At 44.6% G+C, this 142,380-nt stretch overlaps 5 protein-coding genes across 5 annotated transcripts in view; 2 read left to right on the forward strand and 3 right to left on the reverse strand.

The window, feature by feature from the left end:
• The window catches only part of ISY1 (ISY1 splicing factor homolog), a 6,621-nt gene extending 3,606 nt beyond the window's left edge, over positions 1-3,015 (forward strand). Inside the window, exons 8-11 of the mRNA XM_040076378.1 lie at positions 1-8; positions 757-860; positions 1,880-1,966; positions 2,249-3,015. The exon at positions 1-8 is cut by the window's left edge and continues 115 nt beyond it. Of these exons, the coding sequence (XP_039932312.1) occupies positions 1-8; positions 757-860; positions 1,880-1,966; positions 2,249-2,356 (307 nt within the window). The 3' untranslated portion in view covers positions 2,357-3,015. The remainder of the gene's footprint in view (positions 9-756; positions 861-1,879; positions 1,967-2,248) is intronic.
• Positions 3,016-5,495: 2,480 nt separating this feature from the next.
• On the forward strand, positions 5,496-15,712 carry LOC120758364 (haloacid dehalogenase-like hydrolase domain-containing 5). Its single transcript, XM_040076535.1, has 8 exons — positions 5,496-5,609; positions 7,482-7,691; positions 8,335-8,447; positions 9,101-9,194; positions 10,380-10,413; positions 10,963-11,137; positions 12,205-12,393; positions 13,540-15,712. The coding sequence occupies exons 1-8, from the start codon at positions 5,496-5,498 to the stop codon at positions 13,934-13,936; spliced, it is 1,326 nt and encodes a 441-aa protein (XP_039932469.1). The 3' UTR covers positions 13,937-15,712.
• Positions 15,713-17,772: 2,060 nt separating this feature from the next.
• On the reverse strand, positions 17,773-31,287 carry RAB43 (RAB43, member RAS oncogene family). The gene is made up of 3 exons (XM_040076199.1): positions 31,054-31,287; positions 23,875-24,058; positions 17,773-23,056 (listed from the first exon to the last, which is right to left on the reverse strand). The coding sequence occupies exons 1-3, from the start codon at positions 31,261-31,263 to the stop codon at positions 22,803-22,805; spliced, it is 648 nt and encodes a 215-aa protein (XP_039932133.1). The 5' UTR covers positions 31,264-31,287; the 3' UTR covers positions 17,773-22,802.
• Positions 31,288-42,938: 11,651 nt separating this feature from the next.
• GP9 (glycoprotein IX platelet) lies at positions 42,939-47,849 on the reverse strand. The gene is made up of 2 exons (XM_040076655.2): positions 47,804-47,849; positions 42,939-43,553 (listed from the first exon to the last, which is right to left on the reverse strand). The coding sequence occupies exon 2, from the start codon at positions 43,545-43,547 to the stop codon at positions 42,951-42,953; it is 597 nt and encodes a 198-aa protein (XP_039932589.1). The 5' UTR covers positions 43,548-43,553; positions 47,804-47,849; the 3' UTR covers positions 42,939-42,950.
• A 6,040-nt stretch (positions 47,850-53,889) lies between these two features.
• Positions 53,890-97,080, reverse strand: EFCC1 (EF-hand and coiled-coil domain containing 1). Its single transcript, XM_040076536.2, has 8 exons — positions 96,445-97,080; positions 94,785-95,191; positions 70,700-70,815; positions 69,090-69,225; positions 68,672-68,822; positions 58,198-58,356; positions 56,749-56,818; positions 53,890-55,247 (listed from the first exon to the last, which is right to left on the reverse strand). The coding sequence occupies exons 1-8, from the start codon at positions 97,078-97,080 to the stop codon at positions 55,114-55,116; spliced, it is 1,809 nt and encodes a 602-aa protein (XP_039932470.1). The 3' UTR covers positions 53,890-55,113.
• Between the last annotated feature and the right edge of the window lie 45,300 nt (positions 97,081-142,380).

The following is a 142,380-nucleotide window of genomic DNA, read 5'->3' on the forward strand; positions in this document are numbered from 1 at the left end:
GAAGAAAGGTATGTGAGATTCCAAACCTGCACAGAGCACCCAGGAAGGGGGTGATGATGGACTCTGTGGTGAAAGCACCTTTCTTTTACCCCCTGTGGGCCTTTTCTTGTGCTTAGCTGTCAGAATTTGTCTGTCATGTGGGTATCCAAATAAGGCATTTCAGGGAGGAGGTGCTTTAGGCTTGACTTTCATCTTTACTACTGTAAATGATTTCATATTTTAGCAAGTCATTCACTGCCAAAGCAAAAACTCCTTCCCCCCTCCTTTTTCCTGCTTAAGAATGTAGAAGAGTTGGTTGCAGCAGGAGCTGTGGAACCCAAGCAGTTCTCTCCCTCCCTTGTGAAAACTTGACCCTACCATCTATTTCCTGTCTCACCTCATTATTTATTTATCCAGAAACTTAGCTGGTTACTTTTCTGCCAGATTAGAGGGGCCTGCTGGAAACCCTGCTGCAGTCTAGGTGGGCTGTGTTAATTTAACCATGTCATTTCTCTTGGAATTTTAACACTTTGTGAATGTGACATTTAGAGTCTAAAATGGACCCAAATGAAGGCATTAGCAAGCACCACACCGAGACAGCATGTCAGCACACACTGATATATTTTATTACATACCGCATCAAGGTTCTACAAGGGTGTGTTACTGATGTAGAGGATTTAGGCAAGAAGTTTAAGTGCATTGGAAAAGCTCTGTCACTAAGACCATGCTGCTCTGACTGGCTCTCAGCCACATTAGCCATTTTCCTGTGCTCCCCAGTTATAGCAGAAGCAGTGGAAAAATGGAAGATGGAGAGAGAAGCACGACTTGCAAGAGGTGAGGAAGAGGAGGAAGAAAACATCTATGCTGTCCATGAGGAAGAGGTAGGGGATGGCTCGGGTGACGTGACTTTTCATGTGTTTTCTGTGCTCCCTTCTTGGAAGTGGTGTTACCCTGCCAAGGACCTGGCTGCTGCTGTCCTGCCCCTCTCCTCGCTACACAGTTTAGTGAGAATCAGTATAGGGGAGTGCTCTTGGTCCAAGTTCAGGGGGTGCTGGAGGCTGGCAGGGGAGGACAGACCTTTCACTGGAGTGAGAGCACCTTGCTGTGATTTAATGGCACTGTTAGTATCAGGGGGTGTTTTGCTAACCCTGCTCAGTCTGGCTCCTGAGCACAGCCTGCCTCAGTAACAGCACAAGCAGCTTTGGGCACAGGATAATGTCACACTGCCACTGTGTGAAAACCCAGGGGGTGCAGGGCCTTGTTCACACTTGAATCATGATGCAGCAGGGCTTTGCTGGTGCTGCTGTCACCGCTCTTATTCCTTCTCCCTGCTCCCAGTGAGATCTGGAGAAGGATACTGGAAACAAGCTCTCATTTCTCAGTCTGTATCTAAGTAGGTTAAGCACAAGAATAAAAAGGAGGAATCTGTCAGGTGGAGCTGGTGGCTCCTCCAGTACCTTTTTTATTTGTATTATCCCGTGGTTCATGAGCTCAGCTCTTGGGCGTGGACCAAAGCAGTACAGAGCTGTACAGGGAAGTGCTACCTTTATTTTTAAAGCACTTACTGTCTGCTTGCTTAGCTGGCTTCTCTTCTGTTCACAGCTTTGCTGTGGCAGCCAGAGTTATGGAAGGGGAGGAAATACAGCTTTACATTCGTGCCCATGCCACAGCAGAGCAAAGACCATATGAGAAATGGAAGAAATGGAAGCAGCCATGCTGAAAATGTCAAGGAGCAGGATCTGCATGTGATCCTTGTGTTCCTTTGGCACTGGGTCCTCTTCACTCATTCCTGTGTTTGTAGTGTTGACCATGCTTTGTTCCTTCTGGCAAAGCAAGTGAAGAAGGGTTTTTTAATGATCTCGATAGAAAATAAACTTGACGTGATTTTTTCACTTTTTAGTCTGATGAGGAAGGTGGCAAGGAGAGAGAAGGTGAAGATGGCCAACAGAAATTTATTGCACATGTTCCAGTGCCAACTCAACAGGAGGTAAGGCATAACAGCATTCAGCTGCAGAGATGCACACTGGCTTTTGCAAGGCACATCTTAATTGACATCAAGTCATCAGTAAAAGTGCCCTAAAATTTGTGATTTCTGTGACTTGACTCTGCTGCTGTTTAATCCTCTTGCAAATGCTGTAACACTTTTCACCTGAGAATTTCCAAAACCTTCCTAAGTATTCCATAAATTGGGAAGTGTTGTGGTGTAGCTGAGCATCTGAGCTTTCAGCATCTCAGCTGAGCTGAATCCATCCTGTTTTTATCTCTGCAGATTGAGGAAGCTCTTGTACGAAGGAAGAAGATGGAGCTGCTCCAGAAGTACGCCAGTGAAACCCTCCTGGCACAGAGCGAGGAGGCAAAGACACTTCTAGGACTGTAACGTTGCACCAGTGTCCTGGTTTGTGTGTAATCCCTCTGAAAGCAGCAGGTTCCTAAGTTCTGGTAGCAATGGGCTTTAGCTCTCAAAGTTCCTTTGGATGTGGAGCAAAGTGCTGGAATTACAGTGCGGTGTGCAGAAGGAGAGCCATCATTCCCGTTTCTCCACTCGGATGGCTTTGTACTCCAGTGCTGGAAAAGGTCAAACCTTGGTGAGCCTGTCTCTGCATCTGCCAGCTGTCTTAAGTGCTTTCAGTTTGGGAAAGGGTCTGCGTAGTGGGGCTTCTTACAGACAGAACCACACCCAGTGAGCTCCTAAATCCTGAAAACCCGTGGCGTTCCTGTCTGCTCTGTCCTTACTCTAAGTGTGCACATCTTCTCATGCTGGGTTTTGTTGAGCTGAGAAGTAACACTGTTACACCTGCTCAGTTTGCCAGAATAACCTGGAACCTGTCTAGAGATGCCTTGAAGGCAGGTCTTGTGAGTGTCTTTGGAGATTTGATTCTTTCTAAGCCACATGCAATGTCTAAAACTTGTTACCCTTTTTGTGGTTTGTAACTGCCTGGATAAATTGCTTGAATGCTGGATATTCCAGCAGCTGCTGTAAAAAACTTTGCAGCACCTTGTTCAAATATTTTTATTAAAAGCTTATTTACAACCTGATGTCTGTTATATTCTAGCTCAGAGGATTGTGATGATTCCCTCATGGTACCGAAAGATTGGGATCATAGACAGCCACCCCTTCAGGGATTTGAATCTCTGCATCTCCTACTGTTCATGGTTTGTGAATCCTGGGACAAGAGGCAAGGCAGAGACTGGTCAGAGTCTTATGGGTGACTGATACTGTTGTACATGTCTGAATGAATGGCATTTGAAACTAGACATCTGCAGCCATGGAGCATTTCTGTCTTAGGAGCAGAGTATTTAACAACCAAGTGTGGGACTGTGTAGCATTTCTGGATGCTCTCAGTATTTCTCTGTTACAATCTATTGTGAATAATCCACTCCAGAACAACCAAAGCTCTAAATTATAGAGATGAGCTTTCTGTTGCTTGATGCAAGTGATCAGACCAAAAAAAAAAAAAAAAAATAAAAAAAAAAAAAATTAAAAAGTGGAAGTCATAGCTGCCAAATTAAAACATTAAAAAAACACCAAAAAACTAGAATAAATCAAAAGCTCAATTATTGGTAGCGAGCAGACATCACAAATACATTCTTCTCTCTTCTTGTCAGCAGTGCAGCTTTCTCTGTAAGAAATGTCTTTATGGCTTGTAATAATATGTTGTAGATTTGCTAAACTATATGCTGGAGATAACCAAACTAGATTTAAGAGGGGGAAAAACCAGCTAATTTTTGTGGCCTGACAGTGTGAGGGCTTGGTAGTACCAATGGTAGATCCCTTCTGTCACTATATGAATCTGTAAGATAAAAGAAGACACAAGGATGAAGGCTGATCAGGGACAGAGTGATGATAACAGAAATACAAAAGAAAAATAAATGGAAAGAGTGAGAAGAAAACAACAGGATTGTAATTACATTCATGTTCAAAGGAGTATGACCAACATCATGATGTAAAAGCCAAGTTTATAAGACAGGGCTGATCTCTACCATCCAACACAGAAAAGGAATAAATGCACAAAAATTCAGTGTGTAACTGCAAGGCAGCCTGGCTGGTCCCTGGCCCTGATGTGCCAGATCCTCTCTGCAGGTCTGAGCATGCAGCATTTTTGAGCTGAGTGCTTTTGGCTGCGTCTGAGGGAACAAATGGCAGAGTATTTGCCACAGTGGCCTTTAGCAAAATGCGTTGTGTCCTGCCAGGCTGTGGAATTGCTGTGGAGTCAAGGTGGGGAAGCTGATCCTGTTTGTCCTGGAGCGGGGAGCAGTGGGCCGGCTCTGCCTCAGCTCTGGGATGTATGTGTGATGCCAGGCTTATGGCTCATCCCAGCTCTGGAGTTCCTCGGCCCTGGACACATCCAGGGTATAACAAGTTTTTTATGTACTCCTACATGTCTGCTTCAGAGTTCTGCTCTGAGTGTGATCCTGGCTTGAACACCAAGGGGATAAACTCTAATTGTTCTGTCTTCTGCATCGCTTTGGGCCTGCTTTTGTCCCTTAGGAACGCATTTGTGTGTTCCATTTAATGCCAGCTATGTCAGTGGTGATCTGGCCACCTTCCTTGTTCTGTCCTGGCCAGCACAGTGCAGTCGCTGAAGGATCAGTTTCTCCTCAGTGTCAGAGGAGTGCTGAGGTATATTTGTTGGCAGCACTAGGAAATAAGTGGATTTACCTAATATGCATTAGCAGATGAGCAAGATAACCAGAGACAGCTTTGCAGAGTATCCATGAACTAATGACACTTTGTGCTGCTTGTCTCACTTTCAAGTCCAGCTGCAGGGGTGCAGAGCTGAGGGACTGTGGTGTTTATGCATGATTCTTTTTCCAAAAAAATGAATCACAGAATGGGTCAGGCTGGAAGGGACCACCATGGGCACCTGGTCCAGCCTCCCTGCTCCTGCAGGGCCATCCCAGAGCACAGGGCACAGGATTTGTCCCGACAGTTCTGGGGTAGCTCCAGTGACACAGCTCCACTCCCTCTCTGGGCAGTCTGTTCCAGTGCTCGGTCACTGCACAGGGAAGAAGTTCTGGTGCCTGAGCATCAGTTCCTGTCCGTTCCTCGTGTCCCAATGGTCGGCACCACCAGACAGAGCCTGCTCCATCCTCTTGGCTCCCCTCAGGCTGGGCTTGCCCAGATCCCTCAGCCTTTTCTCGTGAGGGGGAGTCTCCAGTCCCTTCACCCCTTGGCCAGGCAGAACCAGACAGAACGTTTCTTCTGCTTTATTACTAAATTTAAAATCTCCTCGGTGGGAATGTTGTACTGACTGCTCCTCGCCCTGCCGCCAGCCCCGGTGCGCCGAGGGGCCGAGCCTGGGGGAGCGGCCGCGGAGGGGCTCAATGGGCGCGGGGGAGCTCGCCCAGCACGCAGCCCTTGCCGGGCGCGGCAGATGTCTCCGGGCGCTCACCCGCGGGCCCGGGGCTGACGTTGGCCCGTGACGCGTGTGACGCTGCCCGTGAGGGGCTGACGCTGCCCCGTGCGCTGACGCCGCGCCGGGCGGGGCGGTTGCCGGCCCCGCAGTCCGCTCGCCATGCGCCGGGCGCTGCCGCCGCTCCGCGCCCTGCTCGGGGCCGCCGGCCCGGTGCGGCTCCCGGCGCCCCGGGGGATGTGCGGCCGCCCGGCCGAGCGGAGCGGGCACAGCGCGGTGAGCGGGGCCGGGGCCCGGAGCGGGCGGGCCGGGGCGCAGCGAAAGCGAAAGGGGCGCGGGGCGCGGCGGAGCGCGGCCGGGCCGCCCGCCCTGCTCGGTGCTGGGGATGCCCGCGGACATCCCCGCTTCCGCGGGACGGATTTCCCGGAACTTCTGCCCTAGGGCTGCCTGTGCTCCTGGTCTCACGGAGCGAACGAGGGAAGCTCGTTCCGACGGCTGCCGGCTCCGTCCGTCCCTTTGGTTGTGCAGCTCCTGTCACCAACAGCTTCTTTAGGGTCGAAAGGGAAACGAAGCTGTTGACATCATTATCTCTATCTATTATTATGTCTATCATATATATATATATACGCTCAGTTCCATCTTTAGTGCTTTTTTCCCCCTGTAATACTTTTATTTCTGCTAGTGTTACTCACTGTAAAGTTCCCATTCGTAATCTGTTATCTGTACATCTGTTATTTGCATGTCGCAAAATCAACGTAAAGAATCTGCTACAAAACTTCCAATGCCGCTACAGTTTCAGCAGTCTCACAGACCCATTCAGGGAGTCCGCGGTGCATTTATTAGCAGGCATCTTTAACAGCATCTCTGCAGCAGCTGGGTCGTTTCTGACGTAGCTTTCCTGAAACGGGGGCGTTGTCTCCTATCTGGAAACAAGGACTCCAGGGGTTCTGTTCTTTAAATTAAAAGGGTGATGATTCTACGGAGGAGAGGGCTTCAGGGGGAGTTCTTGCACATAAAGACAAAAACGCAGACTAATTTAAAGGAGTGGTAATGCGATATCTTTGGAGTGTTGTCGTTATTAACTCGGGAGTGTAAGGGAGCAGATTTTCACAGTCGTTTGAGCTGCATCCCCATCCCCATTCCCGGCGGCTCTTGTCCCCGTGCTGTGCAGAAAAAATGTGGTGGGTGAATAATTGATGTGGAACAAAGTGAGAAAGGCAGAGTGCCCTTCTAGTGCACAGGAGACACGGTGGCTGTGAGTGAGTGCCCTGAGACAGCTCCGGTGGCAAAGGCTGTCCCACCTCCCATGGCTGCAGTCCTTCCTGGGCCTGCCCCCCCATCGGCCCTTAACCCCTCCCTTTTCATCACTGATCATAAATCCCAATTTTCTGATTTCTGTTTGAGGCTCGAGAGAGAAATGTCCCGTTCTTTTCCAGCTTGATCCAGTAACACTTCCATTGCTCACCAGCCCTCTCTGCTCCTTGGCTTTATCACCCAGCTCATCTTTCCTCACTATCCTCGCCGGGGCTCACCAAGTCCGGCTCTTCACTGCCTCAGAGGCAGGCAGGGAGATGCATCTCTGTATGAGGAGCGCAGTTATTCTGCCCTATGTGGAGCTAGGACTGAAGCCATGTGTAGGAGCACAGCAGTCACTTGCCTGTACTCAAACCCTCGTGAAACAGAATGGTTTTACTACATAAAAAACCTTGGAAGGGAAGAGCCACGTACTTGTATCCAAGACCTGCCTCCTGCTGAAAATTTTACTTTTGTATATTTTGTTGGTATTCTGTGGGGGTCACACCATTAAAGTGTGACTCACTGGCACAGCAACATGTATTTTGTACCTCGTGGCATCAGTTTAAGTTAATTTCCCCCTATCTTCTGAAATAGTCTAGAAGTATTTGTAAGGCAAAATAGCTCTCACGAATCTCTGCATAGGGCAGAGGGAGTTGTGGTGCTCCTTGTGTCGACATGTATTTAGGATGAAGATGTGTGTGTCTGTGAGGCATATTGAGGTGTGCAGTTACAGATCCCCTGCTCTCGCTGGAGGTGTCTGTTCTCAGGGGGATGTGGCTGCTGTAAACTCTTATTAAATTGTGTAAGGTCAGGCATAACTAATGTACCCTTTGATTTCCCCTCTCCTTCCAGCTCAGCGCGCTGCCATCCTTTGGATTTCTCTTTGACATTGACGGGGTGCTGGTGCGAGGGAAGACCCCCATTCCTGCTGCCAGAACAGCTTTTCAAAAGCTGGTCAATTCTCAGGGACAGTTCCTGGTGCCCGTGGTCTTTGTCACCAACGCGGGGAACTGCCTGCGCCAGAACAAAGCTGACCAATTGTCTCACCTGCTGGGGGTTCCAGTGAGTCTCCCAAATCCCATTTTTTTTGTCATCATGTTGAATGTGTCAGGTGTATAATCTTCCTTTAAATGCTGCTCACTTAACCAGGTCTGCTTTTCCCTTAAACCTTTGCTGAAAGTAACAAAGCGCTGGAATTTCCACTGGCAAAGGCATTGATTTTTCCAATAGTAAAGCTAAAGGTATTTCTTTGGAAAGGTGGTAAGCATTGATTCACAGGAGCATCTTTGCAGGATAACAGTCTTACTGGTTATTACCTGTCCTGTTGAAAGGGGTGGGGATATGTAAACTAAAATCTTCTGGTCAGCAATTAAATCAGAGATGCAGTCCAGCAAAGGGCCCATGATTGGAACCAGGGCAGTTCTGATTCTCCTTTTCTGTATATTTCAAAATTAATTGGGTGATTTTATAAAATTCGGAGAGAAAAGTTTGTTCATGTTGAATAGAGCTGGGAGCTCAAAGGGGTATGTGTGATAATTTGTCAGTAAGGTACTTTTTTCCTGGCATATTATCAATACATCAATTGTGAAAGGAGAAAATGCTGATTGTTTTGTAATTCCTGGAATCTGTCACATCTTTTAATTGAATCTACATATAAACAACTCTGAAAAACAACAGACCCCTTTTGTTTTTAAATCCCAAACAGATTTCACAAGATCAAGTGATGATGTCACACAGTCCTCTGCGGATGTTCAAGCATTATCATGAAAAATGTGTTCTGGTATCTGGACAAGGACCACTTCTTGATATTGCTCAAGAGTATCTTTTAAAAAAGAGTTTAAAAAACCAACAACTTTCTATCCAAGTGTTTTCCTTAAATCAGGTTCAGGGCGTCCTATGGATGAAGTGAAAGTCAAATATTCCAACCCCACAAATGCAGTAATAAATAGTAATGAAAGCTCCTAGTAAGGTGCCCAATTTATGTTTTTATACTAAGTGCCAAAGAACTTGAATTACATTGATACCATGATGGTATCAAAGTTTCAAACTGTCACTTAAAAACCTTAACTTTTTCATAAGACTTGCTCAGTCTTCCATTAAGTCCCTTCTGCACTTCTTCCTTTAGTGGGATTTTCATTAAAGTTGTAAAAATGTATATGCAACTTTTAAGCATAAGCTCTATTTGAAGTACAAACCTGAGAAAAAGGTATTGAAGGAACATTCCAGTTAAAGGTCAAAATTCATTAGGCTTGGCTAAGAGAGTAGATAAGAAGACTGAAAACAAAATAGAACCACTTTGGTCTCTCATTTGTCAGCAGTGGGACGATCATCTTTCAATCTCACAGAAGGAAAAGTCAGTCTTTGATGCTGCTAATTTGTCAGTTGGATACCTTTAAATGGCTGAAGTGGAATTAGCAGTTTGAAAGCCTTTTCCTGTTAGCAGCTGTGTGTCCTTAGCTGGTGTGTCCCAGCCTTGGCTTCTGCCAGCCCATCACCATTGACACCCTGAGGGAGAAACGCCCTCTGCTCGATGCAGTTGACCATGACAGAAGACCCAAGGTCCTGGTGAGTGGAGATTTTTGTTTTAAACCCCTCTGTTTGCTCATTGCATGACATCCTATAACAGGGGTCAATATTTAACTACCCAGCTAACGCTGCTGTTCTTACATTGTATTTTGACTTTGCTTTTCTGCTTCCTTATTTGTTTTATTACAGCATTCTCAAGAACAACTCTTTTCTCTCAGCAGTAATTCTTTAACCCAGCCTTTGATTTTGTAAGCTACTGTTGCAGGAAAATTCACAGTCTAATACAGATCCCTAATGCAAAATCTGTCCTGGAAAGCTGATTAGCTTCCTCAGTAAGTGTGGAAGATAGCATCAGCTTTTCCCTGAAAATGTGATTGTGCTGGTATTGTTTCCAATCCCTGAGGTTGCTTTGATTGTAAATGAATGCTTTGAAGATAAATAATTTTCCCTGGAAGGACTCCCTTTGCTGTTTATGGCACTGTTTAAATGTTAACAGCAGGTACAGTGGTTCCAGCTGAATTGTGCAGAATTTAAAGCAGAAGGGAGTAGCTGGGTGTGCTGTACTGTTCAGGGCTAGCCCACAGAGTGGATTTCCTCCACCTCTGATGAGGACATTCTCTGTGGCTCACAGAATCCATCACCCAGCTGTGTCACCTTCTACTGGGCTCCTCACCCAAGTGGATGGGGAAGGTCAAGAACCTCTTGAAGTGTTTGTCACCACAGAGAATAAATAATGAAATGCAAACTTTTAATTGTTTAGCAAATATATTACATGCTATACAGTGCATTCTTTATTAGAAGTGTTAAATGACACATCTCAAAAACTATTTTTCAAATGTCTTGGTACTACTGTAGGCCTCTTACACCTGAGCAAAAATAATCTTCCATACTTTTATAACACAAGTAATTTAAACAACTAATGAAACAAGCAATTTAAACAACCAAAATTACAACACAAGTGATTTTAACAACTGTAGTTAAAAATCTCCAGAGGCAGCTCAGGAGGAGCAGGATGCTAGTGCATGTAGAGCACAGTTTCTGCTGTCCCTGTGCCAGAGATGTCACTGCAGAGTGGAAACACAAGTTTCTGAGCAAACTGACATCAGATGTCTATCAATAGAGAGTGCATTTCCTGCTGTGGGAGCTGTGCTTGGGTTTATTCTGTTAAAAATAGATGTTTCATCTTGTAGAAAATTTTCACTTTTTTTTTTTTTTTAATTGCAGTCCCCCTCTGCTGTGGAGCTTCCCAAGATTGAGGGTCAGTTATCTTTCTTTAACTTGCATCTATTCATTACCAAATGAAATTAATTTTATTTCATTTTATTTTAATTTTTAACTTTTAACTTTTTTAATTTTACTATCAGAATCTTTTTTTACCTTTTTGGGCACTTTAGAAATTCGTCTGAGACGATTCTAAAATTTCCTTGTTAATGACATCTATCATCATGTGCTATAAAGCTGTTTTTTAATGTGTGCAGTTTTCAGGCACTGGGTTTTGACGTTTGAAGGGTGTGTAAGGTCCCCTTCCTTTTTCATCTGCCTTTAACGGGCTCTTGTTGCCCTCCTTTCATAAATGAGGAACGAACTGATGTTCATTATTCAGAAATAATTGCTCTTGTTCCTACAAGTAGTCAGGATGGAGCTGTAGTATGAGAAGGGTCTTGTGTTCCCTCTCATCTCATCTGAACTACAGGAAAGTGGAAATTGGACTTCAGGAGTCTCTTTAGGCCAAGGTTTAGACCCAGAGTCAGAGGTTCAGTGCTGTGGTAACAATGCCATGCCTGTTCTGTGACTGTGGTTCTCACAGCCGTGGTGTTGTTTGGGGAGCCAGTCAGATGGGAAACCAGCCTGCAGCTGATAATTGATGTTTTGCTGACGAGTGGCTATCCTGGAAATCCCTATGAGCAGCAAAACCACCCTCACATTCCTGTGCTCGCCTGTAACATGGACCTGATGTGGGTGGCCGAGGCACAGTCCCCAAGGTAAGTGCTTTATTCCTTTAATTGGGATTTGTTTGGAGCTTCCTCAGTTTTGCAGTAGGATTCAGAGTCAACACTTGGGTACAGAATTGCTTTGGTGGGGCTTCACAGCAGGGCTTGGCTTTGAATGCAACATCTCCAATGCACTTTCATCTAATGCTGCATTGTTGCATCCAGGAAATCAGTTCTCAAGAGAAAAGCCGCTTTTAAGCTCTAAACCCTTTTGTTTCCTCACTCCCAGAACAGTGGAGAAAGAGAGGTTTTTTCCTGAGTACCTCAGACCCTTGGTTCAAAGGCAAAATATGAAAAAAATTATCAAGGCCATTGTTTCATTTCATTAGTTCCGTCTTTGGTATTTCTCTTTTCCTGGGAGGGTAAAGAGCTGACCCTGCTGGTTGAGAGCAGTGAGTGGTTCTGAGCTGAGGACAATGCAGTGAGCTCTTTAAGGAAGACAAGAAAACACAAGTAAAACACTCAGAATAAGGTGCCAGGACCTCTTAGAGTGTTTTTGTTTGAGTTTGCTTTCAAAAGAAGGTACTTCTTTAATAGGTTTGTTTCCCCTCCCTTCCCCTCAGTCTGTGATTTGAAATGGAAACTTGTTACTGTGACTTGATTGGGTCAAAGATCTGCTCAGATATCTGTCTTTGGAAGCAAAGGCCACCTCTAATTAGTACATTGGAAGAGATATTTGTGTGATTGCTCCAGGCTACAGTAAGGCAGCCAGGATACCTCCAGTGAGCAATTTTAAAATTAGATAAATCTAATTGTGCCATCCCAGTAATATGGGTTTATTGTGGTGTCTGTTGTTCAGCTAATCAGCATTTAATTGTCAGTGAACCAGCTGCAGAAACACTGCATGCCGAGAGGAATTTGATAGTTGCAGGACACGATTTATTCCTAAAAAATCATTAAATAAAAAGCCTTGTTTGATGTTTTTAACCTGTGCTTAATGTAATTTGATTTAGTTTTATATCTGTGTCGATTTGGGCACAGCACATTGATGGTTTGGGTTTAATACCTGTGTAGGTTTGAGGATGGAATATTGATGGTTTGGGTTTATATCTTTGTAGGTTTGGGCATGGAACCTTCATGGTTTGTTTGGAGAACATTTACAAGAAGATCACTGGCAAAGACCTGAAGTATGAAGCGTTGATGGGCAAACCCAGCAGGCTGACATACCAGTATGCAGAGCACCTGATCCGGGCCCAGGCCCTGCAGAGGAGCTGGGAGCAGCCCATCCAGACCCTCTATGCTGTGGGGTAAGGTGTGCTGAGCCCCAAAAAATACACCAGGAAATCCCAGTCCATCCAGACCTTCTGTCCTGTGGGGTCAGGTGTGCTGAGCCCCAAAAATACACCAGGAAATCCCAGTCCATCCAGACCTTCTGTCCTGTGGGGTCAGGTGTGCTGAGCCCCAAAAAATACACCAGGAAATCCCAGTCCATCCAGACCTTCTGTCCTGTGGGGTCAGGTGTGCTGAGCCCCAAAAATACACCAGGAAATCCCAGTCCATCCAGACCTTCTGTCCTGTGGGGTCAGGTGTGCTGAGCCCCAAAAATACACCAGGAAATCCCAGTCCATCCAGACCTTCTGTCCTGTGGGGTCAGGTGTGCTGAGCCCCAAAAATACACCAGGAAATCCCAGTCCATCCAGACCTTCTGTCCTGTGGGGTCAGGTGTGCTGAGCCCCACAGGTACAGCAGGAAATTACTCACAGTGTAAATGCCAGCCAAGAAAAACACACAACTTCTACCACATTGTTTCTCCTGTGATTAAGACCATCAAACTTTCTTGGTGCTGTGGTATCTCTTTTTATGTGTAATTTCTGCAGAAGCACAAAAGGTGTTTTATATGCAACTAAGATTTCTCCTGATTTCTTTTATTTATTTTTTTCTCTGTAATAGGCTGTGCCAATCTAACAAAAAGGGGTTGCCTGGGTGTGTGTTCTATTAGGTTTAGTGGTGTAACACCAACTGCCCTTGAGCCAAGGACAGTTAGAGACTGTAGAGATGGACTTTATCTCTGAGGTCACTTAGGTTGGTCATATGCTATTGTGTGTGTTGCCACATCATAGAATCCTTCTCAGAGGAGAAGATAAAGCTCTATTGTATTAAAGACTGTTCCAGAGTCTCCAAGATGTTTGGAAGTATAATAAGCTCATTCATGGGCTAATCATACCTTGATTTTCCCTCCCCAATCTGCAACATGGAGAGTGATTAATTTTGATCCTGTCATGCATCGTGAAAATGGTGCAATAAAATAGCTGCAGGGTTGGATTTCTTCCCGTCTGCCCAATTCCACATAGAGCTGTGTAAAGCAGACAATAAACCCTTAAATGGGAACTGTAAAAATGAATCTGTGAGAATGTCTTTTGACAGCGTGATGACATCACGTTCTCCTTTTGCAGGGACAATCTGATGACAGACGTGTATGGTGCCAACCTGTACAACCGCTACCTGCAGGAGAGCTCCAGGACAGGTCCCAAATCCCTCCTCCAGGCCAAGGCTTCTGTGGGCAGAGGCTCTGCCACGCTCCCTCAGGACCATGAGATCAGCCTCAGCTGGGAGAACGAGCTGGCCTCCGCAGCTGCTGCCCGCTGCAGGTCCGTGCTGGTGTGCACGGGGGTGTACAGCCCCCACCCAGAGGTGCCCCCGGACAGCAGGGACAGCATCGCCGGCGCCGCCTTCCACGGCCACAGGGACTTCAGGTTCGACCCCGGCCTGGTGGAACCCGATCACATCGTGCCTGACGTGGATGCTGCTGTGGACCTGGTCTTCCAGCTGGAGAACTTTGTGCCTAATTGAGGTGGCAGGATTTCAGCTCAGCGCTGTGCTTTTCTTCCCCCAAAACACACTGTGCTTTACAAGAGTGCCACAAACTGCTGCCTTCTAAGTTTTTTAACCTGTAAATTAATAAAATATCCTATTAGGTAAGCTTATTAGTAGTACAGGTAGGTACGTGTGTGTTTTAAGTGTAATAAATATCAATAATGCTTTTAATAGTGCTTCTAAATATGTAATTTATGGCTTGAGTTGTCCTTTATTGTCTTCCTCTTTGTTATATTAGGTACTTTAGTAGCAATATTTCATAGCATTCATGTACTGGTACTTAAATCCCTCCAGGACAGTACCTCCTTTTGTCTGCTGGAAGATTTAGCTTTTAGGTGTTGGGGATCTTGAGGAGATCAGATTGTGGTGCTGGGGTCACTCAGTCCATCCCATGTGGGCTGGTACAGAGCACAGCATGTGTTAGTGCCTGGCATTCTGCAAGGACTGAACGCTGCCTTCACTCAGAGTGGAGTTCAGTCTGTTCCACTTTGGGTTTGCTCTCATCTAACCTGCTGCTGCCTTTCCTTGTGTCTGTTTGCCCGTGGAAAACTCCCTGGGGTTTTATTACTCCTCTCTGCTGGGTGAAGCCTTAACTGTGTTGGAACTCCTTAGTCCTGGAAGGGAAGCAGAAGACCTGGGTGTCCTCTGTGGCCTTTTTGCTCTTTGCCTATCTGCACCTTTTAAAAAAAATTTATTACTATTATTTTTGCGAGGAATTTATAATCCCAGAAAGCTTTTAGCAGTTTTGTTTCAGGTGTTTCTGTGAGTTGGGACTTTACCACTGGATCAGGGACTACTGCTCGGCCAAAAAGTGCCTCCTAATTTACTTGAAGCCTTATACCACTGTGGTAATTAACTGGCCTTTAGTGTAATATATTTAATCTCATGTCAATGTTATATATTGTTTGATTCATGGATTTTATAGCTGTTTGTCTAAAAAGAAAAAGTAATTTATTTTTGGTTGTTTTTGTAAAATACTTGCAGAATTTTCATCCCAAAGATGCCTTTGAAAATATTTCTGTGTTATTTGTTATAACCCAAGATGTGTTGTACTTGTGACATAACCTTGCAAAACATAACCCAATTAATTGTTTTAAAACCAAAGTCAACCTACACACAAAGATCAGTTCCCATTAGGGACTAGTCAGGTTTTTAGGGCTGGGGTTTTTTAGGGTTTTTGGGTTTTTTTTTTTCAAATTAGAAATTGTACGAACAAAAACCTGGCTGTTCATTTTTCCCAGGTTCTTGCAGGGCTGGCAGGATGATTTCCTGGCCAAATCCTTCACTGCTCATTTTCCCAGCAGAACTCTGAGAGCTCACAGCTGCTGTGAAGTCAGATTTTGTTGTGTTTCCTCTGTTTGCAAAGCACTGTAATCCCCTCTCCACCGTCAGGATTGTTGATTCATCTCTTGTAATGTTTCCTAAGTAGCTTTCAGTGTCTCACTGGATCCAGTGTAAGGACACTGCTCTGAACACTTTATTTCCTGCTTCTTCACTGGAAAAGGTATCTACAGCAGCACATTCTTGCCTTTTTATTGGTACAATAAACAGATATCTACCTGTTTCTTTAGCACCTCCCTGTAATATACCAAGTATTTGCAAAGAATGCCAAATCTAAGTAAAGGCCGTAATTTTGTAAGGTCAGGATGATTTGAAGTTACATTGTTTTAGTACTAAAGCATGTTGCAGAACTCTCTAACTTTACTAGAATTGGTGAAGCAAGGAATAAAAATGTTGGAAATTGCTGAAGAACAGAAAATGTTCCATTTGTTTCTCCTTTTTCTTTCTACAATATTGATGAACACTTCAAAAGGTTCATGAAGGAACTGTATATAGACCTCTTAAATCTCATCCCTCATGGAAACATGAACATAAAAGGTGTTTATAGAAAAGGCAGACAGTCCCTTTTTCTCTGTCACATCCCCAGTACCATCTAAAAGCCTTGCCCCAGGGTTTTCCAGATTCTCCAGCCCCAGGGACTGAACTCCAGCTTGGTGAGCGGCAGTTTGGGCTGGGCAGATCCTCAAAAAGCCAAAATGCTAAAAAAAAACCCCAAACAGATGAAGTAAGTAAAGAAAATTAGAAATAGTGACCTGGACAACACAGAAGGCAGTGGCCAAAGGAGGTGGAAATCTCTTTCCATCAGTGTAAAGGGGAGAGGCTGGGATTAGAGGAGTTCCTCTGAAACTCACTGGTGTGCTTGTATGCTCTATAAATTGGACAGGAATGGGTAGTAACAGATACCACAGCATATCTCACACAGACTGGATTAAAATCTTTTGTCTAGACATGGATGAATTCTTGGGTGATGAAATACATCCTGTTTTCAATGCTGACAGAAACAGGCTGCACTTGTAAAAGTTTCAGGAAAGTGTTTCTGTGGTCACTTCTGGAAATAAAATAGATGAGTGCATAATCCAAATAGCACAGGTGGGTTTACTTCATGTAAGGATTGGTTTAATTTGACTAATTCAGACCACCTGGGACTCAGCTGGACTTAATTAAAAGTTCTCCTCCTTGCATTTTGTTGGTCCTGTGGGCCAAGCTCAGCATCCAGTACTGGAATCTGGGCTCATGCTAAACATGCCTTACAGTTTAACACACAGACAGTGTTAATTTATTGATTGATTGGTTTATTTATTGACCTTTTCCTGAAGCAGAAGCAGCACCTGTTGTACAGGTAAGAATCTCAGAATCAGATTTTCAATAGGATTTGGGATTGGTGGCTCGTTTTATGGAATTGCATCTGGGAAAATGCTTTCTGCCATTTTAACAGCTAACTTCCTGTCCATAGATGTGGAGAAAAAAAAAATCAGTTAAACTATAAAAAATACAGGGTTTTTTTGCAGGTAGAAGCTACATAATGAGAAGTCAGTTCACCACAGCAAAAGAAAAATGGTTGTAGTGCGTGTAGATCTCTTGCATCCAAACTATTTCACATTCTTAGAGAAGTCCAAGGAGAATGGGAAACCATTTCTAAGTGATCATCACATGCACTTATAACAAGCCATTAAAAGGGAAAGGTTGGGGGTTTTTTCCCCCCACAGATTTAGAAACCGCAGTAGAAACTAGAACACGTGAGAAAATGCAGGTCAGTCCCTCCCAAGTGCAGGTAGATGTTTTAATCACGACACCTGCACCATTTCCCTCTCACACCAATTCTCTCCAGCACACCAGGGCAGTCACAGCCACAAGTTTCAGTAGTAAAAATGAGTCCTTCAAGAGAATTAACTGACAAACTCAGCACTGAGTTAGCAGCCCCCGAGCCTGGCCATTGCACTGACAACCCCTCTTTTGATACAAGAGCTGTTACTGAGGCAGCAGACAATGCAAACCGAGTAATTCAATATTTGGCTCCTGTGGATCACAAACACCCATCTGCTGATGTCCCAATTAAAGAGCCAAGCAAACGAAAGGGGTGTTGCTTTGTTTAATTTACAGCACTTCAATAAAATCCAGGATCTAAACGTTCCCCTGGGGAGGTACAGTGGTAACTACATTGTTCACACTTAATTGCAAGTACTGAACAAGTTCTTTGCACTTCTCCAACACTGAGCTTCCAGACAGCTCTGCTGGAGAGTTTGCTAACTGGAAACAATTGAAAGTGCATGCATTTCTGGAAGTGATGGACAGCTGAGAGGATAGGAGGAAGTTAGTCCAGCACCATTTTTTTAACTGAGTAATTAGGTCATATCTTGTGTAAAAGTAGACCATACACCACTGTAGGATAGGATACATAATTTCCTCAAACTGATTTTGCTTCTGATCATATACCACAACAAGGTACATGCATAAAATAACAACAAAAGGTATTAATTGCCAAATGTTTACTTTTAATTAAACCTTTTTAATGATACACAGTACAATGTACCCACTCCTTTGCTAAAACTCACAACAAAAGCAGGTTTCATGTTTAAAAATACTTTTCATAATAAATCCATAAATAGATGAAGGTAAAGTATAAAAAATTACCGTAGTATGCAAGCTTGCTCCCTTGTCTCCTCATATTCCAAATCATTTAGTCAGTATTGTGATAAGAAAGTTTAAAAGCAAAATAGTTACTGATGATTAGAAACGTACAGCCTGCATCTCTTGAAGAAACCTTGGAAAGCAACAGATCTGTCCTAGAAAATGCAGAACCATTTTAACACTGTTATCACCCAAACCCCTCAAATAATTTTGGAATGCAGTGAATGAATTCAATATGAATTAGAGATTTTTACCTTCCCCCCAAGAGGTGTGTGTGAGCCAGACTGGCTGGGATGCTCCCTGCTCTGGAGCTGTGGGGTTTTCACCTGTCAGATCCTCAGCGAGTGAGGCACAGAAGAGGGAAAAGCTGGCTGACAGCACAGAGCACATCTGCCTATCAGAAATCTAACCCAGAAATTGTTAAAAACAGTTACAAAGAACTAAATTCACCTCCTGCTCAGCACATGCTTGTATCCATTTTCTGTCTGGCAGGCAGGACAGGGTCTGGTGTCCCCTCCTGGCTTCCCCTGTTTTGGGAATGGTTTTTGTGTCTCACACTATTCCAACACAGCTCTGTGGGGAATCTCTGCACCACCAAACCCTATTAGCAAAGTCATTCTCCTCATCAATATTATCACTCTCTTAAGAAAGTATTTATTTTGTCAAGTATCAAACTACTTTTCATGCTTTATCTATTTTAATATCATTTATAAAGGAAAAAAAAATCTTACTTATGCACAGCATTGAAATAGGAAATGAACATGAAAAATGCAGAATAATCAGGATGCTCTGCCTTTCACATTAATGATTTTTTTTTTCTCTGATAACTATTTCCCTTTAGTGCAAAACCACTTCCACACAAGTTTTGTGCTTCATTTGCAATGGTACCGAGATGCTTTCGAAGACTTTGGGAGGCATCTGTCTGCAGCTTTCATGTCTGTGTAAATCCAGCTCTTGGCTCACTTTTAAAAAATGCCTTCAAGTTTTCAAGACAAGTTTGCATGCCGTGTCCAAAGGACAATTTTCCAAACCCTAGTTTTTACATATGACAGTCTAGGCACCCAAAAGGAGTAAGAGCTCCACTTTTGGTGAAGTTCTTGGAAATCTATCAGTATTAGCTGATAGATAGGAAAGCTATGAGTGGTTTTAGCTGGGCTTCATTTAGATTTTTCCCCCTGAAAAACCTACTTTCCAGTACAGTGAGAGTAAGAAAATCATCAGGACTTCTCTGTTCCTAAGTATTCTCATTTTTCCTCAAATTTCATTCTGCGAAGCAAACGTTAGCAGGTTTCTGGACTGACATTTATTTGGTTTCATATTTATATAATTATAAATATTTGTACAAGTTCCATCCGTGATGATGGAACTGGATGAGAAACTGGAGATAAAATTAGCTTAAAATCAATACAAAGGGTAACAAAGGCTCCTGGGAACCACATTGTGCTGATGGTTTCATTTCAGTATTTGCCTCTGCATTCCACTCCCAAGTGCTACAAGGCAGAGATCAACGTCCCCTCCTGTGCTTTTGTAATATTTCTGCACACTTTGGTACTGCCAAAAAGAAATGATAAATACTAATGCAAATACATGATCAGCCAAGGGGATCTGCTTAAAAGCAATTACTGCACCATAGCCTCATTAATGTTCAACTGGAAGTAAACAGATTTCTTGGCAAATGTTTATGCTGTGAACTCTGAACAATCACTACTGAATTATTCACCTAACGTACATCAGTGCCAATTTATACCCTGGGAGCTGAAACTCAGGTTTTTACCCATAAATCACAGGTTTATTGCTCCTCACTCTCTTCGCCCTGGCATCCTTTTGGTTGCAATAGGATTAATGGAGTTAAACCAACAATCTTCCTAATGCCTGAATTCCACAGCTGTACGTGAGCCCCAGGTTTGAGAAAGTCTTCAGCAGGGCACTGAAAAGCTCTACATTTACTGTTTGTTTCTGGTCAAGAAGCTCCCAGCCTAGTGGGCAATGAACAAAGGAAGGGTTTGGTAATCAAAATAAATTTTAACTACTGACAGCTCAAGCACCACCAGCTGCTAGCCTAAAAAATAAACTAGGCCTTCAGGTTTTTTCTGAATAAAAAATAAACCAGGTGTTCTTCTATTTCTTTTGTTCAGTTAGGAGGGCATGCAAACTTGTACTCCACTTGTGACAACACAGAAAAGTCAAGAGTTAAAAGACAAAACTGATTTAAAGCCACGGGTTTAGTCTTCTGCAGGAAAACTGAAAACTAATTGGAACTGGTGCCTTCATTTGAAGTACAGCAAACAAATCACTGCTCCAGTATTGCACATTTTCTGACTGAACCAGGCTGACCTGCAGACAGAGCCTCAGCCTTTAAGCCTAGTTTAAGAGATACATCCAGGCAAATTGTCATGAAAAGCGTAGTGCCTGGTCTAATTCTACTTATTCACTAAAGAAACCTCAAAACGAAGAAAATGGATGAAGAATTCCTCCGTTCTTCATCTACTGTAAAAACACCATCATTCACTGGCTGCACTGGAAGCAGGATTTATGTTCATTTTACTTCTTGTTCCAGTTTTAAGATGAGTTACTATGTAAACTGTAGATTTCAGTCTGAGATGTAGCAATACTGTTCTTAAATGCAAGTGGACTTTTCTCAGCATTAAAACAATTTGGCACTAATCCAGCAGGTAGTGGGGGGCTGAGCTCATCTGGGGGTCCCTGTTCAAGGAGAACTGCGGGACTGTGACCTACAGATACAGACTGGAAGGGGTCACAACAGAAAGTCAAACGTTTGCAAATATTCTGTACCTTGAGGATCTCACCAGGAGGAAAAGCAGTCACCAGCACTGAGTTTTAGCTTGGACTGTCGGCACAGTTTCTACCGAGAGCAGAATATATGGAATACACCAACAACTCTAGGGAATGGAAAATTCCCATTTTCATCCCCATTCCCAATTTCAAATCCCCAAATGTCTAGCTGGACATTTATTGCCTACTATCTTTGCAAGTAGGAATATCCTGGAAAACTATCCAAAAACACTACCAAGTCCTGCAGCTCAGCCTGCCCTTCTGTAGAAAATAGCAGAATTGTGAAAACTGTACTAGTTGAAAAATTTAAGGCCTTTTCATTCTCACAACTATAAAATTTGAAGACTAACCCCTTAGGTAGAAGCAAACACGCTACAAAGCACACATTCCTCCTCCCTTATCTATCTCACAGTTTAAAAAAAACAGAAAGAGGAGAGAATGGTTTAATATTTGCTACAGGAAGTATTAAAATTGGTATCCATTAGCCCTTTCCTAAATCATCCTAATTTTCATGACACTGGATATGTTGGATGACTAAACTGGTGCACCCCTAGCAGCAAAACAATTCCAGTCTTTTTTGATCTGGATTTTTCCAAGAGACAAGTGACTTCAAGCAAGTGCTTCTTGAAAAGTAACTCCTTCAAATTATCAAGATTGCAAAAACCGCTCGCCATCCCGGAACGCCTTTGCTTTATCTGCAGAGTTAAAAATATTGCTACTCCTCTCTTTGCAAATCCACTTTTGTAAGGTGCCTGAGAGTGTAAATGCAGAGGAATCCATCAGTACATCAGCTACAAGATATTCTACAGAGCTGCACCTGAAAGAACTGGATTATGAAATCTATTTTACTTTATGTAGACTTTTGATCCACTATGAAAGATTTTTGCCTGCTGAGTGTTTTAAAGAAATGAAAAGCAATTGGTAACTTGTGATAGGGAGAGGGGAACATTTGGGTACAAAGGGAATTTGGGAGGGAATCACTCAAAAAGACACTGGTTTCTCACAACCAAGAAGTTGCAATCATGCAGTTCTCAGTTATTCTGAGGTTTTCTTCCCCATCATATGCCCATGTAGTATTTAAAGAGATGGTTTAAAAAATCAAAACCAATTTAAAAAATCAAATCCACTTATGCCACTTATGCACTCTGGTACCACAACATCTGTCTGACCAGAATGAACCCTGTATTTGACTATTAGGCACATGGCAAGGGATCTTGGCCACAGTCAGCTCAAGGCTTCTCCAGTTCCTGTTTCCAGTGGTGCAGGTCTTGAGTTATGGAATGAAATGATGAGACCTGAGGGCAAAATCTCAGTGATGCTTCCACTTGGAGAAAGGAGCTACCACTGTGCAAACAACAGGCAAATGAAATGCATCTTCCCTCTCCCTAAGGCTGTTTTAAATCACCACCCTGGTCCAATCCTGCCTGTAATAGAGCTCAGGCTGGTTTTGCTTTCTGTTAAAACACTAACTTCAAAGGAGAACAAAACCTGAGAGAAGATCCCCCACCTGGGCCTGTTCCAACAGCAACCAGCAATTCATGTGCCCTAGGACAGGTGACTGCTATTGGGTCCTGCAATCAAAATCTTGGCTATCAATACCCTCGAAATACCATTGTCAAAGACACAGACACTTTCTGGTCACTAGTGGAGTGCTGAGGATTTGAAGAGACACCGTCAAGATTGCCTATTTCAAAAGTGAACTCCTTTGCCACCAGTCCCATGCTAAATACTCAGACCTTTGGGTTTGCATCAGCCTCTTCCCCAACCAAATGTCTTCCCACCCCGAAACACCGAATTCAAAGTTGTTCCTCCATTTTTGTAACTCGTATGAAGGTTACAGAAAATAAAATGGTGGGGACAAATGCTGAGTAAGTTTTTCGAGGGTTTGACTTTTAGGACTACCTCTCCAAAGTCCCTTTTTAAAAATAAGACACCGAAGCAAATAGGATTGTGTCTAACTTCTACAAAATTGCTGGTTTCACAGGAGGAGGAGGAGGAGAATATGGCTACCATGCTACTCAGCATTAGGGTGAAGCACCATCTAAATTCCAGTAAAGTTAGGGATAGCAGCTAGCTCTTATCAGCAACCACACCCCCAGCCTTCCACAATGTCTTTGCTGTCAAGTTTGATGTTGTCAGTGTTCTTCTCACTGAACATGGGCCCTCCATGCCGCATCATCAACTCTGTGGCCATCTTCACAAAAGCCTCCTCCACGTTGCTGGAGTCCTTCGCAGAGGTCTCTATGGCACAGATGATGTTGTCATAGTGTTCAGCCAGGCTCTGAGCTTCTTCCAGCTGAACCTCTCTAAGGTCACTTAGGTCAGACTTGTTTCCTGGAAGGAAAGGAAACAACAGAGCGATTGATCATGGCGTGTTTGTGTCACAAACCTCCCATTTGGCAGGAGGTTCTCAGCTTGCCTAAGGAATTTCCATTCTGTAGATTTTCAAAATGTGGCTGAAAAGGCCTTGACCAACCTGACTCTGGCTTTGGTTGGACTGGGTAATCTCCCCAGCCCTTTCCAACCTGTATTTCTGTGTTACCCATAAAGAACAGAAAAAGTAACTGAACAATGGTGGCTGCAGACCCTAACAGAAGAGAATAGGCTAGAAATTGAAGTTAAAACCATTCTGTGAAAACAGCAGCTGTCTACCGATTCCCAGGGAAATCTAGAACAGCACTGCTGTCGTATTAGCAGCTCCACAGGCCCCAAGAGCCACATCCGAGTCCAAAACATTTGGGCTGGAAAGCAGAACTTCTAGCAAAGAACTGGCCAACTCTGATTGCCCTGAAGTCCTTCCCAAATTCCCCATCTGCTGAGGTGTGTGTGTTCCCACTCACCAAAACACATCAGCTTGCTATGATGGAGCTTCCCCGGGCCCTGGAAACCTAAAGATCTTTATGAGGAAATGCAATGCAATGAAATAACTCCACAGCAGCTGCACCTCAGAACTGGGAAATCCTGGGCATCCCAGGTCTCTATTAAACAAGATAAGGACTCAAAGCTGTCTAATTCTTACCAGAAGTCAATCAAAGCAAAACAAATCAGCTCTTTGGGTAAAATTTCCCATCGGGTCTATTGCATGCACCTTAACTTCAACCAGAAACAAAAGCTGTGTCCACACTGAACAAGCCCTGACATTTCCAACTCACCAATGAGTAACTGCACGATGTTGGAGCCGGCGTACTTCCTGACATCCTCGATCCAGTGAGGGATGGACAGGAAGGAACCTCTCTTGCTGATGTCATAGGCCAGGATGGCCCCATTGGCGCTGCGATAGTAACTCTGCGTGATGGTCCTGAACCTCTCCTGGCCTGCTGTGTCCCAGATCTGAAGCTGAGGGGACAACAGCACAGGGTGAGACACGGCACACAGTGACACACAGCAGCTGCTCTCCTCAGCCAAGAGAGAGGACTTGATCCAAGAGCCTTGACCCACATCTCCTGTATATGCAATACAGTCTAGCCCTGTGTTTATCTAGCCTTTTGTTCTTGATCTAAGGATGAGAATATACGCTTGAGAACCTTGGGATAAACAGATATATAGTAATTACATATATATATATATGTAATCTGTGCTTGGCTGCTCCAAGTTTGTACCTGCATCAGTTGGGACCCCGGTTTCCTGCCAGCGAGCTCCTTCTGGCAGATTTTGGAATTCTCTCGTGTGCCCAGCCCTACCCTCTGAAGCAGAGGCAGCAGAACTAGGTGCCAGCCTGCAGCCAAGGTCACCTGGTGTGTAACTGAAAGCACAGGTGGGTTTTGGCTACCACACCATTCTGCCAGTTCTGCCATGGGCAGAAACAAAAGGAGCAGGACGTGGTCAATCTGAGAGCACTGATGCTGTTTTAGAAGGAAATATGAGACAATTAATAAAATATAGATGAAAGAGTTTGTGAACAAAATGCCAGCAATCCTAGGTCTCAATAACGTCAGTCAAGGATCTGGTCAGTCGAATCACCTGTCCTTTTCTGGGTGGTAGAACAGACATTACACCTGGGCAGGACGAAGAAATGCTTGGTTTATATACTTCTGCCTAAATCCAACAGTGTAAGAATTATGAGCTTAATATCAGAGTCTGAGTTCCCAGTACTAGATGTTCCCAGAGGAAGAAACCAAACACAATATCCTGCTCATAGGGAATTTCTTTGTAAATCCTGCTGGTTTATAGGTTGTCTAATGTCCTGGAACATGATGGCTTATGTTCCAGGATCTTTTAATCTAAAGTAACTGTGGATGTTCTCATCCTCCATATAAAGCTCTAATCCTTTCTGAATTTCCAAAGCTCATGGCTTCAATATATAGTCACACTGAAACTAAAGAACTTCCTTTTATAAAATCTATATTCTGTTACACTTTCACTTCTCTATCCCCAAATGATAAATGAGAGACCACTGCTTGTCTTTTTGTGCCATTCCTTAGATTCTGCATCTCCACTAAAACAGGACATAAGCAAACACTACTGGGGTTTTTAATCCTCCCATAGCACAAACCTTTTATTTATGGTTTCCCCTCTCTCTGAGCCTCCTTATTTTAAAGTGTTGTCGACAACTTAACACAGTGTGCCAGCACTATTTTATACCAAATAATATGGAATCATCTTTCCTTTTACTTCTTTTGCACAGTAGTGTTTTCTCTTTATCTTGTGACTCTGCTGCATTTTTGAGCAGCAAATTTCACTTTGTGAAAAGGCCATGCTGATAAGATCTCATTTCCTGTGCTAAGCAAGCATTCAGATCCCAACTGATATATGTACAGCTTAAAAGGGAACAAACCAAGGAAAAATGACTTCTCAGTTCTGGTCAGAGTATTCTCAGAGAAGGGGAAGGGACTGTAATGGCCCCAGAAAACCACAAAGCAATGATTATTAATGACACAGATAATGGTTCAGAGCAGTCAACAGCAATTACCAGAGACAAGGAAACTGGGGGCAGGTTTATGGATGATCTCTGTACCCAAGTCTCCCACCAGACCTTTGTGCTTGTCAAATCTCAATACTTGATTAGGTCAAGTGCTAGAAAAGGCCAGTGATAATTACTCAACTCTTGAGAAGGGCCTGAGGGATTCTGTGCATACAGACAAACTGGAAACACTGGAAATAAAAAAGAAAATTGTTTTTGTTTACACTTTTCATGTGGTGTAAATGAAAGTGCAGAGTGACTGAGCTAAGAAAAACTCCCCCCCACTTTGGAAGCTTGAAAACCTTGCCTCGTCATATCATTTGTGATTTGAATAATGTCTTGTATCATTAATAATGCACACTACAGACACAGCAAGAAGTATTAGGAACCAGAATGCTTAATGTAAAGCAAGTTGTATTTCTAAAAGAAAAATACAGCTAGTTTGTCTGACAGCATCTTTAGGAAATTCTAAGAAAAATATTTCCATGTAACAATAATCAGTCTGATATGTGGCTAAAATATAATTTAAGTAATTATGAAGTATTTTTAATTTATAATTACTAATTTATAAATTAATTTATAATTACTAAATAATTTTTTTAAATACCAGTTCTGATGCTAAGTAAACAGCATTTCCTCCAGCATGTCTACAGAGATAAATTACACAGGATTCTACTGAAAAAGAACCATGACAACTATACAAAAATACCAATCACAACCATAGCTTTAACCAGCTCGTGCATAGTACAAATTTTATATAGTATTTCTGCTAAACCATATTTACTATAACTCCTGACAAAAAATAACAATTGAAAACTCTTTGGGGAAAAAAAAACCCCAAAATGTAGCCTTGCTATTTCTCATTCCAAAGTCCCTCAGTTTAAGTTAAAATTTAAATACCAAAAGAACTGTACTAACTACAGGTCACTAAAAAAGAGATGCTTATGTGTTCTTTTGTATTGTACAGGTGTATGACATATGTTGCAAATGACACAAAGTTCTTAATTATTTATTTCCTTGATTTAAGTGTTTTAGCCATGTCTGTCACTCAGTAACCTTTTAAAGCAGCTCCTGATTTTGTAATTACTTTGGCAACTCCTTTGGTGTAAGAAAGAGAGAGAGAAGTTGGGACTGCTGGAAAACTGTGCTGAATTCATTTGAAATCACTTATTAAAAACACCTGTGAAATCAGAGATTAGGGCAAGCCTTCAGGGGAACCACTGCTAGGAACAGAAGAGACCAGGGTAAAGAACAGGGAATAAATGCTCATTGTTCAGAAGGAATATGGCAGAATAAAGGAGACAGGTTTCTTGTGCTAATTGTTTCATTACTAAATACTCATTTGCTCACAAAAGCTAGTTATTTTGATCTGCTCTTAGCTTTGAACTTTTTGAACAGCCACGCTCTGCATGGTGGCATATAAAGGACAGTGAGAGACAGCAGAAAAAATCTGAAACAAGGAGTGTTTCAATTGGAAAACAGAAGGTGGTAGGATTCATGGAGGTTCTCTGGAAGATCATTCTGGGATGTCTGCTCAGGCTTAGAGAGAGCAGATTTTGAACTACAGAAACAGACAAAATGTTGGAAGATGGTAAGTGACAGGTTGGCCAAAGAGCACAGTAAATGTTCATTATCAAACGGGCTAATGTGGCTGCCTCTTGCATTGATAAACATACTGTTTATCAAAGGTTAATGCTTAACAGATGGCCCCAAGACACATTAAATACATAATTTATTAAGTACTTTTCTGATTCTTCTAAAGTATTACAGGAGTTCAGGTGTACTTCTGCTTGTGGAGCAGCATAAATAATGACTAAGTACATCCTCCAGCTGATACCTTCCTTTAGAAAAATAGAAATGTCACCTTTGCAGCAACATTCCAAAAAATCTCCCAGCAGTGAAATACTGGACCTAAAGGCTGTGCCAAAAGAATCTTAACCAACTGTGTCTGAATCCTGTCATCTCAAATGGCAAACAATAATACACATTCCTGTAGGCTGGCAAACCACAACGCTTGCTCCTAAAAACATTTATTGAAACAGCCTTGCAACTTAATCCACACAGATTTTGCCAAAAGCAACATCTCTGTGGCAGCGTATTTCGATTTAAAGTGATTTTCATTGGCAGAACAGTCAGGATAAACTGCTCCATTCAAGTGTTTCCCTACACAATTCTCAGAGAATGAGGAATCCCTCTTTTTTTGGGAATGCAGTATTCCCATTTGCTCCAGGTTATGAGTGTCAAAGAAGCTGACAGAGAGCTACATTCTCCTCTGGATATCAAAGAATATTGCTTCCAACGGCTCTGCTTTTATCTGTGTAGCAAAGTTATTAAATACCCAGTCAGGAGACTTTGTGTTACTGACAATTTGGCCAGATCATGACACAAAAATACATTTTGGGCCATTCTGAAACGAACACAGTTCACAGCCAGGAGGCCTGAATCAAAGCCAATAATCTTGATAACATATGGGCTGAAAAAGCTTGTAAATGAAGAAGTGCAATGGTACATAAAGAAGTATTTGTTGTGAAAGGAATGTGTTTGCAACTGTTCTTCTCTCCTGCTACTTTCTGAAAGTCATGCTGAGGGAGAAAAACTATGGAATAGAGGAAAAAATACTTCATGTAAAACACTCTGAAATGACAGCATAAAGTAGACATTAAAGACAATCAGCTCACAGGAGGTAATTCATCAAAAGAAAAAGACTTTTGTTATTACTAACCATGATTTATGGACTTGGACTTAGGAATGTCCTTGCCTATCATTATGTAAAACGTTAGTTCCAGCATTTTATAAATATCTTTTCTTACAGTGACATAACAGTTACAAAACATTTTTGTTCTGTTCGCCAGATTTCTTCTACCACTCAAAGAACAAGTAATTATTTTATCAATAGGACTTTAATCACTATGCATTAAGTGATTAACGCCACTTTTATACACTTTTGGGTGATTAACAAGGCCAACTTTTGGGCACTGCAGTGTTTGCTCTAGGTTTTAGACAGCTAGGAAGGATGTCTTTTAGAGACAGCAGTATGCTACAATTTCAAACAGCATGTACTAGAACATTTCTTGAAATGAAGACAGCCTGCAGACGTTTCATAAAGCTGATTTCTATATGAAGTTTAGTCAGCTTCAGCAGCAGTGCATGGAACACCACGTGAGGTACTTGAAAGAATACAGCTTTAAGGTGCAAGGAAAGCCTCAAGTTTCATAAATCATTAAAAAATTTAAAAAGCTATTTGCAGCACCTTAACCTTCAGTATTCCAACAGCCATCATCTCCCTTATCCAAAAAAAACCCCAAAAACCACATCCAAGGAAAAGTGAGACCTAAAATCCTTGGGTTCCAAATGTTTCAGAAATATTATGTAACTGTGATGGGAACATTTGAAGTTTGAAACAGAAAGGAGCACATTTAACCTTAAATTGTTTGTTTCAATCTCAAAAAATATGTGTTGGATTGGAATACTTAGCCAGACTAAAAATGAACTTTAGGCCACTGGGGAGGTGGAACAAGTAGCATTCAAGAGCTCCCCGGTTGTCTTATTTTTTTTTTTTTTTTTTTTTTTTTTGAAGGAACTTCTAAAGATGACCCTCTAAAACATTATAAAACCAGGAATTTTCTCATTCCTGCACCACCTGCTAAACAGAAAACAATATGCCTTGAATAGCATAAACCACTAAAGAAATCAAAGCAGCAGACAATTCCCTGGCCGGCTTTTGTAAGGCAAGAAGTGCAAGTAGTGTGTGTGAGGGAGCTCAAAGAGGTGTAAGAAAATGCTTCCTTATTTCCTGTTTCCAAGAAGATGCTGAGCAAACCTAACCCGGGTTGGATGGGCTGCTCTGAAATCTCTGTCCGACTGGAAAATTCTGATTTAAACTTTGCACACTTTAAAAAACCAAACAGAAAAAGCCCCTCCAAGCAAATGCTTTTGAATTCAGGCTGTGTCCCTGACTCAGTAGCTAACAAAAGTATCCGTAAGGTGAATCAGCAAGAGCGCTGGATTAATCTCCCTAAAATAATACTTAAAATACTCTTCTTCAATACGTGCATTCCTCATTTTTTTCTAAGTGCTGGTACAGAACAACCCAAAGTAAAAGAAAGCTTCAAGACCCTTCTCACTTCTTTTTTGTAAAATACTTAGAAATAACACACAGGTTTTGTTATTAATCCAGGAATATTCAGGTGTAAGTAGTGACAACATGAAAAAACACACCTAGGCAGTTTGGCTGATTTCCTGGGGTACTCCTGAAGTCCCTGGCATCAGGGACAGACACATTTGTCACTTTCGATGTGTCCGGCATTTAAATGGAGGCAGGTTTCAACCTTAAAGGAGAATCCTCACTCGCTAGAAAGTGTGGAAGAGGCACTGACAGCTCAAACACAGAACCTGAGTTTCCTTTTCAGCTCGTCAGCCCCAGCCAGACATGTCAGGGAAAGGTGTGATACTGACAACAAAATAAACACTGCTGCTGGGTGTGGAACTGCTAATCCCTCTCTTTTCCTAAAGAAGAGAGGCTTCATTTCTTCTGTTTTCCACAACTTTCTCACCTTAATATTCTGCTTACTGAAGCTAATTTATAGGAAAAAAAAAACCCAACAGAGGACTTTGACACCTACTTTGGTAAACAAAGGCCAAAACTTAACCACATCCCTGCATTTGTGTGTCACCAAGAGCTTTACCATCTTTCTCCAGGCAGTGACTGAATTAAATGCTTTTTAGCCTGACTGGGGGTAAGGATAGTTGTACGAGCCCATTCTGGAGGGGCTGGTGAAGGGATTGATCCCAGTTTAAAGGATCTACTATGATCTACTATAAACCGCAGATGCTTTTAACATTTTCTCTCCACGGTTCACTTGCACTCCTGCACCCAGAGTCGTAGGGAATCTGTGCCACTGAGAATCTGAGGACAGATCCGCTGGGTACACGTCCTAGGCTCTTTCTAACACTAACAAACCAGCTGATTTCCTCCAGCATTTAAGAAAAAAAAAAAAAAAAAAAAAAAAGCGCGCAGATGTCAAATTTAGAGTTTATTGATTCTATAAAGAAGAACTGTAAAAACGGCACTTCCTGTGACACCCTGTAAACAGCGTCTTAAGATAACAACAACGCCTAATTTAAGAACCTTCTCTCAATCTGCCAGTTCCACATCCCTTTCTGCAAACGCGACAGCCCAGCTGAGCTTTCTTCTTTCTGCCTTGTAAACAGACCGCGGCCAGCAAGCGGCCTGAGGGGAGGAAGAAGGGTGCTGCTGCACAGCTCCACGCAGCCCGAGCCAGGCTTTGCCCCGGGGGTTTTGGCGGAACCGGCCCGGCCGCGGCTCCGCAGCCGCTGCCCGGCCCTGGCTGCGCTCGGTGCCCCTCGGCCCGCCCGGTTCTCCTGGCCCGGGGCCCTCGGAGCGAGCCCCGCCGGGCCCAGCGCCGCTCACCTTCACCCGCTTGCCCTGGATCTCCAGGCTCTTCATGGTGAAGTCCACGCCGATGGTGCTGCCCTGGCGCTCGGAGAAGGCCCCGGTCTTGAAGCGCTGCACCAGGCAGGTCTTGCCCACGCTGGCGTCGCCGATCAGCACCAGCTTGAAGAGGAAGTCGTAGCTCTCCTCGGCCTCGGGGCCGGCGCCCAGCGCGGCCGCTCCGGGCATGGCGGGGCGCGGTACGGCCCAGGGCAGCCGGCTCGGCTCGGCTCGGCTCGGTTCGGCTCTGCGCAGCGCCCGCCGCCGGGCCGCGCCGGGACCGCCCGGGACCGCCCCGGACCGCCCGCCAACACCTCGGGACCGCCCCGGTTCAGCGCCAGGACCGCCCCACTCCGCCCGGGATCGCCTTGGGACCGCCCCGCTCCGCCCGGCATCGCCCGCGGCCGGGCTTCGAGCGGGGGATCGGTCTCTGCCCCGGGCACACCCGGGCCGGCAGCACCGAGCGGGGATCGATCCCTGCCCCGGGATCGGCCACCGAGCGGGGATCGGTCTCTGCCTCGGGCACACCCGGACCGGTCCATGTCCCCCGTGTCGCGGTCCATGCCCCGAACCCATTCTGTTCGGGCGAGCAAGCGGTGGCGGCTCTGGCGGTGCTATGAGCCATGAATCGCTGCCCGGGCCCGGAATCCGCACATGCCGGTGTTGCTCCGCATCCTCGCCGGAGTGACACAGTGCTGTGCTGGGTTTCGCTTGGTTTGCGTGTTCCTTTCACAGAAATAAACGAGTGCAGTTGCCACTCAGGAAGTGCAGCTGCCTTGCCTCGCTGGCTTTTCATTTTCAGGTCTGGGCTGGGTGTGGTTTGTTTCACAGGCACAGGACAAGGCTCGAGGCTATGGTTTTTCACCCGTGAAGTTCTGTGCTGCTGAGAAATGGCTTTGGAGCTGTTAACATCCACGTGTCTGACATGTGCGCATGGATGTGTGTGACTATTAAATCACATGGGTCTGTGTATTAAGATAAATATATTTCAAGAGTCTGGAATGACTTGGTTTAACTGCTGTCTGGGTTGTCTACAAAGCAAAGTGCTCTTTAACAGGTCCTTTAGGTCACGTGGAAAATCAAGATGCTGATAAAAATAAGCTTTATTAATAAAATACATCGTTCCGTTCTTTGTACCAAAGATCAGCTAAATTCCATCCTCATGGCTTCAGGTTATAAAAATGTGAAATGAAACTGTTTTATGGCAAAGAGTGAGAGTTAAATTGTCCCATAGGTAGTTGTGCAGGAGGAGAGCAACCTGATTATCTCTGAGCCAGCACAGGCAACCAGGCCAGTGTTAGGAAAATTAATCCACGAACACCAGAGGTTTCTGTCCAGAAAGGAGACAGAGGAGTCCTTTTACTTTATTCGAATAAAGGGAGAGGCCATGGGGCATTTCCCCTGGGGTCTCTCAGTTTTTTGGAGGACGCAGCCTCCTTTGTATCCTAATTCCCCAGCCGCATTTCCCTCTCTCTTTCCCCATTGGCTGAGGTACTTGAGAGGTACAGACTTCCTGAAATGCCTAAGATTCCCCTTTTAATGTATAACTCCCCTTAATGTTTAATTTTTATGGGATTTATGGGTTTTTCTTCATTGTTGCTTTCATCTTTCAATATTCAATTTCATTTACAAATAAACCTACAGTTTGTTTGTAAAGGCAAGTATCTTCTTTTCCATTCATCAATCAATAGAATCCTTCCCATTGATTCACTTATCTCTCAGTGCTAGTTTTATCTACCAGCAGACTCAGGGCTTGTTTGTAAAGACAAATCTTGTCATTTCTCTCAATCCCTCCTCTTTTATTTTTAATAATTGTCTTTACAAATTTTAGTTATCATTGACTTAATTTTTTGTTCTTGGGTCTTTTTTGGTTTTGCAATTATTTGCAGTGACATCAATTTCTGTCCTTTTGTAGCCGTCTCAGGATCAGTAGGCATGGCTACTACATGCATCCTTTTGATCACGTGTTGAATAAGTTGTACTAAGCAAGGGATCATGCATGGTAAAAAGATAAGAGTTGCTACCACACATAAGAGGAAGAAAAGCATTTGTTTAACCCATAGTCTACCAGGTAACCACGAAAACATGTCCCATTCCCATCCTTTCCATGTTTGGACCGGTACATGAGCTAACTTTCTTATTTCTTTTGTTAATTGTTTCACCACTTTCCCATTGTCATCTATTTGCAAACAGCAGTTTGATTCATTAAATTTGCCACACACTCCTCCTTCTTCTGCTAATAAATAATCTAATACTATCCGATGTTGGAATATTGCATTTCTCATCTGAGTAGATTGATCAGCAAGAAGGTCAAGAGCTGTAGCTGTCTGGTTCATTATTACTTCAAAGACAGCTTGTAACCTAATTATCCAGTTTAAATTATAAATGGGTTCTCTGGCACCTGATATTAATTCATTAGGATTCCATGTGGCTGGTCCATAGTGTTGTATGATTCGTTCAGGTGGCCATTCATCCTTTCCCCACTTTTGGGTGCTCCCTCCTACCAGTGATGTATCAATTGACCGCTTTTCTCTAATTAGATCATCATAAACTTTGATTCCTAATTGATTTCCCTGAACTTGTGGTAGTAAAAAGAACAATGGTCTAATATACCCTACATAACATATCCCTGACCAGTCTGGGGGTAACCTGCAGTAAGCATATTGGCCACAAATCCAGTAATGCCCTCTTAAAGCCCAGGTCCCATTGGCAAATGGACCTTTCCAATTTTTATCATCAATTGGTGGGTCAAAGTAAAGCTTACATCCTGGGCCTAGTGGTCCCCCAACAATAGTTGCCCTGCCATAAGCATCACAGTATTTCCACTTCCAAGCTCTCACATGAGGTTTCCACTTGCATTTACATCCCAGATCTGTTTTCTTGGATCTAGACCAGAACCTATTAAAAAAAGTCTGAGTTCCATTCCAGTGCTGCCACTTCTACTGATAGTCATGAACAACATGTATCCTACTTGTGGAATTATCTCGGGGGCAGCTTAAAAATAAAGGGTCAAAAAAACTATCCTTTCCCACTGCTTTACAGCCTTCAAAATCCTTTTGGTGATTATGGAAGGAACACCTTACCCAGCTACCATTAGTGAGCTTAACATGTGTTTGATTCCATCTGCCTTGATATCTGGAACAATCATAAAGAGGGCAGTTGGGGGTCCAACAATCTAAACTTAAAGTCCAGTCGCAGACACTTTTTCCCACATATACACCTCCTGTTCTATTTAGACAATAAATGCCTCTTTCAGAGGAATGAAGCCGCCATGGACTTCCTTCCTCATCGCAAAATCCTGTTCCATTATGGACCTCACTCAGGGTGCTAACCCACCATTTAGGTTCAACTGGGCTGGCCACCCATGGCCAGTCTTCAGATCCCCCTGGCCCTCCACAGACCCAACAATTGCTAAGGTTAAAGGTTTTTGCTACTTCTTCTCCTAAGGTTAAAAAATTATTTTCCCACTTTTGACCCCAACCTAACTGGCAATATAAAGGTAAGATTATTAAGAGAAACATTTTAATGGTGTAGTCTAATCTCCTAACCTAATTTTCACTTTTACGTTGTCCTCCACACCACCTGTGGCGAGCGAAGGCACAGAAACAGCTTAACATAAAGAAAACAATGACAGCGAGGATTGGCCCTCAGTGACTGGAGATCCGAGAGGAGGGATGCCCACACAAACCATTTCAGCAGGCAGTCTGTGGGTAGGCACACGAGGCTTCCCCCGATGTCGACGCACTGGCTACTGCTCCAGTCCACTCCTGCGGAGTGTCAGTCGTGGCTTCCCGTCCTTCTCTTCCAGCTGAGATGTCCAAATCTCTGGGGCCTCAGAGACCTTGACCCGAGTGTGGTGGGTCCACCCGTGTTCTGCTGTCTTGATGGCTGTTTCTGTGGTCAGCAACATTTGGCAAGGTCCACGCCACTTAGCCACTAGTGGTGCCTCTTTCCACTCCTTAACTAGGACCCAGTCTCCTGGTTGGATGTTGTGAACAGCAAAGTCCAAAGGCAGGGTCTGTGCCAGCTGAGCTTCCTGTTGAAGAGATTTCACAAGAGACAGTATCCTGGCCACATATTGCTTTAAATATACATCACTTATCTCTACGCTGCCACTAGGCTGGGAATTGTAAGGGTAAGGAATTCCAAACATCAGTTCAAAGGGAGATAATTGAATATCTCCCCTGGGTCTAGCCCTTATCCTTGCTAAAGCCAGTGGCAAGAGCCGTACCCATGGCATCTTAGTTTCTATTACTAGCTTCAAAAGGTGTTTCTTTGTTTCTCTATTCATTCTCTCCATCCTGCCAGAACTCTGGGGATGCCAGGGTGTGTGGAGATTCCATCTTATCCCTAGAGCTATCATAACTCCTTGAAGAATTTTCCCTGTAAAATGAGATCCCCTATCTGAGTCTATTGCTTCTACAATCCCATATCTGGGAATTATTTGTTCCAAAAATACTTTAATAACTGATCCTGTAGTTGCTGAAATGGCAGGAAATGCTTCTGCCCACCCTGTTAACTGACATACTATTACCAGAAGGTATTTAAACCTTGCCACTCGTGGCATTTCGGTAAAATCCACCTGGCATCTCTGGAAGGGACGTATAGCCCAGGGCCTCCCTCCCCTGGCAAGTTTCTTTGTAACTCTGTTACTGGTTTTAGCACAAATCAAACAACCTTCAATAGCTCGCTTTGCCAGGGTAAAAAGACCTACAGCAGCATACATTTTGAAGAAAGCTTCTGCCAGTCCTCGAGAGCCCCAATGGCTCCCTTCTGTATGTCAGGCCAGGCCTTTGTAACAAATTGTACCTTTAACAGTGTGTCAAAGGCTGGTCCCTCCAGATCCATCCCCCCGTGTTTCCGCAAGGCCTCTCTAATCCTCTTTAACCAGTGAGAGGGGCTTTCATGTTTCTCCTGTTCTAAGGACATAGCCTCAGCTATGTTGTTAGTTCTGGGAACTGCTGATTTAATTGCCCTAATCAAATAAGCATGGTAATCGCAGAGGCGAGCCAAACTGGTCTCCTCATTTGGGTTCCACTGGGGGTCCACCTGGGGGATGGCATCATCCACTGTAGGTACATTAGGTCCAGCCCCCCCGCTGCTTGTGGATGTTCATCCTCCCACAGCTGCTGAGCTTTCTGCAGAATCATAAGTTTCTCTGATGACCCAAACAAAACCCCAGGAGAAAATCCCAATCCTTCCATGTATAATCCACATTTCTCAAATATTCTTCTATATTTTCCCCCACCCCTATGGGATCATCCAAATATGGGGGTAATTCTTTTTTTAACTCCCTTATATCCTGGGTAGTAAGTGGTATAATTACAAACTTAAAGCCTCCCCATTGACCCCCCAAAGGAACTTGGCAGAGTGGCATCTGCTGTACCCCTATCTCTTGGGTCCGGGGGCTTCTGATGCACTCAGTTGATTTCCTCTTCTAGTTCTACGTGGTGGTATGATAGGCTGCTCCCTTCCCCCTACACCATTATTATTCTCAGGTGGGGCCGTAGGAACAACATTCCCCTGATCCCTTTGCTCTGGGAGTTGAGGGTACAGGGGACCTGCATCTGGTCCTGGTTCAGCTGGCAACATTGGAGGACAAGACAGGGGAAGGTACTGAAGAACATCCCAATTCTCACCAGTTCCCCCTTCCTCTCTTTTTTCCTCTTCTCCCTTTTTCTTTAACACAGATTTCTTTTGTTGCTTGTCTAAACCATATCAATCCACATTCCCTTTCAATCCATTCTTTCCAATTCTCCTCTAAATACTTCAACAAAATTCTACACAAACAAATCCTATCTGTTCCATAAAGTGGCCACATAAGCCCCTTTGGCAACTTATACTCTGGCCACACAAAATAACAGTATTTTACCATCATTTCCATAGTTACCTCTGGGTGAATGCACAGTCTGTCCCAAGACCTCAGCATTCTCCCCAAGGGACTCTCCGGGGGTATTATGGGATCGTCATCCCTTTTGCCAGGGCCCCTTCCTGGCTTTACCCTAGCAACCCTCCATGGGTGCTGTGTTTCACCTGTGCTACCCTCCATGGGTGCTGTGTTTCACCTGCGCTACCCTCCATGGGTGCTGTGTTTCACCTGTGCTACCCCCCATGGGTGCCCTCTCAAGTTTACCTGTGCTTCCCTCCATGGGCACCCTCCCAGGTTTGCTCCCCGAAGATCCCATTTTACTCACCGGTGAGATTTTCAGTGGTCCTTCCCTGCGGACTCTTCACGGACCCCCCTGGTCCGCCACTCGTCTGTCTCCTGGACAGTCTCGGGAACCCAATCGATCGCCCGGTGCCGGCCGCCACCAAGGGGAGCTGATCACCGAAACTGGGTGAGGCGCCTTCAGCTCCGCTCGCTGCCCGCCGCCCCGGACGGTGGAAATATCCCGTACGAGTCCCAGAATTGTTAGGAAAATTAATCCACGAACACCAGAGGTTTATGTCCAAAAAGGAGACAGAGGAGTCCTTTTGCTTAATTCGAATAAAGGGAGAGGCCATGGGGCATTTCCCCTGGGGTCTGTCAGTTTTTCGGAGGACGCAGCCTCCTTTTTATCCTAATTTCCCGGCCACATTTCCCTCTCTCTTTCCCCATTGGCTGAGGTACCTGAGAGGTACAGACTTCCCGAAATGCCTAAGATTCCCCTTTTAATGTATAACTCCCCTTAATGTTTAATTTTTATGGGATTTATGGGTTTTTCTTCATTGTTGCTTTCATCTTTCAATATTCAATTTCATTTACAAATAAACGTACAGTTTGTTTGTAAAGGCAAGTATCTTCTTTTCCATTCATCAATCAGTAGAATCCTTCCCATTGATTCACTTATCTCTTAGTGCTAGTTTTATCTACCAGCAGACTCAGGGCTTGTTTGTAAAGACAAATCTTGCCATGCTTCTCACCAGCTTGGCTTGAATTGCCTCTGAAGTCCATCTATTTTTGGGTGCCTCCATGATTATTCCTTTTCAGGTCTGGATATATATTTTTGGTGATCCATAGTTACCTTCCAGCCAGAGCAGAGGTTTGAGTGCTCTGTCAGGCTGGACCAAGGGCTTTCTGTTTCTGTAGGTGGCAGCAGAACCGTCAAGTTATAAGAAAATTACTGACACATAAACAGGGTTGAATTCCATGTCCAAAACTTCTCCAGCCGAGGATTTGGTATTGAGTTCTTCTTCTAAGCCTGCAGAGCCTACCCTTGCTGTGAGAAGAACTGAGAATGTCTCCCTCATGGTGATTCCTAGCAATGAAACAGTTTCTGTTCTGCAGCTGTTCAGCAAAGTGTGTGGCTTTGTCATGTGTGACATGCGTTGTTATCAGCCACTTCCAGAATAAGCTGGGAAGAACAAAAAAGTTGTAATTGTATTATTGAAGTTTTCCAAGTTAGGCGTTTTGAACCAAGTTTTGAATGTTAGAAGCCATCAGCTATTTCCAGTTCCTTTCAAATGACTCAGTTGTGGAGACTGGCCCCTTTGTCGTTTGAAATACTATATTCATATGTGCAGCTTAATCATCTTCTGAATGAATGAAATGCAAATCCTCCTCTTCGTGGCTTCTGAACGCTTTTATCAATCTTAGTCATCCATCCTTTTTTCCTTGTCTGTGCTCTGTAGAGGATGAAAGGCAGTCATTGCAGGGGTTTTTATCTCGCAGGGTGTGAGGACAGACACACCACCTCAGAGCCATGCCAGTTACAGAACTGATTTCTTAAACCCAGCTGCTAATCAGCCTCAGACACTAAAGAGTGGCTGATGAAGTGAAACCCCTCGGTTTATTTGGCCAATCCTCACAGTCAATCCCTTGGTTTGGGTGTCTGTGCAGTTCCCTGAGGTCCCTGGTGACCTGCATCACCTTGGTTGGAGCTGCACCTTCAGGAGGGCAGGGTCAGGGAGGTTTTGGGTACCTTTAGCATCATTTGCACCTACCAGGATTCCTGCCTGGCATTTCCAGTGCAGCCAGTCCCACAGAGCAGCAGGGTGCACATGAGCTGGGATTTACCAGCTGGCCTGAGGCTGCATGCCCATGAAATACTGCACAAAGGGCTAAAGAGTCAATAAAGAAACACCTGGAAATCTGCAGCATTTTCTGGCTCTTTATTCTTTTTATCAGGCATCCTGAAATCTGGGATTTCATTTTCCTCGTGCCTGTTTGGGATCCCCTGATACTGTCACAACAGTTGGATTTTTTGATGGTAACTTTCCCCTGGTACAGATTGCTGAGGGAGCTCAAGTTGTTTTAATATATTTGGGCCTTTAAAAATTATGATGCTGCACGTTATTTATGTAGGGGAATGGTAGGGAAAAAAAACCCATAAAGGCATTTGATTTCATTATTTTGTTTTACCTAATATATATTTTTTTCCTTTTTTGTTTTATTGCACTTTGATAGGATGAAGCCATAGTAAAAAGTTGTTAGTCTAATTTGAATTTGCATCAAAGTTCATCGTGACTTTAGGAGAACAGAAGAAATAAAAGCTCAGCCAAGTTCCAATATAAATATTGAGCTGTGACTTTGGGAGTTGTAGCACCGAAAAATTCCAGGCATATCTAGAAAAGATTAATCACAGTGAAGAAAACTAATGGAGATTGTGTTCCCCAGTGTCCTGAATTATGACAACTCCAAGTTTCTTCCAATAGAAAACAATTTATGTCTTGCACCTGCTGACACTTCAGGAAAGAAAACTTGTCCGGGAGCTCTGGGAAGAGCTGGCAGTAATTGGCAGCTCAATCTGGAGAATTTCAGCCCATCACTGAGGTCTTGGAAAGGGTGACAAACTTCAGAGAACTTGCGTCCCTGTCGAATTTAGCAGCCACTAGGTGCCAATGTTGGTCCAGTTTCAGAGCAGTCGGACAAAGCAGTGGCTGGCAAAGGAATCCGTTCGGGGGCTCTGAGTTTCTGCTGTGCACAATTTGTGTTCTTTCATCCTTTCATTGCCCCTTCCCTTCAGATTGTAATTGCTGCTGGTTTAGTTTTTGTCTTTCTGTAATCCAGCTTTTGCTAAATTCAGCTAAACATTAAATTACTGGGTTTTGTAGTGTCCTTGCAAACTCAGGGGAGTCAAAAATACCCTCAGTTCTAAATGCTGTGCTGTCTTGAGGACAGCCTTTCGTGGTGTGGCCCCTGCCCTGGCCTTCCTCTGCTTTGCACTGCTGCTGATGGAAGAAGCTTGCAAAGGTCGATTTTATTTGGATGTGTCAGGTTCCAAAGTTCTTCTCTGTGGCCGTAAGAGGCAATCTATGAATCCTTGTCAAAAAAAAAAATTAGTTGGGAGGTAAAACCCTTTTGACCCCTAAAGAAGAGACAAGAAAGATGATTCAAGGTGGAAAGGGAGGCTGCAATCGATCCCTGCTGACACTCCCTTCCCTAGAGATCAAGGTCACTTAAGAAAGGGCTTCATTTGAATTTTTTCCCCTTGGACTAAGATCTGCATTTCTGTAGCCCTATTCCTTAATAGTATTCTGGGGGAAGAGTTTTCAATCCACTTTTCCCAGGGGATGTCCTGATTCAAAACAGCACCATTCAATTCTAACAACTCTAGATTGCATCAGAGAACTGGATGCTCAACAGTCAGATGAGCCAAGACAAATGAAATCTGAGCAAAATTCTGTCAAATGAAATCTGAGCAAAATTCTGTCAGGCACATCCCATTTCTTTTGCCTAAAATGAAGATGCCAGGTCAGGCAGTAGCTGTGACATCACTGGGATAAACATTGGGAAGTACTGCCGGGGAAGGCACTGGAGAGGCCACGTCAGGAGCAAACTGCCCCCGGGAAGGAGCTCAGTATAAATAGCAGCCATGTGGCCATTATGCAACTGGAGCAATTTGTTGTTACACCCCCATTATTGAGTGTAATCTGAATTTCATTGGAGTCAATATAATGGCAAAATATTTATGTTGGGTTCCAGCAACAGAGCCACAGCACTTCGGGAAATTGTTTTGTGCTCTGGAGAGAAAAGGCATCAAGATATATAAACTTAGAATTCCTGAGCACTGCAGTAAAACTAGCACTATCAAAGGAGTCATTAGGTGGGAATTGTTAATATTTCAGTGCTGACATTTCACCTGTTGGCAGCGAGAGTAAAAACCCTGTCATTCAGGTATAAATCATAACATGCAAGTGTGCAGACCTTAAGAATCCAGGAACAACAACATTTCTGTAAAGCCTAAAATTCTATTTTAAAAATATCCCAAACAGTGCATTTAAACATAAACCAGCATAAGAACGAATGTGTATTGGCTAACCTTCTCTGTGTGCAACAGTGAGGTTTTGGTCAATAATGCCAACTCTGATGACTTGTCCTGCCCAGTGTAGAAGCAAACCTCATAACTTTTTGTTTAATTTCATTTATTATCATCCCAGCAGTCACACCTGTGTTCCCAGACTGTGCAAGCAGATACAGCCACCAGCTTGTCCCTTGCAGGCAGGATGCAGTGACAGTTTCTGGGGTGTTCCAAACCCATTTTGGGAGTGCTGCCTGTGTGTTTCATTTTGATAGCTGATGTATTTTCCTGCCTTTGCACGTTGTTAGCAACTGTGGTGTTATTTATGCAGTTTGATGGAGTGTGTGGCTTTAAGCATGACACAGTGGCCCTGCCAGATAAACACTGAGTGTTGTTTTTTAGTCCTCAGTTAGTTCCAGCAGTCCACTTGGCAGAGGGTCTTTTTTTTTTTTCAGATAAAACCCAAATGGATGAAAAGTTATAAATACAACACTGTTTTGGTAGAATGTGAACTACTGCCATGGAAGAGATTCCCTCCTCTTTCTTCTCATAAGGATAGAAAAGTTTTTTCAATTTTTTTTTCCTGTATTCTGTGCATCTTATTTGATGTGTTGGTTGGTGTAGGCAGAAATGTTTGCTAATTGCTCATTTTTAAAATATTCCTACTATTGAAGCCATGTTGTAAAGCAGTTTACTGTTCTATGCATATCTAGTTTAAAGGCACAGAAGAGAGGAATAAGCTTTTAGTGTTAATGATTTATTTCATTTGGGGGAAAACAAGAAATATCATGTAGGAAATTCCATGAGGGATGGCAGAGTGCATTTCTTCTGTAACATTCTGCATTCGTACAGAACGGTGGCTGTCTTTTAAAAAATTGAAAAGCTCAGTGCAGGGGAAGTATTCTAGAATTATCTCCAGACAAGTTCTAGAAATATCTTAGATATTTAAACAGAAATGTTTAGAATCATGAAAGAGATCAAATTTGGGATGATATGAATGTTCAATAAGCATCCATTATTTCAGTTTCACATAGAATGATTTATTATTGTTCACCCTCCAGGAAATTCAATAAGATTTAAAATTATTTAGCTGATGATCTTCTCATTACCAGTCTAAGTTTAACTGTATTCAGTAAGGGATACATTCAGTGTCTGGTTCATATAATCTCTGTGGGTTTGGTGGCAGGAAGCTCCCGAAGCTGAGGAGGAGATGGCTAAGCTGTTCTCCACACAGGAATGGTCCCACCAAGCCCACTGGGACATCAAGAGATGGTGATGGGCTGTAAACTCACAGAACCGGAGTGAGAAAAGAGTTGTTAAAATAATACAATCGCGGTTCATCTCCATATATTAAAAAGTGTAGGATGTGGGGCTGTAAATCTTCTTTCCATAAGAGCTGAGAATTCAGTGGGAAAACGCTAACTTAAATGATTTTAAAAAATGTGGAGACTGCTCTTTGTACGAGTAGATGGCAGCAGGATGAAACTTGCCTATCCAAACCTCACCAAGCTTCTTTCTGGATGAGAATTAATGAGTCTGGCCTGAGGACCCAGACTTTGATCCTTTTTAGCATTGATTATTCAGACCGGAGTTACCAGTGCTCCTTTTGCTGCGGAGGAATCTGAAGTTTCTGTCCTGCTGGTGGCAGAGAAGAGCTCACTGTATCTTGTGGGTCTTGTGGATGCTCCTCCTCAGCTGCCAGCCCCTGAGGGTGAGCTGGCAGACCAGCTTCTTGGAGACCTTCAGAGCCCACACCACTAAAATAAAGGTAATTATCACTCCAGCAATTAAAACAAGGTCTCGCCAGAAGAACTGGAGACACTTGGTCGGGAGAAGCCTCGTGCAAACACCAAGATCATTCCCAGTCAGCTGCCCCAGGGATTTCATCCTCAGGTGAGTGGGGCTGGCGCACCTGAGCCGGGCGAGCGTGGGCGCGGAGAAATCCTGCAGCCAGAGCTTGAGGTACAGGATGTGGCAGTCACAGTGCCAGGGGTTGTCCCCGAGCTCCAGCTCCCGCAGGTGGCTCAGGCTGTCCAGGGCTCCGGCAGGGATGAAGGCCAGGCTGTTGTTGTGCAGGCGCAGGTCGCGGGTCAGGCGGGGCAGGGCGGGCAGGGACCGCAGCCCCCGCGAGCTGCAGTCCACACGTGTCCCCCACGCCTGCCCCAGTGACCAGCAGCTGCAGGGGGATGGACAGTCCTCACCCAGCACCACAGGGAGCAGCAGGGCACAGCCCAGTATGGCCAGCAGCTCCATCGCCAGCTGCACAAACGGCAATAATGAGGTTTGTTAGCATGGTTCTAAGAGCAGAACTGAGGCATTAAGTTTTAGCTCTCGTATTTTCCAGATTCCCCACTGCCTTAGTGTGTAACTCTGAACTTCACATAAAGCATTAGCAAGTTCTCCTCACAGCTCAGTCAGACAAAACAATCCTTTTCCAGCCCCAGAACCAAGGACACTGTTGCAGCTTCAGGCCCAAAAAAGTGCAAACAACAGGGAACTGAGGAGAGCAAACAGAGGATGGGTCTGCATAACCTGAAGCTGTAACTGGACAATTAACCCCAATCTGTAAATGGACCAAAACTTATAAAAGTGTGAAAACTCCTTACTCAGGGTCCATCTTGTGTCCATCTTGTGTCCATATTGGCCTGGCCAGGCTCTTGTACTGAGCAAGGTGTGTCCTTTGAAGGCCTTTTAATAAATACCCACTTTATTCCTTTAACTCTGTCTAGCCTCTGTTTGAGGGAGCCTCTCCAGGCTGCAGAACCACAGCAGTTATTTCTCCCCCAGGTTTAAGTTTCTGCAATAAAGTCTTTAGCTTTCTGTATGTCCCACAGAGCCACTCTCCCCAGCTTCAGCAGAAGCACGTTCTTCCCTTTCCTCTTTGGTTCAGTGTTTTCCCTTCAGAATTGTAAAAAAAAAATTATTGATCAGAATTCTGTGACAGAATGTCACCAGGAGATGATGGGGAAAACCAGTTTAGTTTTAGGCAAAGGTTTCTATTCTGCTTCCATGTCTGCATAGATCTAGTGTTAAAACTGTGTGTTGAAACCAGCTTTCAAAATGAAGCTTAAGAGATTGAATAATTGTAAATGCCTGAAAATCTTCTTTCGTTCTGAAGCTGAAATGCTCATCTTAACCCTCTCCAATGTCTTTGTCAGTGAGTTATTTTGAGTGTCTATCATGGGCTGGCACAATTTTGTTTTCTGGTTATAGTGAAAAGTGAAATGTTTTTCCCTGCCATTACCATAGAGTGGTTTTGGGGGCAGGTGTCATGGGTTAGTACAGTTTAGTTTTTTAGTCATGGGTTATACAGTTTAGTTTTTTAGTCATAAATGAATGTGGAGTGATTTTCCAGGTCAGGACTTAGGAACTGCTTTAACTGCTTTAGAAAAGACAGGGACCTATCAGAGAGTTAGTCAGGATATTGGCATCTGTTTTGACCCCTGAAAATTGTCGGCTACGACTTTGGGAAGTACCATATAAAACCTCTTGATTTCCTGCAAGTCGGACCTTTTCCTTCTTTCCTTTGGCCAGAGAGAGACAGGTAACATCCAGTTAGGGTGCTGCTCCCCCCTTTTTGGGGGGGAGCTGGCCTGAGACCTGGCTGGATTCTATCAGCTCCTGGGTCGGGGGTGGGAAGGAGAGGTCGCTGCTTTACAGCAACTACTTTCTCCAAACTTCCCTGGAGCAGGGAGAGATCTCTGCTGGGTCCATGATAAGAGTTATGGGCACCATTTGGGCTGAGGCTGCCCCGATTTACACCAAGGAGTGGGCTGAAAAGGCATTTATGATCCTCCTAGGTTTTTTGTGATTTCAAACTGCCCCGGTGCTCTGATCTCTGATGTTTCTTTGTGAGTTCTTCCTCCCTCACCAGCGAGACCTTGAACACCTAATACCATGAGCTACAGAGGGAGAGAAGAGACTCTGGGCAGATTTAACCCTTTCCTAGCAACACGAAGCTTCCAGAGCTTGGCCCTTCTCTGAGAGAGTAAGAAAGGACAGAGTGAACATAAAAGAGAAACAGCATGAAGTGAGTAAAGTGAGAGTTAAAAGACTTTAGGACAGAGGGTTAAAGAGTTAGTTATTCCATTCTTATTTGAGCCATAGAAATGAACTCTATATTGAGTTCTATTGAGCTCTATTATTCTTTTAAATAATAGAAAAGATATGCATTTGAGAAGATTATTGTTCAGATTTGTGTGTAGATTTGAGCAAAGGTGTTTGTGATGGACTAAGTAATATTAATCCTATAAGATGCTTAAACAGAGAAAGAAATGAGAAGCCCTCTGTGCCAGTGAAGAAGTGAGAAGACATCTCTGTACCTTGAGATGAAGAATCCTTTGCCTTTAAAGTTATTCATCTTTAAAAGCCGACACCCCAATATGCAAAAGTCTAAGACCCATGACCCATAAGCAGCTTAGGAACTTGCTAATAAGAGAGGTTACAAAAGCAAGTTTCTCTGAGCAGCTGTTTTTGTGACAGTTAAAAAACCCACAAGAGAACCGTTCTAAGTTATCAATGAGATCCATAACTCTAAGAGAGACTCTTCTACTAAAGAGTTAATAAAAGACTATTGTCAGATAGTGAAACTGACTGAAAATTATGTTTTGTCTCTTTATGTTGTTTTGTTAAAAAGTGATCAGTTTGTAAAAAAACCAAAGTGTTTTTAGAGTTTCATTCTGTTTTGTTTTAGTTTTTTTCCCCCAACTTTCTTTTTCCATTCTTTTAGTGTGTGTTAATAAAACTATTTGTTCATTTTTAAAGTTAAGCCTGCTTTGCTTTTCTCCTAGTCTCTCTCCCACAAAAAAAGAGTAAGTACTAAAACCAGAATTTAGTGAATGTGAAACCACTACAGGGGGTGTGGACAGGGATCTATCAAAAAGCTGGCCAGGATACTGGCAACCAGGTTTACCAATGGGAAATGTCGATGCGATTTTGGAGGGGACATTTAAAACTAATCTGCTGCAGATCGGTCACTCTCTCTCACTTTGGAATCAGCCATGAGGTAACACTGTGGGCAGCCCCGGGTCGGGCCCTGCTGCCCCTCTGGGCGGCTGGGCCGGGCCAGGCCTCCGAGAGCTGCTGCCCTCACAGAGAGGGCCTGGGCCGGCTGAGCCCCTTCCCCCTGCTTGCCGGCAGGGAAAGAGGGCGGCTGCAGTTCGGCAGTGCTGGCCACGTGCTCGAACCATGGCAGAAGGGGCCAAGCCATGGTCCAGCTTAATCGCTGCTGGCAGCAGAGAAAGAAAGCCTGCAACTCCATAACAACTCCGAGCCGAGCCGCCCTGGATGAGACCGAGGGGTGGAAAAAAGGACATCTTCCAGCTTCTTTCATCAGCACAGCTTTGCATTTCCTTCAGCCTCATGCAGCCCGGGGCCTGCATGTGGCCCTTGCAGGCCCGGCGGATTTAACCCTTTCCTAGTAACATGGAACTTTAAAAGCACAACTCTTCCTTGAGAGAAAGAAGAAAGAAAACAGGGCACGTGGAACAGACACTGAATGAAGTCAGTTGTATTAGAAGTGAAAGAACTAATAATATTGGAATAGGATTGAAGAAGTGGACGTTTTTAACCGGACTTCTCTAAGGTAAACTATGGAGAAATGGATTGTTCTTTGCAGCATCTTAGTGTTGTTGGGTAGAATGCTATTCTAATCAAAATTGAGAACTGATATAATTGAGATTTATTTGAGAACTTTAAAGCCCCCACTCCTGGGTTAAAAGGACATCTCAGCCTTTGAGACAAAGATGATTTTAGACTAGAAGAAGTATTTGTAAATAGTACCCCAGATACACTGAGAGGCCTTGCTGATAGAACATCACAGTCTGCAAAAACTCCAGGCGGCAGCAGATGTGTGACACTGGGAGCACTGGACTATTTTGTCTTGTGGCAAACATCTTCATAAAAAAACCTTACAGAGACTCGTCTCCTAAAGTAATGAGTGGTTATGCCTAATAATTGAGAAACTGACTGAAAATCTCAAGTTGTGTCTTTCTGTGTTTTTTAATAAGAAATTATAGTTTGTAACAGGGGAGAAGCATGTTTTAAAGTGTCACTCTGTTTTGTTTTAGTGTTTTTTTCCCCAAACTTACTTTTTTAAAATTTATTTCTTTTAGTGTGTGTTAATAAAACTATTTTTGTTCATTTTTAAGCTTAAGCCTGCTTTGTTTTTTTCTCCTAATCTCTCCCTTCCACAAAAAAGAATAAATACTAAAACTCCTACATTAGTTGATGTTTCTGCCCAGTTTTATTAAATTAAAACCATTACAGTGTCTTTGATCTGACCCCAGAAACTCATCCGTAATTTTTCAAGAAATCTACTGCAGCTCTTTTTCCCAAAGTAAGCAGCTTAGACTAAGACAGCTGGCTAAAAAAAGTTAAGTGATATTTTAGGAAAATATGTTCTCTTCTGATTTAATATAGAGACAGCAAGAAACCCAAACTCAAACAGAAACAAGAACTGTGGAAAAATGCAGAAGGGAGAAGTGGGGAGGTGCCTGGCTGACACTTACCCGGTTTGATCCCTCTGGATCCCTTTCCCTGTGCCTGCTGGATTGCTGGGGTGTGGGTGGCAGTGCAGGCTGAGTGCTCAGAGTCTGCAAGGAAGTGTGGCAGGGAAGATGAGCTTTTTCCTGTGCAGGATGGGGCAGCACCCCAGAGCAAGCTGCTATTTATGGTTGTGCCACGGCATAAAGTGCTTGGGGTGGGTCTTGTGTTTCCTGCAGACAAGAGGAAATGAGTTGGGATTTTTGTTTTATTCCTAATGTATTTTTTTTCCTCTCGGACCTGACAGTATCTGGAACAACTCATCTGAAATTTGTGGGGTTTTTTTCCTCCAAAAAAATCTCCAGGTGTAAAAGTTAGTTTGGGCCTGAGCTGCTGACACACACAAGCCCCAGCAGATGAGGGAGATGAAGTTAGCCTGTGAAATGGAGTTTTTCTGTATTAGTTAGCCAGGTTTGTTTAGTATCTGCCTTCTCACTGCTTCAATAAAACTTATAAAAGCACGGCATAACATCAAAATAACCATGATAGCCAGCTGACATCATTAGGGATAAAGAAAGACAGGAACAGAGAAAGGAAATAACAATGCCATTGAATTGAAATAGATGAAATTGTGTTGAAGCCACTTGAAATATCACATTTGGGTCACCCGTGTTCAAAAATGATGACTCCAACTAGTGAAAGGAAGGTTTCTGAAATGATCTCTGTGTTTGGTGGCAAAGCCAGTAAATTAGGAACAAACAAGTTTATAATACACATGTATCTGTTCATCTAAAGAAAGAATGCCACGTCTGTGTGAAGGGAAAGCAAAATAGGATTTACTTTTCACTTTTGATTGGGTAGGCAGAGTTTTGGATATAAGTTTTCCTTTGCCTTAGTTCCCAGCCATGAACACACAAGAATTCTGATGGCAGCTGATGTTTGGAAACCGAGCTGGTTGTGGATCTGGTATTTCACTCAGGCCAGTTCTGGGTAGGGATGTTTTGGGGACAGGCTTGGAGCTCTCTTGTGCTTTTGGAAATCAAGCCCAGGTGAGGTTTTCATGTTGCTGGTGTGCAGCAGACCTGTGGTTTTGAGCTGTCCTTTCTTTAGAGCAGGCTGTTCCTGGGAGGAAAGGAAATTTCTGGTGTATAAATTATCCTGGCAGCAATTCCTCTTGTCTAGTTTTTACTTATTTTTAAAGGACTTTTCTTCATTAGGTCTTCAGGAGCTTGAACTTTGTTAGGAACTTTCTTAGGAAAATGCTTTATTGTGTATCTCTGCTCTTTAGCATTTGAAAAGGCAATTCACACAGTGCCAGGGGGAAAAGACAAAAATACTTCAAACCCCGTTGGAATTTGGATTCTTTTCTATGAGATGAGGAGGGAGATTCCTCCCTTGCTGAAGTGAGCAGTTCCTCTGCCTGTCAGCTGTGGAGTGGAAGGTCCTTCTGTCCTAGGGATGGTTTCACAGCTTTTGGGAAGCACATCCACGGATTTCATCAATGTCTGTCTGCTCCTGTGCCTGCCAGGTGTCCTCAGGGATGCTGCCACTCCCTCCTGTCACACAATGAACCGAAATGATGTGTCCTTTTGCATGGAAACAGGTGCTGAGCATTTGGGATCCCTGGAATCCACGCTCATGTCCTGTGCCATCCTCAGGGAGTGTCACCTTCCTCCAGGTGTCCCCAGGGGTGGCAGAGGTGGCTGGTCCTGTTGAGCCCCCAGACCTAGCCCCTGGGCAGTGCTCCAGCTCCCTGTGCAGGCAGGATCTGCCAGAAACACCAGGCATTTGCATTTCTGATTTTAGCTTTTTGTAGGCCAATTGAGGATTCTTCATTTAAGAGGATTTATTAAGAGTCAGCTTGGGGGGGTGGGGGGGGAAAAAGTTACAATCTGCTATAATCTCGTTAGGGTGTGAAAGTATTTTTTTTTTCCCCAAGGAGACAATCCATTTGAAGATTTTGTGAATGAGAGAGGCTCTGTCTCCTCTCAGTGGAGAGGGATTTCTGGACACTTGTTTCCCAAAGAACCCCTTTCTCCTCACCTCACCCCCTGAAAGCCCTTTTCTCTGGATCAGCTTTCTTTGGAAGCCTTGGCTTGTCCAGTGAGCTCCGTGGGAGCTGTGTCTGACTATTCAGGGAGGAAAAGAGGGGGAAGATTACTGCTTTCCTTGTGCTTCAGAATAAAAGCTGAAAGCTGGAGATAAATGTGCAGATCAAACACGTGACCTGGTGAGAGCAAATTCAGGCAGAAGATGCCATTATCTTTTCTAGCCACTTTTAAGGAGTTACAGTCATTTATTGTTGGCAGTGACCTGTTCTTGACCTAGAAAGGCAGAAGTTTTCTCAAGCACTGTTTCCATCTCCAGTGCTGAAAAAGCTGCCCACCTCATGTTGCCAATGTACAGCTTCTCATTTAAAATCTCTCCCCTTGATTGATTCTGTTCTTTTGTACTTTAAAACAGGCATGGTGAGAGCAAACTAACCAAAATATATATCTGTAATTGGATGTGATTCACTGGTAATTAATGAATTCTTCCAATAAGCACAAAAAGGATTTAAAAAAAATATCAATCACAAAATTGATTCTCACATCAAGGAATATTGCCGGCAGAAATGAATTAAAGAAAAACTGTGGTTTCTCTGAAATCTATTTACCTGATGGCCAAAACATTCCTCTTCCCTACTTCACTCTGCAGAACTTGCTGTCAAAGCCTTCTGAGCATTTCCACATGGGAGCACTTGGAGTTTCCTCATGTCCATTATTTTTTTCCTGCTGCACATTTATCGTGGTTTTGCCTAACGAGATTTTGCCTCATGTAGTTTTGCCTCTGTCAAATCCAAAATCCCATTTCCTCAGATTGTTCCACAGGAAGATAAAGTCTTGTCATTTAGGAAATTCTTCTCCTGAACTGTACTCCACCCATTTTATCAAGAAATTCTCTCTCTTCCCACCTGTTCTTGTGAAGAATCTCCCTCTTTGCCGATTTCCCCATTCAGAATTTCCCCCAGTGATTGCTCATTTTCCCATTAGGTGTCATCTGAGTTATTTTGTTCTCAAATGCTGAGCATCCTCCCTCCCCAAATCGGCCTTTGAGCTACAATTTCTCAATTCAAAAGAATTGCATGAAAGAATAATATATTGTGCTCTTTTTTGGGACATTATTTTCCATTGTCTCCAAGATACAAATAAATCCGAGGTACAAAATGTGTGTATGAAGCGATCTGTCTAAATCAGAGGGCTAAAAGCACGTGTTTGTGTTGGATGGAACTCGGAGGGTTTTGAGGCTATTAATGAAAATATTCATGGTCGATTTGGATTTAGATAGCCCTGGGCTGGGCAAACTGGAGGCTCTGTGCCCCTCTCTGCCCTGCTTGCTTTGCTCTGATCAAAAGCTGGTCTTTTCCTATCTCTTTATGCACAGTCACTGTCATTAAAAATACCACCCAGTGCTCCAGGTAGGCACAGCACAATGCTGCATTTCTGGGAATGTTTTATATAGGATTGGAATTGAGCTGTCAGAGCACATCTCCTGCTCTCTGTTTTCCGTGTGTGCCTTTCGTGTTCAATTAAATTGCAATATTCCCTCTGGAAATACTTGGGATTGGTGCTAATGGAGGTTCAGTGCTTGCACCAGACTGAAGATAGTCACAATAATCATAATATTAATCATAATCAGCCCCTCCTCTCCTCGAATTAAAGGCTGCATGTCGCATCCCCAGTTCCCGATTATTTCCCTGCTCTGTTCCAGCTCTTTGGGCCATTGTTTGTTGAATTCCCAGTGTGACAAAGAGCTGTCCATGAATGCCCCTTGTTCCAATGCTCTGGTAAGTCTTCAGGCAAGCCTGCTACAGGTGCAATTTCTTGCACAACAGCTACAGTAGGGTTGTGAAATGCGTGAGATCATTCAGCACTCTGAGTGTTGTGGTGTGGTCCTTGTGTAAGGAGGGTGGTGACAAACACAATCAGCTAAATCCTCAGCTAAACCCTGCTATTTTCTGCTTGAAGGGTTGGAAATGTAGGAGGCAGGGCACTGAACTTTATGGCCACACTGAGCAGTTGCTCTTGGAGAGAATAATTAGATATTAATTAGTGTCTGATGTAAAAGGCCACATTGGGAAAGCCCAGGTGATGAGTTTACCATGGGAAGTCACTGTAGAATTCCACTCGCTGTCCATAATTGACAAAATGGTTGTTTTTATGCTGTCCTTTACAAAGCTGTGACTTCATGGGTCAGCTCTGGCTATCTATCCAGTGATGAATCAATTTTCCCCAGTAAGAGCAGTTCTGGTCCCGCTACTCCTGCCCCACTGATGCTGTGTCCACACTCTGATTGTGGGGCCCAGCCTTGCAGATGTGCCCAGCGGTTTGCTGTGCACAGGGAACTGCAGGAGAGCTTGACCAGATTCCTGCTCCCTCCTCACTGCAGACAGATTTAATCCTGCCAGCAGCTGGATTGTGGGGAATGCTTCAGCCACAGGAGATGTCAGAGTGCAGAGCTGGCCTGGCCATGGGAGGACAGTCACTTTTAGGGCCAGTTAGTGGGTTTAATAGAAAACATATACACTAAAAGTAAGTCTGTGGGGATCCAAGGAAATGCAAGGTCTGTGAGAAATGGACTGCCAGGTTTGAGGGACATGGGGAGAGCAAAAGCGCACGGGTGGTTACAAATCCATATGCTGCAGTAAGTGAGGATCCAGAGCCAGGTGTGTACCTGCATTTTAATCCTGCTCTTGAACGTCTCACCTGCCACCTGAACACACAGATCAGGTTCATTCCATGATTTCCTGGCACTTCCCCTCTTTCCACCTCTGCCATATTCCTGGGCCAGTCTGAGAGAGCTGCATGAAACAATAGCTGATACTTCCAAGGGTTTTTGAGCAAATGAACCCAAGCAGGGGTCTGATTTCTGGTCATTGAAACCTTTACCGGTGGCACAACTGGAGGCTGTTTCTGTAGGATATAACACTAGCATATACCTCAGTACATACTCAGTATATTATGCTCTGGTATTTTGTTAGCAATCTATTTAGCATTAAGAGACAGTTCTTTTTCTTAGAAGGTGAATATTGTTCTATGTATGTATGTCCTGTCTAATGTCTCTTTTAAGAAAAAAATGTACATTAACAATATATAGCTATTCTTAAAATCCTCCTCTGCTAAACCACCAAAAAACCCCCCAAATACAAAAAACCAATGAGGTAAAACGCCATTGAACAGAGTTTGTTTCATTGTTTGCACAACCCCTTTGGGGTGGTTTTTTTGTGTTTTTTGTTTTGTGTTGTTTTGTCTCCTTTAAACTGAAATTAAAATAATACAAATTTTTGTTCGCCATGTGGCTCAAATATGCCCCAATTTTTAATGGAGGTGTATGTGAGCCACACAGTGTGTTCTGAACTGAAAGGAATGGAAATCTTATTGCCTACCTTGCACTGTAGACCTCATTCCTGTATGAAAACCATTTTCCTGGGAAAAAAAATCCATACATGTGCAGTTGATTGATCTTATTTCATCACTGTCATTATCTCAGGCAAATCATTTTACACTCTTAAAAGATCCACAGCCCATCTTTTCAATAACACAAATTCAGCTGTCTCTTTTAGGAATTCTGCCTCTGTTTGGCAGGTGAATGACACAGCAAAAGAACCTCAGAGGAAATTTTTTTTTTTTCTCCCCTCCTTTTGCTCCAGGAATTATTTTATTGCTGACTAAAACATTCCATGGCACCATGATAAGGCCCAGCTATTCACATTAATTGCCCTGCATGTGGGGCCTGATTTAGTGTCTCTGTAGCTGCATTGAGGGAAATGAAACTTGAGAACTCACCTGTGCACTGGACGAGTTGTTTGCTAACACAGAACAACAGCAAAATGCATTTTTAAGCCCTTCCTTTCCCTGAGAGCCTGGGAACAAAATTGCTTTGGACCTTCTTCAAGCATATAAATTTAACTTTTTATATAAAATCTGACAGTTGTCAGGAAAAGCTGCTGCGTATTCCTAAGGCATCTCTATAATTGCAAATATAAAATTCAGCAGAGCAATAAATAAATTAAAAAATCTAGCTTCAGAGTTAAATAAAGTGAATAACTGAGTGAGAAACACAGAGACCTTAAAACCTGCACTGCTGGCACACACTCCTGGCTGTGTTTGTCATTCAGTTTGTCACTCATAGGGTGAGGGATAACTGTAGGAGAGAGAGTGGGGACAGCGATGAGAGAACCCTGGAGCCCAGGGCAGCTCTTGAAACACGTGGTTTATTGTATAGTTTGTTGGTGCAAGAGCTTTGCTTAAGCTGCCAGCCACAGCTAAAAGTGTGCCCAAACAAAGAGACCTCACTTCTTGTTACAATACATTATATCTCCTTCTGTATTGAATATTCTAGTTTACACCAGTACATGACACAAATGCTACAGAATTTAAATACAGCCTATAGGAACTACTACATTACCATACTGTGCCATATTCCAAACCCTAAAAGCTCGTTTCTAGACTCCTTTGCCATGCCACCTTGGCAGGGCTCCTCCCCCTTGGACCCTTTTGTCTGTTAGGGGTATTGCTCAATCAGCAGGGATCTTGCCTTCAGCTAACTCAATCACTGTCTTCCGGCTTGGCGTCCTACATCTCAAAGCTTGCTTTCATTTCTATTTCACTCATAGGTTTCATGCTGTTAGAATCTTTTGCCAGGCAGTCATATTTGTAAGGTTTTCCTGTTTCATCCTCTCCAACAGATAACAAATCCAGGGATAACAAATCCAGGGACAACACAGTCTGCCTTGGCTTTGGAGTGGGGCTCCCACAAAGGCTGCAAACTATGCCCAGCCCCTGCACACCCAGGGCTGTAAATCCATGTGTGTCAGGTGGGTGTGATGGGCACAGTTTGGTTTAGTCCAGTCCCAGTTTTGTTTTCCAGAGCTGTAAATCTATGTGGATCTGGTAAATGTGGTGGGCACAGTTTGGTGCCAGTCCCAGTTTTCCAGGGCTGTAAGTCCATGTGGGCCAGGTAGGTGTGGTGGGCACAGTTTGGTTCAGTCCAGTCCAGTTTTCCAGAGCTGTAAATCCATGTGAGTCAGGCGGGTGTGGTGGGCACAGTTTGGTGCCAGTCCCACTTTTCCAGAGCTGTAAATCTATGTGAGTCAGGTAAATGTGGTGGGCACAGTTTGGTGCCAGTCCCACTTTTCCAGGGCTGGGTTTTGCAGTCCAGCTGAGGCAGGGCTGTGCTCAACCCAGGGCTGCTGCTCTCCCCTTGGGTCACTCCTTGCTCCTAGCCAGTCCAGGTGTGGCTGAGCTGGACAAATGCTCTTCCTTCCTCCCTCCAGCTGTCCTGGGGCTGGCTGGGCTCAGCAGGAGATCACCAGGGGATTGGACAGGGACCGTGGGCTCTGTGCCTGCTCCATGGGCTGCTTGTGCAGCAGCTCACAGGCTGTCAGCTCCTGCTGAAGGGTGTCCAGCACTTTGAACAGCTGGGCTTTGCCTTGGGATAAGAAAATTGCAAACGTTAGCATTTGAACAAAGTAAGGAAGCTGCAGCTTCACAATCAGAACAGGCTCTTTTCTTCATAGGTGCCCTGTCAAGTGGTTATCATAAAATGCCTAAATTATGTGACCAAATAATGAATTTCTGTCCATAAAAAATGTGAGCAAGTCTGGGTTCAGCTGTCTTCTCTGTGTTTCTCTTGCCTGCTGAGGTCTCACGTACTTGTGTGAACAAAGACTATTTCACATCACCACTGCCAACCCAGCCATGCACTTTGGCTTGTCAGAGAAAAATGTCTTGATTACAAAGGTTTGGGAAAGCTGCTTGCCTCTGCCCAAGGGCCCAGCCAGACAGTGGAAAGCAGAGGAGCTGAGCTGTGTCTGGCAGTGGGGATGCAGAATGGGCAGAGAGCAGCACTGCCTGGAGTTTTAGGGAGCTGAGCTGCTGTGACAAAGGGAGGAACTTTGAGCAGCATCCCTTGGAGTCCCTGTTCCTGTGCAGGATAACTGGCAGCACCTTCTGGGCACTGCTGTGGATCCAAACAGCCTCCTCTTGTCCTCTCAGCAGAACATCAAACCCACGGCTCAGCCATGGTTTCTCTCTGTCTTGGTGATCTGGAGCCTACAAAAGTCTGTCTTTGCTCTCTTTCCTCTGCTCCCTCTGCAGCTGGAGAGCACAGCTTGGCTCTGGGCTGCCTGTGCCCTGGATTGCTGGGCACAAGGAAAAAACAGGCTTTGAAACTGCAAACCTCAGAAGGGCTCTCACGCCATTCTCCCTAAATCCCTGTAAATAATACTCTCCAAAATCGAGCCCCCCAGGTCACAGCTGGTCTTTTCTAATCTCGTCTTTGACTGCTGCCTGCCTATTAAAAGCCCCTCCAAGCCTGTTCCTGGGACAGGATGTTCATTCCTTGGAGCTAAGTACGAATGCTCTGCTAATAGGAATAAAGTAATCAAAGCAAGCCACGGGGCTGTGATCCCTGCACGGCTCCTGCAAAGGCAGCTCCGGACCATTGTCAAGGGACAGGAGTTTGCGAGTTTAATTTTCACACAAGGATGATGAAGTGCTGCTCTTAGAGGAGGGCAGGTTTGATCTGGATTCTGTACAGGGCTGTTCTGACGGGTAAATCCTGTGCTGCAGCAGAGGAACACAACCCACAGGGGCAGCAAACCTGAGAAACAATGACATGCTTGGTCATCTTTCCACTTTCTTGTATCAATTAAACCCTAAAAACATTTGTAGGATTCTGAATTACCCCCCAAAGACCAAATTTTAATTAAATTGACTAAAGAAAGCACTCTGGGTGTGGTTTTGGTGCATCACAGACTAGAAAGCATCACTTTCTATAGGTAATCTTCTTGCAGACTACCTCCTTCTCCCCAGCCTGTAGCTCAGCATTTGAAGTATCGTTTTCCCACCCATCTGTGTGTTACCCAGTGTTTGTCCCAAAAGGACACTCTTTATCTTGCTCAGTCTTTGGATGTGATTTCTTTTCTTACCAGGTGGGGAGTCATGGCAGGATTCCAAAGTGCTCATCAGGATTTTTCCCAAGGCTCGCTTAGATATGTTCTTTAAAAAAAACAAAACAACATTATGGCACAAATATGTCCTTCACCTGTTTGCAGATATGCAACAGAACCTATGTTCAGGGTATTTGCATTTGGAAACTAAACCAAAATGACACCGATTCACACAAGACTTGATATTTGCTTTATTTTCAAGCATTTTATCTGCTCAGACAGCAGCTTGTAGGGCATTGGAATTCCTTCACATGGCTGTGGAAAGAGAAGTAAGAATTATTCAGTGGAAAATACAGAATTTTCCAGAGCATGTGCCTAAACAACTTTAGGGGGCAAGGAGGGGAAGCAGAGCAAAAGCTCCTGGAGTCCTCTGCCAGGTCTGTGGGGAAGTGCACCTGGTGGTGTTATTTTAGGATCTTCTCAGACCCATCTGAAGGACAAAGCAAATGTCCCATGGCAGGGCTGGATCTGAGATGAAGTAAACATCAGCCAAAGTGAGAGCACTGGAAAAACGACTCAGGAGTTGGATGGTCTCTCTCAGTGGTGGTTTTACGTAAGAAATCTGGTGGGACATCACATTATGTGCCTGGAAAAGCAAACTCTCCTCATTTGCTGTCCAGACACTCGTGTGCTTTCTGGGAGATGGTCTTGCAATCAGTTTAATTAGCATTTAGAGAGGCTGTATCTGCAGGGACAGCTTGTTCTTGCTAAAACTTCAAGAAGCAGAAGTGGAAGGGAGAAGTTCTGGGAGGAAGATGCTGTTACCCCCAAGCAGAGCTGGCCCTGCTCCCTGACACTAGGGCCTCTTCCATCTGCTGGGCTGCCCCAGTGGGGACAGATTTCACATGGCCTCAGAAGCACAGTGTGAGGTTTTATTAGTGAGTTTTATTAGACAGAATATGTGTATGTGCCTTTGCTTGGTAGGTTCTGTTGTGAGTGGAATATTTCAGGCATGAAGGTGTATGTACTGGGGAACCTAAACCCACAGGTTCTGATGGGTAAGGATTCTTTTGTCTTAGGTATATCCCATCATGGATTTAGGGGATTCTTGCTAAACTCTCCTGGGAGTTTTATCTCTTTAATACTGGCTCAGAGTTACATTAGCATGCAAGGTCCTGTTCTAGAAGGAAAAATACATTTTCTGGAATCTTCCTGATTACTCACTTCTTTGTTTTCCTCGTTTGCCCTCAGTTTTGGTTTAGAGGGTAATGAGCCTGAAGATTCAGCTCCAAGGAGATCTCTCGGCTTTTAGGAAGCCAAAGGGGTCTAAAAGCTTTCTGCAAGCACCAGGCAGATCCCACGGCACACAGATGTAAAATAGTCCTGCTGTAAAGGATTGTGCACATCATAGAAGGGATGAACAGATTCTCAGTTTGGAAAGGACTACAAACCCCAGTTCTGAGTCCCAGGACTGCTTTCTCACCATACCAAGTCTCGGAGCTGTTGGAGAAGCTGCAGAACATCCATGAGCTTCTCTTCCACCAGGGACAGCCGAACCCTCTCTGTCTCCAACATCTGCAGCTCCATCTTCAGCACCTCTGTCTCCTCCACCTTCTGCTGCAGCTCCCTGAGCCAGGGGCCTTTCACCTGCACAAAACACAGCAAACTGAAGGCACCGGAGCTTTCCCTTTCTTGCCCAAGGACTGCAAAGCTGAGTTTTCCCCCTTTTGTGGTAAATGGGGCTCACTCCAGAAGATTCTCTTGGAGGGAAGGACATTTCTTTAATGTGAGATACCAGGAGCTGTTAGGAAATCAGTACTTTGCTCTTGTATGCAGTAGCAGTTCATTCATCACTGGCTGCAGGCAAGTCATTCAGGAATTTCAAATACTGAATTTATTATATATTTTATACTTAAATACCAGCCTTGCTATGTCAACTTTCTCCCTTTTTGCATTCCTGTTGTCCTTTATAAAGCAAAACTCATTTGTGTGCCCTCACCACAGTCCTCTCTTTGGCAGCTCCTACACAGCAATCATCTGTCCATTCAGTGAGGCAAGAAGATGTGTCTGTCCTTGGTGCAGAGGTGAGGGACACCAACAGGAACAACCTCTCCACTGTTTCTCCTTGCTTTTCTCCAGATATTGGGATGAACTTCCCATTTGACCCTGGAGGGCAGTTCATAAACTAATGGTCTTTTTAATTAGGCTGGCAGCTTGCATGCAAGCTTGTAAAGAAAATAATCGGCATTTCTTTGCAACACTCTACTCAGTTGAATCATGATTTTAAGATTTTATCTAAAGGTTAGAAGCAATTTATATTGATCACAATGTAAGTTAGATTAGTAAATGGTAGGTTCATGATTATTAGATGCCCAAGCTAGAGCTAATTGTTATATTATAAGCTTGTTTATAGAAAATGTGGAGTAAGTGAACCGTCATAAGAACAGATTGAAACCACTGAGAACAACGGCCAGCACTTGGACTTCCTATCAATCAATCATGAAGCAGGGGACCTTGGACAGTGCCAGAGGGTCACAGAGACCTGATGAAGACTCTCCTGACTTCTTCCTTTGAGACCACTGACCCAATTCGAGACCACCGACCCAATTCAAGAGAAGAACTGCGCACGCGTGAAGGACTGATAGCCTCATTTTAATACAGAGCGGGGATGGGAGGTGCTGGGGTTATGCATAGGTATTGTATGTAAGATCTTGGAAAATGAATAGAGAGCAAAGAGCCTTGTTTGGGGTGGCCACACCTTTTGGAGATGACTCCTGTGCTGCCCGCCGGTGAATAAACATACCACTTTCTAACTTTAACTAGTTAGAGGGTCTTTGTCTGTGATTATATCGGTTTTCAATGACTCATATGGTGAGCCAGGCAGGAGAAGGTTCTGCTTGGCTGTGGGACCAGCTCGGATGGAGGACCCCCTCAGGGCGCCCCCAGGATATTCCTGGAAGAGTGGGCTCTGCTGCTCGACCTGTTCATCCAGCAGCAGACAAGAACTCCTGACTACTAAAACTCTGGACAAAAAGGTGTGTTTAGAAAAAAATTGAAACAGTTTGAACAGTGACCTGTAAGGCGTACGCATGGTCAGGAGAGGCTGTTGGTAAGTCGTGGGAGACGTCCCATGCACAACTTGCGCCTCTGTAGTGTGCTTGCAAGCTTGATTGGTATCTGGTCTGTTGTACTTGGTTGCCAGCAGAGACAGCTGTTAAGCTGTTGTACCGGGCTGTGGAGGGCTCGGATTGTTGTTGCTGGCAGAAGGAGATTTTGCCATTTTCTGTGCCATAGAGGGCTCAGTTTGCTAGAATCTGGGGCTAGCAATTGTGAGGGCAAATCCTGGTTTGTGGTTGTTAACGTGTCCTGATTGTACCGGGCTGTGGAGGCTCAGGCTGTGGTTGCTGGTAGAAGGGGATTTTGCCATTTGCTGTACCATAGAGAGCTCAGTTTGCTAGAATTGGGGGCTAGCAATTGTAAGGGCAAATCCTGGTTTGTGATTGTTAAGGGGGATTTTTCCATTTGCTGTGCCGTAGAGGGCTCAGTTTGCTAGCAATCAGGGGCTAGCAGTTGTAAGGGCAAATTCTGATTTGTGGTTGTTACACTGTGTGAATGCATCCTGACTGTGAGAGGGTTTGTTGAGACGTGCTACCAGCACAATGCGATTGACGAGTTTGGACCCGCGGTTCCATTTTCGGGCAACTGAAACGGCCGGGGAAAAACGAAGCGAGTGGGGTGTATGAAAACCCTTAAAGCCCCCTCCCCGCTGTGACTGTGGTGTGTGTGTTTTGGTTACTGGGACAGTATTCACTGTAACTGTATTTTTGAGGCAACATCCATCTTGTGTTAAAAGTTATAAGTGCAGCATATGCTGAGTGAAAGAGTTGATTAGCCTCTGAGAGCTGAGGCGTGAATGTTTTTGAAGTAGATTGAGGACAGACAAAGGACAGAACCAGTTTGGCAAGAAGGAATAGAATACCTTGACAAGAGCTTAGTTGTGATTTTAGGTATGGAGACTGTGTTTGTAGATTGTTGGAATTAAAATAAGGGTAATTTCGGTCTGAGAACTCGATCTGGCCAGATGAATAAAAGGAATTCCTTTACCTAAGTGGTTTGGGCTTGACTAGTAGGAGTTTGTGAATTCAGCAAACTGGTGGATAGACAGAGAAAATGAGAGAATATATTTAGAAGGTTTATATCAGATGTCTGTTGGGAGACTAGTGGCTCTGGATTGGGAGCAATGGGCTGTGGAGAATTTAGAAAGACAAGAAGAAGTGAATGGAATAGCTTGTATTTGTGGGAATTTTCCTGCAGCTTTTGGTGCATCTAGAGGTTGTCACTGTGCCTGGGTGCTTTTCCAGTATAAAATTTGTACAGGACGTTACTATTGTTCTTCTGCTAACCGGTACAGAGAATGTGCCCAGTGTAAACAACAGCTCCTTGATCGAGCTGATTTAGAGCCAAGGATTTTAACACATTTAGTAAAACTATTTCTGTTTCAGCTCCAGCTCCAGCTTTAACTCCAACAACATCTTCAACCAAAGCAATTTCTATTTCAACTCTGTCTCCAGCTCTAAGCACAGCTGAATCAACTCTGATTTCTATTTCAAGTTCAGCTTCACCTTCTTTTTTATCCCCTACTCTGACTACTCCACTTACTCCTAAATCTCTCCCACTGCCCAACAGTGACAGTGAGGAAGAGGAGCCCTCTCCAAAGGCTCCTACAGCATCCCAGACAGAAACAAACCAAAGAAGAGGACATCAAAAAGGGGAGGCAGTGATTGCTCATGTTAAGAAAAACTGAGATAGACTGGAGGATCTTACCCTAGGAGACCCTCTAGTTATAATGAAACTAGGGCACAAAGAAAAAGAAATGAAGTTTTTGATAAACACAGGGGCAACATATTCAGTGTTAAATAAAGTTTTAATACCAATAACAGATGATTATGATATGGTAAAAGGGGTAACTGACCAATCTGAAAAAGCCTATTTTTGTAGGCCATTGAAATATAAACTTGGGAAACAGTGGGGAATTCACAGGTTTTTATATATGCCCAATGCTCTATCAGCACTTTCGGGTAGGGATCTAGTGGAACTATTAGAGGCCAAAAAAAAAAAAAAAAAAAAAAGATTACTTTGGAGGTTGAGGACCAACAATATGTGGAATTGTTAAGCTTGATGTAGATAACTAATGAGGCTAAAGTTAAAAGTGAAGGTGAGATTTACAGAAAAATAACAGATCAGGTATTTTCTGGTGTTTGAGCTTCTAACATACCAGGAGAGCAAAGAATGCACCCCCAGTGCAAGTTAAGTTTAAAAAAAGAAAACAACTAGTTAGAGTTAAGCAATACCCTCTGAAGAAAAGTTAAGGGATTAGCCCAGTGATTGAAATTTTTTTACCTGTTAAAAAGCCTGATGGATCATAGCTGTTAATAGGATAACTGAGGATTTATACCCAGTGGTTGCCAACCCTTACACTTTGTTAACTTGTTTAACACCTGAACTAACATGGTTTATTATTTTAGATTTAAAGGATGCTTTCTTTTGCCCTCCTCTCCATGAAGCCAGCCAGAAAATTTTTGCATTTGAATAAAAAACTCAGCTCACATGGACAGTGATTCTGCAGGAGTTCAAAAAATGGCCCACCTTGTTTGGAGAACAACTAGCAAAAGATCTGGAATCCTGGGAAGCTCCATCAGGAGAAGGACAGCTGTTACAGTATGTGGATGACCTCCTGATGGCTACCAAAACTCAAGAGGCATGTCTGGAGTGGATGGTAAGCTTACTAAACTTTTTGGGCCTACAGGGCTATCGAGTATCCCAGAAGAAAGCCCAGATGGTGAAGCAAACAGTTATTTATTTAGGCTACAAGGTTAGTACTGGACAAATAACCTTAGGACAGGATCACAAGGAAGCAATATGTCAGACCCCAAAACTCCAGACAATAAAAGAACTGAGAACTTTTCTAGGCGTGACAGGGTGGTGCAGTCTGTGGGGGTTGCTTGTTAAACCTTGATCACGGAAGGGAGCAGGGATCTCCAAAAGAAGCAACTCGAGCTTTTGACCAGCTAAAGAAGGCCCTCATGTCAGCTCCAGGCCTGGGACTTCCAGATGTGAGTAAACCACTCTTTTTGTTTTCATACAAGAAGCAGGGGATTGCCTTGGGAATACCAGCACAAAACCTGGGCCCGTGTAGCAGGGCAGTCGCCTGAGCAGCTGCATGCAGCAGCTAAGGAACAGCCAGGGTGCCTCAGAGCCACTGCAGCAGTGAACATCCAAGAAGCACGCAAGTTCACCCTAGGCCAGAAGATGACTGTGGTAGTATCCCACACAGTGTCTGCAGTCCTAGAAGTGAAAGGGGGACATTGGCTCTTCCCACAGAGATTCCTGAAGTACCAAGCCGTAATGGTAGAACAAGATGATGTTGAGATTGTGGTAACTAACATTGTGAAATCCAGCTTCCTTCCTTAGCGGGAGTATGGGAGAACCAGTGATCCATGACTGCCTGGAGGCCATTGAAGCCACCTACTCCAGTTGCCTGGATCTGAAGGACACCCTGCTAGAGAATACTGAGACCTGGTCCACCGATGGAAGCAGCTATGTCATCAGTGGAAGGCATGCTGGGTATGTGGTTACCATGAGCAGAGAGGTAATAAGAGTCTGGACCATTACCAACCAACACCTCGGCACAGAAGGCTGAAATAACTGCCTTAACTCGGGCTTTAGAGCTGGCAAAAAAAGAAAGAAAGTTAATATCTACACAGACTTAAGGTATGCATTAGGGGTAGTTCATGCTCAAGGAGTTGTCTGGAAAGAAAGAGGACTGTTGAATTGACAAGAAAAAAGTATTAAACATGCACAAGAGATAATAAAACTGTTGGAGGTGGTCCAGCTACCTGAAAATGTAGCCATCATGCATATCAAGACACACCAAAAAGTAAGCTCTGAATTGGAGGAAGAAAACAAGCTGGCGGACGGAAAGGCAAAAGAAGCAGCTAAAGGTGATGTAACTGTCAAAACTGTTGAGGCAGCCTTAATTCCAGATGAGCAAATTTTCACTGAAGGCAAGCCAAAGCACAGTAAAAAAAGACAAGAGGGGTGGGCTACTACAGTTAAAAAGAAAGGAAGGATTATGATCCCCTTTTACATGCTATGGTCATTAGTGAAAGAGGAACATGAAAAAAAACACATTGGGGAATAGATGATTTGTATGATTATTTGAAATTATAACTAGAAATTTGTAAAGTATAGGTAACTTGCCAATATAGCCTTTGCCTCCAAACTAATCCCAAAAATATTTTTAAACCAAAGCTTGGGCAAACTGGGAAAATATATGTACCTGGACAGCAACAGCAAATTGATTTTTCAGTACTACCCAGGAAAGGAGGGTACCGATACCTATTGGTATTAACAGATACAATTTCAGGGTGGCCAGAAGCTTTCCCTACCAGAACTGCCAAAGTGCAAGAGGTAACCAAAGCAGTGTTATAAGAAATGATACCATGCTTTGGAGTCCCAGCCACAATGCTTTTAGATAGGGGGCCATCTTTTATTTCAAAATTGTGCAGCAAATTAAGCAGCAAATTATAAAAATGGGGCTCAAACCAGAGAACTAGATGGACCAGTACACAATGTACAGCCTGGGGATTATGTATACATTAAGTCTTTTGCAGATAAACTTTGGAACCATGGTGGGAGAGACCATTCCAAGTGCTCCTCTTCATCTTTAATACAATCAAGATCAAGGAACAAAGCACCTGGATCCATCACTCACAAGTGAAGAAAGCTCCTGAGGGACTATGCAAAGTTATACCGGGTGAAAATGAACTAAAATTAAAACTTTCTTGGAAAAATAATAGGATGTGGGTAAAATGATAAGTATAATATAACAACTCTTTGAAAAATAGGAAAGCTTGTAATTGTAATAGATAATCAAGTAGGTATAGCCTGGAGAGTTGTGGCATTTATGACCATCACTATAGCCACAGATAATGCAGAATCACTGCATTATAATGTGACTGGTAAATATAAGTACCAACGGAAAGCTTATGATTTTATCTCCTGCAAGTCTCTGATTCAGATGCTAAAAATTACAATGCAACTGTTTAAGAAAACTTAATATAACTTGTGCATTTGTAACTTTGTCAAAATTGAAGAATGTGATTTTTCCTATTAGGCACATGTTGTATCCCACCAACATATAAAGGCAAGCTTGACTACTGTTCAAGAAATATTGCCTGTGCCTATGGAGATGAACTTAACTTTAGTTGCACAATTATTGAAGCACCATGGATTAAAGAAAAGAAGAAAAAAAAATAGAAAGAAAGAGAACTTTGATTACAATGCATCATGACACAGAGACTATTCAGAGAGTATTTAAAAGTTAGTAGAAGACCCATCCCATCATTGGTGGGATGTGCTTTCTGGGTACTCACCAGCTGCAACTGGTTTGCTCAATACCTTGGTTTATTTGATTATAGTTTTGTTTAATTTAGTTGGTATAAGTTTGATTTTGTTTGTTATAATATTTTTTTTGGAATTGGAGAAGGCTGAAGTGACTAGCAGCTTTAACTTTAATATTAAGAGCATATAATACAGTTTTAAAGGACTCTTACTGTACCGTTTTGCTAGATGAAGAAGAATTTATATATTAATAAAAGAATTTACTAACTTTAAAGAAGAAGTGGGGAATGAATCATGATTTTAAAGAGTTAAGATTTTAGCTAAAGGTTAGAAGCAATTTATATTGATCACAATGTAAGTTAGATTAGTAAATGGTAGGTTCATGATTATTAGATGCCCAAGCTAGAGATAATTGTTATACTATGAGCTTGTTTATAGAAAAAGTGGAGTAAGTGAACTGTCATAAGAACAGATTGAAACCACTGAGAACAATGGCCAGCACTTGGACTTCCTATCAATCAATCATGAAGCAGGGGACCTTGGACAGTGCCAGAGGGTCACAGAGACCTGATGAAGACTCTCCTGACTTCTTCCTTTGAGACCACTGACCCAATTCGAGACCACCGACCCAATTCAAGAGAAGAACTGCGCACGCGTGAAGGACTGATAGCCTCATTTTAATACAGAGCGGGGATGGGAGGTGCTGGGGTTATGCATAGGTATTGTATGTAAGATCTTGGAAAATAAATAGAGAGCAAAGAGCCTTGTTTGGGGTGGCCACACCTTTTGGAGATGACTCCCATGCCGCCCCACCAGTGAATAAACATACCACTTTCTAACTTTAACTAGTTAGAGGGTCTTTGTCTGTGATTATATCAGTTTTCAATGACTCACAGTGGCATAACACTTTATTTTTAGACTTCACTCCTGTTCTCTCCATCAATCATCCCCAGGTCACCACCCTGGCCTCGGCAGGGGCTATTTTTAAGAGTTTGACTGTTGGAAGGTAGAACTTTCTAGACAAGACAAATCTCGGAACTCTCTCATCCTCCGGTTTTACAAGCTTCAGACTGGAGCAATTATTAATCAGCATTTGAGAGTGCTGCCCTTCACTTGCCTGCTAAGTCTCTTGCTTGTTAGCCTTGTTGTTGTTTGAATTTCCACACTAAGCAGGTACAGACAGAAGCACATATAGCAATGCATAAGGCACTTCTGTCATCTTCAGAGGAAGTGTTGGTGGTTTATTTATTAAGCCAATATATTTATTTGCAAGGTGCTCCAGAGAGAGCATTTCTCAGTCTTCCTCTTTGGTGTTGATTACAAGGAGAGTCACCTTTTTGTCAGGAATTTTTTTTATTACTTGTAATAAATGTATGTAATAAATCTGTTTTGTAGCAGCAAATTCCTCCCCTATAACTGCTGGCTTATATAAAAGGGCTTAAGAATAAATTTCCTTACAGGCTCAAAATGATTCATCCTACTGCTATTTAATTCTTGTCACAGTGAGTTGGCATTATGTCTTCTTCACCTCCCTGCTTGCCTCTAAATCAAGAGCAACAGATTCCATTTCTCTTCTGGAATTTTATATTAATCTCTTGATGATGGTGCTTTTCCAGCATAGAACTAATATCCATCAGCAGAGATGAAAAAGAGATGCTGCAGGAGAAGATGAGCACCTCAGACTGGGAAAAAAGTAGAAGAAAACTGGCACTACTTGCGGGTAGGTTTTTTCTTGGGAAGGGGGTTTCTGATGCTAAGCAGTAGAGAAGGAACTTTCACATTTCTCTAAAGAATTTTGCACGGATAAATTGCTATTGAATGCTGCAAATTGTGTAAGGCAGAAATATGATTTTAGTTTTAAATTTTTAAAAGGATTTTACTCAGAAATAGGATTTTTTTTTCCCCTAACAAGTAAACTATTTCATTTAGTCAAGGGAGAAAATTATATGAAACACTCTTAAAGCGCAAAGGATGGCAACATGTAAAGAAGCTGAATATTTTACCCTCACTTTAAATATTTCACTGATTCACTGATAATACGTCCATAACTAGTGAAAGCTTTCTGCTTTGTTTAAAGATGGGGTATAAAATACTGAACAAGCACAGGAGAAAACAGACCAGGGCAATGCACTATTTCTGTTCCACAGAAAGATTTGCTGGCACTTTGCTGCGCCCATCAGGGGCTGAAGTCTGCAGAATTTAAATAGTGAAATCAGAGGACTGCTGGGATGCAGCACTGGGGCTTTAAATAATGTGGTTATTACCTCTGCTCAAGGGGAGTTGGACATGCTGCTAACCTGAGAACTAGTCTTATTCATATTTTATTATATTATTGCTATATTACATTAGATTGATATATTATATTTATGATATAAATATATCAGTATAAGCCCAAGAAAAAGACAGAGTAAATGGGATAATTTACTTCAGAACAGGCAGTCTCAGCCAGCCTGAGGGATTTATTGAAAAGTTATTCTGCTCCCAGAGGTGCTGGATACCTCAGGATATGGGGAGTGTTTCATGCATAGCTGGGGAACCTCAGTAAATCAAGGACAGTATTTGAAGGGCCTGGGTGTTGGGAGTTAGGTTTGGTTGTTTTTTTTTGTTTTCCCCTATAGAATTCTGCCCCCCCCCATGAGTTGCTAAGAGACTAAATATGGATGCTTAGAGGGTGCTTGACCCACACAAGAGAAGTGGCCGAGGGTGGGGGAAGATCACTTAAGTTTGGGAGAGGAAAAGGCTGAGTGCTCCAGGAGCCGCGTGTGCTTTTATCCTGCTCTGGGCATCGGAGGGGCACGGTCAAGTGGCAGCTAGCTGTGTGAAGAGTCCACTGCTAATGGAAGGTCCGGTCCTGGGAATTCTGCCACCATCTATCATCTGCTCATGTGCCCAGGAATTCGGAGCTCCTTCACCTGCCCTGCTGGAGCTGGGTCAGCCCCATCCAGCCATCGCGGCCTCTTCAGCACTGCTCACTTTGCCTGCCAGGACACCCCCTGCCTGCTGGGGACAACCCACTGTTTCCAGTCATCAGCCCCGGAGTTTCCACTGTTTTGGCTTGGTGCTCTCAGAGTCCCAAGGGATCAGACTGCCCAGGACTTGTGAGACAAAGCCCCTCGGGGTTCTTGGTTCTGTTTATTATTATTGCTGTAGTTGTTGTTGTTTGTTTGTCCTGTTATATTTACTAGTAAAGAACTGTTATTCCTTTCCCCATAGCTCTGACTGAAAAGCCTCTTAAATCTTCTAAATTATAATAACTTGGAGGGAAGGGATTGGAATTCCCCATTCCTAGAGAGGCCCCGCCTCTCCCTAGCAGATACCTGTCTTTCAAACCAAGACACTGGGGTACATCTCATCCTCCAAAGGCACTCTTGGGGAGGAACCAGAGTAGAAAAGCAGGTGCTGGAGTAAAGCAGGAGACGGCTGAGCTGACAAACTACAGCCCAATGAGAAACATCAGCAACAAAGAGTAGAATGGCCAGAATAAAATACAAACACACATAGATGCAGCTCCCCAAAGATGCATAAACAACTCTGCCACCCTCTGCTTGGCACCTGTTACCTCTTCCATGCTTGTTTCCAGTTTTTTCTCCTGGTGGTCCTGGAGTTCTGGCTGCTCTGTGAGGGGGGAGATTCTCCCTGAAAGCTCCACAGGGTCAGGGCTGGTGGTCTCCAGGTAGGACAGCAGCTTTCTCCATGTCTTTTCATCACACCTACACACATCATTAAGAGAAAACAGTTAGTGAGACCCCACAGCAGAGGTGTGTGTTTGTAAAAAAGCAGTTTTCCTGTGGAATTCTTGGTAGCACAGGCACAAATTAGTGTCTTCCCTGAAACTAATCAGGGCTCAGTGGGAATATCCAGCAGGCTGCTCCCCATGAGACATAAAGGATGGGCAAAAGGCTCCTGACTGCAGCCACAGGTGGTGCAGTCATCTTTGCAAAGGGCTCAGAGGGCTTTAATTACTGAATTGAACTTACCCACTGGCACAGCAAGGGAGCTTGGCCAGGATGTTCCTCATGGGGTGCAGCTGCAGAGCGTGGTCCCCCAGGCACTTCTCGTCCTCCTCGTCCGAGGCAGCCTGGCCCTCCACGGAGCGGAAGAGCTGATTCTCTGCTGGGACACAGCGACCCTCAGCAGCCCCCCAACAACCCCAGCTCAACCCCAAGCCTGAGCCAGGAAGGAGTGAGAGCTTAAACCCCAGAGAAAGAGGAGGCAGGGTGCTGTGGCATCCCTGGGAAGGGGCTGAGGCAGCTGCGGCCAAAATCCTTATTTTGACGAGTCCTGAACATTTCAGTGCTCTCTTGTGGGTGACTTGGAGCTGTTTGACCTCAGCTCTCTTCTTTCCTTGAGTTATTCTAAGGTGAAGGATCAGTTGCTGTGGGGGGCAGTTGCTGCCAAATACACAATTTTCTTACTTGTTCATCTCCCTGAGTTAGTTTTTCTGCCTAACCAAGCCTATTTTACTTGATGGAACATTTTCCCCTCTTTTAGAATCTATAACCCCACAATTTATTTGTACAAAAACACTTTGCTAAAAAGCTGTTTGTTCTTGAAATATGGATAATGTAATCTTATGTGGAAACTCTGAGCTGGCAAAGTGTGTGATTTGATAAAAACATTTGTAAAAGCAGGTTTACTTTCTAAGTCTACCCAGATGAAGAACAGGCTACAACATTAATTGTATTTACATGTCACTATCTTTAACATTCCCAAGCAGCTGCTTGTCAGCTCCATTCAACACACACCTAAAATCCAATTTTTTGTCACAACAAACAGCTCTCCAGTCTGCAGTAAAGGTGCCTTGTAACTCAGAGTTACTGTCAGATAAGTGTTTTTGTGATCTTTGAACTGGACGTGCCCAAAAAAATAAATCTCTGCAGGGAAGCCAAAGTGGGCAATGCTATGGCAGTTGTTGGTGCCACATGTGCTGAACAGTTTGGGCCAGTCCAGAGTCACTGGAGCAGCCAGGATGTTTCCAAGGAGCATGGCTGTGCAGAATATTAACTGCAAATTGTTTTCTTGGAAATTATTTTCGCTGAGGTTCTGTGTTTTATTTACAAAGAAATGAAATCTTTATACTTTTCAAGCCAGGAAAAAAAAGTTTTGGTGGGATGACTCATGTGGAAAAAAGCAGTTTTAAATCATAGCTCTAAGTGATAAGTTCAGTCTTTCATTAAGCACAGAATTATGTGGGGAGTGAGAATTGGCACCTAGTGGCTACTAAATTCAACAGGGACACAAGTTCCCTGAAATATGTCACCCTTTCCAAGACCTCAGTGATGGGCTGAGATTTTCCAGACTGAGCTGCCAATTACTGCCAGCTCTTCCCAGAGCTTCCAGACAACTTTCCTGTCCTGAAGTGTCAGAAGGTGCAAGACATAAATCGTTTTCTATTGGCAGAAACCTGGAGTTGTCATAATTCTGGGCACTGGGCAACACAATCTCCATTAGTTTCCTTCACTGTGATTAGTAATTTTTTGACATGCCTGGAATTTTCCAGTGCTACAGCTCTGTTAGCTTTGCTGCTGGTGACAGTAGAGATGAGTGAGGCAGGGCAGTGTGTGGGTTTGGGGTCTGGGGCTGGTACCGTTATTGGCAATGCCGGCAGGCGAGCGGCAGTCCCGCGGTGCCCCAGGCACGGCTGCTCCCTCCTGCTGCTCAGGGCTGCTCTGCTGGGCAGGCTGGCATCTCTCCCCTTCTGACCTGAAAAACAATCCAGGGTGAGCCTGACATGCAAGAAATTTGGGAAAGCAAGATGTGCCCAGCATGCCTATGGTGGGAGGCAGTGATGCCCTGAGAGGTTACCTGGAACAGACGTACAGAGGAACCTGGTACCTGGAACAGAGGCCAGGCAGCGTTAAAGGAATAAAGTGGGGATTTATTAAAAGGCCGATTCTAATTACTCTGATTTTTATATACAGAGTGGTAAGGAGAAAGATCCTTGACTAAAGATTGAAGGTAAGATTGACTGGGCAGGACAAGAGTCTGGCCATGGCTCCACACAAGATGGACTCTGAGTCAGGAGTTTTCACACTGTTATAGGTTTTGGTCCATTTACAGATTGGGGTTAATTGTCCAGTTACAGCTTCAGGTTATGAGATTTCATCCTCCCAGTTTGCTCTCCTCAGTTCCCTGTTGTTTGCACTTTTTGGGCCTGAAGCTGCAGTGGTCTCCTTGTTCTGGGGCTGGAAAAGGATTGTTCTCTCTGACTAAGCTGTGAGGAGAATTTGCTAACGCTTTATATGAAGTTCAGAGTTACACACCAATGCAGTGCAGAATCTGGAAAATACAAAAGCTGAAACCGAAGGCCTCAGCAGCTGCTGTGACCTGCTGAAGAACCCCAAGGGCTGCCTGAGGTGACTTCCCTGCCAACCAAAGGAAGGGGGATTTCAGCTGTCCTTTAGGAAGAAGAGTTGAACAGTACCCATAACTTTGAGGTCAGGTCAAAAACCTCTAGACAAGATACATGGAGTAGTCTGCTGTGGCCACAGGAACCCAGTCCTGTGGGCTCAGCAACGTCAGGGAGCTTGATCCATGTCATGTGAGTGCTGGGATGCTGAGGCAGAGCCTGAGAAGTCAAAAAGAATGTTCCAGAAATGGTGGCACACCTGGAAACCTGCAGGTGAGAAGCATCTCAGAGTGGGAGTCAGCATTGCTGATCGCCTCCTCTGGAATTGGCTTTGTCTGAGGCCAAGTGAGAGGATATCACATTTATGTGTTTTAAAGGAATGGCTTTCAAGGGATGGGACACAGATCAAATTATGAAACAAAGGTATAGGAGTCCTCAAAGGTGCCAAATTCCCTCCAAATTCTTCTGTAGATGAGTTTTGGTCTAGCGAGTATTGAATATTTCCTTTATTTAAGGCATTAAATAGCAAAAAAATGAGAGCTAAACCACTTAGCAGATGGGTCCTGCTGACACAAGTTGTGTAACGTGAGCTTTCTGCACAAATCTTGTGCTTCCTGCCTTTAAATTCAGCTACAGCTGGGAGGGGACTGGCTGCAGGGACAGAGCAGCTGAGGCCACACTGGACACCAGAATTGCAGAGCCTTTGTTTAACTCAGCTGCTCTTGAGGAGCCACACCAATGGCAGCTCCCTTATTGCCTGTGAAACTGTAAGGAGTAAACAAGATCATGAATTTCACAACAAAAGTCACTAGTTGGAAACATCTGTAGGGGAGAAGCTGAGCTAAACCTTGCTGAGAAGCCAGCACTTACTTTCCTCCCTTGAGCAGGGTTGACTGCATTAAAAACCAATTACTTACTTCATAATTCAGCTCAGCAACAACTGGATTTCCTGTAAAGCCAAGGGAAATAGCAATCCCCAGAAAGGAGCCTGGACGGCCATCAGCTCTGGAAAAAATAAATCTGGGGTAGTGCACAAATAAAATGCACTGTGAAGGCTGGACGTTCAGAGTGGGGGCTCTGAGAAGCATCACAGAGCTTCAGAGTTCTGGACAGCTACTGGGGGGTGTTCCTTTCACCGGGATACTGCATTTCACTTTCCTGCAATGTGCTGATTTTCTTGGACCTGCACAGAAATCCCTTACAATTCCTTGAGCACCGTAGCTGGTATCTGAGCAGATTGTTCTCAGTTTTGAGCTGCAGCATAATTTGAACTGTTTGGGTTTCAGATTCTAGAGTTAGTTCACATTACATAGATGCTGATATTTCAGTGAAGATTTATTGCAGTGGTTAAGATTTTAACCTATAAAACATGGAGAATTTTCAAGTATCATGAAAATCTTTCTAGCAGGTGTGGGTGAAGGGAGTTGGAGGAAGAGCTGGAAGCAGGAATTTTCACTGCTTCTCAAACACAGGTGGAATTCTTTCCTCATTGCTATTCGTACAGCATCAAATGGGTCTCCATAAATGAGGAGTGAATAAACAGCACATTTGTTTGGGGCAAAGATCAGAGGGGGAAGAGTTGCTGGGAAGGTTTGTGTGGGGTGAGCGTGGCAAGGCTTCCATGGAGACAGGGAAACGGCCCACATTCATCCCAGAGCCTTTGTCCCCAGCATAATGGACAGCAGCCCTGAAGAGGGGCGAGTCTGCAAAGTAATGTCCATGACTAATTGGCTTTTAATTGGCTCTGCAGCATTGTTATGGAAACACAGAGCCGCAGGGAAACCCACCTGCTCCTGGTGCTGAGCAAACCTCGGGTTTGATTAATTCCTGACTGATCAGAAAATAACTCTGAGGAATTATTAACTTGGCATTCACAGACCTTTAACTTGTCTCTTTTGGAGACTTCCTTGGAGCAGATCACACAGCTGTGTGTGTACATTGCCCTGAGTGCAGTTATACCCACAGCTAGACTTCATTTTCCAAGTGTAGGACTTGTGGTTTTTAACCAAAATGAGGTGTGATTTTTATTTTTGTCCTATTTTATCTAAGCTGTCAGAGTTCAGGGAACTCCGAATGGTTTCAGATTTGGCTTATTCCCTGCGGGAATCAGAGGTGCGAACATTTTTGAATTATTTATGACTTTTCATTTACTGTTGGGATTATGGTTTCACACTGGAGCTGAGTGTCTGTGTGGGTTTTCTGAATACATCAGTCTCTGGTTGGTGCTGGGCGCTCCTCTCCAACAGAAATCCTACGAATGAATGAACTTTCGGTGATCAATCCAGATGCTTAATCTCAGATTTAAATAGCTTGATCTGTCAGGCATTAAAGATAAATGTGTAAAAGCATGAATTTTTAGTGGCAATAATAAAGAACACTAAATACCCTGGCTCCTGGCTTTACATGGGCAATTATAAAGTACAGTTATAACTTCAACTGTCATGGTTGCAGTTCTGGGAGGTTTCCTGTTATTGGCTGATGATTTTAATTTTCTTGCCAAAATCACAAGCCTCCAGAAAAAAAAAAAAAAATCACTTAAGCGATGGCCACGTGTTTTCTTGCAAACCTTTCCCTCTCTCTGCCTGTTGGATACAAGCAGGCACAGCCTGGAATGGTGCTGTCACACTCAGCAGGACTGACTGTGCTTTGCTGTCCCTGCTGAGGTGACCTGGAGCACTTTGGAGTTGGCACAAACCTTTGTGCACACATTATGAAATGGAATTGAATTGTTTGAGCTCTGCTTTCAGCCCAGTCCAGGAGGAATAGCAACAGAGGCATGTGGGAGCAAACACAGCCACACCCCCACAGGCCCATGCCAGAACTGCCTGGAGACATTCTGTTTGTCCTTCTTGCTTTTCACACTCAGATTTGGAGAGTTCCGCCTCTCCCGGTGCCCTGACTTGGACTTTGCAGAAAGATGCTTGAAAGCCTAAGATCAAAACTTAATAACTAAAATACTGTAGTGCTCTGAGCACTGACAGCTTTAACCAAGGCACCGGACATAAACCACAGAAGCCAGAGAAAGCAGATCTGTGCTCCTGTGGATCATTTCCTTCTGCCATTGCTTGTGTAACATCCCTCACCTCGTGTGTTCCTTCACGTAGATGTGTGCTGTTTAATCCCCAGGAATCCTTCCCTTATCTTCTGGGTGCTGTGGCGTATGTCAGTAAAAATCACATGTCCAGGGAGTCTCTTAGTGTCTTCAGAAGTGTTCTTCCTAACAGCTGGCTGAAGATCCTACAGAATTTCACTCTGAAAGCTGAAAAATGTGCCAAAGCTCTTTTTGATGTCTGCAGAACCTCAGCTATGCCTGAGTGTGGTACAGACTCCCAGAGCTCCAGTACTTACTGACACCTAAATTCCTTCAGGATTTCTGTCAGCACCTCACAGATTTAGAGCTGGAGTGGATCCGGAGCGACAGAAGAGAAAGCTGCTCATTGAACAGCAAACAATGAGCCTTCAGCTGGCTGTGAGTTATTTCTGACCGGCGCTTCCCGAGCATTTGGGAAAATCCGACAGGAATGTGTGAGGGGAGCGTCGGCTCTGCACCCCAGCTGGGCATTCCTCAGGAGCTGTGCAAAGCGCTTTGGTGCCTGGGGGTTCCCCAGCAGAGCTGTGCTAGGGTTCTGTCTGTGCACAGGGAAGAGGAGGCACTGGGAGGGCTGAGCTGAGGTGTCAGAGCCAGCAGCTTGCATTCCTCAGATCCTGCATCAGGAAGAAACAGTGACCTCACCCTGTTGTGTTTGCTGCTTTGGAAAAACATCCTCGGGGCTGCAGAAAGTGCTGGAATTCTACATGTTCCTTCAGTCCAAGCTCCCTGCCTGCTATCTTGATGCCTTCTGAAAGTTTTCAGTTTCCTGACAGCAGCCTGTTCTTTGCCTTCTTCAGGTGTTGTTTTGGAAGGTGACTGAAAAGTGACTCCTGAATTGATTGGCAGAAATCAGAATATTCTGAGTTGAAAGGAGCTCCCAAGGCTCAATCCTAAGTGAACGGCCCAGAGTTGTATCAAACCCACAATCCTGGCGTTTTTAACACCATGCTCTGACCAACTGAACCAACCTCAGGGTCAATAATTTTCCTTTGCAAACATTTGTAAGTTATTTGCCAGTTCCTAGAGACCAGAAAATGCTGCCTAGTGACTCTGCATTTATCAGGATCCCACCTATGCTTTGGCAGCAGTTAAAACAACTTCTATTTTGTCTTTTTTTGGTGATATGGTTGAACAAGAAGCGTTATTGGGAGGGCAGGAAGCCACTGGCAGGAGTGTAATGTGACCATATGTAGCTGCTCCCTAGGTGTAGGAACTGACTCCCAGCAGTGTTCAGCACTCTGGCTCCTCTCCCTTCTCCATGGCTGCACCTCTGCTTGTCTCAGCAGCACCTCCCATTTCTTTAATGAACCCCAGACCAAGCAGGTTTGTGTGCTATTTATCACCAAATTCACTTAAACTTATCCAAGTTTAAATTTATGTAGACTCCTTCCTATCAGGACACTTAAGGAGGTGCATAATTTTAGGCAATTAAGGCAGCTCAGTGACATAAACCCAGTTTGAGTTTGGCTCTGATTATGTGGCCATCACAGCCTGCAGTGCAGAGCTGCTAAATGAGGTGAAGGAGAGAGATGGTCATATTTGTAGGAAAATTGCTCCTGGGGAAGTTGGGTAAACAGGATTCCTGTTTAGTCAGTATTTTAAATTTTAAAATATTTTAATATTTAAAAATTTTAAAAGGCTTTGGCTTTTTGCTTCTTCCTCTTAAAAAAAATAAATAATTGAACCAGATCTTAATTGAGTTTTCCCCTCATTACTGGAGCCTCTCCATGCAGGATCCCAGCTGTGTGTGAGGGGATGCAGCTTTTTTTGGGGGACAAGCAGCCCCTGCCCTCCCCAGGAGCCCACAGGGGGCAAAGACCCTTCCTTTGGACACTCCCACAGGTATTTAGGAGCAGACACTTCCTCTTGTTTTCAGAGAACTTCCTCACTAGATTTCCACAGGAAAAGAGGGAAATCTGTATGAAAAACAGGAAGCAGTCCTCAGAAGCTTTCTGTGATCAGCACTGGGAGGAAGATTTAAAATAAATGTGATTGTTTGAAGCAGTAGGTGATACCAGTGGTGTTGTCTCATGTAAAAACAGTGATTAAATTTAACATCATAGGGCTGCAGCAGAGTTAAAAGCCTCAGGTGTTTATAAGATATATTTAGCTTTTGATTGAAGTTGACAGTAGGTGACCAGCGCTGAAACTTGTGGATCCAGGTTTTCACACCGTATTTTATATTTTCTCTTTACTGCCCTGGGCAACCCTTTTGGAAAACTTCCCATCTGTCTCAGTCTTGGATGGGATCCCAAACTTTCTAATGCTGATCCCATGCCTCTTGCCCCCAATATAAGACTTCATCTTTTCCCTTGGTTTTTTGACGTTCTGTAATTCAGTTTCAAATCCTGAAATTTATGCACTAGAAGGGAAGACAGGTCAGGATAAAACTTGACAAAATCTGACATGCAGAAATATTTGTTAATTAAAACCTTCTGGGGGTTTTGCACTGCTCCTTTCTGGTCCGTCTCCAAACTCCCACAAAGTTCCAGCTGTTATGGAGTTGTCTAGATTTTATTGTGGGCACTGAAAAGGGAGGAAGAATTTGTAACTCTCCACCTTAAAAGCAAGAACAGTCACCCTAGGAAAATGTTCCAGGTCATATCTGGCTGCATTGGGAATCTTCTAAGGCTATGGAGTGGTAGGCAGGTGACACAGGCCCATCAAAAATGGGGATATAGCACATGGAATGACAATTCTGAGGGGAGAAACTCTTACATTTGTAAATCCTTCAAAGCAAATTTGACCTTTTACTGTCACTTCCTGCATTTCATAAAGCCAAATGTCAGAAAGAAGAAGATGAATTTGGCCTTCACAGTATGTTGTTTGCCTTTGAGAACTTTGGGTGTAATATATTCTGTGTTCACTTCTGATAAAAAATGGGAAAAAATTAAAGCAGAGGATGTTTCTGAGCTCCACTGCTAGGCTTTAGTAATGAGACACATAGAGTTTCAAGAGATATATGAAATAAAAGCTCAAAATCCTCACAATGCCAGAGCATCTGAAACAAAACCATTTTTATCTGGCAATGCTGCTGGTTGGATTTTTAAAGCCGCAGAAGCAACATCTCCAGAATTCCCAGGAACATTTCATATTGTACTTTTTGAAGCTTCCATCAGAGCCAGCATAGAAGGCCGTGGAGATGTGAGAGGGTCCCCTTGAGGTCAGAGCTCAAACAGGAGTGATGTCCTGCAGAGTTCTGGGCTCCTTTCAGCTCAATCCTACAGGAAAGGTGGTGGGTTTGGTTTGCTGCTTGAGCTAAAACTGTTGGAAGCACTGGTGTTTGTCAAGAGACTGTTTCATCTGAGAGAGACCTAAAAAAAACCAGCAGCAGAGCTTTGGAGTGAATGCAGGTATTTCTTGGGTTTGGTTTCTGTTTCTTACACAACTAAATGGGGAAAAAAAATCAATATAGTCCGTGCAAAGTGCAGTTTTGTTAAGCCTGAGATTTATCAGCAGAGCACCCTTCTTCCGCCAAACCATCATTTATGGTTCTTTAAAATGCTCCTGATTGCTGTGAGTCCAATCAGTGCAATCTTTCACTGCAGGAGTCTAGTGTTTGCTGCCCTGTGATGGGCCTGGGGTTCAGGGACTGAGAGAAGCCCTGAGAGTGCCTTGAGAGAGCATTTTCACACCTTGGCAGGAACAGCTTGGCAGGAACAGCTAAAGGTGGCATTTACCACACCCTGCCTGCCTTCTGGGATGGAAATTCCTCAGACAGGACAGGAGTGCATTAAACACCCTATACCAGGAGGGTCATTAAAGACAGCTGCTGGCAGTAAACCCAGCCAGCTGCAGGTTTATGTCCTCCAAGGATTAATGACGGCGTCCTACAAGCACGCACCAGCCTACTTTGCATTAGCAAAGGCACACTAAACTGCACTGATCCTGCCCAGAGCTGGCAGAGTCAGGATAAATACGGATGATTTTCAGGGCTCTTATGCCTCTGGGAACAGAAAGCACCTTACTTTCAGATGTGAGGGCCACTATTAATGCTGGTTTGGGAAATAACACGCTCCAGATTTGATGAAGGGCCCAAGCCAGGAAAAAACCCAGCCGGTGCATAAATCTGATTTTCTAGCAGATGCTTTTGTTTAAAATGCCAGCTCATTCCCAGACCTCCCGTTAAAACCCAAACACACCATTAGGAACAGAAATGGAGATCTGTTTCAGATGACTTTTCACCACGTCACACCCCAGTGTGTAAGGACCAAAGAGGACCGAGAGCAGCTCCTGGTGAAAGCGCTGGCACCTGCTCCAAGAACTGCCATTCACGCACTTTCATCAGAATAATGGGAATTTGGGTCCCTGGGTCCACAGAGACACGATGTAAGTTCCCAATATCCCTTAAAACCTCTGCTTGCTTCAGTTCCCAGAAAGGCCATGCAGGATCAAAGGTGACTCCTAAGCGTATCACTGATGTTTGGGAGAGGGTTTAACAAAACCTTGGCATGCAGCAGAGCTTCCAGGCCTGCCTTTATTCCAAAGGAGTTCCTTGTATCCAGCCCTTTTGTCAGGCCCAGTCAGTGGGATTCTGTGGAGATCTTGCAGTGGCTGTGTTTTCCCACCACGACTGAGTAAGATTCTAGGAAACACTGTTTTCTGGCCACGTGCAGTTTGACATGGACAGTCTGGTCTTATTCAGTTGAATATTCTGAATTCCCTGATGCAACTGCTGTTAAACAAGAGCTGCTTCTCTCCTGTGTCTGCCCCGTGCTGCTGGTTGGGACTAACCCATGGCTACAATGGAGACAATTGCAGGATTGTTCCCTGAGTCTTCCCTTCCTTGGTAACCCAGCAGAGCCATCACATCTGAAGTTCTGGGGGCTGCTACTTCTGCAAGAACTCTATTCGTTTCCAAAACCAGGGAAGACAGCCCACAGTGCTGCTCTTGTTGACTTCTCATGTCACTACATTATTGCAGAAGAAAATGTAGAAAAACCTCAACATCCACGAGATGCCAGCACACAACATATTTACTGTGTAATCATTGCAAGCCTTCCAAGGATTCAGCACTTGCAACTCTTCACAGCTGTTAGGTTTTGCCTGTTTAGTTGTAAATAATTAATACAATGGTTGTACTGCCTCTGGCAGATGCATATTCCATGGATTTCCTCACTTCCCAAGCCTGATGGAGATCTGAGACCCCCTTGTTCTTGTGCCCAAGGGCTGCAGGTTCCAGCAGGACCTGAGGGTGACTGACACCTCTCCAAACTATCCCTGATGCTCCCCAAGAGATCCCCTAAACTCTATAAAAGCTGCTGAAGTCAGAGGAACAGTATTTTGAGGCAACACATTTGACTTTTCTTCTACAAGATGTATAAAACCCAAATAAAATCTTACCATTTGATTTGGGTTTTATGCTTCTTGTAGAAGAAAAGCTTGTACTTTTTTGAAGAAGAAGAACATCTTACAAATCTTTTATACATAGAAGATGTATAAAACCCAAATCAAATCTGCCAGTGCAGACCCCAGCCTGCCTTCAGACCCATCTCAGCTGGTGCAGGGGGTCATTTCTTGAGCAATCACTCTGGAATCCACATTTTGGCTGCTTTAAAAAAATTCTTTTTCATTCCCTGTGGGTCTGTGACCACTTGGAAAGTGCTCTAAGGATTGATTTTTGCATCACATACAAAACCTACCAAAAAGCCATATAAATTTTAGTGGAGCCGCCTCTGCAGTTATGTATTTGTTTTAATTTGCCAACATAGCATCAATAACAATGGAAAAAAGTTCCTTGAATGAAAAGCTCAAAACAGCCCGTAAGGGAGAATTTCACCAGGGGGTAGGGATTAGACCTGCAACTCTGAAACTGATAGAATATGGTTTATTTTTGTAAAATTAATTTCCTGAAGAGGAAAACTCCAATGCCACATTTAAAAACCTGATTAATTCTTCTTGTAGAATAGAACAGTTCAGTGGGAAGATACTGACAGCCATCAATTAGTCCAAGTATAACTCTTCTAAATCAGCGTTTGCTTTTTAAATTGTCTGTATTTGATATTCATGATGGAGTTCTCTAAAATTCATAGCACTCAGCCAAGACACACATTGATGTGAAGAGGTTTTAAATGAGATTTTTCTGAATAATCCAACCAGATATTTTCATCATGCACCTTTATCATATAGACATTTCTCTAGGACTAAAACGTTCAGGATACAGCCCGTATTTTATACCTTTGGTTCTGGCAAGGATAGTGTAACCTCTATAAAAACAGATTTCTGAAATATCAAACTTGAACGTCAGATTCAAAATATACCCAAGACCCTGGCCTGGGTTGGACAGTACAAAGTAATAAGATCTATTACACAAAGTTACTTTCTCATTTTGCCACGTAAACCAGCAGTTCTTTTTTCTGGTGAATGAGCTGTTACAATGATTGAAATAATCTGATGGTATAGCCTGAGTGGCGGTAGGATATGTGTCAATAAAAGCCACTGCTGTGGGGGCACTGCTGAAAATCCAGCTCCTTGTATTCCTCAGCAGTGCTGGGGGGGAAGTTTGGGATTGTTGCCCAACGAAGAGAAACACAAACCACAAAGTAGTTTATGCGGTGCTTTATTCGGGCCCGGGGACCCGGGGACTAGCGTCCCAAATCAGAATCCCACCGACCCTCATTTTCTTACAGGTTTTATACTATTTCTTACAGATTACATCATCAACGTACGTGCTATACATGACATTTCAGTTTAACATTAATCTTCTAATTTCTATAGACTATATCCCGTTCCCACAACACCTGCTTCCCTATCTCTATTTACACAAAGGCTCCCACCATAAATTCTATTCTTCTTTGACCACCGTGAGCACCTAACCGCAACGTCTTGGTCCGTTCCTCATGCTTCGTTTGTCAGCACATTCTTTCCTTGTACTTCTCCTAGCAACATGGCTAATTTCCAACAGAATGATAACACACAGATTACTAAACAGAATCTTTAATGCTGGATATGCATGCACACTCCAAGCAGCTTGAAGTGAAGTGAGCAAATGTGCACAGGGAAATATCAGTGCATGTCTGTGCCAGCCAGCTGCAAAAAGCACCAAGTGAATGGAAATATTAAAGCACATATTCTATTTCTGATAAACTTCAAATTGCCAAGATGCCCCTCACCTCCCAACAGCAAGGAGCTGGTATTGGTGACAGTAGTCAAACAAAACTTGTCCAGATTTTCTTTATTATAATTTCTTATTTTTAAAGTAGAAGAACAATTCTATGGTGCCTAAATACAAACCATTATCATTCTGACTGGAAATAACCTACTACAGACACCTATTGTGTCTTAGTGTTTCCTTTCTAGGGCTATTTTTTCTTCACTTAATGGAGCTGATCCTGTCTCGGTTGGGAATATTTCCATATCTTCCTCCTGCTCTTGGATTATTGATCTGGACCTGTTTGGTCCATCTTGTTCAATTTTACAGAGTATTCTGAAAATGCTCTGCTTGCCCCCAGATCCCATGTTGAGAACCTCTGGGCCAACACTCTTACAAATGATGCTTTTCAACCCTGTGGGGAAATATTTGCTGTGCCAGCACGCCAGAAACACTAAACTTTTCAGATTAAATTTTGCTGTAGGCACGGAGGGCTGAAAAGGCTCCTGACAGTCTTGATGTGGCTGCCTCCGACACAAAGGCTGATATCTCCATCGAATGGGCTGTGCTGGTTCCCAGCCCAGCAGGAGCTGCTGGGCTCTGAATGGAGATGAAAGAAGTGATTGCAGACAGGACAATAGGCCAGAAAGGGAAAGCCTGACCTAAAGGCAGGGACTTGAGCAGGGTTTTGTCACACCAGATTTGGGCTGGGCTCTTCAGCCACCTAATCTTGTGTCCTGCTCATTACTTCCCACAAGGAGAAGCTTGTGCGGGTGTGCAAGAAATCTGTGAGAGGCTGCTGACAGGGAAGTTTGGGGTAAAGCTGAGAGTCACGGGTTTTCCCAAATTTGAACTGATATTTATCACTGTAGCTCAGAAATTCTCCTTACCACAGGAACAGTTAATCCATTTTAAATCCTGCTAATCTCCAGTTATCAGTGATATCTGTGCCTCTGAATGAGAGGGGGTCGTTACAAAGGGATTAAACAGCATCTCTAAGCTTGGAGATCATCTCAAAGGCGACTGTAGGAGCAGTAACTGGTGTGGGTAACAGCTGCCTTCTGTGGTCATTAAAATCACCTTTTAGAAGGGGAAATTGGTCTGAAGGGACAACATCCCAGGCTGAGGTCTGGAGTGTGAGTCAGGGCTCAGTTTAGAGCACGGAAGCTCTGAGATTACAGCTGTGAGGTGAGCTGGATTCTCAGAGCTGCCACCTTAGGCTCCTGCAGATGAAGCCAAGGCGATGTAGGAAACTCAAACTCCTGTTTTGTCATTTTGTGTATATTCAAGGCTCAAAGACAACACCTAGAGGTACATTTCCCCTGCTCTTCATGAACCTGGTGCATGGAGTCCTCCCCTCCCAAGCTTTAGTCCTCCCCTGGCCTTTCACTGCTGTATTTCAGTAATTTCCATGGTGACTCAGGTGGAGCCATCCTTCTCTTTAATACCCAATAAGTGTTGTTGGTTTTGTTTGGGATTTTGTTGTTGTTGTTTCCTTTTTTTTTTTTTTTTTTTTTTTTTCTTTCTTTCTTTCTTTTTTTTTTTTCTTTTTTTTTAATTGATATTTAAGTTGCTTGTGTAATCTGTGTAACCTTTCCTCAAGCTCAACACTGTGCAGGAAGGTGCTCCAAGCTTGTGGGACCCACGGGGTGTGGGAATAATTTTGTTCTCTGTCTGCTTTGAACCTGCCTTTGCTTTCGTGAGCTGACTCACAGTTCGTGTGCTGAGAGACTGAACAATCCTCCCCTATTCATCTTCTGGATGAAAATTTTAAAGACCCATTTCACATCTCTCCAAAGCTATCTCTCTCCCACATCTGCAAGTGGCTAAAATAATTTCCATGCCTTTTTTCCCCTACACTTCTTGCCTTTTCTAGGCCTCTTCCAGTTTAGTTGGTGTGGGTGGAAGGAACATCAATTTCCTTGCTCTAATACAGGTGTAATCATTATTTTCTTTGTATAGTTCTCTGTTCCCTTTATAATACATTTTAATATTTTATTTGCTTCCCTACCTGCAGCTTAATAACTGAACAGATCCATTCCTAGAGTTATAAAGCTCAAATATGTCATTCTTCAGCAGGTGTAATAAACTCTGAGTTCATTACTGTTCCACTGAAGCTGAAAGTGTTGTTTGAGGCTGGTTTTGGTTTTCAGCCCCCAAAATGAATCTGATTTCATTTATGTGGTACCTGCCACCATCCCATCACTCAGTGTCCTAAGATCATTCTGCAGTTCTTCACAATTGATCCTGGTTTTTTCATATCTTGACTAACTGAACAATTTAAAAATTTCAATTTCCAGTATTATTTCACCTAAAAACCAAATGATAATCATGATATTGCAGCTTCCCTTGCCATGTGACATAAAGCAGATTTCTGCAAACAAAACACATTTCCAGACTACCAGTTGTGGTTGAAATTAGGATAAATCCAAAGTTCAGTACCTATCTCCCTCCCAGTGGATATTCTGATCTGGATCCAAGCTTTGTGATTCAAAGGGGAAACGTGAATCAAATTGCTGAGCTGGAACTTCACTGCTTTTAGTTGCAGAGAATGTTTCAGACTCATCTCTGAACAATGGTCTCTCCTGCAGGGTTTAATGAGAGAGAAGCAATCTGATATATCCTGGGGTTTAATATCAGACTGGGTGAAGCTTTTTAAGCACAAATTAATCTTCTAAAATATAAAATCTAGAATGCATTTACAATGCATATCATCCACTAAGTGCATTACCAGTGTGTGCAGATGGATTTGTTCCATCAAGGAGGGAGGCGAAGCCCTTTAAAATTAAGGATACACAGTCTAAGCCATATAAACTTTTTTACACCTGTTTTATAGCATTCACCTCTGACCTGGCACTTTATATATTATATTCTGGGCCAGATCACAGGTTTACAGTTCTATTTATAAGGTAATAGAAAAAACAAAGCATTTTTGTAAAGCTTGGCATGGCAGCATATGTTCCCAGAGTCCTGGGAGGACTTTTGTCACTGAAAAGTTGCTCCATACTAAGCTTGGTTAAAATGCAAGCTAAAATCCAAAAGCATTGGTTTGCTTAACTTCACCAAAAATAATAAAACCCTGAAAGTGAACTGGTGGATGGTTCATAAATGTGCCTTTAAAAACAATGCAGTGCCTGGTTTTCTTCATGTACTTCAGCAGCTCTCCCAGCTCACATTCATCTTGCCCACTGTGAGCTGTTATAACACGGAACTCCATTAAAGATTGGAGTTTTTAAATTTTATTTATAAATTTAAATTTTATTTGGAGCCTTTCTGCAGGCTGCCTGAGGAGATTCAGATGCCCATGACCAGGGCAGCCCTGGGACACAGGTGACACCCACACCTGGCTGGTGGTACAAGAGACACCCACACCTGGCTGGTGGTACAAGTGACACCCACACCTAGCTGGTGGCAAGGTGACACCCACACCTGCCTGGTGGTACAAGTGCCACCCACACCTGGCTGGTGGTACAAGTGACACCCACACCTAGCTGGTGGCAAGGTGACACCCACACCTGCCTGGTGGTGTTCTCCTTGCTGGAGCCTCCCTGGCAGGATCAGGGCTGGAAAAAGGAGGGATTTCTCTGCCCACTGTGGCCGGGTAGGCTGTGCCCCATGAACTGGGGGAAGGCAGAGATGAGCTGTGCCTGCCTGTGGCCCCGTCCATCCCCACTGCCCACATCTGTGGGCAGCTCCATCCCTCACCCACACGCTTTGATTCAAGCCCCCCGTTCCCCGGGTCAGGAAAAGGCCGCTGAGGGAGGAAGGATGAAAGGAGGTGATGCTTTGACAGCTCTTTTCTTATGCTAACAAGCAGAGCTGCTGCTTCTCAACCACCCCCCACCCCCCCCCTCCCCCCGCGGCTCTCCACATCCTTTTCTTTCTTTAAAGAAGAGAAGAATTCAGCTCTGCCTTCCAGGCACTGACCAAACTGGAGGGCTCAGGGTATTCTGTGGGCTCTGTTTAGGGGTTATTTGCTGTTTGTTTCCTGGATATAATGACAGGTAAACGTGGATTAACAGAATTAAAGGTCTGGCTTGAGAACACGGGGTAGCAAAGCATCAATTACTTCCTGGTGATTTCTGCTCTGTGAGTCATGTTCTCTCAGGAAACAGAGATCCATTAATTTAGTTGGTCCATGGGAACCTGCCACAGGAAAGCACCCTCTGCTTGGAAGGGGAATGAATGAATGAATGAATGAATGAATGAATGAATGAATGCTGCCTTTCCAGCATCAATAATTTTCTGTTCTAAAAACATCATCATTTGATACAGAGGTAATTTGGATTATAAGCAAGGTGCATCCTAACTGGGAGAAAATACTTGTTTGATGCAAGGTATTGCTGCTTGCAGAGGCAGGGCCTTAACTGGTAAGGCTGGAAAACTGCATCTTAAGCATAAATTACTTTTAATACTTCAAAACAAGTGCCAAGCCTTAGGGATTGACAGTTCCTCGATTTCATAAACAGTACAGGTTTAAACTCTAAGTATCTGAGATCCTTCATGATGGGGTTTTGTATTGGATTATGTAATCTAGAAATGTGTATTTTATTTCATCTGTTGAAGGCTGGTTTTTTGGGAGATGTTTTGTCCTTCTCTTGCTCCTCCAGTGGGGAAGGAGGAGGATGCCTTCTGATAATGGCCCAGCCATTAAAACCAGGTGTGGCAGTGTTTCTTATCTCTTTCACCACCCCTCCATCCTCCAGGGGGACATCTTCTGATAATGGGCCATTAGGGCCCACCAATGACATGACACATTCCATCATCCCATTGGGAGATGCTCCACACAGTGGGGGAGGAGCCAGCTGTTCCTAGCTAGATAAAAACTGGGACTGAAGGACACAAGGGATCCTGTTTTTACACTGGATTCCCGGAGGAAGACTGGATCCATCTTGTCACCACTGGACTTTCTACAGGACCATCTCTACTCCACAAAACCACATCCGTTACTCCAGGAGGGTTTATCTGGACTGCTTCCAACACCCTGACCACCAGGGTGCCAGGTCGTATCCCTGACTCTGTCAGGGTTTTTTTTTTTTGACAGGATCTTTGTTTGCTTCCTTGTTTTTGTTTTTGTTTTTTTTTTTGTACTACTGCAGTTGTATTTTCCTTGTTATTTTTAATATTCCTAGAAAAGAAGTGTTACTCCTATCTCCCATATCTTTGCCTGAGAGCCTCTAATTACAAAATTATAATAATTTAGATGGAAGGGGGTTTACATTCTCCATTCCAAGGGAGGCTCTAGTTTTCCCTGGCAGACAATTGTCTTTTAAAACCCAGACAGGTTTTCATGTGAAATCCAATCATTCATACCCCACACACTATTTACCTCAAAAGCTTTATACTTATTTAATTTCCAAGCTTCCTATTTTTAAATGCATTTGAAGCATCCTTTGGAAACTGTAAATCACAATGAACAAAAACCCCCAAACCAAAGAGAAAAAAGCAGGCAGGGAACGAGGGGAGAGGGAGGAAAGCAGCAAAGTGTAAGACTGACAGCACGGGAATAAACCTGATGTATAATTCTGCTGTAGAGAGATTAATCACAGCTTTTCTGAGAGATCGCAACCCCTGGCTACACTGGACGGTCTTTTTGTTCAAAGTTAGTGCATTTACCCAGGAATATCCTGCCAGTGGTGGAAATATTTCATAGCTGGAAGCATTCTGAAAAACCCGTCACATCCCAGCCAGGGCTCCAGAAGCACAGACACAGTTTCACTGACAAAATAAGCTGAGAACATTCTCATTCTTGGTTTTCTTATTCTTTTTTGTCTGCTGAAGGAGTTGTCTCTGGGGAATGTGGACAACAGTGGAAATTAAGCAGAGCCATGTATATTCATTAATGGAAACAGAGACCTTTCAGACTTAGGACCAGCTTCTCTCCCAGCTTTTGCTTATAACAGTTTGAATATTTTCCTTTTTGTTTTGGTTTGGTTGAATTAGAAATCTGAGGAAAAATATTTTGCAGCTAAGGAGACTGCTTCTTCAACATGAAACCAAAGTGAATTATTTAATTTTTTTTTTTTTTTTTACTCTTAAAGTGGTACTTTGAAATTTGATTTATTAATGTAATTCAGATAGTGATGGGGGGCTCATGGGTGACAACAGAGTAATAATGCCCCACAAAACACAGGTGTACCCTTGTTGGAAATGCCACCCTTGACTGTTTGCTGGCACAGAAACGGGTGGCAAAACCTCCTCTCCTGCAATTTTCACAAACATTGGCTTTGCTGTGATTGCTCCTATTTCTGCCTCGTGTAATTTTCTGCCAAGCAGTGCCCCTTTGACCTACCAGCTCCAGGAGAGTGAAAATGCTGTACTCAGAGCTTGGCTTAAACCTGCCAAAGCTGTGCTTTAAACTTGGCTGACCTCACCCAGATACTTTTCTGTTGTGTGAACTGATGCCAAGGACGTGTGATGGGGTCAAGTACAGAGAGTAAAAGCAGAGCAGATGTGCAGGGAGTATCAGATTTTTCACTGTTATGATTAATGGGACACTGTGAACCCTCCCTGAAACATTCTGCTGTGAGCAGAGGCTCTGCACGAAACAAAGCACAGGGCTTGATTTTGATTCTGGGGTTTTATTGAAAGGTTTGGGGTCTTTCCACTGAAATCTGACTCCCAGCACTCGGCCCCTATGTCCCTAAAAGGGATGATGAGTGCTGTGATGACAGTTAGCAGCCAAGGCAGCCTTCAGGGAATATTTTCCTCCTCAAACAAGGAGGGACTGCAGTCACAGTCAGCCACAGCCTCTACACCTTATTTTTCAAGTGGTTTAAGAATGATGCTGCGAAAGCCGAAGTTCTTCCCAAGAAGGAATTTCCTAATGCTCAAAGCTTGCATTAGGCATTTATTGCCCCACTATTTCTTTTTTTATAAAGCACATTCCTATGTGGAATGGTGCACAGACAACAGGCTGATCCTGGGATACAGATACTTGCATTAATGGTCAAGCTTCAGTCCATGCTTTACGTTTTCAGTCTCTGAAGTTGAGCTTTAACTTTGTGATCCCCTAAGGCCACACATACCTACTCATTTTTATCAGAATTTGCCAAATTTTCAGATGGGTATTATGAAAAGCTATAAAAATGTACAAAAATTCTTTTTTCGGAGAGCAGGAATGGTCTCTGAGCTAAAGCCAGTCTCTTGATGCATTTTACAACTTTCAGGTTGCTTGACTTGAGCACACGGATTAGGTTTCACATCGGGAATCGTGAAAATATCACAGAATTAGAGAGTGGTTTGGGTTGAAAGGAGCCTTAAAGTTAATCTTTAGGTCTTTAGCTGGTCTTAAAGGTCCCCTGCCGTAGGGGAGGTGGAACTAGGTATACCTGGATATCTCTTTTGTGTAATAAAGGACTGAAGCAGATACATTGACCAGCTCCTCCTCCTGCCCTCCTTCTCCCCCCCACAACCTCAATCAGTCTTTGAATTTCCAGTCTGGGATTATCTCAGGCCACAACTCTGTAAAACCAGATCCATTTAACCCAAGTTTTACTGATAGTGCAGGACATCCTTTCCCAGCTTTTATTTCCTGTTGGTTTTTTTTTTTTTTTTTTTTAACTTTCCTTGGCATGTGACTGCAGTTTTCCTTAGCTTTTTTCAGGAGCTGCAGCTCTGAATAGCTGAGGTTCAGATTCCCAGGCAAATCCAGGGAAACGCGCTGAGTACCACAAAGAGGATACCCCCAGCCAGGCATGAGAGAGGCAAATACCAGTCTGGATTTTAATCATGCTGCTAAGCAGGCAGATGAGACACTGACAAAGTGGAAAGGTTACCCAGGAGAATGAAGGGAACAGCACAGCAAACATGGGCAGGGATTCAGCGACAGTCCCAAACAGAACAAATATTTGCAGGGCTGCTGAGTAATTGCCTGGTGTCACTGCAAGTGCAAGAGTTTTCTGTGCCGTATTTCCTCATATCAGTGACATTAATTAGCTCAGCCCCAGCCTCCTCAGAGTCCAGGCAGGTTTAAATACTGCTTGACATTGGTGTTTCTGGTCCTGGCAGTGTCCTAAGGGTATTTACAGTGTGGCTGAGGGCTGCTTGTGCTCCAGGAGTACGTCTGCTGTTGTTTCTTGCTGTAACCCTAAATCAGTGACTCTGTACTCTGAGCTCTGCTGTCTGAGGGTCACAGCCTCTCATCGGTATTCCAGTGTTTGGGTTTGAAAGGGGTAGGGGAGGAAGTTTTTTCTTTAAAATGATGTTTCTGTGTGAAATCAATCTTTTTCAGGGGGAGGGGCATGGGAAAGACAAGACAATCTGTTGATCAACTAAAAAGTTTGTGCTGTAAGAGAGTCTGATACTGGGAGGACTGTGCAAAGTCAAGGCAGGCAGATGAAGGAGGGATATGCACAGCTGTCACCAAGCTGCTACCTGGGTTTCCAGGCACTAATTCAGGGCAGAAAAGCTGCAGAAACACTGACTGCACAGCCCCTTGGCAAAAAACAAATCCCTCTGGTGTAGGAGGGGTTAGCAGGATCCAAATCATGAGAATCCCTCTGGTGTAGGAGGGGTTAGCAGGATCCAAATCATGAGAATCCCTCTGGTGTAGGAGGGGTTAGCAGGATCCAAATCATGCACAGAAGGGCAGGGGAGGCAGCTGCGCAGGGCAGCTGCTGCTGGGTCTGGGGTGACAGAACCAGCTCTGCCTTGGGCTGTCACTGGTTTTGTCACTGTGCTGCAGCAGGGCTGGCAGGGCACTTCCACCCCTCCATGCCCAGGAAGGGATGAGCTCCTGCAGGGCGGGCAAAGGGAGCCAGGAGGGGACCGACGGGGTGTCCCTGTGTGTGGCACTGCCACTGTGCTGCCCCTGATGCACTCCCACGCGGCAAACACGACCAAGCAGACAAAAGGAGGATTTAGAGAGAAACCAGGGAAAGCCTCCCAAGAATAAACCCTGTAAACAAGAGCCCAGCATGGAAAAAGGCAGGGGAGTGGCTGCACTTTCAGTGTCGGAGCACACTGGGGATAAATGTTGCAGTTCCTTGGGGATCGATGAACTTGCAATTATGTGACTGGATTTGAAGTCAAGATTTTGCTGCTACTACTACTACTACTACTATTATTATTATTATTATTATTGGAAGCTTTGAAAGACCCTTGTGTTTGAAATAAAAATAGCCCTTCCACAGCAAGAGGTGCTGTACATTTTCTACGCTGCCAAATTAATCTATTTAAAGTGCTGTGTACTGTTCTCTCTACCATAAATAACAATACCTTCCTTATCCCTTCTTGTGAAATCAAAATGCTCCTTTAAAGTGTTCCCAATGAGAGTAATCTGATTTGTTTACTTAGCTTATGGTTCTTCTATGACTAGAGACCCACAAGTAGTCTAAGCTTCGTAGGATGGGAATGAATTCACCTGCTACAACTAACTTCTTCCAAAACTTGGAGCTCTGTGGGTTTTGGCAGACTTCTCTGTAATACAAAACTTCTTATACTCTTTAGCAGAAAACAATATCAGCTCCAGGCAAAGTTAGAAAATAAAATCAGATTACATCAGTTCATCCAAAAGAATCTGAGTGTTTCACAGCTGAGGCTCTGCAAATTTAACATTCCATTTCACCCTCTGAGCCCAGTTCCCTGAGTGCCATCAGTCCCTGCTCCTGCCTAAGGATGTCTTTATCACCTGCAGATCTGTCCAGCACACGCACACCCACAGCCTCCTCTCAAATTTTGCGCCACCTGGAACAAATTGCCAAGATGCCCCTCACCTCACAACAGCAAGGAGCTGGTATTGGTGACAGTAGTCAAACAAAACTTGTCCAGATTTTCTTTATTGTCTAATTTTTAAAGAACAGTTCTAGGGTGCCTAAAGACACTTTCTATTGTGTATTAGCGTCTCCTTTCTAGGGCTTTTTTTTTTCTTCACTTAATGGAGCTGATCCCATCTCATTTAGGAATATTTCCGTATTTCTCTCCTGTTCTTGGATTATTGATTTGGACCTATTTGGTCCATCTCATTCTATTTTACAGAGTGAATGACAACCTGAGAAATTATTGAAAAGATCAGAGCACTGTCTCCTGAAAGAGAAAAAAACCTGAACTGCTTCCAGTATAAGATAAGCCAAAGCATAACTTGTTAGACAAATTGACACTGGTGAAATAAATAAATTGAGAAAGTGATGCTAGAGACTTCAGTCTTCATATTCACAGGAGAATATGAGGGGCTGAAACAAACCTCTCTGCAGTCCATGCCAAAAGAATTCCTACTCATTAACACATATAAATGCTGATGGATAATTAAGTAATTTGGGAGACAGACCATGTATATGGGAAGCATTTTTGGTATTTTATAACCTCCTTCACTGACCTATGTAATTACTGTGCTGCTGACTGATGCAGCAACATAAACCCTCTGTGAACACCTCTATTATGAAGTTTATTTCAATTCTAAATTAACTTTCTTTTTATTTGTTACACTGGGATTAAAATCATGGTTGTTAAATTGTTCTATTCCCTCCACTGCTATTAAAGAGAAAAAGAATATGGACACTTTATTAAATAATCCATTTCTAAGCCACCTCCAATGTAGTATAGGAAAAAAAGCCAACTCATATTTGGCAAGAACAATCCATGCCAAACAAATCAAATTTCCTTTTCTGATAGGGCAAATGGCTCAGTGGATAAAAGAGAGAGTAGATGTGAGATTTTTACGGTAGTAACATTTTAATGTGTGGTATTTTATAAACAAGACTTAGAAATCACAGGATTATATTAGAATTCATGGACAGTGGCACCTTGTCCTGGAGCAAAACTTAGTGGGGAAGAAAAAAGGGAGTTTAGGGAATAGTGGTTAATGATTTGTCCTCTGGGAATAACTCCCTGGGCACTGCATAAAAAGGGGACTCACCTGACTTCCTAAACTCCCCTGTAATCAGGCACTGGGAATTACACACTTTTTATATATCAATGATAAATATACCATTTCTTGTGATGTCTTTTTCCTCTGAAATGATTTGAACTCGAGCTTTTCAGCAAGGAATTTATTGAAATTTACCTTTGAGGTATCTGAACTGAATTTACTAACTTGATAGGGATTAAAAAATAAAAGCTGAAAGGTAGTCCAGACAGAAACCTGACACATTCATCAGAGTAGGAAGATTAGGATGTGCACCTGAAGACAAGAACTATGAACTATTTGGTCAACCAGGCTGGTTTAGGAACCTAATGACGTGACAGGGGCATTTCAAACCCTGGCACAGGAACCTGTGCACTCAGAAAAAGTTCATGTTTAAGTAATAGGTGATTACAATTACACACTCCAATTTAGTACAATGCTTAATCGCTTGCAGGTACTTAAAAACTTTCTTGACTAAATGAAAACTGTTGTTTCCTGCATTTCCCCACCCTAACACACAACTCTGCACTGCTTATTCACCATTTTCTACCAGTTTGGGCAGCCCTGTGCCACTCTGGGAACAGGAGTGATGGGATTCCATGTGCTATGGAGTATGACCGCAGGCATGCAAGTCATAATTATTATGATGCATCTCTAAGTTAAACTGTTTACACCAAGAGCTGTTTGACCTGGATGGGGAGGTGGAGCTGCTTTATGGCCAACAGAGAATCTCAAAGGGTGGAAGCTGGCCTGGGCCACTGTTGAATGTGCCACAGGGCTAAAAAAAGGAATGTAGTTCCCAGATGGTCAGTCCAGCACCATTCCTGAGCTTGACACTCACTTTAAATTAGTATGCAATTTCAAAAATAAGTATTACAAATGAAGTTTATCTTATAAGGAACATGTAATTTACATTTCTAAACTCACACTCTTTTGTTTTGATATAACCCATAAAGTTCTGGCTCTGCAAGGCCAGTGGACATTGCTTATTGCCTTTAACCTGTTTCAAGGTGATCTTTTTTATCCTTCATGGTACTTTGGAAAAGCAATTCCATAGGACAAGAACTTATCTTAAATCTTTGGTGCTCATTGCAAGGAGAACCAGACAGACCTGACAAGCTGTGTGATCCCTTTGAGCACTAGGAGTTGTGTCATTCATCCAGAGACCTCTGACAGTCATCTTGAACATTACGTGCCCTCGCAGTGTTTTTTAAACCCTACTGATATTTAAATAAATGCTTTTATTTTCTTTGATCTTCTGCAACCATACAAGTATTAACAGAAACAATACTGACAGAAAGACACTGGATAAAATGGTTATTTTTAGAATTTCCTCACTTCATAAAACAGTACAATAGCTACGATGCCACAAATAACTCACTATGAATTCTTCTTATAAGCAAACAGAGGAAGTGTGAGTTTAGGAAGAGGCAAGGACTTCAGAAGATGCAATTCACCAAATACTAAGTTTAGTAGTGTAAGTAAAAATACATCTATCAATACTGGGTTTGCTTTGGTTCAGTGAAAATATAAACTAGACTTTATACCACAAGTCAATCTGAAACTTGGGCCGAAATGCCTAACACTTAATAACCATCAGTTAGTCCAAGTTTTGTCTGAGATAAAAAGCAACAAAAGCAGTGGACTATTAAATTTGTGACTTCTGGAAAGAATTGTTTATGCTATTACAAAAATGGGTTTTAGTTGGTTACTGTTTTTTGTTTGAGATTCCAGCTATCTTATTTTGTGGGTTTAGGAACATTTCAGCTTCTCTCTCCTATCATCTATTCTGTCAGTGAAGGAGCAATGAAGTCAAAGCAAATTTAAAAACACGGGCCAGAAGTTGTCCTTGTGTGCTTTTCCCCAATTCCTAGGACATGTTGAAGAGCTTTTTTATGAAATGGGGTGTCAGCCATCTGATCACAGCTGGCTTGAGATGGCACCTAACGACCAGGAAATGTAGTGTAAAAAATAAGTGTGTTGGAAATGGTTTCTGAAGGACTGTCTGGAATTTGTTTTGGGGCTTTCTTGAAGCATTATCGTGTTGAGTTCTGTTGTTGTGTGTCTGAGGAGTATCTTCAGCTCTCTGTAGATCAGCACCCTTACTTTGGCCTGGAAGACTCCCAGGTCTCCTACAGACCCCTACAAAGAAAATGGATAAGCAGCTCCTCATTTCCCTCTGGATAGATTTTACAAGGTGTTTTGGAGACATTTCATCAGCCACAACCAGAGATTCTCAAACTCGCTTGTGTCCCATCACCATGATTTTATAGGCACTTTTTGAATGACTCCCACCTACCTGTAGTGCTGCAGTTGTGACTCCAGCTGCTGAATGTATATCTGCAGATGTGGCACCTCGTTAGCTCTCACTTCCAGCTCCTTCACTTTGCCAAGACTGTTCAGGACAGCATGTCTGGCCTCTTCCACCTTCCTCCTCATCTCTGCCTGCTCCCTCTTCAGCTTATGGTTGCAATCTTCCAGGCTGACCAGAGCTTCCTGAGAGCTCTTCAGCTCCTTCTCCAGCTCCTGATTGAACCTGATGGCTTCTTCAATCTGCCCATCCCTGGAGCTCCGGATGAGCTCCATTTCCTTCAGGACACTTTGGAGGCACTTGGTCTGGGAGTGGTTCTGTGGTAAGGGTCTCTTACTCCCTACGAAGCACGATCCTTCTTCTTTATGGCTGGCATGGCTCTTCCGCAGTCCCACCTGTAAAGACCAGGAGCACAAAGCAGGGAGAAATTCATGTGTTTTAAATGAGACTGAAATGGCTGGATTGTGCTTTGTTGGGTTTTTTTTTAAAATCATATATAGTTGATCAGCAACGAAAGCTACTTGACCTTTGCCAAATACAGAGACAAGGAAATAATCTCTGGAAAGTAGTTTTTAACACCTAGCTATACATTCAACTTTTAAACTACTCACTATTATGTTATTGCTCAAGTTTTTGTATAGCTTTAATGCCATTACTATGGTCTGTACTCAGGAGTCAAGTAGTGTGCTGAAAAAGATATCTCCAATGAAGTTGTGTTCAGAAGAAGAGAGCAGGGAGCAGCTGGAGGTGTTATGGAGCTCTCCTCTTTGTCGTTTTGATTCTTCTTGGGACCTCTGAGTGTAGCTTCATGTTTGCTGCTGATTTCCTTTCCCTTTTTTAGATGAAAATGGTAAAAATGTCTTTGACCTGCCTTGCTGAACACTGTGAAGAGGAACAGTCATCTGCTGTAAGTGGAAGTGTCCCAGGTGGAGCAGAGTTCTGTGAGTGCTGTGTCAGAATCAAATCACACCTGGTCAGACCTGCCAGAACAATTGGTCCATGCTGCCCTACACTGCTCTGCCTGTTCCATGTTATTTCATGCCAGAGTAATTTAACTGCTGTTAAGTGCGTATGTGTTTCACTCAATCCAGTACAGCAGAACCAGCAGCAACTAGCCCTAGGATTAATGGGGCTCTGCACAGGAGCCCAAGACTATTCATCAGTCTTCCTAGCAGAACTAGCTCCAACTCTTAACTCTTGTGACCCCACTCCAAAGAAAAGATAATTCTAATACCTCTGAGGCACTTAGGACTCAGGCACTGCATGTGCTTGTGCAGGTAAGAACCCAAAAGTTCTTTCTTACTTCAGGAAATACCCTGCAGTGGCACATAGCCAGTATATGGTACCAGCACATCCTGACTGCACCTGCAGTAGAAGAAGTAGCAGCATTGTACACGTGGGTTTGTTAAGCTGAACTCCCTAAAGGAGTGCTCATCACAATATATATATTTAATGGCACACCGGTGCCACACATTTCTCTTTAAAGCCTCCCTGTAACGAAACTTTGCTCAAAAGTTAACGCCGAGGATGAACGAGCAACTTCGGTCTCTGTCTGGAGATGGAAAGGTTATAAGCACCGACTTTCCGAGAGCAGCATCTCTCCTGAAGTACTCCCGGGAGCCCAGCGCAGAAGCCCCCGCGGACTCACCTGCAGCGCCAGGCACCGCGCATCGCTGCTCTGCAGGGCGGCCCGCATGTCCTCCACCAGCTCCCGCAGGCTGCCGTTCTCCTCCTCCAGTTTGGCGATGCGGTCCTCGGCCCGCTCCAGCGCCACGATCTCCTCGTAGCACTCCGGGGAGCAGGGCGCCGGCGGCCGCCGCTCGGCGCTGCCCGGGGCTCGGCGGCCGGCGGGGCGGGCGCGGCGGCGGCGGCGGGGGCTGCGCAGGCGGATCTGGCTCTCGATGTGCTCGCTCTCCCGACCCAGCGGCAGCCGCGGCCCCGCGCAGGTGCTGAAGTGGCCGCAGAGCCGCGCGTGGAACTGGCGGAAGGTGAGCTCGGCCGAGAGCCCGTCCCACAGCCCCGCGCACTCCTCGGGGTCCGCCGCCTCCTCCAGCCCCAGCACCTGGCACAGCGTGCGGAAGTCCTCGCCGGGGATGCGGCCCGCGCCAGAGCAGTCCAGGTGGTGGAAGATCTCCTGCAGGTACTGGTCCAGGCCGGTGGCCAGCACCACGATCTCGTTCTCCACGCCGCGGTCCAGCCCGTAGTGGTAGGCGAGGGCGCTGACCAGCCACTGCGTGCGCCGGGCCGGCCGCCCGTAGGGGTCCCAGCCCTCAGGCGGCTCCATCGCTCCCGCCCGGTCCGCGGCGCTGCCCGAGCATCCCGAGCGCCGCCCGGGAGAGCGCTCGACCCCGCTCGGGAAGGGGAGGGGAGGGACGGGGAGGGGAGGGGCCGCCGCTGCTCCAGAGCCGCTTTGCCCGGAGTGGCCGGCTCGCCCCGCAGCGAAGCCGCGTCCGCCTTTGTCCGGCAGGAAAAGGGACCCGGGCAAAGCGGGCAGGTGCTACCCTGCTCCGTCTGTCTGCCAAGCCTGAGCCCCAAGTGTGTTTCTGATTTCTTGGCTGATTTCTCCCTGGTTTCCCTCTAACACGAGCAAGACAATAGCACCGCACGGTGCAGTTTGACAAGTACGCCTTGTGAACGAGTGCTTCCACTAAATTAAAAACCCAAGGTTCTTGAAAGCCGACCTTCTGTTCGCTCAGGCTTCCTCGCCTCTGTCGATGAGGTGACTTTATGGTGTTGGTATGTGGGTTTTAAGAGGTCTGCGACTGAGATGAGTAAGTGTTAAACTCGTTCGAACGAGCTGCCCAAAGCAGTGATTTTAGTCTCTCTTTGGCTGGGGAGCAAGACCAGCGTTGTTGAAGGCAGGCAGCAGCACGAGCAGGGCGCCGACACCAGCAGGGACACGGCAGGAGCCAGGAGGGGACCGTGGCACCAGCCGTGCCCAAGGTCAGAACAGGGTGGCAAAGTCAGGCGGTGCTAACAGGCTGCATTAACAACCCAGGCATGGCGTGATAGAAAATGAATTGCTCAAAATTTTAGTGGCCCAACCACAGTAACAATGAAGTCCAAACTGAAGAAATCTTTTTTCCTTCTTTTTTTTTTTTTTTTTTTTCCCCCGTGATAGGTGGGGCAAAAGATGCAATACTAATAAAATTCTATGAAGCGATTCCGTTAGCTCTACAAAAAGCAAAGTGGCAAAGCATGAGACACGGCATGGGAAGAATCTGCAGCTCTTCCTGTTGAAGGTACAAGAGTACGAAAATTGACTGGCAGCGGTGGCAGCAGTGGTGCTGACATTTGGGACAGCGCTATCAGGACACTGGTGGCAGCAAGAGCTGCGGGACTGACAGAGGGCGAGGCACCATGGCCCTTGCTCTGCGCCTGCTCCTCCTGCTCCTCCTGGCTGTGGCCCTGCCTGCCAGGACTGCCCAGGCGGCTCCGTGGCGAGAGCAGGGAGCAGCTGAGTCAGCGGCCTGGGCTCACCTTTCCCGGAACAGTGCTCCCTTCTCCCTGGGAAGCCTTGGGGATGGTTTTCCCCAGGGCTTTAGGGAGGGTTTCCTCTGTGGAAATGAGAGAGCCCCAGGGGCTGTGGGCTGCTCCAGCCGCGCCTGCAGGGATGTTGCACAGGGCCTGCAAAGAGTGTGGAGAGTGAGCAGAGCCAGCCCAGAGCTCCCCAGGCCCCTGTGCAGCTTTGGCCCTGTCCATTGACATCTGCCTCCCACGGCCTTACCCAACCCCCTGGCAGCGCCCAGTTCCCTAAGGCAGAGGGGGATCCCAGCACACATGGAAATGGTTCTCATCTGTGCTCCCTTCTAGATCAGGGTGCAGTGGAGGCTTCTCCTGCAGCTGGTATGGAAGATGCTTTGGAACCCTTTGGAGCTTTTGCAGGTAAGTTCTCAATTTCCCCTCAGAGAATAATCATTGACAACCTGGCAGGAAGCAGGTGACAGAAGTTTCTGTGCCTGTTGAGTTACAGGTGTGTCTGCAGGGAAGAATTCTCCAGCTCCTGGGCTCAATACTGCACACAAGCCCAGCTCCCATCACAGGGGTGAGTAGTGTGTTCCTGTTGACCCCACAGGCTGAGCACTGGGTTTGTTACAAATGGGCCAGGAGACCAGCTCCTTTTTAAAGGCCTTTATTAAGGACAGCTCTGGGTGGGGAACTCAAGGGGTTGCGCACACCGCCGCTGCTCCCAATGGACGACGTGGAGGAAGAGGTGGTTCAGTTTTGCCACACAGCACACGTCCTCACAGGAGTCCCTGGGAAGACAATGATGGCTTGAAGTCTAGGGGGTGTCCTTCTGGTCAAGAACTTCCAGGGTCATGGTGACGACACAAGGCTGGCTCTAATTTATGATCTAAGGTTCCCTACCGTTTTGCCGGGCTAGAGTTGTTATTTCCAGTCCTCAGTTATCTGGTGGCTCGTTGTCCCTGGGGGACTTTTGTGCCAAGTGTTGTAGATATGACTCCGGGCTCCAGGACGGTATGGATGGAATGTGGACGCGAGATCTCTGAAGTTAGGTTTTAGAAGATGAGGTTTATTATAAAGGATGTGAGGCCTTGCTTAGAGTTACCAGGCGCAACTCGTGGCAAGGCCTAAGGAGTGGGGGAAGGGAGAGGTATGGAGTGGGGGGAGATGTAGGGAGAGGAAATTCCAAGAGGAAGGTCCTAGGGGCAGGGTGCCAGGCAAGAGAGTCCAAGAGACAAGAGGCCAACCCACTCTCTCGGCCCCCTTATCAGGGGGCTTCAAGGTGGGCTGGAACAAGGCTTGGGCCAATGGGGTTACAGATACCTGATACTTCAGGGGGTAGGTTACAGGTGTGGGATGAACCATACATTGGGGGGTGAGACAGAACATTCCATTTGACCTTTGGACCTATCTGCAGGTAACCTTCAGCTGGCCATATAATTGTTTTCCCAGACATTCAGTAGCTAGGACATCTCAGACATCGAAACTTGCTTTCAATTCTATCTCACTTATAGGTTTCACATTCTCAGAATCTAAGCAGTCATATTTATAGGGCTTTCTAGCTTCATCCTCACCAACAAAATGTATCTTAATTTGCATATGGATATGGCCTTCGGTGCACAGTCTCCTGGGAGCAGAGGCGGTGACGCTCCATGGAAAGGGAGTACAGGCATAGAGCAGGGAGAAGAGAATAGGGGTACAAACGAACAAGTTTTTGCTTATGAGCTATTAAACTTAAAACAGTAACTTTTAACAGTAACTAAGAGCTCATATCTTAAGAATTTATTTCTTACAGGTTTGTGGGATCTGTTCCTGGGAAATTGAAATACTTCATGTTAAGGTCCTCCAAAAGGAAAGACCCAAGCTAAAGGAGAAAATAGATCTCTGAAGCCTTCTGAACTTCTGGACCAGATGCTGAGTGAACTGGAGAGACAGCGTGGTGGGTGCATGTCCCTGAGCCTTCTCCTGAGGTTCAGCAGCCGTGGCCATTCTCTGCACATCTGGACACACCGTGCTTGGCACAGCGGGAAGGGGTCCATGACAGCCTCGCTGCCCCGCTGCTGCTTTCCCACCCTGCAGGGCTGTTTCCCAGCCTGGTCTGGCTGCAGCTTCTCCCCAGACTCTGCAGGAAGGCATTTGGCATCAGCTGACAAGAAGCCCAAACTGCACCACGGGCCATGCACATCCTGAGATCCTTGCACTTTCCCGTTCTCTGTGTACACCTGGAGAGGCGGCTGTTTGAAGGAGGGAGGGCCCAGGAGCAGCTACGAAACCCTGGGCATTTTCCTTGTCCCTATCCATGTCTTTGACAATCATTACCTGGAGCAGACTGGTACAGCACAGAGGAATTATGCCATGCAGTCTCAGGGGTTTGGGTACTGAACTGTACTTGTCCTGTGACAAGGGACGGCACGGTGCTTACAGGCCCCAGCTCTGGGAGAAACAGGGAACATCCTGGCCGTGTCCACCGTGCTGCCAGCTCAGCAGTGGGGCACAGCCCAGGCTCACGCTCCCCATTGCTCCCATAGATGCAGCCAGCACCACAGCACATGCAGACAACATCTGGAACAACGAGAAGAGCTTTAAGCTGGGGACCACAGTGTTTGATTAAGTTAATGGCCATTGTGGCCACGGGGGCACTTTTCCTGATCATGTGCTATGCAGGAAGCTGGTATTGCTGGAAGAGAAAATGGTGAGTGTTTTGCTGATCTCTGCCTAAACCAGCTTCCTTTTGTGAAAAGTGAATATTATATGGCTCTACACAAGATATTTACTGTATGTGTTATGTTGTATTGATTAGTAATGTTGTATTAATATTTTGATAGGATGGTAAATGTAGTCTTGTAGTTAAAATAGAAATTATGTATTTTTTTAAGAGAGGGAGAGAATACTTGCAAAGATATAGCAGCCACAGGAAAATGTAACTCTTTCAGAGAAAAAGAATTTACTACTTCCTTATGAGAAGAAACTAACTTCTCCTGCCTCGCTCAGCCCTGAAGACGCCATAAAAATTAAGGGAAAAAAAGTGACACTAACCAGAGAGAACTCTCTGTTTGAACGGAATTTATGCATCATGTATGAAATGTATGAATATACAACAGGCTATTGCTTTTAAGAGATAATCCTCTGTTAACAGGTGTCCTTTTTTGGAGCTTTTTGCCCAGAAAGGCACCCAGATGTCTGTTACTTTGTTTTTATTGTCTCGTATTGTCCTAACCCTAATTGTTCCATTTTTTTATTTCTCTAATTCTGTTTTTATAACCATTTTATTACTATTAAACATTTAAAATTTTAAAACAAGTGAATGTCATTTGTCACCACTATGGTAGCAGAGGATGTTTATAACACTTTACTGCTGGTGCCCCAGTGAAATCAGGGTGAGGACAGCATGCCCTGCCCAGTTTGGCAGCCTTGCTCTGTGTTCCCCTGCTGTGACCGACAGACGCAGGTTAGGATCGATGGACAAAAGGAGGCAATAAAACAAAGAAAAGGGAAAAGATTCCCTAAAACCGTGGTATTTAATCCCTAAGACTACAGTGTACACGAAGACAACTCAAAGACAAAAGATAGGTAAGTACTGGTTTGGACGGGGCAAATAAGGGGGAGATGAATGTGTGTGAATGAGAGGCAGCCAGTTATCCCAGACTTGCTAAGTGAGTGCAGAGTCTCCTATGCTGCATTTCTGTTCTTTCAAGAGAAAGACAGCCAGTAAAGAGACGAAGCGAGTGATAAGGAGTGAGAGAATCCCCCCCGGGGAAACTGGGACTGAGTCTTAGGGAAGGGGTGGGACCCTGGGAGAGAGGAAGCTGAGGGTTTTCCTGGCATAATCTACTGGGAAGGAGGAAGGAAATAAAAAAAAAAAAAAAAAAAAAAACAAAAAAACAAAAAAAAAACCAAAAACAACAAAAAAAAAAAAAACAAAAAAAAAAAAAAAAAAAAAAAAAAAAAAAAAAGTGTGAAAAGGGCCCCTAAAAATTTTGCTGGATTGAAGGATGAGTGCCCAAGAACATCCAGGACTGAAACCTGCTGGGTTGAGGGATTAGTATTCCAAGAGCATCCAGGTTTCTGCCAGATTGAGGTTATGCCCAAGAGCATCTAGGGTTGGACAAGACAGCTGGATTGAGGGGATATCCAAGAGCACCGGGACTGGCCAGTAACACCTAAAACTGTAATAGGTGATTTGAAAGTAAAAGGTACCTTATTGTTGTCTTGTTGTGTGTGAGAGTGAGTCACACACAAAATCTGCCTCAGCTTCCTGGGCAGGTGGGACTGTGGCAGGAGGTGTAAGTGACCTGCAAACAGGCTATTTTCCCTCCTGGCACGTGGAGGGGGGGGGGCTGTGGTAAAAAAGTGTAAGTGACACACAAATCAGCCTCATAGGTGGACGGGCACCAGATTCTGGGCCCTCCGCGGAGGCCTAGATATACTGGAACCCAGAGACCAAGCCAAGGCCAGGGCGGGGCTACACGGAGCTGCAATTCTCTGGCGACAGGGATACGCTTCATGTTCTAAGGGTGTGAAAGAATGTGTGAAAGAGAATGAGAAATAGAGTAAGAGTAGATGAATGGAAGTATATGTAATGTAGATGGATTTTTTTGTGTGTGCCTAAATGGTGTTAAGGTTGTAAGAAAAAGTGAAAGAGGCGGGGGACGAATAGAAAAGATCTTGAAAAATGGGACAGAAAACCAGTAACTTGGATACAGGGAAAAATGAAAAAAGGGAGAAAAAAAAATTACATCAAGATAGCCCTCTGGGAGTTATGTTAGCTAACTGTGATGTACAAGAAGAAAGGAAAAGGTAAAGATGATACAATTTTGCATGATAGAATGGGCAGAGAAGGAAATAAGATCTGACCACGTCTATTGGCCCAGATACGGCTCATTTGAAAATTGGGATTTGTCAGGCTCTAAATGTATTTGTAAATTCAAAGGAACCGAACCGTTTAATCCAGAAGAAAGAGAATATGCCACATGTTGGACAGGAGATTTTAGGAGAATAAAAATCTTTAAAGTATCAGAAACCCCCGAGATAAAACAAGAAAAGAAAAAGGGGAAAGGAGGGGAAAAAGGGGAAAGAAAAAAAAAAAAAAAAAGGGGGGGGGTGAAAAAAAAAAAAAAAGGGATCCTTTGCAGGTCTTGCCCCCTCTGTTCCCTCTCGTGCTCTCGCCGTTCAGTGCGGAGCCCCCTGTCCCGGATCCCGCTTCAGCCCCGCCTGCCCCGGTTCCTGTCCCGTGCCGGCTCGCAGCCCGCAGCAGCCCCGCCTGCCCCGGTTCCCGTCCCGAGTGCGGGCTCGCAGCCCCCGGCAGCTGCGCCGGTTCCCGCATACACCCCAGCCCCGGCCCCGCCGGTGAATTTGTCTGCCCCGGGTGCCTGGTCCGCGGCTGCCCTAAGGGCCGTGCCGGGGGTCCCTCCTGACGCGTGGTCTAAGACCACTGCCCCAACCGTGCCGGGGGTCCCGTCGGTCCCAGCCGTCCTATCTCCAATCGCTTCCCCCACTGCCCGATCCCCCGCTGCCCTGCCCGTGCCGGCTGCGCTGGGCGCTGCCGCCGCTGCTGCTTTGTCTCTGCCGGGAGCCGCTGACTCAGCCGCCACCAGCCCCGTGCAGGCTGCCCACGCTCCCCTCTGGTGTCCCCCAGAACTGCCCCCTCCTCTGCCGGTCCCGGCAGCAAACCCCGCCTACGCTCCGCCCTTGGAGGACCAAGCCTCGGAGCTTTGCCCTCCCCTCACCGCCCTTCCTGCCCTGAGCTCCGTTCCCTCGGTAACCACAGCTACTGCTCAGAGAAACGACTTCTCCCTAGTGAAGCACTTTATCAAAACACTAAAAGTTTAGTTAAAAGACAGCCCTCTCCTGATTCTTCCTCAAAACACGGAAAAAGACTATAGAGAATAAAAACCAAAAATAAGATAAAGAGATTAGTCTATTTCCACTAAGAGATGTCCCAATGGAAGGGGGTGGAACAGGGTTTGTAAATGCCCCTTTGACTTCTTCTGAGGTCAGAAATTAAAAAAAAAAAAAAAAAATCAAAGGAATTTTAGAGGATCCCATAGGCACAGCTGAACAATTAGACCAATTTTTAGGTCTGAATATTTATACTTGGGAAGAGATGCAGTCTATAATGAAAATAATATTTTTTTTCAGGGAGAAAGGCAATTAATCAGAGCATCTGGAATAAAAGTTTAAGAAAAAGAAAACCCACAGGGGTCCCTCAGAGAAGACAAAATGCCAACTGCGCCTCCTGAGTGGGGTCAAAATAATGAGGAGGGGAGGAAACACATGAATGAATATTGTAATTTAATAATCAAGGGAATAAAAGAGGCAGCACTCTGAAGACAAAACACTAAAAAAGCTTTTGAGGCACAGCAAGAAAAAGAAGAATCTCCAACTGAACTGTTAGACAGACCTAGGAGAAATATGAAACAATATTCCGGTATAGACCCTGAAACTGACGTAGGAAAAGCTTTGTTAAAGATTAACTTTGTTACTAATGCCTAGCCAGATATCAGAAAAAAATTAGAAAAAATTGAGGATTGGCATAATAAATCATTAGATACCTTATTAAAGGAGGCTCAGAAAGTTTATGTCCAAAGAGATGAAGAAAAAGCTAAACTGAAAGCAAAACTTATGGCAGTCACCATGCGAGAAAACAATTTCCAGGAAAATCAAAAACACACAGGCACTACTTCTAGATATGAAGGTTGTAGAGACAGGGGAAAGGAAAAGAATAGAAACCCAATACAAGCCAAGTCTCAGGAGCATTCCAGGAATGTCTGTTTTTACTGTGGGGGCCAAGGACATTATAGGAGAAATTGTCCTAAGCAGGTAATAGATCTGAAAAATCATCAAAGAGGTGGGCACAGAGGAGGAATAGGGAGGTCAAAGGCTCTATTTTTTAGGGGACAAATACCATCCAGAGCCTGTGATAACTCTAAAAGTGGGCCTCCAAGAAGAAGAATTGGAATTTGTGGTAGATACAGGGGCAGAAAGAACATGCCTGCTAAATATACCAAAAAGTTATAGTGTGATTAAAGATACTGCAAAAGTAACAGGGGCAAAAAAGAAGAAACTTTTACAGTTACAGTCATTAAAGATGTAGTAATGGAGGGGGAAACTAACATTTGGATAGAAGATGTCTTATTGGTCCCAAGGGCAGGTAGCAACTTATTGGGGAGAGACTTACACATGAAATTAGGAATAGGGGTTATACCAGAAGATGGGAAAATGACAGCTAAAGTTTTAAAATTAGGCTAAGAGAATGAAGAAAAAAATTAACAAGGAAGTTTGGGCTGGAGAAGGAAATAGGGGAGGATTAAATATTGACCCTATAAGGGTTACAATAGAGATAGAAGATTGTCCCATACATGTACATCAGTACCCCATATTTTTAGAAGGATGGGAAGGTTTGAAGCCAGTAATAGAAGGACTAATAAAGGACGGGACATTAGAACCTTGTATGTCTCCTCATAATACCCCTATTCTCCCAGTAAAGAAGCCTAATGGGAGTTATAGACTAGTACAAGATTTAAGGGAGGTTAACAAAAGAACTCGGTCTTGTTACCCAGTGGTACCCAATCCCTATACACTTCTAAGTAAAGTTCCACCCCAGCATCAGTGGTTTAGTGTAGTAGATCTTAAAGATGCTTTTTGGGCCTACTAGCCTCTAGCCAAGGAGACCCAAGATACCTTTGCCTTCGAATGGGAGGATCTAAAAACTAGAAGAAAGCAGCAGTTAAGATGGATGAAATTACCACAAGATTTCATGGAGTCTCTGAACTTATTTAGGCAAGCTTTAGAAACAATGCTACAAGCTTTCTGCACTCCTCCTGGAATACAAATTATCCAATATGTAGATGATCTTTTACTATCTGGAGAAGATGAAGTTGAAGTTAGAGAAGCTATGATAAAACTTTTGAATTTTCTACAAAGAAAAAGAATGTCAAGGTATGCAGTAGTTGATGGAAACAAACTATTGAAAAAGGAAAATTACCTTCAAAATAGTCAGCTCAAACCTGTGAATTATATACTCTAAAAAAGGCACTGTAATATTTAGCACACAAGAAAGGAACTATATATACTGATTCAAGGTATGCTTTTGGAGTAGTACATACCTTTAGAAAAAAATAGGAAGAAAGAGGATTACTTAATTCGAGAGGAAAAGGATTAGTACATGAGAGGCTAATTTTAGAGATTTTAGAGGCATTAAAACTACCTGAAGAAATAGCTATAGTACACATTAAGGGACACCAAAAAAGAGTGATCCCAGAAATAAGAGGAAATAATTTGGCAGATCAAGAAGCTAAGGATGCAGCAGAAAATGGAGCTGAAAGAGTTATATAATATTAATTTCAAATGAAGAAAATTGGAAATTTCAAAGTTTAGTGAAGCAGAGAAAAAATAATTAAACAAGGTAGGAGGAGAACAGAATCAGGGAAATGGAAACTTCCTGATGGAAGACAATTACTTAATAAAATTCTTACTAAGAAAATATTAAAAGACATGCATCAGAAAACCCACTGGGGATACTCAGGCTTTGTGTGATCAGTTTTAAGGAACTATGGGTGCCTTGGGATTTTAGAGCAGCAAAGCAAGTAACTGAAAGATGTATAACTTGCCAAACGATAAATAAAAACGTGATGAGAAAAACAACATTAGGAGGTCGTGACTTAGCTCTTCGACCATTTCAAAGTATCCAAGTAGATTGTACTGAACTTCCTCAAGTAGAAAGATGGAAGTATTTATTAGTAATGACAGACCATCTAACTCATTGGGCGGAAGCAGTTCCCACTACCAAGGCCTCAGCCAACGTGGTAAGTAAAACCCTTTTAGAACAGATTATTCCCAGATATGGAATAGTTAATAGAATAGACTCGAACAGAGGAACACATTTTACGTCAAAAGTGCCACAACAAATAATTCAATCTTTGGGGATAAAATGGGAGTTATACACCCCATGGAATCCACAGAGTTCTGGTCATGTAGAGAGGATGAATCAGACTTTAAAGAGAACTTTTACTAAATTAATAGTTGAAACCTGAATGTTATGGGTACAATGCCTACCTTTAGCCTTATTAAGGATCCAAACACAACCCAAGTCAGACCTGGGAGTGTCACCGTATGGAATGATGTTTGGGTTACCTTTTTTGACCACCCAACATGAAAATGCTACCTATGAGGTAGGGGAAATGAGTATTAAAGTATATGTTAACACCATTGCAAAAAACCCTTAAAAAAACCCTTACGGTTGAAAGGAATAATCTCTCAAACCACACCTTTAGACTTTAAAATCCATAATATTCATCCAGGAGAATGGGTGCTAGTGAAAACCTAGAAAGAATAATCTTTAACTCCACAATGGGAAGGTCCTTTTCATGTATTGCTGACAACCGAGGCTGCAATCCAGACCAAGGAACGAGGGTGGATCCACGCCAGCAGAATCAAAGGACCCGTGGAAGAACCTAAGGAGTGGACAACAACATCTGAACCAGGTGATACAAAATTGACTCTTAAATGGGGAATGGGTAGTAATGAACTGGGAAGACCCAAATGATCCAAGAAACATACACAAGATCACATCTAATTAGGAGATAAGGCCAAGCTTATATCAGTGGTTTCAAGTACCGCATGGACAAGCTTTGAGAAGCCTCCAATACCCTCCTTGGGGAGGAATATTTCCACTCCAAACAGGAGGATCAGGACTGTTTTGGACAGAGAACTCTTGTATTCACGGCTTAGCCTGTGATTTATACAAAGAGGAAGAGGAGTTGCAACTTCCATCAGTGCCAGACCAAATACCCTATTTGATCCACCCAAATACCAGACATGCTAGCTGGGTTAAATGTAAATGTTTAGATTGTAGGAATAATTGGTATTGTAGTTCACACAATCGACGCTCTCGTTGCAGGAAGTGTCAATGGCCAAATCGATCTCCTATCCAAGTAGAACTCAAAGAAACTGAAATAATAACTTTGTTTTGTGGATGGGAATTATTAGTGCCTGTTGAATGGGTGATACCTGAAGAACGGTGGGAAATGACAGTTAAGGAGTGTCTGTTGTTGTGCATTATTTGGGTTTATATTGTATTTCTTTTTTATATTGGGTTTTGTAATGGTTCCTTCTGTACCACCCTGTTCCCTTGGAAAATGGATCACGAGGTTTGTCTCTGCTCCTTCTCCCCACCCATCCTCCCACACTGGAATGTAACCCAACTCTGTTCCACTCCCACCTTGTCCCTGATTGGGCAGTGGCTTGTCCCTGTCTGTAGCCACTTCCCCCTGGGTAAAAACAAGGAGACCACGTGCGAAAATCTCTCTCGCTCTTGGGACTGGGACCGGGACAGGGACTGGACTGAGCTCCAGACTCTGTGGGGGCAGGACCCCAGAATAAAGCCGTGATTCCCCCCGAACCAAGGGCAGACTCTTTCCTTTTACCATCGATGGACACCTGCTCTCTCTAAAGGAAAAGGTTCCAGCAGCCTCTGAGATCTTTAAGGCCCTGAAGGGAAAATTCCTTCTGGCGTGGTTTCTCTCTCAAGCTAGCCGAGGCAAAATTGGAGCAGGGGCTTCGAGGGAGAGAGAGCCATATCAAGTGTCAAAAACTATTTGCCTGGAAATTAGCTAAGAGGAAGTGACAAGGAAATAGAGGGCAAGACCAGATTGGCCTCTCTATTCACCACCAAGAAGATCAAATACACCTGCTGTGGGATTATCATCGGTTGGCACAATTTTGTTTTCTGGTTATAGAGAAATGTGAGATGTTTTTCCCTGCCCTGACTGTGAAGTGGTCTGGCGGGGGAGGAGGACAGGGACCTATCAAAAAGCTGGCCGGGATATTGGCAGCTAGGTTGACCAATGGGAAGTGTTGATGCAACTTTGGAGGGGACATTTAAAACTAATCTGCTGCTGATCGGTCACTCTCTCTCACTTTGGAATCAGCCATGAGGTAACACTGTGGGCAGCCCCGGGTCGGGCCCTGCTGCCCCTCTGGGCAGCTGGGCCGGGCCAGGCCTCCGAGAGCTGCTGCCCTCACAGAGAGGGCCTGGGCCGGCTGAGCCCCTTCCCCCTGCTTGCCGGCAGGGAAAGAGGGCGGCTGCAGTTCGGCAGTGCTGGCCACGTGCTCGAACCATGGCAGAAGGGGCCAAGCCATGGTCCAGCTTAATCGCTGCTCGCAGCAGAGAAAGAAAGCCTGCAACTCCATAACAACTCCGAGCCGAGCCGCCCTGGATGAGACTGAGGGGTGGAAAAAAGTACATCTTCCAGCTTCTTTCATCAGCACAGCTTTGCATTTCCTTCAGCCTCATGCAGCCCGGGGCCTGCATGTGGCCCTTGCCCAGCGGATTTAACCCTTTTTCTAGCAACATGGAACTTTTAAAGCACAACTCCTCCTTGAGAGAAAGAAGAAAGAAAACAGAGGATACATGGAACAGGCACCGAATGAAGTCAGTTAGATTAGAAGTGAAAGAACTAATAATATTAGAGTAAGATTGAAGAAGTGGACATTTTTAACCGGACTTCTCTAAGGTAAACTATGGAGAAATGGACTGTTCTTTGCAGTATCTTAGTGTTGTTGGGTAGAATGCTAATCCTAATCAAAATTGAGGAGTGATGTAATTGAGATTTATTTGAGAACTTTAAAACCCCCACTCCTGGGTTAAAAGGAGGTCTCAGCCTTTGAGACAAAGATGATTTTAGACTAGAAGAAGTATTTGTAAATAGTACCCCAGATACACTGAGAAGCTTTGCTGATAGAACATCACAGTCTGCAAAAACTCCAGGCGGCAGCAGATGTGTGACATTGGGAGCACTGGACTATTTTGTCTTGTGGCAAACATCTTCATAAAAAATCCTTAGAGAGACTCTTCTCCTAAAGTAATGAGTGGTTATGCCTAATAATTGAGAAACTGACTGAAAATCTCAAGTTGTGTCTTTCTATGTTGTTCAATAAGAAAGTTAATAGTTTGTAAGAGGAGAGAAGCGTGTTTTAAAGTGTCATTCTGTTTAAAGTGTCATTAAGTTTTCTTTTTCTCAACTTTTTTCTTTCATTCTTCTAGTGTGTGTTAATAAAACTATTTTTGTTCATTTTTAAGCTTTAGCCTGCTTTGTTGTTTTTTTCTTTTTTTTCTCCTATTCTCTCCCTCCCACAGAAAGAGCAAATACTAAAACTCCTACATTAATTGGTGTTTCCGCCCGGTTTTATTAAATTAAAACCATTACAGGGTTGTAACACCATAGGCATGGGAGGTGGGAGTATCAGCCATACTGGACCTCTGTTATTCCTTTTTCTGTCACTCAGTTTTTATCTTTTCCCTTTTGGGATATCGATAAGGCCATGCCACAGGTGTTACCGAAAGCTGTATATAGAAAGACACTGAGGTTCTTTTTTATTTCTCACACTCATGTCAACAGTCATTGTTATAACCCATCCAAATTAGGCAATTGCATACATAATGAGAAAAAGTACTGGATTGCAGAGAACTTAGGAACAAGTGGTAGCAGGATAGGAAGTTAATGCCCAAAAGAGGAGAGATGGATTGGTTTTACCTACATTATTGGGCACAAAGCACAAGATTTAGTAAAAGAGCAGTGGATAAAAAGGCTAAGTCAGAGCAACCACCTAAACCGGTGCCAATCTCAATTGACGATTTGTATACAAAACTTGAACAGCAATTAGAAAAATAAATAGATATCTCAAGGATAGGTAAAAATCAGTTTGTAGAATTGGGGGAAAGAATAAGTAAAGAACTTCACATAACCAATTGTTGGGTCTGTGGAGGGGCTTTGAAGTCAGAAGAATGGCCATGGAAAGGCAGCAGCTTAGGCCCAACTGAGCTCCTTAAGTGGAACCGAACGAGTACAAGTGGAGAAAACCGACCAGAAAGGTAGATTTTAAGCTCAATAGTGATAGGGGAAGAATGTCTGTGGCGCACTGGGAAGAAGTTCCTTCATGAAGTAGGAAAAATACCCTGTAAAAGATATAAAGTTAGTAACAGAACTTCTGTATGGTGGGTCCCAGAAGAAACAACCGTGTATTGGACCCCGGAAAAAGCAAAAAAAGGAAATTTGTAGTCCAAGGCATGCAATTAGTGAACACTGACCAAAAGTTGCCTACAACAAAAACAGCACAAAGGATTATAGTGTTAAAGAAACAAAATAATATAGAAGACCCCTTCAAAGAAGGGAAACTGACTTGTAAAAAAAAAAAAAAAAAAAAAAAAAAAAGAGCGAATAATGAAAGCTAGAAAACAATGAATATTGCTCTAGCCAAATTAATTATAAAAAGAAAGAGGGAGGATTGTGAAAAGTGCATATTATATGGCTCTACGCAAGATATTTACTATATGTATTATGTTGTATTGATTAGTAATGTTGTATTTGATAGGATGGTAAATGTAGTCTTGTAGTTAAAATAGAAATGATGTATTTTTTAAGAGAGGGAGAGAATACTCGCAAAGATATAGCAGCCACAGGAAAATGTAACTTGTTCAAAGAAAAAGAATTTACTACTTCCTTATCAGAAGAAACTAACTTCTGATGCCTCGCTCAGCCCTGAAGAAGCCATAAAAATTAAGGGGGAAAAAAAGTGACACTAACGAGAGAGAACTCTTTGTTTGAATGGAATTTATGCATCATGTATGAAATGTATGAATATACAACAGGCTATTGCTTTTAAGAGATAATCCTCTGTTAACAGACATCCTTTTTTGGAGCTTTTTGCCCAGAAAGGCACCCAGATGTCTGTTACTTTGTTTTTATTGTCTCGTATTGTCCTAACCCTAATTTTTCAATTTTTTATTTCTCTAATTCTATTTTTATAACCATTTTATTACTATTAAACATTTAAAATTTTAAAACAAGTGAATGTCACTTTTCATACATTAAAGGCTGCCTATAGTCAGGGAACATTCCCAGTGAGGCAGCTGTGCAGTTGTGGATAGTCTGTGGTCGTCTAAATAACTCTGCTGAGGGTTCTGCAGCTGCCCATGCTTTAATTGGCCTCTTAATTGTTGGGCCTTGTCCTGGGGAGCCCGCTGGGGCTGCAGTCAGTGCTGGCTCCCACTGAGGCTGCCTGGCCAAGAGCAGCCCCAGCAGCACCGGGGGGAGGCAAAGCAAGGTGGGGAGGAGAAAGAGCAGGGACCAGCTTGCCCTGGAAAGGCAGAGGTGCTCTGGGGCCCGCTTCTGACCAGGGACCCTGCCCAGAGCCATCCCCTGCTCGCCGGGGCCTTGAGGGGCAGCTGTGCAGCTGGGCCAAGGTGTGCCAGCAGCCCCAGCTGTGCTGGGGAGCTGTGCCAGGTCTGCGCCCTGCTGTGCAGGAGGGACCACCGCCAGCTGGGGCCTCAGACACTCCTCTCTCCACAGGTGCTTCCCTGCAGCTCCAGGGTGAACAACGCAGGCTGTGAGAACATGACCTGTTACCACAGCTCTACACATCTGCCCCTGCCTGCTCTGGTATGGCTGCACCACCGTCTTGAGCCCAACCTGCCACTCACACCTCCAAAATGAGACCCTTTGCCCAAGAGCCCCCTGGCCGTGCTCTCTGGACAGGACTGAAGGGTGGCACATTTTATATTCAAATAAAGAAATGTAGTTGTCACAGCTATGTCTGGATGGTATCACCAGCTGTCTTGGTTTGAAAAGACAGGTATCTGCTAAGGAGAAGCGGGGCCTCTCTAGGAATGGGGAATTCCAATCCCTTCCCTCCGTGTTATTATGATTTGGAAGATTAAAAAAAAAAACAACTTTTCAGTCAGGTCTATGAGGAAAGGAATAACAGTCCTTTACTAGTAAATATAACAGGACAGACAAACAACAATAGCAATTATAATAATAATAAACAGAACCAAGAACCCCGAGGGGCTTTGTCTCACAAGTCCTGGGCAGTCTGATCTCTTGGGACCCCAAGAGCACCAAGCCGAAACGGTGGAAACTCAGGGCTGATGACTGGAAACAGTGGGTTGTCCCAGCAGGCAGGGGGTGTCCTGGCAGGCAAAGTGAGCAGTGCTGGAGAAGCTGTGGCGGCTGGACCCAAGCTGAACCAGATCCAGCAGGGCAAGCGAAGAGCTCTGAACTCCTGGGCGCTCCAGCAGACGACAGAATTACCAGGACTGGACTCCTCCGCCAACCGTGGACTCCACGCAGCTAGCCATCGCTGGACCGTCCTCCCCGGAAAAAAACGAGTGCAGCGAAACCACCACCCTCAGCTCCTGGGAGCCTTTCCCTCCCCCACTAAACTAAGTGATCCACTTCTTTTGTACGGGCCAAGCACCCTTTAAGCAGTGTTTAGTCTCTTAGCAACTTATGGGGGGAAAAATTCCACAGGAAAACTTAACCCCTGTGAAAAGTGCATATTATATGGCTCTACGCAAGATATTTACTATATGTGTTATGTTGTGCTAATTGTTAATGTGGTATTAATATTTTGATAGTATGGTAAATGTAGTTTTGTAGTTAAAATGTAGTTTTTATGTACCAACCACAGGAAAATATAAATCTTTCAAAGAAGAAAGAATTTACTACTTTCTTATCAGAAGAGACCAGCTCCTCCTGCTTTTCTCAGCCTAGTGGATGCCACAGAGATTAAAGGAAAAAAGTGATACTAACCAGAGACAAAGTTAGAATGGAATTTATGCATTATGTATAAATTGTATAAATATTCAACAGGCTATTGCTTTTAAGAGATAATTTTTTTGTTAACAGGGGTCGTTCTTCAGAGCTTGTAGCTCGGGAGAGGCACCCAGACGTCTGTAACTTTGTTTTTATTGTCTTGTATTGTCCTAACTCTAAAACTGTTCAATTTTTTACTCTATTTTTATAACCATCTTATTTACTATTAAACTTTTAAAATTTTAAAACAAGTGATCGGCGTTTATCACACCCCCAACACCAGCAAAGCCCACAGGGCACCAGCCCTGGCTGAGCTCCATGTCCGGGAGCAGCCGTGGATGCCCATGGTGTGGGCGGGCAGGAGCCAGGCAGGGGCTGCTGTGACCAGCGGCAGGGCCCTGAGGGGCTGGGGGAGCCCATGCTGAGCGTCCCTGGGCTGAGGGCACATTTCCTTCAGTGGGATCACCTGGGCCTGCACCTCAGGAGCACAGAGAGCTATTTTGGGCTCTCTGCTAAGTTGCGCAGGGACCCCTCATGAGGCACAAAGGAATATTTATGGTTTCTCCTAAGGTGTGCAGGGATCCCTTGTGAGGTGTGCAGCAGGTTTAAACTTGAAGGGTTTTTTTACTCTTCTCAGCACGGCAAAGGGGACACTCTTGAGAGGAATGACAAGATTTGTCTTTACAAACAAGACCTGGGTCTGCTAGTAGATAAAACTAGCACTAAGAGATAAGAAAAACAATGGGAAGGATTCTATTGATTGATGAATGGAAAAGAAGATACTTGCCTTTACAAACAAACCTATGGTTGTTTGTAAATGAAATGAAATTGAATATTGAAAGATGAAAGCAACAATGGGGAAAACCCATAAATCCCATAAGAATTAAAAATTAGCAGGGCTTATACATTAAAAGGGGAATCTTAGGTCTTAGGCATTTCGGGAAGTCTGTACCTCTCAAGTACCTCAGCCAATGGGGAAAGAGAGAGGGAAATGTGGCCAGGAAATTAGGATAAAAAGGAGGCTGCGTCCTCTGAAAAACTGAGAGACCCCAGGGGGAATGCCCCATGGCCTCTCCCTTTATTCGAATAAAGAAAAAGGACTCCTCTGTCTCCATTTTGGACATAAACCTCTGGTGTTCGTGGATTAATTTTCCTAACACTCTTGGCCAAGGTGTTACAAAGTGGGAGAAAGCCTCTTGCAAAGTCTTGGGCCCTGCCTGTGGGCACAGCAGGCAGGCAGAGTCCATCCCTTGAGACCAGTCCAGGCTGCTTGGGCCTGGTCAGGTGAGGGCCCCGGCAGGGAAGGGCCACAGCCATGGGGTCTGATGAGGCTGCTGAGCTTCACCCTGGCCCTTTGCTGCTGCCAAACACACATTTAGAGCCACAGGCATTCACTGGGGCACAGGAGGTGTATAGGGGTTGTAATATATGATATGAAATAATTCATGCTTGTCAAATAAAGATTCCAAAAATAGTAAAAGCAATGGCAGGGAAGGTTGTGTGATATATGTCCTAAAGTTAATTCGTGTTAAGCAATAAAATATGTAATTCATTCGCGGCAGAATGTAATAATGTATTAATCTACTTTAAATTGAGTTTAAGTTCAGTAAACTAAAAGGTGTGTACAGGGTTAACTGAAACGAAAGCTGCATGAAGGGGCACGAGAATTTCTGCCAGGAATCATTGTAAAGACAACACAAAAGAACAGAAAAGGGAGATGGGTACCCTGATATCTCCTGATTGTATCAGATCGCTATCTTATCTGTCCTGGCCCGATGTTAGCATTTCCAAAACTCCGGACGCAGCCATCATGACATTGTTCTGCTTTTGAGGGACTATTCAACGGACTCCAGACACGAACATGAATATCTAATGAAGCTACCGCAAGGCACGGGTCTCACAGTCTCAGTCAGCTCTCAGCGAAAGACTGTATAAAAATCCGCAGCGTAGAAACCAGTTTGTGAACGGAGGGGGTAACAGGCTGGCAGAGTCGGTTACCGTGTTCACCCAGTGCCGAAATCCCGGGATTCGACGCTGTCCCTTTTAATTGTGGCTACCGGAGACTGTGTTTGAGTCTCAAAATAAAATTCTAAATTTTGATTCACTGAATTTGGCTTATCATGTTTATTACAAAGTTGGTGACCCCGATGTGATGGTGTGATAGTGGGACCCTCGGACCCCTGTCTCCGGCCAGGAGGCGCCCTGCTGAATTCAGCAGCCTGGCAGAGCCGGGAGACCTTGTGGAACCGATCAAGCCACACAACGAACTTAAGCAGAAGTCACACTTAAAAGGGGTTTAGGCGAGGTCAGAGCTCTCGGGGAACTCGGGGAGGTCTGGGTTACAGGACCTCCAAAGCCACAGCAAAGAAACAACTCATAAAAATCTACGTGCACGAAGAATCCACGCAGGAAAAGGATCGTAAGTATTGCGTGGTTGAGTGGGGGTGACCGAGCGTGTGAAGTGAGACGTGATTTTATCACGAAGCGAGTGGGGACCCCAAGACCGCAGTTCCACTTCCCCGCGAGGGGTGTGGTCGGTCGTGGGGGAAGCGAAAGTTTCAGGAGCAAAATGCACCTCACACGTAAATCCCAAAACTCGGGGAGTTTTGGGGGTCGGTCACAGGAAGGCTGGAAGGGAAGGGTACGTCCTTAAGAGTTCCAGGGACTGGTAAACCTTTCAGTCTAGGACCAGGGAAGGGTCCAAGGGAGAGAGAAAATGGGAGAAAGAGAGCTCATAATCACCAAGGAAAATCCCCGGGAGGGATTGATCACCCTTAAGGGCCAGTAGCTGGTGACTCTATACAATGGGACAAAGGAGAAGTAAAATACAGGAGAAAGCCACAGGAAAACCCACAAAGGGAGCAGCTGGGGACATTCCAGAGCCACCACTTAAAAGTCCTTTGGGATAGATGTTAAAACATTGGGAGGAATGTCCTATACAAAAGAAAAAGTCTAAGGAACAAATTATATGTTATTGCCTAGAGGCGGGGGGGGGGGGGGGGGGGGGGGGCGGGGGGCAGGGTTGAAGTACGAGACCACTTAATATGGCCCATCTTCGGGACATTTGAGGGGTAGATCTGTACTGCTTTAGTAAATTACGTGAGGAGGAGAGTATGCTCGAGTTTGGGAAAGAACCGATATTAAACTTTTACCAGTAGAACTTAAAGGTCCCACGGGAACCTCAAGCGATAAATAAGAACCTTTAGATAAACTCCCTCCACCATACCTCTTGCCCCCACCCCCACCAAACCCGGGAATCCCTCAGAACCTCCCAGGGTCTGGGCTTCCCCCTGGGCAAGGGGCCCCCTCCCCTCCGCTGATGGCGTCAGCTCTGCCTCCGGAGCTACAGCTCTCACAGGCGGTTACTATGCCCACGCCGTCAGGGTTCCCTCCCCCCACTAGAACCCACGCCAGCGCTTCAATTGTCCTGGCAGAGCACACCGCCTTCCAAACCCCAGACCCTGCTCCTCGATTTCCCAGCACCCGAATTGGATTTGGCCCCATTTCTCAACCCCGCTGTCCCGGCCCCGCAGAACACTCCCCCTGCTAGGCGAACTAGGAGACAGTTAAAAAGGTTGAATGAAGCGGAAAGTGAGAATGAAGGGGAAAGAGGTAACCTCTTCCCCCTGAGGGAGGTGCCCACGGCCCCAGGCATCATCAGATACGTAAACGTACAGATCAATACTAGCGATGTGAGAGCCTTTAAAAGGGAAATGGGAAAGCTTATGGATGATCTGTTGGGGGTGTCAGAAAAACTGGATGAATTTCTGGGAACTAGCATCTATTCATATGAAGACCTTACTGCAATTTTGAGGTCATTATTTAATACAGAAGAAAGGGAAATGATAAGACAAGGCGGGATGAGGAAAAACAGAAAATACAGGCAAAGGTATTAGTGGCAGCTGTAAAGGAAGCCCAGAAGCAGGAACATCCCCAAGACTTGGGGAGAACACTAAAAAGGGCCCCTCCAAAAAAGCCAGTTTTTCCCCAGAAAAGGACCCATAGTAATCAAAACAAGGGACCCAAATGCTTCTATTGTAAGAAAAAAGGCCACTTAAAAAAGGATTGCAAGAAAAGAATAAGGGATGAGAAAATATTCCAGGAAGATTAGGGGCATCAAGGTATTTTTATTTTGGGGCCCATAACATCTAAAGAGCCCATGGTAAAACTTAAAATAGGACCCGAGGGAAAGGAGATAGAGTTCCTAGTGGATTCCGGGGCTGAGAAAAGTACATTTAAACAATTGCCCCCAGCGTGTCAAATCAGCAGGGATTCTATGATAGTTGTAGGAGCAAAGGGGGAACCCTTTAAGGTCCCCGTAGTAAAAAATGTAGAAATAGAATCTGAGAATAAAATCTGTTTAGGGGACATGCTATTAGTTGAGGAAGCAGATAATAATTTATTAGGCTGGGATCTAATAGTTGCACTAGGCATTAGCTTAATAGTCAGGGATTCAAAATTAATAGTCAGCTTATATAAGTTGACCGCAGAAGATGAGAAAAAAATAAATCAAGAGGTATAGCATACGGGAAGGGAAGCGGGGAAACTGGACATAGAACCAATTTCAATTGAAATTGAGAAACCTGAGGACCCCATAAGGGTAAAACAATACCCTATCTCCCTGGAAGGGAGGCGGAGACTAAAACCTATAATAGATCATCTAATAAAAAAGGAAATTTTGGAACCATGTATGTCTAGGCATAACACTCCTATTTTAGCAATCAGAAAAACAGATGGAAGTTATCGTTTAGTGCAAGACCTAAGAGCAGTAAATGAGAGAACTAAGACCCGGTTCCCTGTAGTGGCCAACCCATACACTCTCTTGAACCAGGTCTCCCAAGGGAATGTATGGTATAGCGTAATAGATCTAAAAGATGCCTTCTGGACATGCCCATTAGCAGAAGGGAGTCGAGACTACTTTGCTTTTCAATAGGAGGACCCAGACACTAATAGAAAACAACAGCTAAGATGGGCTTCTCTTCCCCAAGGATTCGTAGATTCTCCTAATTTGTTCGGGCAAGCCTTAGAACAACTATTGAGTAAGTTTTCCCCTGGGGAAAGAACAAAAATCCTGCAATATGTAGACAATCTGTTAATTGCTGGACCAAAAGAGAAAGAGGTCAGAGATTGCACTATATCATTATTAAACTTTTTAGGAGAAAAAGGACTGAAGGTATCCAAGTCAAAACTCCAATTCACAGAGCCTGAGGTAAAGTACTTAGGACATTGGATTACAAAGAGAAAAAAAAAGAAATTAGACCCCAAGAGGGTAGCCAGCATAATAGAGCTGCCTCCCCGAGGAACAAAAGACAAGTGAGACAGCTACTGGGGCTCCTGGGGTACTGCCAGCAATGGATAGAAAGATACAGTGAAAAGGTAAAGTTTTTATATGAAAAGCTAACCACAGAAAAAGTAAAGTGGACTGAGCATAATGAGAGGGAGTTGAAGCAGCTAAAGGAAGCCCTAATAGCAGCCCCTGTCCTGAGCCTCCCCAATGTAAACAAACAGTTCCAGTTATTCATTGATGTTAGCAACCACGCAGCCCATAGAGTCCTAACAAAGATTGCGCAGGGGATAAAAAACCTGTGAGTTATATCTCGAAATTGCTAGATCCAGTGAGCAGGGGATGGCCCACATGCTTACAGGCAATTGTGGCTGTAGCCCTACTGGTAGAAGAAGCTAAAAAGATTACCTTTAAGGCCCCTTTAATAGTCTATTACCCCCATAATATAAGGACTATCTTGCAGCAGAAAGCAGATAAGTGGCTTACAGATGCAAGACTTCTAAAATACGAGGCCATACTTATACATGCACCTGAATTGGAGTTGAAAACAACAAAAGCTAAAAATCCAGCTAAATTCCTTTTTGCGGAAGCATCAGAAGAGCCAATACATAATTGCTCTGACTTAATAGAACTCCAAACAAAGATCAGGGCAGATCTAGAAGATGAAGAACTGGAGGATGGAGAAAAATGGTTTGTGGATGGATCCGCCCGAGTGGTGGAAGGGAAAAGAATGTCAGGTTATGCCATCATAGATGAGAAAACAGGGGAGGTAATCGAATCAAGCCCTCTAAGTGCATCCTAGTCAGCCCAAGCATGTGAACTATATGCTGTCCTACAAGCTCTGAAAAGACTAAAGGGAAAGACTGGGACCATTTACGCAGATTCAAAATACGCTTTTGGAGTAGTACACACATTTAGAAAAATTTGGGAAGAAAGGGGATTAATAAACACTCAAAGAAAAAAATCTAATGCATGAGAATTTAATACGACAAATCCTAGAAGCTATAAGGGAACCAAAGGCTATTGCTGTAGTATATGTAAAAGGGCATCAAGTGGGAATACAGTTCAGAACTAGGAGAAACAACTTAGCAGATCAGGAAGCAAGAAGGGCTGCACTTCTTACCCTTAATGCCCCGGAAGACCCCAGAAGTGAGCCCCAAGAGTTTCCCCCTTGCCCCACTGAAAAGGAGATGGAGGAATTCAGGAAAATAGGGGGAACACTAGACGATGGGAAGTGGAAACTACCTGATGGGTGGGAACTAATACCCAAGGCCTATGCCAGGAAAATACTGAGAAGGTTGCACCTACAGACCCACTGGGAAACTCAGGCCCTAGCTGAGCAATTTCTAAAATTCTTCTGATGCAAAGGTATCTACGAATTAGCAAAACAAGAAGTCCAGGGTTGTATTATATGCCAAAAGATAAATAAATCTAGAAGCAGGCAAGCCTCACCGGGAAGACGTCCTTTAGCCTGCCGCCCCTTTGGGAGGATTCAGGTGGACTTCACTGAGTTACCTAAAGTGGGGAGGCATAGGTATCTGTTAGTATTAGTGGATCAATTAACCCGCTGAGTAGAAGCATTCCCCGGTCCCCAGGCGACTGCCCAAGTAGTAGCAAAAAATTACTGGAAGAAATAGTGCCTAGATATGGAATTCCAGACTCCATAAATTCGGACCAGGGGACACACTTCACTTCCAAAATCATAAAACATTTAGCCAATGCCCTAAGAATTCGATAGGAATACCACACACCCTGGCAACCCCCAAAGCACAGGACAGGTGGAACAGATAAATCAAACATTAAAGGCACAAATATTGAAACCTATGCTAGAAACCAGGATGTCATGGGTGAAGTGCCTCCCCTTGGCACTTTGAACATCAAAACTCAACCACACTCAGGATCTAGGCTATCCCTTTTGAGATGCTATATGGAATGCCATACAAGCACAGAATGCCAGTGGGACATCCTCGAATTGAGGTCTGCCAAATGCAATCTTATCTTGTTTCAATTAATAAAGATTTACAGGAACTTCGAAAACGTGGTCTGGTGTCACAGAGCACACCCCTGGGATTTGCCATCCACAAGATCCAACCGAGTGATAAAGTGTTAGTCAAGACATGGGAAGAAGCACCGCTGACTCCTCATTGGGAAGGACCCTTCCTTGTCCTCCTGACCACCGACACTGCAGTAAGAACCGCAGAAAAAGGTTGGACACATTCTTCTCGAGTAAAGAGAGCTGAGCCACGAGACAACCCTCTGCAGTAGAAAGTCACCTCTGCACCAGGGGATTTAAAGCTGAGGATTCACCGACAGACTCAATGACCAGCGACTACTTGATAAATTGTATCCAAGCAGGGTGTACCTGCTATCCTTTTGTTCATTTTAAGTGTGCTCATTGTAAAGAAATTTAGGTAGCTCATTGTTACAAGGGAGTCAAGCCTTAAAACCTGTGTGAAAATTGCTTAGAGGAAGAAAAGAAGCTCACAGACCTTTTTCTATATGTTGCCACTGAAGCAGGTATGTTGGAATTGGATTCCCCGGGGTAGTTCCATCTATACACAAACGGATTGAGGGGAAAACTAAAAATAAAAGCTGAACCTCTAGTAATTGAGTATAAGAGGACAGTAAAAGTACCCTGTATAGCGGACCAAATAAAATTGGCCAGGTGGGACACATGCAAAAGGCAATATGCTCACAGGACAGACTATAGAGGCCCGGAAGAATACCCTTGCTGCCGAGAAGATGGTTTACCTCGCCGCCGGTAGCAACCCGGTGGGCAGAGATGAAGGCAGAGGGGTACACCAAGGGGCAATCCTAGTAGTCCTGAGTCTAGCCATGTACCCCACGAATAGCCTCCCCAACCCTGAAGGGCAGATGGGGCAGAGGAAAAAAAATGCCTAAAAGAGACTCAGTGAGAGCCTACCTGGGGCCAAGATAAAATTTTCAAGGTACATTTTAACTGTCCAGAAATCCAAAAAAGGGGAATTTGCTCTCACAATGAAAGTTAGTTTAAAATATGTGAATTAAAAGGAAAAACAATATATCACAACCCAGTGGCAATATATAGAAAGAGGAGAGAGCTAGGTAGTATACCCGTAAATTCCTAGATGTAAACAATGTAACAAAACTGTATGGGTTGGGGGTAAGAAAGAGCCCACCTTTGTAACCTATTTGCAAGTAAACAAGCTGTGCTACGATCAGAATAATCTAGAAATGTGCACCCTGAACGAAAAAACCTATTGGGTAGAGCAGAATACAAAACTCAAGACAGCTGCTTTAAACAGCGGGTCCATCATTCTAAATATGTTAAGTGAAAACAATGAAAGGGTCTATTTAAAGTTAGAGAGAACCTTCTGCAAAACTCCGGACGCAGCCATCATGACATTGTTCTGCTTTTGAGGGACTATTCAACGGACTCCAGACACGAACATGAATATCTAATGAAGCTACCGCAAGGCACGGGTCTCACAGTCTCAGTCAGCTCTCAGCGAAAGACTGTATAAAAATCCGCAGCGTAGAACCCAATTTGTGAACGGAGGGGGTAACAGGCTGGCAGAGTCGGTTACCGTGTTCACCCAGTGCCGAAATCCTGGGATTTGACGCTGTCCCTTTTAATTGTGGCTACCAGAGACTGTGTTTGAGTCTCAAAATAAAATTCTAAATTTTGATTCACTGAATTTGGCTTATCGTGTTTATTACAGTTGCAAGGAAGGATCTGATTTGCAATAGAAAAGAGTGACTTCCAGCGGCGATGGGCCTTTACTAGGGACCCAGGGACGAGTCCCGGACACCGCACAGCGAAGATGAGTACCTGATATGCATCTATGATGAGGACAATCTGCATTGTCAAGGGCATGCATCCCAACACAGGTTCTCGTAAACGAAGATAAGCATTCATCTCTTCCCAGAAACTGTTTTGTCAAGCCAACAGCAAAGAAAAAAAACTACACGAATATGTGCAGCGAGCAAGAGTGACAGAAAGAATGAAAAAAACACTGCTTTAGTCAGAAAAACGGTATAAAACTGGCCTGGCAGAGGCAGAATTTGTGAACAGAGGAGATCTTGGAGCGATATAGTCCAAATCTGTGTTCACCCAGCGCCAATCCCGGGCTCGATGCTGTTTCTTTTGATTGTGGCTTTCCGAGACCAATTTTGGTCGCACAATAAAATGTTTTAATTATAAATTTGGCTGCACCATTTATAACAGGGGTGTAACAGAGGCCATGGCTTCTCAAACTGATGGGCCCTGTTTGTTTGGAAGGCACAGCTTAGATCCCAGTAATCTTTGTGAACCTGCTGGGGAAGTGTTGAGGAGGAGAGAGTTCCAGCCTTTCTCACTGAGAACTATGGCTGATGGCGTGGGGCTTTTTAATTTTTTGCCCTCTAAATTTGTGCCCAGGACAGAGGGTTGTTTGATCGCTCTCATTCAGCCCAATACTTTTGGAAGTAAAAATATTTGTTGAAATTAGTGTTGTTAGCACTGGCTTAGTTGTGAGAAACAATCTCTTGCTTTTAGAAATGCAAAGGTTTATTACACCTTAACAAAGGACTGAATAAGGAAAAATTACAGCACCAAGAGCACAGAACTAAACCAAGTGTGTAGAAATACCTCCTCCTGCTGCTCCTGTGGACTCCAGGATGGTTTGGATGAATATAGATGAGAGATCTCTGAAGTTGGGTTTTAGAAGATGAGGTTTATTGTAAGGGACATGAGGCCTTGCTTGGAGCTGCCAGATGCAGCTCGTGGCAAGGCTTAGGAAGGTGGGGGAAGGGAGAGATAAGGAGAGGAAATTCCAAGAGCAGATAGCAAAGAGGCAAGAGGCAAGAGGGCAAAGAGAGAGGAGCAAAAGAGGACGGCCCACCCTTGCAGCCCCCTGATAAGAGGTCTCAAGGTGGGCTGGAACAGGGCTTGTGCCAATGGGGTTACAGATACTTGATACTTCAGGGGAGGGTTACATGTGTGGGATAAATCATACATTGGGGGTTGTTTTCCCAGACATCCAGTAGCTAGGACTTCTCAAACATCAAAACTTACTTTCAATTCTATCTCACTTACAGGTTTCACATTCTCAGAATCTAAGCAATCATATTTATAGGGCTTTCTGGCTTCATCCTCCCCAACACAAGTGCTCACCCACAAAATGGCTGCACTGCCTTTTACACCCTTGGTAACCCTGGCCCCTCCCATCACCTGTCAGTCAACTCTTCTTCATCGCCCATTGGTGGAGGCTGATTTCTTGCAACTTGATTGGCGTGCAGTTGTTGCCATGTAACAAGTCAGACCTCTTCCCACACGCATCATGCAGGGGTGCAGGTACAGCCCGCCTGCTACGTCCTGGCTATCGAGGCCGACCCTTGGAAACCTACAGGGGAAGGGGGGCTATGGAGACAACACATCCAAACAACAAATCACAATAACTATGCATCAATAAAACTTCGTTTAGCATGCATATAATATTTATCCCTTAATTGTGTAATAGACTATGAACACGAAGAAAAGTTCCAATAGGAATTTATTACATTGCAACAAGCAAAGCAAAGGCAAATACAGCGCTGGACGGCAGGGGGAGTCTCGCTCCACCAACTGCTGTGAATTGGCAGGTTTTTCAGTCTTGCTTTTATCTTGCTTCTTTCCTCCGATGATGTATGTGTGACGTGTTGCTAGGAGGGTCTCTTTCTGTCCTTCAGTGGTCGCAGAGATGAAGGCTGTAGTTGTAAGCTGGAATTCCTGAAACTTAAAGCTGATTAAGCAAGTAGAGAGAGAAAAAAAGAAATTGGGCAAGGGTATGTTTGCCTATAAGCTTAGATAGTAACATAGTAACTTCCTGTTATCTTGAGTTATTTGATCTCCAGTGAACAAAATATAGTTAATGTTTATCACAATTCCCCCATTTCTCTTGTTCTTACTTATTTTTGTTCACTGTATCTTTGCAGTTCTTGTCTAGCTAACTCTAAAGTTTCTAAATTTTCTTCTTCAGGTATCTGATCATACTTAGTCCTAAGAAGCATAAGATGTGCCGCTTCCAGCCGGCTTTTCACTATAGTAATCAGTTTATTAAATATACATGGTCCAAAGGTAAGCCCGAGTGCCACCAGAATTACTGGCCCCACAATAGTAGAAAGCAGTGTGGTTAACCAAGGGGAGTGGTTGAACCAATTTTCATACCAATTTTGATGTGCTTCATTTTCTCTTTTCCGCTGTTCTATCTGCTTCCTTAGTTCATTCATAGTATTGATTACTACTCCTGTGTGATCTGCATACGAACAGCATTCCTCTTTTAGCGCTACACAAAGGCCCCCTTGTTGTAAAAACAGCAGATCTAAACCCCTTCGATTTTGTAATACTACTTCTGACAGTGATCTCACTGATTTTACTAACCCATCAATTGCTTTTTCTATTTTACTTAAATCTTCATCTACAGAGATTCTTAGTGCTCTAAATTCTTTCTGTTGGTTGACTAATGAGGTTATCCCTGTTCCAGCTCCTACTCCTCCTACAGTTAGAAGAGTTGCTATAGTCAGGGCGGTGAAAGGTTCTCTTCTCATGAGGTGGTATTCTGGGGTTGTGTGCTGTTCAAGGGCATAATCTTTTGGATGATAAGTAATTTTTGGTATAATAGTTACTTGAATACAATAGTCATGGGTGTGATTGAAAATTTTTAAAGATAAACAAGGAGTAATTCCTATACTCTGGCAAACCCATCGAGTATTGGGAGCTGGGAGCAACCAATCTGCTTTTTGTTTTTGCTTTGGGTTTTTCACAGTGATATTACACAAATGTTCTCTATTAGGGGGAACAGTACCCACACACCGTCCCTGTCCGGTTACCTGAGAGAGCGTTACTCCTTGAGTACTTTCTTTAGTCTTTTTCCAAAGGCATTCTTTTGGATTAGTCCCATTTATTCTTCTTGCTTTAGCCGTTACCCCAATGGCTTCATAAAAAGGAGGTCGGATGTTATAGCAAAGCCAGCATTCTCTTGTTAAATCAGGGTTTGTTCTATTTAGAATGCCATAACTAGCTTGCATTATTTTCCACAGAGTACCATATTTAGAGGCTTCTTCAGGGGCATCAGCCTGAGGCACTGTTAATTCTCCCGATCCACTGCTATTTGTAGTGTTTGTCCTGCTCTGCCTTACTACCAGTACTGGGTTTGGTCCTACACCCCCCCCCCCATCTCTGGCGAATGGGGAGCGGGTTCCTTCTTTATTTGGATTATATTCCCCCTATCTCTCCCGGGTTCCCAATGTCTAACTCCCCAATTTTTACCTAATAGCCATTCTTGTTTCTCTGGTTGGGTGACATTGAGATAAACAAACGAGCAGTCCCCTATATAGGTCATTTCTCCTGAAGGACCCCTCCATGGCTTTGTGCATCCTGCTGGTCCAAAGTCTGCTTGCAAATATTTATCATGCCCTCCCCTGGGTGTCCAGTCAGAGGCGATTGTTTCACAGCCCCAATATCCACAAAAATATTCCCCAGGATAATTACAATATCCTTTACCGTGATTTGAGCTTGGGCACATGTAAAATCCCGTTAGGTTCAGTACTTTTCCACAATGATCTATGTAGGTCAGATCACACAATCCTACTCTGAAACTGGGTGCTCCTACAGTAGTTACAGTTTGCAAAATCTCATTGTCATCACATCGCCATAGTGACCATTTAAAGGGTTGGTGTGGTAGATTGTCTAAGGCATTAATCCCTCTTAAGTATAACATCAGCAAAAGAAAAGTAATCGGCTGGGTCATGTGGTGAGCATCATTGGGGGCATAGGAATGGGAGTATATCTGAGGATTGTTCCATTTCATAGACTGCAACCTGTCTCTCTGCCCAGGGTCCCTGCTCTTATTCCCATTCCTGAGGCAATTCCTCAAATATTGTTTTGTTGTCCCACCCTGGGGTTTCTTTCCTCCACAGCTTTTTACCCCTCTGCCTTTCCTGTCGACTCGGTTGCCTCGAGCCACAGGGGTATCATCTTCTTGGCAGCAGGGATATTCTTCAGGAGGTCCCCAGGGGCGACTCTGTTGCCTCTTGACATAGGAATCCCAGTTCCGATACTTAACCGGGGGTGTATCACACCGGATTCCCTTTAGGCGTGTGCGGCAGGTGCAGTCAACAATTTCAGCTATGAACAGGATGGGTTCATTAGGGTGATAACAATAATATTTTGGTTCAATCCCTAATGCAAAAATCCTCCACCACTCTTCTGATTCTTTTACTAATCCCTCATATTTAACTTTATATTCTAGAATCCAATCAGTTATGTTCCGCTGCAGTACCCAAGAGGGGCTGCAAATTCCTCTAGGAGGGGTTCCTCGCCTACAATGACTCCACCACCTGTCCCCGCAGATTTTACAAATATAACAAACAAAAGGATAACAATTGCACTCTGGGTCTCTACACCTTATCTTAACATCAGAGTTACAAATTAATCTTTCCTCTGTGTAGTGTGGTTCTGGTGCATATTTTACACGGTGTCTATTCATTGATGATCTCTCCTCTGGATCCGTAACTTCAGGTCTCTAGGATTGCTTGTTACCTGCTACTCAGGAGTCGGTTTGCTCACTGGCCCTTTAATTCTGCTAGCATGGGTCCCTCCCTTCTCTGCTGTTCTGACTGCAGTATCTGTAGTAAGCAATACAAGATAAGGGCCCTCCCATTATGGGGCCAAGGTTGCTTCTTTCCAGGACTTTATCATTACCCAATCTCCTGGTTGCACCTGGTGCAGTTTCAAATCTAGTGGGGGTCTCTGAGCTAACCTTCCCTTTTTCCATAGATTTTCCCTATATTTCATTAGGCTGGTAATGTATACATTCATATTTTGATCCCTCAACTTTGGATGATCTTGTGGTTCCTCTATATTGTAGGGCATTCCATACAACATTTCAAATGGAGATATTCCCATATCCGATCTAGGTTGTGTCCGGATATTTAGCAATGCTAATGGTAGGCATTTTACCCATGACAGTTTGGTCTCAATCACGAGTTTGGTCAATTGTTTTTTAATTTCCCCATTCATTCTTTCTACTCTTCCCGAACTTTGGGGGTGCCAGGGGGTGTGATAATCCCATTGTATTCCCATTATTGCCATGGTTTCCTTAATTATTTTGGATGTAAAGTGAGGGCCTCTGTCCGAGTCAATGGTTTCCATGACCCCATATCTGGGAATAATCTGCTCTAATAGGGTCTTGATCATTGTTTGTGCCGTTGCCCTTGCCGTAGGGAATGCCTCATGGGTTAGGTGATCCACTAGTACCAATAGATATTTATACCTCCCAGTCTTTGGTAACTCAGTAAAGTCTAGTTGGATGTTAGCAAATGGCCGGTATGCTGTAGGTCGTCCCCCCATTAAGGTTTTTCTTAAATTGGCCCTATTTACCTTTAGGCAGGTAACGCACCCCCTCACTACCTGCTTTGCCAAGTCACCTGCCCCAATACACATATGTTTGGTGGCGAATTGATCTACCAATGCTTGTGCCCCCCAATGTGTTTTGCTATGTATTCTTCTCATAATATCCATAGCTATGGATTTAGGCAGTACAGTTCTATTATCCTCTGGAAGTCGCCATTCCCCTTCTGGGTCTTCTCTCAACCCCATTCTTTTCATCTTTTCTTTTTCCTGCATAGCAAAACTATATATCTTTTGCAAATTCCCTCTGCTAGTCTCACGCTCTTTTCTTTCAGCCTTCGGATCTTTCTGGGGGGTAGATTGTGACATCTGCAAAGCAGCCCTTCTTGCTTCCTGATCTGCTGCATTATTTCCCCTGCTTTTAAAATCCAATCCCCTTTGATGCCCTTTCAGGTGAACAACAGCAATTTTCCTAGGTCCCCTCAAGGCCTTCAGCAGTTTCCTGATTAGATCCTGGTGAACCAGGTTTTTTCCCTGGGAGTTTATCAACCCCCGTTCTTCCCGTATTTTCCCAAAAGTGTGTATAATCCCATAGGCATATTTTGAGTCAGTATAGATGGTACCTGATTTATCCTTCAACAACTGCAATGCCCGCAGTACAGCATAAAGTTCACAGGCCTGCGCCGACCAAGATCCACTTAGAGGGCCTGATTCGATAACTGCAAGTCCTTCTCCCCCAACTATTGCATAGCCAGAGACCCTTTTTCCATTAATTACTCGCGATGAGCCATCTACAAACAACCTATCCCCCTCTTCTAATTCTTCTTCATCCAAGTCTGGTCTTATTTTGGTTTGTTCTTCTATGGTAGATAGGCACTCATGGGCCAATCCATCCTCACTTGGCCTTCCATATAAGAATTGGGCCGGATTTTTTAAGGCTGTAACCTCCAGGGTTAATTTTGGGGAGTCTAATAGGATTCCCTCATACTTCAAGAGTCGGGCATCCGTTATCCATTTTTCTGCCTTTTGTTGCAAAATTCCCCGGATATTATGAGGGGATAATACTCTCAGTTCCCCGTTGAAAGTGATTTTATTAGCCTCCTCCACAAGCAGGGCGCAGGCTACTAGAGCTTGCAAACATGTAGGCCAATCCCTGCTTACAGGGTCTAACAGCTTAGGTAAGTACCCAACAGGTTTCTTTTTCCCAGCCCATTCCTGGGTCAGTACTCCATAAGCCGTCCCACTATCTGTGTTTACAAATAGATAAAAGGGTCTCTTCAGATCGGGTAGGCTCAACACAGGGGCATTGACCAAATCATGCCGCAGAGCTTTCAGATGCTTGTCATCTTTCTCATCCCATTTCACTAGCCCTCCTTGGCTCAATTTCTCATATAAAAACTTAACCTTGGTGCTATAGTTCTCAATCCACTGTCGGCAATACCCCATGAGACCTAACAACTGCCCAATTTGCTTCTTGCTCTTTGGAGGCGGTATGGATAGTATCCCCTTTACTCTTTCAGGGTATATTTTCTTCTCCCCCTTCCTTAGGTAATGCTCAAGATACTTTACTTCTTCTTCCACGAATTGTAGTTTTGCCTTAGATACTTTGAGCCCCTTAGCACTCAGGAAGTTGAGTAATCTAATGCTTTCTGCCCGTACTTTGTCCTCTGCTTCCCCAGCAATCAGGAGGTCATCTACATATTGGATAAGGGTCACTCCTTCCCCAGTCTGATATTCTTGCAAAATCTGTTTTAAAGCTTGTCCAAACAAATTAGGAGATTCCGTAAACCCCTGGGGGAGCACGGTCCACCTTAGCTGCTGTCTCCTATGAGTGACTGGGTCTTCCCATTCAAATGCAAAGTAATCCCTACTCTTCTCGTCTAGAGGACATGCCCAGAACGCATCTTTAAGGTCAGTTACACTATAATATTGTTTTTCGGGACCAAGTCTGCTTAGCAGGGTGTAAGGGTTGGCTACCACCGGAAAACGAGCTACTGTCCTTTTGTTTATTTCTCTTAGGTCATGCACTAACCGGTATGATCCATCTGCCTTTTTTATTGGCAAAATGGGGGTATTAAAAGGAGACATGCAAGATTCTAAGAGTCCTTTGCTTAGTAGCCTCTCAATCTTGGGCTTCAACCCATTCTTTCCCTCTGGGGAGATGGGGTACTGTTTAACCCTTATCGGTGTCTCTGGATCTTTAATGATTACCGAGAAGGGGGGTATATTCAACCTTCCTACACTATCAGGAGTGTACCATACTTCTGAGTTAATTTTTACCTCATCCTCTACCCTCAAGGGACAGAGTTTTATTTTGATTTCCTCATTTACTACTTCTATATTAATACCCATTTCTATAATTAAGTCTCTCCCTAACAAATTATAATCTGCTTCTGGTACCAGCAGAAGGTTCCCTATTCCCATTTTGGACCTCGATTCCACCAGTACATTCTTAATAACAGGGACTTCAAAGGGCTCCCCCTTCGCCCCTACCACTTGAGCAGTTTCCTTTGATATCTTACATCCCTCCGGTAGTACCTGGACTGTCAATCGCTCAGCTCCAGTATCTACTAAAAACTCAAATTCCTGCTGCTGAGGACCTATTTTTAATTTTATCAAGGGCTCCTGATGTTTCCGTGTCCCCAGCAAATGAAGCCCCTGACTCCTTCAGTCCTCTTTGAAGACTCTCTCATCCCTCAGCCGCTTCCTGCAGTTTCTCCGAAAGTGTCCTTTATTTCCACAGTAGAAACATACGCCTCCATCCTTTTTCTCTACCCGGGGAACCCCTCCCCCATTTCTCTGGGCCACTTGACTTGTTTTGGGAGGGGCATCAATTCTCCTAGTTTCCCTTACTGCTGCCACCATCATTCTTACTTGTCTCTTGTGACTCTCTTCATCTCTTCTCACATATACCTTCTGTCCTTCCCTCAATAGCTCATCCAGGTCTTTATCTTGCCAATTATCTAATTTTTCTAACTTCTTTCTGATATCTTCCCACGATTTAGCCACAAATTGTGTTTTTAGTAGTGCTTGCCCTAACGGTGTCTCAGGATCTAAGCCCGAGTACATCTGCAGGTTTTTTCTCAAGCGTTCTAGCCAATCCGTAGGTGTCTCCTCCTTTTTCTGTCTCTCATTAAATGCTTTGTTGATGTTCTGCCCCCTAGGCACCGCTTCCCGGATCCCCTGTACTATTATCCCCCTCAGATCCTGCATATTGATTCTGTGATCCTGCTGCTGATGATTCCAATTGGGATCCTGCAAAGGCCACTTGGTATCTGCTAAAGGTCCTTGTGCATGTTGTGAATCCCATATCCGCATACCCGCTCGTCTAATCATATTTCTTTCCTTGGCCGTGAAGAGAATATTCAATATGGCTTGCAACTCGCCCCAAGTATAAATACTGGGTCCCAAAAATTGGTCCAGTCTCTCGGCCATCCCCAAAGGATCTTCCAGGAGGCTCCCCATCTCCCTCTTAAATTCCCGAACATCCCCAGAACTCAAAGGTACTGAAACAAACCCTATCGCTGGGTGAGGTCCCTGGCACCCCGCCACAGGCATTTCTCTTAGGGGATATAGGTTATGCTGTCTAGCCCGACCTCGGGTTATGGGTCCCTGCACTTCCTCGGGGGGCTTGGGATTACTTCCTGCTTCCTGAGGCTCCATTGGAGGTGCATCCGGAATCTGGGGGTTCTGTGGAGGTATGTAAGGAGGTGGGATTAGTAAGGCTTCTTCCTCTTTACTCCTGTCTTTCTTTCGTCCTCACTCTTTGAGGGGAAACAGGAGCACTTCACCCCCAGGTCTTGTAACCCATACATTAGCATATTCACTTTCTTCCTCACTAAAAGGAATTTTAGTGTTTACCCACAAGTTGAGTTTTTTGCCTCACCCAATCTTCTGATGATCCAAAAATAGGCCAAAAAATATTCCAGGAAATCTCCTTTCCACGCCATACTACCACACAATAATGGATCATTTTAGCTTTATCTTTACCCCCTGTGTTAGGGTAATGTTTCCAATTGTCTAATATGAACCCCAGTGGGCTATCTCTAGGCACCGGGGGGAGTTTTATGGGAGTAGAGGGCCTGCTCTTCCCCTGTCCCATCTTCTGGAGTGCCCTCACACAAGTGTGGTGCAGAAGTCACTCGCTTCCCCTTGTTCGTGGCTCACGCCCTCTCGGACAATGAGAACCGCACTACTGAGGGTCCGCAATCGCTTGGAGAATCCGAGCTGCCGGTTTTCCTCTCTCACACACACACACTCGCAGCACTCCAGGATACCCGACCCAGACCGAACGGAATCTTCCACACAGACACTCACGCGTCTTGCGTCTTCGTCCGGACTTTTGTGCACAAAGTTTATAGGGTCTGCGGGCTTCCTTTGCCTAATGCCTTGAATTTAGGTTCGTCGGTCCAACCGAGACAGGAATCGGGTCTACCAGGGCCGCCGACTGATCGGCGGGGGACCTCCCAGGCAGAACCAAAAGTCCTATCTTGCAGGTGGATCCGAGTCATGGCACCAAATTGTAATAGACTATGAACACGAAGAAAAGTTCCAATAGGAATTTATTACATTGCAGCAAGCAAAGCAAAGGCAAATACAGCGCTGGACGGCAGGGGGAGTCTCGCTCCACCAACTGCCGTGAATTGGCAGGTTTTTCAGTCTTGCTTTTATCTTGCTGCTTTCCTCCGATGATGTATGTGTGACGTGTTGCTGGGAGGGTCTCTTTCTGTCCCTCGGTGGTCGCAGAGATGAAGGCTGTAGTTGTCCTCTTCCTTATATGGTAACTAAGCTGGAATTCCTGAAACTTAAAGCTGATTAAGCAAGTAGAGAGAGAAAAAAAGAAATTGGGCAAGGGTATGTTTGCCTATAAGCTTAGATAGTAACATAGTAACTTCCTGTTATCTTGAGTTATTTGATCTCCAGTGAAAAAAAATAGTAAATGTTTATCACATTGTGAGAGCCAACCATGGCGTTGCCTATCTGTAACATTAGTTGATCTAATAAAGCTCTTAAAAAAAAATCAGCCTGGGCAAAAAATGGCTTTTTATTTTAGGTTTTTGTTTGTTTGTTTTTGGTGGGTTTTTTGTTGTTTTGTTTGGGGGGGGGTGGTTCTTTGCTTTTGTGCTCAGACATGATGGAGGAAGGGGCAGATTTTCTGTTCAACTTGCCAAGTGTGCAGGTAGTGATAAAAGAAGAACAGTTTTTCACCAGCAGGTTTAAGAGCTCTAAAAGCAATTGTGATGTCCCTCATGAGGGGGTAGGGGCACTGCTAACAGCCTGGATTGTCCACGCCTGTGCTCCCCTCCTTACCACAGTGCTGTGTAGATCCATAGCCTTGTACCTAGGCCTGAGGGTGCAAAAATCCCCTCAACATCCCTCAGTTTGTAAAAATAAAGGCTTTGTGCTCATTAATACAAAAAGCTGCATGGGTGGCCAGCAGCTAATGTTCTTTGTTGGCTGGACCCCAGTCAGTTCTCACATGTAAATGACTGACCCTGCCCCGAGCTGCTCTTAAGACTGAGTTGATCAAAGGGACTGAAGCTCTGTTGACTTCAAATTCTCTAGGAAAACAAACACAGGAACTACGAGAATGTTGGTGACAAAAGCAGAGTGCAGAGTTGAATCTTTGAGGCCACCTCACTGCCGCCTCTCCCCACCCTTTTATTTTTAATTTACTTGATATTTTGAGTGCCTGTCCTTGCATGAAACGGGCCCTCAGCAACAAGCTGCTGGGCCTCCTCGGTTGTCCCTTTGTGCTCCCAGTGCTTCTGGCCTGCTTTGGCTGGGAAACTTGTCCATCATGTTTCCTGTCATTCCAGTGCACAGCCCTTTCCTGCTGTTTGGCATATAAATACTCTGATTATTTTATCGGATAACTTACATCTTGCACTTTGTGACATTAAATTGTGTTAATCAGACTCTGTCATATCATGAGTTCCTGGAGCGCATTTTCAAGCCTTCCAGCTGTAGTCCAAGGGAAGCTGTTTCTGTCTCGTTTCAGAAAATTGGCAGGTTTTTTGCAAAGACAGCCCTTTACAAAGGACATGTTGCGTGCATTAACATCCAAAGGACTGCTTCCAAAGACAGACAAAAACCCCACAAACAAACAGCAAACCAACCAAAAAACATATTTTAAAAGTGCTTTCTTTTTAGGTCCAGCTTTTAATATTTTCCAAGCTGGCCTCCTTTTCCAGTGCACCGTTTTTCTCTGGACAGAAAAACACCCTTGCCAGATGATGTGACTTTACAAGGAAAACAGAACTTACACACAATGGATATATTAAAGCTAAACATGCAGAGTCCCATTATCACAATCATCATCATTTATTTTCTGTTTATTTTTATGTCAGATTGTTTCCAGAAGGGTGAGAACAGTATCTCAAATCCCCTGGCTATTTTGTTGCCATAGCCACTAATCACCTGTCCTTTCTTATTATCTGGCCTTTCTGTAGTTCCTCTGCCCATTTGTTGCTCTTGGATCTCTGCCTCCTTCACCTCATTCTTATATTTTTCTCGATTTCTGAGGGGTTTTGTGTTGGTTTTTTCTTGGTGGTTGTTTTGTTTGCCTGTTTTGTTGGGTCGCAGTTTTGGTTTTGTTATTTGTTTTCTTTTTGTTTTTCACTTAACAGTAGGAATCAGCTTGTGATTTGTATTGTAAAGTTTTGAAGCACAGGTGTTGTGCATAAAGGTTGTTTTTGTTTCTAAAGTCATCTCAGACCCAGACCTGCAAGGCAAGCCCCTCTGACTTTGTGGACTGTGTGCTGTCATACAGCAAATTGTGCATGAATAGGAAACTTGTTCCTATCTCCATTACACGCAGCAAAATGTAAAGTGGTTGGAATGGTACCAATTCTAACTTTTATTTTGCTCCCATGCCATAAAATCATGTCAGATTCATCCATGAACTCGGTTCTTCCAGGATGGGTGTGCAAGGATGATCCCTTAGTTCATGAGTGGAGCTGGTGTGCACCAGGCCAGACACAGGACGGTCATCCATAGGCAACCTCTGTCTGCAAAGGGAGCTGCAGCTCTGAGGAACTCAGGGGTTAGTGAGTAAACAGAACAAAATCCCCAGTTTATATCATTTATTTTATAGGAGTATTTGCTGATATATTTTTAAATTGCAGCCCAGAGCTGGACAAAAAGAGCCCTGGAAGTTTCCTTTTAGCTATGAAGCGAAGAGACTCTTTTCAACGGGTTCCAGATCTGCTCCTTGTTTGAATTAGAAGCAGAGCAAAACTCCTCTGTTGGTCACATCAAACAAACATAAGTTTGATCAGTCTGTGAAAGAAAGAAGATTGTAAATTTTTTTGAATAGTACTTACATTTTTCTAATTCATCGATGGGATAATTGTGCCATACATCACTATATCAAATGACGGGAAAAAGCACTGGAAAAGAAGTTTTTTTAAAACTAAGTTTAAAAAAAGTGCATGAATTTCCTAAACAAAACCATGTAGTAAAAATATAGTAAATTAAACTCCTCAAAGCCCTTTGATAATGAAGCCCTGCACCCCAGTCACATGCAGTGCAGCCTCAGCTGTCCTTTTGAGTCCAGAGCTGCCAAGGGTCAGGGCTGGGATGAACCTCCACCCAAAACTGGCTCCAAGACTGATTGGGAATCAATCTAGAACAGGGCTCACAAAACCAGCAAAGTCTCAAGGCCAAAGCCAAACCTTCATCAGGTTGGATTGGTTTTAACACTGAATTGTAGCAACTTGGCTCATCCTGTAACATAAATGCTGCCATGAAACTCTACATGAACTACTAAATAATGACTTTCCTATCCTAAAATGCATTGCCCAAATATTGTTGTGAATATGCTTTGTCTCTGCCCGGTGCTGCTGGGGCTGCTCTTGGCCAGGCAGCCTCAGTGGGAGCCAGCACTGGCTGCAGCCCCCGCGGGCTCCCCAGGACAAGGCGCAGCAATTAAGAGCCAAATTAAGGCATGGGCAGCAGCAGAACCCTCAGCAGAGTTATTTGGACAATCACAGACTATCCACAACCCCACAGCAGCATGACTACAAGTCAGGCTGCCAATGCTATGAGCAGAGTTTTAAAGAAAACTGGCAAAAACCAACAACTTACCGTCTCATCTCATACAGCTTCCGAATCCCAAAATAGCAGCACAGCAGGAGCAGTGGTACAGTGAACAGTGTCACTACTGTGCCTATCATGCAGGACTTGCGCACATCCTGGGGACAGAAAATTCTTGGGAGGCGCACTGGATCCTCGGTATTTATTCCTGGTTCACTGAGGACATCTGCGGCAGCAACAGGGAGGGTGAACCCGTGGTGTGCCCCACTGCTGAGCTGGCAGCATATGGTGGACACTGCCAGGACGTTCTCAGTTTCCCCCAGAGCCGGAGGCTGCAGGCACCTTGCCACCCCTGGGCACAGGCTGTGCCACCCAGCAAAGCCCAGAAGGCCATGAGGAGAGCCCAGGGGCGGCACAGCTCTTTGGGCAGTGGCTCCTTCAAGGGACACGGGCCAAAGCCATCCCTGAGCAGCCATTGCCACCACCAGCCCTCCCTGACCATGGAACAACTCCCCCAGCCCAAGGGGACATAGTGAGACCCTTTCAGGACACTGCGGAGCCTTGCTCTGCCCCTCTGCCCTTTCCCCACCATGGGCACCCCTTGCATCCCTCCCAGGTTTTGGGCCACATCTCCCACAGAGGGAGCCCAGCAGGACTGCTCAGCCTGGCTGAGCCTGGCACAGCAATCACCTTCTGTGGCGCTGTCTGGCATCTCTTCATTTTGTGTAGCAGGGGCTGGAACGGAGCCACTGCTTCCTCCAGAAAGTGTTGCCTTCAGTAAAGCCTTCTGCTCCATCTCTGTAGAAAGGAAGCAGCACAGCTGGATCAGATGGAACCATTCCCCACGTGGCAGGGACATCTTCAGGAAGTAATACATCTCAAAGACAAGGATAAGGATCAGGAAAAGGCCAAGGCTTTTGGCACTGCCACAGGGCCCTCCCTCCTCCAAACAGCCACCCTTCCTGATCTACCGAGAGACAGGGAAACTGCAGGGATGCCTTTCTGCAGAGCCTGGGGAGAAGCTGCAGCCAGGCCAGGCTGGGAAACAGCCCTGCAGGGTGGGAAAGCAGCAGTGGGGCACCAAGGCTGCCATGGATCCCATCCCACTGTTCCCAGCACAGTGTGTCCAGATGTGCAGAGAATGGCCACGGCTGCTGAGCCTCAGGAGAAGGCTCAGGGACATGCACCCACCACGCAGTCTCTCCAGTTCACTCGGGACTGAGTCCAGTTGTTTGGACTTACTGTAGGTTTGTACCTCCCTCTCAGAGGACCTTAATAGAAAGTATTTTAATTTCCCAGGAAAAGATCCCACAAACCCAGTGCTCAGCCTGTGGGGTTAACAAGGACACACTGCTCACCCCTGTGATGGGAGCTGGGCTTGTGTGCAGTATTGAGCCCAGGAGCTGGAGAATTCCTCCCTGCAGACACACCTGTAACTCAACAGGCACAGAAACGTCTGTCACCTGCTTCTTGCCAGGTTGTCAATGATTATTCTCTGAGGGGAAATTGAGAACTTACCTGCAAAAGCTCCAAAGGGTTCCAAAGCATCTTCCATACCAGCTGCAGGAGATGCCACCGCTGCACCCTGATCTAGAAGGGAGCACAGATGAGAACCATTTCCATGTGTGCTGGGATCCCCCTCTGCCTTAGGGAACTGGGCGCTGCCAGGGGGTTGGGTAAGGCTGTGGGAGGCAGATGTCAATGGACAGGGCCAAAGCTGCACAGGGGCCTGGGGAGCTCTGGGCTGGCTCTGCTCACTCTCCACACTCTTTGCAGGCCCTGTGCACCATCCCTGGAGGGCAAGCACTAAAAAGTAGCAGAGATGGCAGCTCAAGCCTCAGCAGGGCCCAGGCCCAGAGACATAGCAATTACCTCCTGTGACTGTGCCTGGCATGGCCTCCCTTCCTGCAGCAGAGGCTGGCTTGGAGCCACTGCTTCCTCTGGGAAACATTGCTTTCAGCACATTGTCTCCTTGCATCACTGGAGAAAGGAAGAGGGACAGATGGATCAGGTGGGGCTGTTCCCCAATGAGAAGGTGGCATCTTCAGAAGACAGGCTGTGAGACAGTCCTGCGGGGTGGGAAAGCAGCAGTGGGGCAGGGAGGCTGCCATGGATCCCTTCCCACTGTGCCTGGCATGGCCTGTCCAGATGTGTAGAGAATAGCCGCGGCTGCTGAGCCTCAGGAGAAGGCTCAGCGACATGCACCCACCTTGTCTCTGAAGTATTTCCTTCAGCATTTGCTGCATGGGTTCAGATGGCTCCTGAGGTTTCTTGGGTCCTGTAGCTCTGTATTTCCCTGTCGGAGGACCTTAGAGCAAAGTGTTTCCATTTGCCAGGAATGGATCCCACAACCCCAGTGCTCAGCCAGTGGGGTCAGGAGGGACACACCACTCACCCCTGCGATGGGAGCTGGGCTTGTGTGCAGTAACCCTCAGGGAAGCTGGAGAATTCCTCCCTGCAGACACACCTGTAACTCAACAGCCACAAAAGCTTCTGTCACCTCTGCTGATCTGCATGGGCAGCACTGAGGCACAGGAGCGGTGAGGGGATCGTGTAGGGTGAGGGCACACACAGGCATGGCTCTGTCCTGGCACCTGCAGCAATGCCCCCTGGCCGAGCTGTGGGCACTGAGCTGGCAGCTCTCCCAGGGGGAAAGGCCTTGACCTACCCTCAGCAACTTCCAGAGGCTCCATCTTGGATGTGGGCTGGGATGCCATATCACCTTCACCAAGAGGCTTGGCTGCAAAGAAAGGCAGGACAGAAGAGCTCCCATGGAGCTCCCATAGGAGATCCTCAGGCTCCCTGGGGCTGTCAAAGGAGCTGCACAAGGCACAGCCCTGGGGCACAGCCCTGGGCCCGGCCCCTTCCCTCTCTGCTCTTCTCCGTGGCTGCACAGAGCACACGGAAGGACACCCTGGCACTGCACATGGGAAGAGCATTGACAGCAAAATGCTCCTTCCTCCCACTGACAGCTGTTGGAGTCTAGGGCATTTCTTTGGCTACTTTGGAGGGTCAGAGACCTGGACAGGGGGGTCTGGGACCCCGGCCTAGAGCCCAGAGAGACACTGGCTTTGATCTCAGTCCATGGGAAAGGCTTCCTGCACTGTGGGAAGGATTGCAAGCCACAAAAGTGTGAAAGATAGTAGTTTAGCTTATCACAGGGTGAGGAAACAGTAAATTTGGGGTTTTAGTATTGAAGTGAATGGAGGCAAGATGGAGGATTTGGGGCGTTGTCTCCTGCTTCTTCTTTCTTCTTCTCTCACTCTATTTTCAACAGTGACGGTGGCACAAAGTAGTTTAAAGAGATTGGGTCAAAGTAGAGATGACCTGTTTAGTATAAGTGATAGGTATTGGCAAGTAATGATAAATAAATGATACATAGCAATTAGTATAAAAGATAACGACAGCCCTGTTCGGGAGGAGTCGGGGAGTCACCAGATGCCGGAGCAGCTGCACATATGTTTGTTGGGCACTGAGAAAATTGTAAGATAAGAAATAATAAACGAAGCATGCAACCTTGAAAAATCAGGACCTGAAGACTCCGTCTCTTTTTTTGCGTTTGGCTCAGAGTTTTGCAGAGGGCAAAAGACTCTAAAACCACCTAAATCTCAAAGAAAGCCCCCAACAGACAGCCATCCTGGGGATCACTCAAGGCTCCAGAAGGGAGCAGGGCAAGGTTTCCAGAACCCTTCAGCCCTGAGATCATGTTAAGGGAAATGGCATATGGGTGACCTCTTGCCACACTAACACTGATTATTTACTCAGGGGTGGGGTGTTGAGAACTTGCCTTCAGCATCCTTTAAGAGTTTCAAGCCATCATCCAACAGGGCATCCAGAGAATCCAGGTCACTTTCCCAATCTAGAAGGGAGCACAGATGAGAACCATTTCCATGTGTGCTGGGATCCCCCTCTGCCTTAGGGAACCGGGCACTGCCAGGGGGTTGGGTAAGGCCATGGGAGGCAGATGTCAATGGACAGGGCCAAAGCTGCCCAGGGGCCTGGGGAGCTCTGGGCTGGCTCTGCTCACTCTCCACACTCTTTGCAGGCCCTGTGCAACATCCCTGCAGGCGTGGCTGAAGCAGCCCACAGCCCCTGGGGCTCTCTCATTTCCACAGAGGAAACCTTCCCTAAAGCCCTGGGGAAAACCATCCCCAAGGCTTCCCGGGGAGAAGGGAGCACTGTCCCGGGAAAGGTGAGCCCAGGCCGCTGACTCACCTGCTCCCTGCTCTCGCCACGGAGCCGCCTGGGCAGCCCTGGCAGGCAGGGCCACAGCCAGGAGGAGCAGGAGGAGCAGGCGCAGCGCAAGGGCCATGGTGCCTCGCCCTCTGTCAGTCCCGCAGCTCTTGCTCCCACCAGTGTCCTGATAGCGCTGTCCCAAATGTCAGCACCGCTGCTGCCGCCGCCAAATCTGCTGCAGCAATTGTGGTCAAGGACCGACTGCTCGGTCGTGGTGCTGTGCAACCACGGGGCTCTGGGACCTCTGTGACCTCAGAGCCTGCTGTGACCTCAGAGCCATGCTGTGACCTCAGAGCCTGCTGTGACCTCATGGCCTTAGCTGTACCCTCAGAGTGTTTCCCCATCTGTACTAATGGACTGCCTTGATTGTAAATGTTTGGCTTCATCAAAGGCCCATGGCTGACCAAAACCTTTGTTTTGCCTGCTGACATTGCTGCTCAGGCTGTGCCCCTGGAGATGCACTTGATGGCTTCCCTCCTTTTGGGGCCCTGCCACTGGAGGAGGTGCAGGCCCAGGTGATCCCGCTGAAGGAAATGTGCCCTCAGCCCAGGGACGCTCAGCATGCGCCCCCCCAGCCCCTCGGTGCCCCGCTGCTGGTCACAGCAGCTCCTGCCTGGCATCTGTGTGCATCCAGAGCTGCTCCCAGACATGGAGCTCAGCCATGGCTGTTGCCCTGTGGGCTTTGCTGTGGGTAACACGCTATCATGGGTTGGCATAGGTTTGTTTCTAGTTACAGAGAAACGTGGAATGTTTTTCCCTGCCTGGACCTTGGAGCTGCTTTGTGGGGGAGGAGGAGGGGAACCTATCAGAAATCTAGCCAAGATATTGGCAGCTAGTTTAACCAATAGAAATGCCAAACGCAACTTTGGGAAACGCACATTTAAAACCCTCATCTCCGGCGACCGGCTCTCTTTCTTTTGAGATAGCCGTGAGGTAACATTGTGGGCAGCAGGGGGCCCGGGTCAGGCCCCGCTGCCCTCTGGGTGGCCAAGCCGGGCCCAGCCGGGCCTCCGGGAGCTGCTGCCCGCATGAGGGGAGCTGCTGCCCGGGCTGGGCCTCTTTCTCCCGGCTGCTGGCGGGAGAGAGGGGAGAGCAGCCCAGCAATGTCACCTGCTTACAGCTTTGTGGCAGCTCCAAGCCGGGCCACCCTGGATGAGACAGAGATGCGGAAGAAAGGACTTCCACCCGTTTCCCTTATCAGCACAGTTTTTCGTTTCTACAGCCCTGCAGCCCAGAGCAGAGAGCACATGGCCACTGCGGGCCTGGGCGGATTTAACCCTTTCCTAGCAACATGGAGCTTCTAAAGCACAACCCCTCCTTGAGAGAGAGAAGAAAGAAAACAGAGGGTACATAGAACAGACACTGTATGAAGTCAGTGGATTAGAAGTGAAAGAACTGATAATATTATTGGAACAGGATTGAAGAAGTGGACATTTTTAACTGGACTTCTCTGGGGTAAACTATAGAGAAATAGACTGTTCTTCGTAGCATCTTAATGGTGTTGGGGAAAATGCTAATCCTAATCAAAATTGAGGACTGGTGTGTTCAAGATTTAATTGAGAACTTTAAAGCCTTCGCTCCTGGGTTAAAAGGAGATATTTTTCGTCTCAGCTTTTTGGA

The sequence above is a fragment of the Hirundo rustica genome, chromosome 12 (assembly GCF_015227805.2).
Source record: "Hirundo rustica isolate bHirRus1 chromosome 12, bHirRus1.pri.v3, whole genome shotgun sequence".
Taxonomy (NCBI): domain Eukaryota; kingdom Metazoa; phylum Chordata; class Aves; order Passeriformes; family Hirundinidae; genus Hirundo; species Hirundo rustica.

Bases quoted from the DNA above. Each gene is read 5' to 3' on its own strand.
- GP9 (XM_040076655.2), bottom strand. From the start codon at position 43,547: ATGGAGCTGCTGGCCATACTGGGCTGTGCCCTGCTGCTCCCTGTGGTG.
- RAB43 (XM_040076199.1), bottom strand. From the start codon at position 31,263: ATGCCCGGAGCGGCCGCGCTGGGCGCCGGCCCCGAGGCCGAGGAGAGC. The intron at 24,059-31,053 runs GTGAGCGGCGCT...TTGTCCCCTCAG, and splicing joins TCCAGGGCAAGCGGGTGAAG to CTTCAGATCTGGGACACAGC. The intron at 23,057-23,874 runs GTGAGTTGGAAA...CTTTCCTTCCAG, and splicing joins CATCGTGCAGTTACTCATTG to GAAACAAGTCTGACCTAAGT.
- LOC120758364 (XM_040076535.1), top strand. From the start codon at position 5,496: ATGCGCCGGGCGCTGCCGCCGCTCCGCGCCCTGCTCGGGGCCGCCGGC. The intron at 11,138-12,204 runs GTAAGTGCTTTA...ATATCTTTGTAG, and splicing joins GCCGAGGCACAGTCCCCAAG to GTTTGGGCATGGAACCTTCA. The intron at 12,394-13,539 runs GTAAGGTGTGCT...CTCCTTTTGCAG, and splicing joins CAGACCCTCTATGCTGTGGG to GGACAATCTGATGACAGACG.
- EFCC1 (XM_040076536.2), bottom strand. From the start codon at position 97,080: ATGGAGCCGCCTGAGGGCTGGGACCCCTACGGGCGGCCGGCCCGGCGC. The intron at 68,823-69,089 runs GTAAGTTCAATT...TGATGTGTGTAG, and splicing joins CTCCCTTGCTGTGCCAGTGG to GTGTGATGAAAAGACATGGA. The intron at 58,357-68,671 runs GTAACAGGTGCC...TGTTTTGTGCAG, and splicing joins TGGAAACAAGCATGGAAGAG to GTGAAAGGCCCCTGGCTCAG.